Genomic DNA, 112,477 nt, shown 5'->3' with positions numbered 1-112,477 from the left:
GCCGTATATCTACTTCGGTGGATTGTCTTTTTCAAATTTGTGAGGTTATTTATTTTCTCATTATGAAGTTTTGAGAGTTTTTTATATATGCTGGATGTGTGATTTGCAAATATTTTCTCGCCATCTATGGCTTGTCTTTTCATTTTCCTAACGTTGACTTTTAAAGAGCAGCCATTTTTAGTTTTGATTAAGTCCATTTAATGTTATTTTTTCCTTTATGGATTATTCTTTTGGTGTCATATCTAAGAAATCTTTGCCTACCCAAGGTCACTAAGATTTTCTCCTATGTTTGCTTCTAGATATTTTATATTTTTATGTTTTACATTCTGGAATGTTGTCTTTTTTGAATTAATGCTTTTGTCTTTAGTGCGAGGTATGGATCAAAGTTTTTTATTGGCATATGAATATTTAATTGTTACAGCACTAAAGGAAAAGACTATCCTTTCTGTACTGCATTTTGCACCTTTATCAGAAATCAATTGACATTATACGTCTGGGCCTATTTCTGGACTTTTTATTCTGTTTCATTGATCTATTTGTCTACTTTATGCCAGTACCACTCTTACCTTCATTAATGTAGCTTTTTAATAAATCTTCAATACAAGGAGTGCTATTCCTCCAATTTTTTCTTTTTCAAAGTTGTTTTTGATCTTCTAGGACCTTTGCATTTCTATATTCATTTTAGAATCAGTCTGTTAATTTCTACTTAAAAAGCCTCCTGAGACTGTGATTTGAATTGAGCTTAATGTATAAATCAGTCTGGGGAGAACTGACATTTTAACAAATTGAGTCTTCTTTTTTTTTTAACATTTTTTTATTGAGTTATAGTCATTTTACAATGTTGTGTCAAATTCCAGTGTAGAGCACAATTTTTCAGTTATACATGAACATACATATATTCATTGTCACATTTTTTTTCACTGTGAGCTACCACAAGATCTTGTATATATTTCCCTGTGCTATACAGTATAACCTTATTTATCTATTCTGCATATGCCTGTCAGTATCTACAAATTTTGAACTCCCAGTCTGTCCCTTCCCACCCCCCGCCCCCTTGGCAACCACAAGTTTGTATTCTATGTCTATGAGTCTGTTTCTGTCCTGTATTTATGTTCTTTTTTTTTTTCTTAGATTCCACATATAAGCGATCTCATATGGTATTTTTCTTTCTCTTTCTGGCTTACTTCAATTAGAATGACATTCTCCAGGGACATCTATGTTGCTACAAATGGCATTATGTTGTCATTTCTTATGGCTGAATAGTATTCCATTGTATAAATATACCACCTCTTCTTTATCCAGTCATCTGTCCATGGACATTTAGGCTGTTTCCATGTCTTGTCTATTGTAAATAGTGCTGCTATGAACATTGAGGGTGTCGGTGTCTTTTTGAAGTAGGATTCCTTCTGGATATATGCCCAGGAGCGGGATGACTGGGTCATATGGTAAGTCTATTCCTAGTCTTTTGAGGTATCTCCATACTGTTTTCCACAGTGGCTGCACCACAAATTGAGTCTTCTGATCCTTCCATGAACTTTAATTTCACTCAACAGTATTTTATTGTTTTGAGTATTCAGACCTTATAAGCCTTTATCAGATTTATACCTAAATATTTTATATTTTAATGCTATTACAAATAGTACATTTAAATTTCAATTTCCAATTATTTGTATAATATATAGTGTAGAGAACTCACTTATCAGTTCTAATTGCTTTTTGTAGATTCCACTGGATTTTCTACATAGACAATCATTTCATCTTTGAATAACAGTTTTATTTTTTCCTTCCCAGTCTGAAAACCATTTTTTTCTTTGTCTTGCCTGACTGCACTGGCTAGAACTTCTAGTACAATATTGGATAGGAGTGGTAAGAATGGACATTTTGATCTTAAGGGAAAAACATTCAGTCATTCATCATAAAGTATGATATCAGCTACAGTTCTTTGGTGAGTAAATGTTCTTTACTGGGTTGAAGAGGTTTCCTTCTAGTCTCAGTTTGCTGAAAATTTTTACCAGGAATGGTTGTTGAATTTTATCAAATACTTTGTCTGCATATATTGAGATTATCATATATTTTTTCTTTGGCATCTGTTAATGTGGTGAAATACATTGAATTTTGAATTCGAAAACATTTGCATTCCTATGATAAACTCTATTTGGTCACAAAACACTATACTTTTTATGTTACAGATTGTTTGATTCAGTTTGCTGAAATGTAAAGAATTTTTACATCTATATTCATGAGGGAAATTGATCTGTAGTTTGCTTTTTTTCTTTCTTTCTTTCTTTTTTTTTTTTTTTTTTTTTTTGGTAATATCTTTGTCTGGTTTTGCTATCAGCATACTGTTAGCCTCATAGAATGAGTTGGGGCATACTCCCTCCTCTTCAATTTTCTCTAAGAGCTTATGAGAACTGATATTATTTCACCAGTGAAGTCAACGGGGCTTGGAATTTTCTTTGTGGGAAGGTTTTTAACTATGCATGCTGGCTCTTAAAAGCTGAAGCCTGAGAATGATGCATCACACTTCTCATAGCCAGAACCAGCCCTGTGGTTCAGCCTAATTGCAAGAAGGCTGGGAAATGTCAGGGAGCACATAGATATCTGGTGGCCAATAAATATGTGTGTCATAGGCTCTTTGGAAAATTTATAGAAAATGATGTCCACTTTGAGTAGTTGTTCCAAGTTTACTTTACAGTTGTGAGCTGTAGCAACTACATTACTAGGCAGGTTTGGCCCCTCCAACACAGCAAAAGACACATTGCTTTTATCGTACAACTCTGGAAATAAGATCACATTCTCTGTTCTGTGGCTCTGTTCTCTGTTCAGTGGAAACTCAGTTTTCTCCTCCTATGGCTTCTGCTCCACACTGGTGAGGAGAGGATTTTATCCAAGTTAGGCTTTGGCAGGAAAAATAATTTCTAGATTGGATCCAAGACGAAAATGGTTCCTTGGCCTTATGGAAACACAAATACCATGACTCTTCCTGTCTTGCATTATAAATATTCCAGTGTCTGCAGCAGCTTCTCTTGGCTGCAGCACTGTTTAAATATTTCATGTGCACCAATATTGAGGATACAAAACCCCATCAAAGATTGAATTTTTTTAATACTTTCATGTGATTAACACTAATTTCTTAGGCATATCAGATTAATTTATTTGATCATAAATTAAGAACCTATTAGAAGTTATATCACTCAGGGCCCATGTCAAGATGCTGCAACAGAGAACTTCTGGTCAGTGGCTTGTTCAAGGTATATGTTTCTCTCTCAGATCACAGTTTGGAAATGTACAGACCAAGACTAGTAAGGCTGCTCTGTCATCCCGTTTCATGGTTCAAGATGGCTTGAGTCCAGTTCTCATCATCTCCCAGCCAAGATTAAAGGGAAAGGCTCAGGAGAGCACATGAACCTTCCATTGTAGGGAGACAAGTTGGAAATAGTATCCATTACTTCTGCTTAGCTCCAGTGACCAAAGCTTAGCCTCATGACCACACCATGTTGCAAAGAAGGATGAAATACCATCCTGAGCTAGGAATCCAAGTGCCTAGCTGAAGCTCGGGAGTTCTGTTGTTAAAAAGAGAGACTGGATATTGATGGAAAGTGAGTAAGAATTCAGGAGCACACAGTATGGACAGGAAGACAGAGGGAAACGATTTGGAAACAAGGAAAAGGAGACCAGCTCTGAGCAGGGATGGGGTGTGAGGGAAACAGGCAATAGGAACAGTCAGGGCACTGCTACTATAGGGGTAAAAAAAACTCCAACCATTTTGTCACTTTTCTGTCACTTGTTCTAGATTCAAGGTCCAAATGACCAAGAAAAGATACCTACCTTGTACTGCATTGGGGAAATAAGGAAGAATCAGATGAAGGTGACCTTCTGAAACCCCATGAGTGTCCACAATTAGAGGGGGAGCCATTTGGATTTCTCATGCTACCAAATTTTTACAATAGGATCATAGTTCCCCAGAAAGAAACTGGGGTACCATTTGGAAGGGGTGTTGGACTATCACAAAATATCTATCTACTATAGCAGTCACTTCAAATATTTGCCAGACTACTGGTACCATCTAATTTATTTGACCATTCTAAAAGCAAGCTTGTGGCAACTATGAAAAAGAAGTAACCATCATACTCCATATGCTGCCAAGACCTAGGTTTTACTGGTGCTTTCTTTGTCACGTTTCTTGTATCTATGCCTGCCTTCCCATTCTTTATATGTTTTTCCAAACCTTATTATCTGTTGCCTGAACTACCCCTCCTTGGCTAGGATGTGTGGGTTGCAAGTAAGAGAAAACCCTAACTCAACTGATGCAAACAGTAAGGACATTTCTTGCCACTGGTATCAAGTAGTCCAGCATCCCAGGTGGGCTACAGGCACCATAGGTCTGGGCTCTGGTTCCATTTCTCTTGCACTTTTCTTCATTTCCCCTTCTCCGTGTGTGTCGGCTCCAGTCTCAAACTGGTTGTGAAATGGCTGATGCTTTCCAGGCATCACATCTGTACATAACAGCATCAGTGGAAGAAGAGGGACTTCTCTTGTCCTTATGATTCTTTTCAGAGCAGAGTGGGTGCTGGGAGTGCTGCCTGTGTCCCTCTTCGGGGTTAAAGGACTTATTTTCCCAGCTGCTGAGCATGTTTCCAGCAGAGAGCCTGCAGCTGTCAGCCTGTTTTGGAAATGCTCTTTGCTGACGATAACTATCTTCCCAAGTTCATGTTCCCTTCCTGGGAGCAGCCCATATCCAATGACTGTTTGTCACAAATGTATAAAGGCCCGCCCTCCTCAGCCCAACTCAGAACAACTCTACAAGACCATCTTCAAAGTTCTTTGTGGGGTTGACTGAGGCCGTCACTGAGAGTACATCACAGCCAACTTGTCCCTCTGCCCCATCCTGCTGCCTTCTCTTTCATCTCACGGGTGCTGGTCCCAGCTACACTCCTTCATGAATCTTCTCTATGTTCATGGCATCTGAGAGCCTGCTTCTGAGGGAATTTGATCTGCAACAAGAAGTGAATAAACCTTTCTCAGATATCCCTGCAAATCTCAATGTGCTACTGTGTCTTACACACGCCCTTAAACAGATTCCTGGTACGGAGAACAGGACTGTCATGATCGGCTTAAGCCAAGTAGGATTTGCCTCTGGAGCAGGGGAAAGGGTCAGACCCCTCTAAACCTTGTGGAGTGTGGATGGGAAGTGAACAAACCTGGGGCTTTGCCAGCAATGAAGATGCAAGGAATGGATGTTGGCTTGGCAAACAACAGTACCTGAGGCATGGGCTTCTACCTGTAGATTTCGCTTCTCACTCATGGCGCCCTCTGCCATAGTCCTCTTCCGCAGAGACCGCTTTACTCATCTCACTTTCATGCTTCTAAAAAGCCCTAAATGTGTATCTACAGACCATATTATAGAATATACTTTCAATCTTCTCTTTTTATTTTATTTTTTCTTGCCTCCACCTACCCAAACAACATGTGCTCATCAGCCACAAGAGCTTTTTACTTACTATTTCACTACAGCAGGGATCCGAGAAAAAGAGGAAAGGAGAAGAAAGGCACCCCTGGCGGGGGGTGCAGATCAGGCTCTACAGAAGCAGGTGTTTTTGACAACCCTGAGAGGTCGTATTGCATTCTCCTTGAGAATCACTTATCTATAGGTTCTAGGCTCTAGAATCAAGCCTGTAGCTTTTAGCCCGCTCTTCAGGGACTTAGCTCTAATTTTCCTTTCCAGCTGCCTCTCCCACTGTCCCCCTACATGACCATTCTGCACCTGGCTTGTTGCAGTGCACACGCCCACTTCTATGTTTCTGATCACATTGCTCCCTCCGCTTCCATTCTTCAGAATCTACCTGAGGCCTTATCTCCTCTACAATGGCTTTCTTGACCCCTCTAGTCTACTTTCACCTCTCATTGACCATACCACCCATACAGTCACTCATCAAACACTCAGAATTCACAAAGGCCTTCTAAGCCACTAAAATGTCAAATGTAGATATTTCTATATGCATTCCCAGCTTTTTTTCTAATTACATTTCAATAGATTCCTGGATGTGACCACACGACAATTCAATACTACAGACACTCACTTTCAATCACTTCAAGAGCATTACCAGAGAGAAAACAACAGCCCGTCAAGATCTAGGTGCTGGAGAGGCAAGACCCATTACTTACCAGCTAGGCATCAGAACTCTTGAGATTCAAATAAATACCTCAGTAAGTTCTCAAAAAAAAAAAAAAAACACACAGAATGTGGACTCCTTGAGTGCCGATAGTCTCTGATAAATTCTTGAAGCATTTCATGTATGAGTAACTGCAGTGCAGAAGCCCTGTGGTGTAACTCCTGGTATTTCCAGAGTGCGTTTGCACCTAGTCAAATGTTTGATGAATGGATGTTGAATCATCATTCATCATGCTTTAAGGAATTAATTTTGAAGTGAAAAGTGTCAGCTCAAATAAGCAGTAAGAGATTACACAATTTAGGGGGGTGGAGGGTATAGCTCAGTGGTAGCATGCGTGCATAGCATGCACGAGGTCCTGGGTTCAATCCCCAGTGCCGCCATTAAATAAACAAACAAATAAATACATGAACCTAACCACCCCCCCCAAACAAACAAACAAAAAACAAGAGATCACACAATTTAAAAAAAAGAGATTACACAATTAGATGTATTGAAGTGTTCATTTAAGCTCTCGTGTGAGAAAGTTATAACCTTGTACAAATAGGAAGTCATTCATTTATTAACTTACTTAAATGTTTTTTTTAGTACCTACTATGTGCTGTTTGTTAGTGCTGTGAATACAAAGCGGAGGAAATCAGACACTGTACCTCCTTGTGTTAAAGAAAGCATACCCTGTCACAGAATACAGATACTTGTTGAATGATTTACACAAATAGATAAATACTATGACAAGGTCAAACAGTGTACACAAAGGAGTACACAAATAGGCATATGCTATGAAGCACATGTTTATCTGCTGCTGTGTAATGAATCAGCTCAAAATTTAGCAGCTTAAAACAATGTCATTTATCTCACAGTTCTAGGGGTAAACTGGGTTCAGTGGGTGGTTCTTGGCCAGGGTCTTTTGTGCAGTTGCAGACAGTGACTGGGGTTGGAGACACCGTGAAGGCTTCCTCACTGCACGTCTGGCAGTTGATACTAGCTGTTGACTGGGGTGTCGGCTGAGCTGTCAGGTGGTTTACGTACACACGACCCCTCCACGTGGCTTTTGCACAGCATGGTTGCAGGCTTCCAAGGATGAATAATGGTGCCAGTCACGGAGACAGAGAATGCTAGAGGACAACTAGGTTTGTAGGTTAGAGGTTCTGAATCCATTCAGTGTATGTGGAGTTGGAAGTGCATTTGGACAATCAAGAGAAGTTGCGTAGTAAGGTCAGGAACATATGGGAGAGTCTAAAGGTACATATTTATCAGTTTGAATGTTTAGCTGGTAATTAAAGCTCTGAGTGTGGATGAGATCACCTAGGGAGAGAGTATAGAGTTTCTCATGGAATTCAACATGTAATGTTTTCCCTGAGACTGATGGGTGGCCAAAGAGACTAAGAAGCATCCAGAGATGTTGGAGGTGTGACAGTGTGGTGTCCTGGAAGCTAAAGATTGGTAGCATTACTAGAAGTGACAAGTGGCCCTTGGTAGTGAATGCTTCTGAGAAGTGTATATAAATGAGGACTAAAACATGTCTGTCTGTTGGTGTGAACCACATGCACACCATGACAGCAAGAGTTATTTCAGAGGACCAATGTGGGCAGACCCCGGTTGGAGTAGGTTGATGGAAGCAGAGAGTTTAGGCAATTTTTTTGAAAGGGAAAGAAATAGTTGGAGGAACACTAATATGACCATCATGCCATAGCATCCATTTGAGAATAAGACATACCAAACATTGGGTTTCACTCTAGCAGATCATACCGCCAAGAGACACATCACTGTGTATTCTCCTTTTAACGAGAAGGGAGCATGAAGCAAGTGGGGCAAATGTTTATATCTTATATGTTCCAAACAAACAGAAATCAGACCCACCCTGGCAGAGGGAAAGAAGGACCAGAGCAATGCAGGAAAGCTTCCGTCAGCCAACTGAAAACTATTACTGTAGAATCCCAATGCTGATAGCTCAGAATCTTTATTCAGCTTGGGTATGTTCAACTCTTGTGGGCCTTTGTGCAAGTCTTACAATTTTTCCATGCATCAACTTTTCTTTGGCTGTTTATCAAGGTCAGAGAAAGGCTGATCCTTGAAAAGCAAATGGAACAAAAAATCCAACAGGATTTGACTGGATGAAGCATTTGATTAGTTATCACTAACAGCATGATGCAACCCGGGAAGGACTATTAACTCATTGTTTCTAAACTTGGCTTGTTTTTGTACTTGGCTGGAACCCTCAGACTGTGGCCAAACAGCAGGGTTTCTGCATATGCTCTGGCCTCCCTGAGGACCTCACAATGAGCCAGAAACTCAGGATCCAAGAGATGTCTTTAGGAACAGGAGAGAGGGCAGGGGAAAGCCAAAGGGAGAGGCAGCCTATGCTGTGTGCACACACAGAAGGGTGTATGTTAGCTGTTCTTCTTGTGGCTGGAAGCCCTTCTTTAGCCTCCAGGACTAATTTTCCAGTCTAAGTCCTTGCCATGATGCTGACCTTTGGGTTGATTACAAGAGAGTAAATGAAAGCTTTCCTTCTCCAACACATCCTTCTTTGACTTGAAACATGTGACAAGGCTACTACCTCCAGGAGATGCTTTCTGGATGACTCAGCATTCTAAAAGACAGAGGCCCCAGGATGTGCCAACATCAACAGAATCAGCCAAGATTAAGGGGAGAGTAGGGAGACAGCTCAGTGGATGCAGTCTTCTGCAGGAGGTCAGTTGCACCATCTTCAAAGTTGGCAGCCCAAGAATCTTGTTGAGAATAAAGGTGAAAGGGCCAGAACTCTCTCCACGGGACCCTAAGCAGACCCCGCTGAGCCGAGGACTGGGGTCTTCTTTGGTCAATCAATATCCTAACAGTTGGATGCGGGCGTATGTCTGAGGATAGTCTTTATGCAAAAACATCCCAGTCCCACACCAGTTACTCTCCTTTTCAAATGCATAGCCTCTGAAATACAAATCGATTTTTTTCTCGTTACCACATTAAAGTACTCCTGTCTCAGAAGTGTTCTGGCCCCTTCTTTCTCTGCTCCTCTCTTAGGCTGCCACAAACCACATTCCAACCCAAGGTGAAGGCTTGGAAGTTATGGGACTCAGTCCTTATAGGAAAGAGATTTAACCACAGGATCTAACCAATGTTTCTTCACTTCTTTCAAACATTCTGTCAGCTTCTAGAACTGAGTCATGCTCCCTTGTATATAATTTCCACAAGTCTTATCTGGCGCAAAAAAAAAAAAAAAAAAAAAAAAAGCTTGTCCCTCTTGAGACTCAGATATCTCCTGTCAAGATCCAGAAGCTGATGTTTGCTATGGCTTCCTTCACTCTTCCCTTCTGACTTATATGGCCTATTTTTTCTTCCTTTTTCTCCAGTGCTCTTAAGGATCTCATCCACTGCAGTGACTTCGGTTTTCACCTCCATGCAAGAATTTCAAATCTATACCCCCCTCCTCATCTCTCCTACTGAACGATAAATTACTTTAGCACTAGGCATGCCGACATTGTTGTTCCACCTGTACTGAACTTTTTTTTTTAAACATTTTTTTGATTTATAATCATTTTACAATGTTGTATCAAATTCCAGTGTAGAGCACAATTTTTCAGTTATACGTGAACATATATATATCCATTGTCACATTTTTTCTCCATGAGCTACCATAAGATCTTGTATATATTTTCCTGTGCTATACAGTATAATCTTGTTTATCTATTCTACATTTTTGAAATCCCAGTCTATCCCTTCCCACCCTCCACCCCCTTGACAACCACAAGTTTGTATTCTATGTCTATGAGTCTATTTCTGTTTTGTATTTATGCTTTGTGGTTGTTTTTTTTTTTTAGATTCCACATATGAGCGATCTCATATGGTATTTTTCTTTCTCTTTCTGGCTTACTTCACTTAGAATGACATTCTCCAGGAGCATCCATGTTGCTGCAAATGGTGTTATATTGTCAGGTTTTATGACTGAATAGTATTCCAATGTATAAATACACCACCACTTCTTTATCCAGTCATCAGTTGATGGACATTTAGGCTGTTTCTATGTCTTGGCTACTGTAAATAGTGCTGCTATGAACATTGGGGTACAGGTGTCTTTTTGAAGTAGGGTTCCTTCTAGAATTATGCCCAGGAGCGGGATTCCAGGGTCATATGGTAAGTCTATTCCTAGTCTTTTGAGGAATCTCCATACTGTTTTCCACAGTGGCTGCACCAAACTGCATTCCCACCAGCAGTGTAAGAGGGTTCCCCTTTCTCCACAACCTCTCCAGCATTTGTCATTTGCTGCACTGAACTCTTGACATGTTGAAAACCAAACTTCTTTTCTCCTCACACTCGCGCCTTGCCTGTTATCAGTCCGACTTCAACCAGAGAAGCAGATACACGTTGTGTAAGTCCAATATGGATTTGTTACAGGAAATTGTTCTCAGGCAATTGTGGGCGCTTACTAAGCAGCCTCTCCATGGCTGTTTTCTCTGAGTCTACTGCTGGAGCTTGAAGCTCATGGAGCAGGCAGTAGGGAAGGAAGGAGGTAAAGTGGAGGAGGGAGGTCAAGGGCGGGTTGGAACCAACAATCACAAGCTGGAGCCCCATGAGGAAGAACGGGAACTCTTGTTTGTTCTTGTGACCTCTGGCCTTGGCAATGAGGGTATCCAGCAGAAGTGGGGCTCTTCATCACAGAGCTAAACACACACACCTGGCCTAAGAGACGAAGAAGACGGAGGATCAGGGGAAGGCAGAGCAGCGGCAAGCCCAGCTACTGCTTCACACCAACGAGGTGAGTCTGCAGATCGGCAACATGTATGAGCTACAAAATGGCCACTGCTCCTTTTCCAGCCTCCAAATGTCCCGAGAATCTCCCTTGGGACTGGCCCTAACTGGAAACAAGAGAGTGAATTCTGGGAAATGTAGCCCAGCCTAGCCAAGTTGACACATCACAAAGCCATTAAAATCCACCCCTAGTCAACTTGGCATCCAAACACATCTTCCTTAAAGTATACTTAATATCTGAATAAAGATAATACAAAGTCCTACTCCTGCCTAGCATTATACAGCTATTCCACATACAACTACAAAACGCTAACCTTTTTCCCAGAAGAGAATATAAAGTTCCTTTTTTGTCCTTGGGTGATATTCATTCTTTTCCAAGCTGATTCACACACTTCCTTTGGTAACTTATAACTTAAATACTGAGACATAAAGTATTAATATATCTTGTGTCAGGGGAGGTGGGTATGGCTCAGTGGTAAAGCACGTGCTTAGCATGCACGAGGTCCTGGGTTCAATCCCCAGTACCTCCACTAACAAATAAAGAAATAAACCTAATTACCTACCCCCACCAAAAAAAGAAAAAAATATATATGTTATATATTTAGAATAAGGGTATGAGAAAGGAGAGAAAATGAAAATATCTGGTTAATATATATACAAACATATCTGTATTAAAATAAGGAAGATATATAACTATTACAGTCCTTGCTCGTCCGTGGTCACATGGTCATAGCTAATATTTATAATTACCTTCTCATATTGTACCATTTCTTACTTGTTTTGCTGTAAGCAAACACCTCAGTGGCTGGTCATGGGTCTTTGGCAAAGTGTCACAAACTTTCATTCTTGAAGGTTCTGGGATATTAGCAGCCCTGCCTGAATTCGGTTGTAGTTTTCTGTTGACGTTAATCACAGGACTGCCTGCTTTCCAGATGTTCCCCTCCTTACCCCCATTGTGTATGGCAGTAGCAACATGATTTCTCCCTGATAATCACCTCTCAGGATTAATCACCCTAGCCAGACAGTGGCCCCCTTTTCTGCCTGTTCATTCATTGGCGTGAGGCGCCCAGAGTGTCTGGGTAGCCATCTCAATTTTCATTTTAGTAGAATCACTGATGGGTCCCCCGATGGAAGCATTCCTCTTTCTGAAACTCAGACCTCTAGACCAGAAGAACCTATGTATCAGACAGATGAGAAGTAATATTTTGCTACTAAATACTAGAGGTAATAGTGAATGGTGCCACTGCTGTACTCCTGGATCTATGAATATTGGCTCTAGGAGAAACAGCATCATATATTGGATGCCAACTCAACGCGCATACAGCATTCAGGAGGACCTTGCCCAGCCCGGCAAGATGTTGCCGCTTAGCTGGGCACTAACTCCATCTTCAAAAGGCCACTCCACTTCTATCAAGCTGCTTCAGGATGATGGGGGAACATGGTAAGACCAGTGAATTCCGTGAGTCTGGACCAACTGCCTCACTTCACTTGCTGTGAAGTGAGTTCCTTGATTGGAAGCAGTGCTGTGTGGAACAACACGATGGTGGATAAGGTATTCCATAAAAACATGGATGTTAATTTTGGCAGAAGCATATGGACAGAGAAGGGAAATCCATACCCAATATGTCTTTTCAAGTAACCAGGTAAACGACTCAAAATCCTGACTACTGGGAGGATTCCCCCTCACGGCTGTCCTTTGGGGCTTTCGGAAAGTAGGGCGGTAGTGGTGCCACGCTCCGCTTTCAGATGGTGCCTCCGTGCCATGCAGGACGATCTGAGGTTTCTCTTCTGCAGTCAGTGGCCATAGGAAATGCTCCATCAGGCCAGGTCTGTGGGCTAGAAGACAGAATGGAATGTAACCGAAGAAAGGGCCATGGGTATTTGGACCACTTCCTAATGCAACTTACTTATGCCTTCCAGGCCTGCTCGAGCCTGATTGTATATGTATCACATCCGTTTGATGATGGAGCGCTGCTGTGAATACTCAACTGTATGGCTTGGTCAGTTGGACAACACTCCATTCATGATGGGCAGCTCAGGTGACAGGGTACCTTGATGGTCCACAGTTAAGCACTCTGTCTCTACTAAGGCCCAGTAGCAAGTCAGAAGTTGATTCTGAAAAGGAGAGTAGTCATCCACCAAGGAATGGCAGGGATTTGCTACAAAATTCTAAGGGTCAGGTTTTGCTTCATCAATAGGGGCTTGCCCAAGGCTTCAGAATGCTTCTCTGTTGGCCACTGACACACGGAGCGCCACTAGATCTCCTGGTCCCGTGGCTCAAGTGACAGAGCAGCCTGCAAAACAGCCCAGACATATCACACAGTCTTCTTTTGTTCCGAGCCCCACTCAAAATGAGCATTTCTTAGGTCACATTCATACAACATCTAACCAAAGAGGAAAATAAGAGGGATTCTTTCAACCAGGCTTTGTTTTAAAAATCTCTGCACAAGCCTCTGATTGGCCAGCCTGAAACCTGTGCTTACCCTTCTAATTACAGTGGCCTGGGGGTCAAGTTCTACCATTGATCCAGCCTGATTCATGGCACCACACCTGTGACCGAGCTTTGGCGTGTCTGTGGTTGGCAGACCACCCACATGAGCAGTTCCCCAAGTGATGTTTCTCGGGAAATTCATCATCAAGCCCTTCTCAGAAGTGAGATCAGGCTCTGGTCAAGCAGTCCTTGTCAAGTAGTCCTTTTCTCCAGAGAAGCTTCTGAGCATATTTCAGAATGAGTATCCTCTCCCCTCTCCCGGCCAGAGCAGGAGAGGGCTTTCTTGGACCTGCATCATGAAAAACCTGGTAGGGTTTTTGGAGTGAAAGCCCACAGCAGTGTGGGAGTCTCTGCTATGACTTCAGCCCCCAGGAGCTTCTCGCTCTCATATTAGTCCACACTCAGCCCCCAGCAACTTTTCTAAATTGCCATTTCAGTGTTTCTACCAATTTATGGCTCCTGTAGGGCTTCTGCCCCACCTAAGCAGATCCTGGCTGCGACTGTCTGGCTATGGCTTTCTTTCCAGATAGTGATGGCTAGCTATTTGTCCTGAAAACTCAGTTCTTTGTTGAGTCCAAGAAAAGTCATTGCTTTTTCTGTTTGCCCAGCTTTTTCTTGTTGGGACCAGAACAGTGGTTTCCAAGCTGGGTAATTGAAACCGAAAGGCATCACTTTCATTTGAAAATCTTCATTCTTATAATTCTCAATTGTCGGTATGACCTCCTATTGTATTCTATAAAAGCCTTCTCCTTGAATCTTTTACTGAATACACCAAATAGATATTTTCTAAAACTGCTTTTCCTTTTTTTATAGCTAATTATTTTCATAAGTGAGATATTTGCCTTTGAATCTTTAGAGTAAAAACATTCCCTTTCCCTTTTGCAGCAGAATTTTTCACCCTTAGAGCTTGCATTGTTTCATTCTGAATATTTATTCTAGAAAGAGAAGAAATCTCTTTAAGCCAGGGGACTGTAAACAGATACTGTTTTTGGACTGCCCTTTGCTCTTTTTGATCTTGACCTTGAAGACTCTCATTTTAACCCTCTCAGATCTAAATTTCTTAATAGATACCAGAGAGTGAAAGTACCAGCCCAACTCACCCTACCCTTCAGGCATTCATTGAGCGTGATCCCAGTCAACTCGGATCTCGTCTTTCAAGTCTTGAGTTCTCAGAAACCTAGAGAGTCTAGTATAGCATGTAGTTTGTATAAGTGCAGAATGGAAAGCACTAAATCCACTCTAACCGTGCTACTCAAAGTATGGTCCCTAGACCCGTGCTGCCCTCTGACTTGTTCCCATTTCATTTTTCGAGTGAGTCATGTTTATTGATTTTACAAAAGCCTTGCCCAGTGATGGATTGGGAATTTTTGAAAACTAGTCCACCACAGAGAGTTTGAGAAGCACTTCCCTAGGCTGCCTCCCTCCTGAGTGTCTCCTTGACTTTTACTCCACTGCCAGCCATTTCCCAAGGTACCGTGAGCCGAAGGTACCATGAGCCACCAGTGTTCCCCTTAAACTTCAGGTCCTTTAGTTGGGAAGGATGTAGGAAGAGAACTGGTTTGCGAGGGTGGGAGAATGAGGAGCTGTAGGAGGGTGGGAGGGGCACAGGGAGAGAAGAGCCTTGACTGACGTGCTCAGAAAACCTCTCTCCTGCAGCAGGCAGGGGCTACCAGGTTCTCCTTCGGTGGTGTCTCCAAGTCTCCAAGCCTAAGGAAGAAAGTAGAGGTGAATCCTGGGAATCCTTTTCCTTCCTCCCCCACCATGGGTCATTCTGCCCTGACTCAGGGGACACGGCTATTGTTTAATCCAACCTCCTCCACACTGCGCACAGTGTAAGGACATCTCCACTCCCCCGGCCAGACTTTGAGGGCTGTGTTCCCAGCTCCTCACCTTCGGCACTTTGCCCAGCTCTTGGGAATGCTACGGAGGACAGAACAGGCACTGTCAGCAGTGCCCCGAGGTGCCCAGGAAGCCTTGGTAGTTTGGAGACAACTGCTGGGGTAGGTACCGCTGAGGAGCCACGGTCCCCCTACTCTGCATCTGTGTGGCTGGTTTTTGAGATCTAATGCCGGGCATCATATTTATCCTCCTTCTCTTTTACTGTTCAGAGTCAATACAGCACTCCTGTGGATAGAGTTGTTTGGAGTCTATTTCTTGCCTATCTTTGCATCTCATGCCAATAGCATCTTTCCCCAATTCAGGAGTAGTTATGTCCAGAAGGACAGGAAGAGGTTAGAGCTCTGTGGCACTCCCTGGGTGACTTCTTTTCCCATTTCCATCCACTCATTACCCCATCTTCTGGGTTCAGTTGTTTGACAGATTACAAACCTACTTAACCATCCTACTGTCTACCAAGATATTGTGGGATGAATGGGTAATCTCTTCTCCTGAGCTGTCCTCTGCCCTCATCCCTTCTACCAGAGACAGGCCTGGCAGTGTTATCGTCATCATCACCATCATCAATCTGATTGGAGTTTGCTCTAAAGTAGCACAGAAACCAACTCTTAACACCGAGTGTAGTGTTTCTTGGGATTCAACCAGACTCAGGTGATAGGGGAAAGCCAGTAATAGAATGTATGCTGGGTTCTGTGAGTAGAGCTTGCTCAGAGATGATACAGAGGAAAGGAAGGCTGCTGGACAGACTAACCTGGGCCTGAAATTTCGGGTGTACATTAACCTGTGCTCATGGGTACAACAGCGGTTCTCACCTGGGGCCAAGTTTTCTGCTAGGGGACATCTGACAGCTTCTGGAGACATGTTTTGCTTGTCACAGCTGAGAAAAATGAGGAGTTGCTACTTACTATCTGGGGCATAGGGGCCAGGGATGCAGTTAGACATCCTTCAGTGAACAGAGCAGCCACCCTCCCCAGCAAAGAATGATTCAGCCCCAAATGTCAACAGTGCCTAGGATGAGACACCCTGGCTTAGAATTGATCCCACTCTAAAACCTGCACCACTGAGCATGGAGGAACAAAAAAAAATGCATCTGCTCAAACTCCAGGCCACTTCCCTAAAGATTCTAGTTTCATGGTCAAGGTCGAGCCCAGATAGAGAATCTCCATAAAGCTCCCTCAGGTTACTCTTGAGTGTGGACAGGATTGAGCAGCACTCCCTGGAGAATCTGGTGTGATGGAGGCCAGGGAAGAGCCTGACCGCCCTCACTGTCTTGTGATCAGAGGGTTATCGAAGGGTTGTTGGCTCCTTGAAGAGGCAGCGGTAATGGAGAAACCCAGAAAAGATGGAGAGGAGTTCCCCAAGCCCTGGAGAGGGTAAGACGGAGGTTCAAGGCAGAGGCTTTTGTGAGAATTAGGAAGAGAGTACGCTCTCTAGATAAAAAAAAAAAAAAAATCGACAACCTTCTGGATGGATGTTCCCAGGGCTCTTACCCTAGCTAACAGAGCAGCCTGTGGAGGCAAGGAGAAAGGTGCCCTTCCAAAATGGACATAGCCTCAGCCAAGGCACAGGGCTCTTGTTACCCCAGAGCCTGCTGGACTTCGGCTCCCACTTGCCCCTTCCTCCAGGGCCTTAGTGCAGCCACCAAACTACACAACTGAACGCAGCAGCCCTAGTTGGAACCTGCCTTAGCTAAGATCTCCTTCGGGCAGGAAAGGGGTGAGGCAGAAAAGGGACGAGGTCCTGCCTTATGGGTTTACAAAAAAAAAAAAAAAAAATTTGAGAAAGCGAAGAAAAAGAAACCAGATCCGTCCTGCAGGCAGCCTAGAAACCCTATCCTGATGCCAGGCCACAGGGTGGAGGCTCCACCCTGATCCTGGTTGTCCCAGGGGTGGTTGCGAACAATCCAGGAAATGGGGAAATCTGGTTGCAAAACTACAACAGCTGGATTCACGAGGCTCTGGGTGAGACAGGGAGCTTTCTGTGCCTTGTACTCGCCCATCAGCCGACCCTGGAAAGAGTACCTCAAGCCCCATCCCAAACCGCAGTGCAGCCAGCACGCACCAGGGCCAGCCCTCGAGTCATTCCTTTACAAAAGAGAAACCAAAAAGCCGCAGCCTGAACGTTGGCGCCTCCAGAACCACACACCTAAATTCAAATCGCCGCTCTGCCCGTAACCGTGGTGAACCTGGGCAAGTTTCTGAGCGTCGTTTCTTCTTGGATAAGATGGGCATAATAACACCGAACTAGGGGCGCGGTCGTGAGGGTCAAAGCCGCGAACTTGGCCGTTAATAGCCTGCTGCGGTGGGCCACTCTGGACGCCCTCGGTTGTCCCTTCTCTTTCTGTACGACTCACGTAGCGTTCTGCACAGATGGCATGGTGCTAGGGGCCCGGGATCTGGGAGGTGGTTGGGCCACCAGTGTGTATATTCGGGGTGAAAGGGCGCGCAACTGGGGACCAGAAAGTTACTTTATGATAATCCAGTTTGCCAGGGCACGCCCCTGGCGCGCTCAGGCCCCGAGGGGTCAGCCCCGCTTCCAGAAGAGACGCTGGCACAAAAGGAGGGGGGGTGGGTCGGGGCCCCAGCCGCGCCAGCGCTCCGGGGAGGCGGAGGAAGGAGGGCCGGCCCCAGGCGGGAGGGAGAGAGACAGACACGAGAGGAGGAGTTTTCCAGCTCGGCCTCCGCTGGTCCGCGGCGCAGCCCCTGGGTCTGGTCGGTCTCCTCCCACCCACGAGAAGCGCGCCGCGCAGCCGAGCCGAGCCGTGCGCAGCGCCGGCGCGCCATGGGGAGCCCCGCACTCCGGCCCGCGCTGCTGCTGCTGCCGCTGCTGCTGCTGCTGCTGCTGCGAGTACCCCCGAGCCGCGGCTTCCCAGGTAGGGCCGGGGGCGGGGAGGCCTCCCCTGTCGGGCGCCGGGGACCCTCGGCTCGGGCCGGAGGGCGGTGCGGGGGGCGCCCTTTGTCTGCGCGGAGCTGGTCTCTCGCCGCCCCGGGGACGGGGGGACGCGGAACGGGGCTCGCGTCCGGGCACCGGGAGGGGAGAGCGACTGTCAGTCCATGGCCGGCGCCGTGAGCCCGAGGACCCTCTGCGCCTGGGGTTCCAGGGGGTCAGTCAAACCCACGTTGGCGCTGGAGGCGACGAAAGAAGTTTGGCCGCGGGCTACTTTCTCACCCCCCGGAGTTTTGCCTCTCACACGGTTGCTGGCTCGCGGCCGGGGCCCAGGGGGCTGGCAGCTGGTCCTGGAAGGAGCCCCTACTCCCTCCGACTGAGGTCCCAGGCCACCCCAGAAGCTGCAGGGCACAAGCCACGGTAGAGGACGCTTGTGGACGGCACGGGCGGGCCTCTCCCGCATTCCCCAACCCCCTCTGCTGGGGATTCCGAGAAAGTCTGTACCTCTGGGAGAGAGGTGCATGAGGAGAGTGGTGACATGTGGCAAGCGCTGGGTTTGCCCCAGCGCAGGAGGACTACACTTGCGGGCTCTGCTAGACAGGGGGTGTGGCTTCTTGTTGCTGGAGGGAGTGGCCTATAGCATCCAAGGGGACCTTGGTGTTTATTAGGGCTTTCCTGGTGTTGACAGAACCTTCTTTGGAGATGCCTTTTAAAAAGCTCCAGCTAACTCCCTCATCCCTTAAGTTAGTAAAGAACTTCAGAGGATCAAGGCAACATGGCTGCACCCCTGTCGCCCCAGAAAGGAGAAGAAATCCATGGCACATTTTAATTCAGTGTTAATGAGAAAGTGGGTGACATGGACTATAGGGCGGGCACATACCTGGCTCTACTTTCGACACTCTGGGCAATTTAAACCTGGAATCTGAGAAACGAACCTACCGAGTTTTGGGTGAAGGGTGGCGAGAGAGGGTGTGTGTCCCAGATAGCCTGCTTGGGAGATGTAGGGGTGGCTGCTGGAAATTCTCTGCACGTCCCACAGATGAATGAATGAATCAAACAAACAGGTAAACTGATAAACGGGAACATTTATGTTTTGAGCTTGACTCTTGTAAATTTTAAGCTGTTTGGTAGGAACTGATTCAGGGCAAAGTGGAAAGGAGACTTATTCTCTGTGCCAGGCAAATGCCATTCCCCTGTTCTCCAGGTGTGTTCATGCCCCACCCCAGCAAGAGTCAGGTTAAGATGAACCCGGAAGGGAGGGGAAGTCAGTACTGGACCAGGAGCAGAGGGAGAAGTTAAGAAACTAGAGGCAGCCTTTCATTCTGAACTGGGAGGCAAGGCGTCTCTAAGCTGCCTGTACATCTGGTGTAGCCTTTCTCAGCCAAGGGGCCTCTTCCCTTTTTTCATCTGACCTCCCTCCCCTCCCTCACCCTGCCCTCTGCTCTCCTTCCCTCAGCTTCTACCCTTATACAGCAGAGCTTGCTGCCAGGGCCCAGGCACCCACAGAATCATGGGTTTCCACTTTGGGCGCTCCCTAGTCTGCGTCTTTTGGGAACTGGCCCTGGCTGGCTTGGCTTCCTCCACCAGCCAGCAGGCTGCCCCCAACTTGGCACATCCCAATGGGGTCTTTCAGGAAATGTGCTCTCCTGGGGCTGTTGATTCCAAAGGAAGGGATTTCAGTCCAAGCCAGAGGTTTTGGAAGGCTGGGGAGGGGAGACTCTCTAGGCCTGTGGGTCCCGAGGCAGATCATGTCAGCTGAGTTCACCCGATGTGCTTGGTGACAGATTTTGAAGATCATTTCAGACTCCGTCTCTTAGCAAGGGGACATCATGTCCCTAGTAAGAGAGCAGGTGTAAGAGGCCTGGAATCGGGAACCTCTGAAAGAGGGAGATGGATATCTAGGGCCCCATCAGCCCCCCAATTGTATAACCATCTGAGATTTAATAGAGAATCTGCCCGAGACAGAGTAAATCATTCCCATTCTCACTCCTGGAAGGTCTCTGGAGTCCTTCCATCTTTGAATTTGATGCAGCTTTTCTGGCTTTCTGATTTATTCCTTGCAGCCTAGCAAAGACTCAGTGTCTATAAAACCCCACATGAAATGTATGGAAAGTTCATAGCAAAGTTGTCTGTTGGATTGTGTTTGCATGCCTGCAAGATAGGATTTCTTACTCTGTTTCTGTTCTTTCTGAGATGTAATTGACACATATTAGTTTCAGGTGTACAATGTAATGATTTGATATTTGTTTGCATCACACAGTGATGACTGCAGTAAGTCTAGTTACAATCCCTGTATATAGTTACAAAAATTTTTCTTTTTCTTGTGATGAGGACTTTTAAGATCTACTCTTAAAACAGTATTATTAACGATAGTCACCATGCTGTACATTACATCCCGTGACTTATTTATTTTAAAGCTGGAACTTTATACATTTTGACCTCCTTCACCCATTTTGACCACTCCCCACTGCCTCTCCCCTCTGGCAACCACCAGTCTACTCTCTGTATGTATGAGCTTAGGTTTTATTTGTTTCATTTTTTACATTCCGCATATGAGTGAGATCATATGGTATTTGTCTTTCTGTGACTTATTTCACTTAGCATAATGCCCTCAAGGTCCATCCATGTTGTCACACATGGCAACATTCCATTCTTTTTTATGGCTGGATAATGTTCCATTGTATGTATATACCACATCTTTATCCATTCATCTATTAATGGACGTTTAGATTGTTTCCATATCTGGGCTATTGTGAATAATGCTGCAGTAAACGTGGGGATGCAGATACCTCTGTGAGATCCTGTTTCCGTTTCTTTTGGATAAATACCCAGAAGAGGGATTGCTGGATCATATGGTGGTTGTATTTTTAATATTTTGAGGCGCCTCCATACTGTTTTCCACAGTGGCTGCACCGATTTGCATTCCCACCAACAGTGCACGAGGGTTCCCTTTTCTCCATAACACCGCCAACACTTGTTTCTTGTCTTTTGGATAATCACCATTCTGACAGGTGGAGGCGATACCTCATTTGGTTTTGCTTTGCATTTCCATTTTATTCTGTTCTTAAATGAACTCTTGAAACCTCATTTACATCTGAGATTTTGGAGGTTCACTCCACCTCCTTCTGTAAGCAAGGCTGAAGACGGAGAGTGAGCTCCGTAAATCTGACACCTGGAGAAACCTGGTGGAGCTGTGTGCTCTCGCCAGTCAGGAAAACCGAGTGAGGTTTGCTAAAAGCCTAACCAGACCACACCAGCCAAAGCAGCCTTTTAAAATGCCACATTTGGAGATAAGTATTAGGAACGGAACACCTGGCTCAGGATATACAATTAAAGTCACATCAGGAGCAGGTGAGGCTAGACATTTCTATTTGGGTTTAAAACACCTAATCAGCTGACAAAATTCCTCTGCATTTGAAAGGAGACTGCCGGGGAGAGCAGGACATTTTCACGTGGCGTTTTCTTTACTGATAACACCTTCCGTACAGTATACTGCTGTTACTGCTTCTCATTTCCCAGATTTGTGAGCTGAAAGAGACACCAGAAACCATCTCTAAAGCACTGTCTTCAAACCTTCCCACCTCATCCATCCTCACATCGTGAATGAAATCTTGCCCTTCTCTTTTCAATGATTTCTATAACATTCTCACTTTTAGTCTCTCTTATAATGACTCGTTCTACTTTCTCTGGTGAGATACTGGTCTTTTAAGTACAATTCTACTTTAGTACTAGGGCTTTGTGTGTGTGGGTTTTTTAAATGGAGGTACTGGGGAATTGAACCCAGGACCTCATGCATGCTAAGCACACACTCTACCACTGAGCCATACCCTCCCCCGCTTTAGTACTGTTATGATTGCATTACTCTCCTACTCAGAAACGTAGAACAACCGCTCCCTGCCCTCTCTCAAGTGAACTAGAAAGTTTGCTGTTTTCGGGGGACTGTACAATTTGCTTGCGGCCTGATTTTCCAGTCCTTCTTTCCTGGCTTCCTAAAATCTGGCCAAAGTAGACCCCCTGTTTTTATAGACCTGGAGTCACATTTGGCCTCTTCTGGGTGATTACTGCTTCCTGTACCTGGAATGCTTGCCCCCAGCCACCTGTCTGTCCAAATTCTGCCCACCGTCCAGCAACACCCCCACTTTGATGAAACTGCTCCTTCATCCTTTGAATGGGAAGCTTCTGCCTTCCTTTAAACACCCACAGTGTTTCATCTCTCTCGTGCTATTTATCAGGCACGCCATACATTACAATAAGTAATGCTTCCTTTGCCCTTCTCTCAGATTCTGAGCTGGTGAAGGCAGGGCATGGCTCTGTCTCAGCCCCCTTTGTCTTTCCCATGGTGCCTCGCCCAGGCTCTGGAGCCAAGTAGATATTTGTGCTTATTGAGTTAGCAGTTCCCTATAATTCAGCTGATGGACCACTGGCCGAAGGAGCTGAGAGAAACGTGTGTGCAGGTCAACAGGGCTTGTGCCACAGTGAATCCGCATACATGGGGTGATGCCTTGCTGGCTGTCAAGTTTGATTTTAAATCCACAAACGCCCTCCCTTTAAGGAATAACCTTCTCTGTTGGGGGCTGTAAGATGAGAGACGGACTGCAGCCATGAGCTGGAGTTTGCATTTACTATTTTCGTTGGCTGCTTTGCTGCAGCCCCTTCCAAAGCGGTTGAATGGTTTCCTTAATAAACTCAAACGTGTGTGCTACATCAATTCCCCTTTCAGAGAATGCAGCTCAGATGGGTCATTGAAAGTGAAGATTGAGTTGCAACAGAACAAGATTGACTCTTGCCTGGTTGTAACTTAGTATGAAATGGTAGCTGCCAAATGATGATCAACACACAGGTGAAATTCGTTTCCAAAATTGCATTGTGACTAATCACCTCACCTGAGTTCCAGTTCGTAAGGAATTTCTCAAGCCAGCCCCTTAGTTCTTGATTGTGTCATTTGTTGATGGTAGGCTTTTATAGGCCGTTGTTTTATGGGTAATTGTTTATGGGGTCTTTTAAGATTTTTTCTCTTGGATACTTGAATTTAGCTCTGAAATAGAATCAGTTTTTGCCTTGTTTCATGGAACCTGGGCTCTACCCAGAGATTGTCTTTTTCATGGACACAGGAGGATGGAGTGCTGAGGACACCAGGATGAAAAAGGTAGGGAATTCCTTCTGTCAGTAGCTTTCTGTCTCATGAGGAAATAGACACCAGGTTATCTAAGGTGGTAAATGTTATATAACACAGATGGGTTGACAGGCCCTGGGACCACAGAGAGGAGCCTTGCAGGGACATGGCCTGGAGGTCGAAGAATGATGTTGATAGATACTGGTGCCAGTGTTAGTGACACTCCAGGCCCAAGGAAGGTTAACTTAGGGGGTCCCTGGGCTTCCTTCTCTAAGAACATTTTGAAATTGGAAACCAAAATCTGGGTAGGTGTTCTTTTTCTGGGGGAGAAGGCCCGATCCTAATTCAAAACCACTACTCACTGGGTCATCTTCATGAGTTATCTGAGAAAATGTGCACTTAATGCATGGGCACAAAAGTCCACACAGAAAGTCAGACGAGATTGCCGGAGTAGGGAGACTTTGAACCAATGACCACGTGGCCTCCTGCATTACAACCAGTGGTACAATTTCCCATTCTCCTCATTTAAGAAGTGACCCCAAACAGAGCAGTCATAATCATAGGTTGTAATTACCTTCAGGTCTGGGCTGACTACTTGTTGGAGCCCTCACTTAGCACAGTGTCTGGGACTTGGGGCACGAGCTTTCGTCAATATTTGTGGGTTGATTGAATGAAGTAACTGTGACAGGAAATCAACAATTCGATTTCAAATAGCCCTGCAGGATTTAACCAGAATTTCCAAGATGCTGATCCCCAAAGAAAAAGAAATGCGTGAGAGCAAAATATCAGACGAAATTTGCAGGACTCTGAACAAAAGATTCGTTTGGACAGGCAACAATCGGGGCATAGTTCATCACTGAAGCTTTTAAATTTCACATCACCTTAGGATGCTATTCTAGGAGACTTAGAAACTGGAGGGAATTGGAGTGAGGGGCAGGATTTTCAGATAAAGATTTAAGGATAAAGCTTGTGCGTGAGAAAAGTCAGCAGGAGGTTTGCTAAGCTCCCAAGTTGTCCAGATGATAATTGCTTGCACCTGGGTCTTAAGGGTGCCCGGCGCACTCTGGCCTCAGAAATCTCTGGAACACTGCTTCCCGAGCCGAGTGATTCACTCACCCGTAATCCTTAGCTCATACTGGATGCCTCTTTATGCATTGTTCTCCAGGGAGAAGATAAATGTGCTTGGACACAGTGGCTTGGATTATCTGAAAGGTTTGGGGTTGTAAATTGAGTATATTGGTTTTAAAACTTTTTTTATGAGTAATAGTCAGACAGATCCAAACATAGAATTTGGGGGCGGACTTTTTGCCTTAGCCTTGAAAGATGGTTGCACGTTTCTTTGGCCCTGCTCCTACAGTGACCCATGTGTCCCAGTGTGATGGGTCCCATGTTGTTTTCCCCTGTTGTCACTGGCTCTTTGTAGTGTCTGTCCACTTGTGCCTGACGAGCATCCATCTCTTCAATGCCCATCACACCCAGGACCCTCTGCTGGATGACTCGGGCTGCCACTTACTGTGTGGGTGGCTGAGGTGAATGACCCTATAACTGGCAAGTATGTGACTGATTCAAGGATGTTAAAAAACACTGGTTAAATTAGGGCCACAGGGCGAGGATTGAGCGAAGGTTTAGCAGGCCCATTGAGGAGTGGCGAGGAAGTGGTGGCGTGGCCACATCCCCGACCTTCTGAGACTCTGCCCCCAGTGTGGCCGTTCGGTATAGGAACTCTGACAGACTTGTTGCCACTGACTCAGCATTTGTCAGACAAAGGCTTCAATCCCTTTATGTATCCAATGTTATAAATCCTGTTTCCACTTAGATTTTTAACTCAGCTTTCCAAAAAGTAGGATCACACTGTTTCACCCTTAGCGACTCATGGACCAACGTCCCCAGCCACATGGGCAGACACTAGGGTCTCATTCATTTTGTGTCCTCATGGCCAAGCAGGGAGCCCGGCTCTTGGGGGGTCTGTGAGATGAAATCTCCAGGGGAGCACGCCTCCAGATGGGGCTGCACTGCTGACTGGATGTCTCAGGCTCCATCTGGATTTGCACAAGGGTCTCTTGTCCACATCCAGGCTCCCTGGCCTGGGCCTCCTAATTCATGTGGAATCTCAGATTGAGAGGGCACCCAAGACGGAACTCCCCACGTCTTAGTGAGGAGCCTCTGAGGTTCAGTGAGTTGGAGAGATTTGTCTGGGGTCACACAGGGAGTGAGAAGCAGAGCAAGGTTTAGAACTCCGTCTGGTGACTCCAGGATTCCCTTTTCCTCTATTACAGGCAGGTACTAAATTCAGCTTTTGAGTGGCCGCTACAAGTTAGGCACCGGGCCGGGCCCCGGGGACTGGCAGGTACCACAGGCGCTCCCTGAGCCCCGGCCTCGTGAATTTCTGCCCAGTCGTTCTTGTCAGTGTCGGCTGCAGCCTCAGAGTCTCACACCTGGGGCTGCTTGTGTGTTCCTCACCGGTTCTGAGAAGTCGCTGCCTCAAGGCCAGTCTTTACCCCTTCTTGTCGAGGTCCCAAGGGCTCCCTCTCTATGCCACTTGTTTTGAGCTCCCTAATGGATATGTCATAATATTTTTAACAGCTTTATTGTGATTTAATCCACATACCATACTGCTTACCCATTTAAACCAGTGCAGTGATTTTTAATGTCTTCTAGAGTTGTGTGTCCACCACAATTTAGAACATTTTCATTACCCACACCCCTTAGCCATTACTCCCCACCTCTTCTCCATAGCCCTAGGCAACCGCTGAAGTATTTTATGTCCATATACATTTTTCTATTTTTAACATCCCACATAAATGGAATCACACACTATTTGTCTTTTTGTGTCTGACTTCTTTCGCTTAGCATGCTTTCAAGATTCATCCATGTTGTAGCAGGTGTCAGAACTTGACTCCTTTTTATGGCCGAACTATATTCCATTGTATGCATAGACCACATTTTATCCATTTCATCAGTTGATGGACACTTGAGCGGTTTCCACTTTTTGGTTATTATGAGTAATTCTGCAATGAATATTCATATACAAGTTTCTGTGTGCACATATGTTTTCATTTTTCTTGGGTAGATACCTGGGAGTGGGCTGGCTGGGTCATATGGTAACTATGTTTAACCATTTGAAGGACTGCCAGACTGTTTTCCAAAGTGACTGTACCCTTTTACATTCCCACCAGTAGTGTGCAATGGTTCCGATTTCTCTCCATCTTCATCAGCTCTTAATATTATCTATTTTTTTGGTTAAGTGATGTTATTATACCTAAGTTCCTTAGCAGCTTTCACGCAAGGGTTGCGTGAAAAAGCAGTGTCTGCGCTGCCAACTGTGGCAACAGACTGGCACGAGTCACCTAAGGATGGCTGCCACCCACTCACTCACTGCTGGCTGTGGGGCACCGCTGGTGCATAAGGTGCTCTGGACAGATTAGAAGAAGGTGCTCTGCAGGGAACTAAATATCTTGTAATAAGCCATAATGGAAAAGGATGTGAAAAAGAATATGTATAACTGAATCACTTTGCTGTACACCAGAAACTAACACAATAGTATAAATCAACTATACTTCAATAAAAAAAAAAGAAAGAAAAAGAAAAAGGTGCTCTGTCTAGGCATGTGTAATGCTATGGGCACAATGCTCGGTCTGGGACAGATGTGCTAATTAGGAAAAGGACAGAGGCAGGACTTGAGACTTAAAGAGTGGAGGGCAGTGCAGTTTGAGACCTGCTTGCCCATTGGGTGGGTGTGACAGTGGGGGCTGTGGTGTAGACAGCTCCCTAAACAGCCAGATACATGCATGGCGATCTTGGATGTCAGGAGCTCAGCCCCCGATGGGACAGAGCCGTGGGCCCCATGTTCTTCGACAGCTTGCGACTATCAAAAAGGAAACAGAACAAAATGCTGTGCTTGCATGTTGGTGATGTCCTCGCCTGCTTGAATCCTTGCGTCACCTGAGAGCAGAGTAAGCAAGTCAGAAGCTCAGGCCCCACTCCAGACCTATCAAATCAGCATGTACATTTTAATGAGATCCCTCCAATGATTCTTCTTCCTTTTTTTTTTAAATGGAGGTACTGGGGATTGAGCCCAGGACCTCGTGCATGCTAAGCATGTGCTCTACCACTGAGCTATACTCTCCCCCCAAAGGTCCTTATAGACAGTGAAATTGAGAAGGATGGGTCTGCTGGATGAGTTCAGCCCTCTGCCAAGACAGGGCAGCTGGCCTGTTTATAACGGCCCCTCCTCTCTCCCTTCTCCTCTTGGCTTTGCCTTTATCATCGCATCCTCTAGACTTCCTTTCCTAAGTCCCCGACATTCCTGAGATAAGCATGTTCAGCCTTTCGTTTTCTGATCCCTCTTCTAACTCAAAAACAAACCCTACCCTTCGGGGGGCCCTTGACTTCATCTCCTTCGAAGTCCTCCTGCCTGGAGTGCAGCTCCTGCCTAGCCTGACCTCCAGCAGCAACAGCGCAGCACGGCTTGGTCCATGGCTAATGGGGTCCTTGCTGGCTTTGCCCTGCAGCTCAGCTTAGCTTAGACATAACTTCGGCTCTTTAAGAAAGGCCACATGAGTGTGATTAGGGCCGCTCCTGCCTCTCTTGCAAGACCTGGTCCTGGGGTTGAGAATTTCTGCAACTGACCAACCCTTAAAGACACAGGGGCTACGCATCTTTGCACAGAAACCGATGCAGCTGGGGTTAGGGAGGAAGCAGCACCTTGGAGGATGGGTGACATTGACACCAGTGGGGAAGTCGGGAAAGTACACTCTGCCCCTCATGTAAACCCCCGCAAAGTCCTCGAACTGGGCAAGTCAGGAAGACTGAACTCTTAGCACTAAAAGGGGGCCTCCCACTGTTTCACGGGTTTGAATGGGTAAGTGGTTCCCAGCCCAGCGATGGTATTTGGACAGGCTGAATTAGGATGATGGAGGAGTCTGATGAAAGGAGGTTTCCCTGACCCCCTACCTCTATGTGTTCTGCTTTGGCAGATCTGGGATGCGGACCGGTCATCTAGGTCAGGAGTCTGCAAACTAAGTCTGGGCAGGCTGAATAGGACCGCACCACTTGGTTTTGAATGACCAGTGAACTAAGAATGGTGTTTAAATTTTAAAGTGGTTGAAAAAAATCAAAAGGAGAATAATATTTCATAACACGTGACAATTATATGAAATTCAAATATCGGTGTCATTGGAACGCAGCCATCTCATTCATTTGGATGTTTTCTGTGGCTGCTTGGTGATCAGTGGAAGAGTTGGGCGGCCGTGACAGAGACCACATGGCCTGCAAAGCTGTAAGTACTTACTCTCTGGCCCTTTACAGAAAAATCTGGCCAACCCCTTAACCAGGGCCTTGCTGCTTAGAGTCAGCCTTCCCTGGGAGCTTTACAGAATATAGAAATCAGACCTTTGAAGTCAGAACCTACCTTTAATAAGATCCCTAGGTGTTTGGGGCTGCTTCTCCATCACCATGAAGCTCAGCTCAGGACTCATCTTGGCCTTAGTCAGGGGGTCTTTTAAGATGTCCAGGCCAGCATGCTGTGACTAGCGCTGTACACCATACTGGTCTTCACCTGACAGATAAAAGATAACTGGCTGTCTCATTCCCCATGTTTGAGGCTTGGTAACCACCTGATATCTTAGCCCGTCTAGAAACCAGGACCCTATCTCATTTTCACCAATTCTTGGCCAAGGCCTGGTGTCCTAATCCAAAGCTGGAGGCAGACTGGCCTTGGCTACCTGCCGACAGACTTCCTGGATGCTGCCTGGATTTCTGGGCCACAGGCTCTGGGCCCTCCCAATCTGCCTCCCTGCCAGCATCCTGCTATAAGGTATGGCCCGCCATCCTCCACTGCCTCTTACCCTAGATCGCTGCTGAGGGCTTGACTAGGACATCTGTCTTCTGCTGGTGGCTGTTCCTTCAGGAGCCTGTGATCTTTCTGCTGGTCAGGACCATCCCTACTGGAACATTTTCCAAAAGTGGCTTTCTTAAAGTGCTGCTTCTCAGAGAGATTCCTAGATGTCCTAGGGCAGCAGAAGGCATGGTAAATAAGTGGAGAAGTGTTGTGTTCCACAGGTTTCTTCACTGCAGGCCAGCTCAGGGGCGTTGATCCACTACTGTCATTGTTACTCTCTGGGAGAGAACAAATAGTGAGGACCGCGGAATCTCAGATTGTGGTCCCCAGACCAGCAGCAGCAGCAGCACTGGCACACTTATTAGATACATCCATTCTCAGGCCCCACCCCAGAGGTGCTGAATCAGAAGCTGGGCGTGGGGGAAGGTGGGCCCAGCAACCATTTGAACAAACCCTCCAGGTGCTTCTGATGCCTGCCCAGGTGTGAGAACCGTTGGTGTGGACCTTTCTAAGTTGTTTTCTCACAGCATCTCAATAGATAAGTATTTCACATTTGTTATCTTTAAAGGGAACTGTGTTTTTGGTTTTAGGACAGACATTTGGGAAAATGACATTGAATTGCCTGCAGCATTTCCTGGTGGCAGTGACCACTGCAGACCTAAGGGAAAAAAAGAAACCTTTGGGGAGCGCCGTCTGTCCCACATCTGGTCTGCTAGGCAGTGCTATGCATATTTGATTAAAAGAAGTTTCCTCCAGTTGAAAGCCACCAACGTTTGGCTGTTGCAAACGTGTTCTTTGAAATGTTTTTGTGGATTAAAACGTGAAGAAAGCTGGGGACAGCTATTGGAATATATTCTCTCTTCCTCTGAACCTTTCCTCCTTTCAGAATACACTTTCATCAGAAAAACTTCCTCATGCAAATCCCAAGTCCATCTTTCCAGGCCAGTCAGGTCCAAATGGCTTTTGCGGGTGCCCATGCACACAGCGAGTGGCCCTCTTCCTGTCCGTGGGAAAGCCTCAGGAAGCTTCTGGATCTGAGGAGATGGTTTGTCCCCGGGCAGTGCCTCTCAGCCCTGGCAGCTGAGCGTTCCTTCTCAGAGCTCAGTTCACTCCCTCTTGTTCCAGAACTTTCTCCTTTGCTATCAAGGCCAGTGGTATCACAGCCTTGGGCCCGCAGTTGAACAGTTTTCATTCTTTGCCATCAGAGAGTCTGTAAGTGCTGTGTTATCACTGAGTCTGAAAATCCCAGTGAGAGTGATTTTCACTTGAGGGTGAGGTGAGAGGAGTCGCCGCGTTCTCTTCCCAGACCTTTGATCTCTCTTTGTTTAAATGGTGGTGAGGCCTCAAGACCTCACGAGCTGATGTGGATGGGCGGGTTCTTGATTTGGTTTTGCCTTCTGAACAGAATTGTAAAGATGCAAAATCACCTCATTTGCCAGGCGACAGAGGTGATTTGATGCCGGCTCCACCCCCGAAGTGTGAATATGGAGCAGGAGAGAGCTCAGATCCAGCTCAGCATCTCCCTGAGCCAGCGCTTCGATCTGGAACCTTCTGCTGCAGCCTCCCTCCTTTCTTGGATTTTGACTGTGTCTCAGTTGACCTCCGTGGAGGAGGAGGACAGTTGAGCCTTTGGAAGACCATATGCTGTTGCTTTTGTTCCGCTGTCTGGTTTTACTTTACAGGCCAGGCCTTTCTGGGGTCTGCCTGTGGCAAATGCCAACAGCCAGGCTCCAGGCCCCCAGGAATGCCCGTTGAGGGGAACCGGGGTTGGCATTAGTTACATGCCCGTCTTTTTTTTCCTGTTTCTCCTCTCTTCCAGCTTTAGGCAGTGGGCCTAAAATTAAACAATGGAAGGAGACTAAACTGAAAAAAAAAATATTATTTTCCCTTGGATGAGAGTAACGCTTTCATTTATAAAGTTAGCCTTTTCATTTGCTTTTCGTTAGCTGTGTAAAATATGGCCACAATTAAAATTTCACAAGCCACGTGCTGTCTTAATTGTCTCTGCTAATTAAAGGCAGAGTGCCTGGGGACCGCAGGGACTGTCAGCTTTGCCAAAAGGGATCCCTTCGGGGTCTGGTGCAGAAGAGTTGGAATAGAAGAAGGACCGTTCTGTCAGGTGAAGCAGCTGCAGCGGCAAGGCCGCCCTGAGAGCTCTTGCCTGGCCGGGGCCACACTGTAGTCAGCGCCCCACCTGACCGCTAGTCTTTTTTTCCCCTGGGTGAAATAAAGCCTCAGTGGGGCAAGAAATAACATAAAGCCGATGTTGGGGTGCAAGAGAGGGAGGAAGGGGCCCCAGCAGGATGGAGCTGCGGTTGCCCAGCAAACAGCACAGTGATTGCTTTCCCTCCCTTCTCCGTCTCTCTTTCCCCGTCAGTCTCGTGCTTCCTGGGGCTCCTTCCGGATGAACTACTTGTACCGCATGTGAGAGTCTCCTTCGGGGGCATTCACACGAACAGTGGCTAAGCAGGAACCTAACCCAAGATTCTAGCTTTCAATTCAAAGTTCTTTCTGCTGCTGAGTTGATTCCTGCCAAACAGAGCTCTCCAGGTTAGCTGGTGAACTGTAAGGCAGAACTCTATGGGGAAGGTGGGGGACTGCTTCAGGTATCTCTTGCTGTGTAAGAAACCATCCTAAAGCTTAGTGGCTGAAAACAGCGGCTCCGATTTATTCGTTCCCCGTCCTATAGTTTGGGCAGGGCTCCGTGGGGACGGCCCATTTCTGCTCAGCATGATGGTGGCTGGCAAATCCAAGATGGCTCCACTCCCATGTCTGGCACTTGATGTGGGATGACTGGATGGCTGGGATGGCTGGGCCTCTCTCTGTGCTTTGCAGTCTCCTGTTCTCTATGTCTCCTCTCCCCCCACCGCTCCCCATGCTGCCTTTCTCTCCAGCAGAGTAAATGGACTTTTTAACATGCAGATGGCTACCCAGGGGATGACAGCCAAAGCTGCCAGAGCTCTTAAGGCCTTGGCACATCACTTCTGTCACACTCTAGTCATCAAAGCAAATTGCAAAGCAGGCCTAGATTCAGAGTGGTGGTGGTAGTGGAGAGGCTCCACATCTTAGCACGGGAAGATGTGCAGGGCGGGAGGAATTGTCGGTGGCCACCTTTGCAAGCAATGCCCTACAGGGCTAGTTTGGAGGAGCATACTGGAAATGTGAGCTTAATTTCCCAGTATGTTTGCTGTGTGCATTCTGAGTAAATGCTGGACCCCAGGCTAGCTATCCAAATGTATTAGGCTGTTTAACTACAGAATGTGGCATGCCCAGATTCACTGCAAGTCCATAGAACTGAATAAATCTGTATAGTCCTAGGAATATCCAAGGTTCACTTCCCAGTGCTTACTAGTACTAGCACCACCTCCATCCTTTTCTCCCCGGTACTTCTTTCTCTTATCTTCATCAAACGCAGACTTTATTAAAGAAAAAGGAACTCAAAATAGATCATAGACCTAGATTAGAAACCTACAGCTATGAAACTTCTTGATGATGATATGGGAGAAAATCTTTGCCAGCTTGAGTTAGACAAGGCTTTCTTAGTTATGACATCAGAAGCACGATCTATAAAAAGTCCAAAAAATGTACTTCGTTCAGATTTAAAACTTCTGTTTTTGAAAGACACAGTTAAGAGAATGAAAAGAACACAAGCCACAGACTGAAGAACATATGCACAAAAGACATATCTGATAAAGAATTTTTATCCAGAAGATATAAAGAGCTCTCTAAACTCAATAATAAGAAAACAAGTGACCTAGATTAAAGGGTGGGCGAAATATTTTAACACTTTACCAAAGAAGGTCTGTGAGAAGATGCTTGACAGCATTATCCACCTACTTGCTGGGTGAACTTGATCATTTTCCTCTGTCATCTGCCAGATGTGAGCAATGCCACCTGCTCTCCTAGGGACATGATCATAATGTACAGTGCAAATATGAGTTATGGTTCTAGCTCCTAAAAAAACAACTTGCACAGATTTCTGTTCCTGGTAGAAAATGGCTGACGAGCCAATTTTTCTCTCGCCCTCACTGGACTTTATGTGACAGACACCCACAAATTGCTGGCCATGACTGTTAGGTAACCACTGGCCACTAGCAATTTGAGGCAGGTCATTTACTGTAAGCTCAAGTGAACGTGGGTGTCTCCCACCATGCTTTTCCAAGCCAGCCTGGTTTTTAGGTCTCCCTAAAAAAATCTCCCACTGCCTACTTTTTCTGCCCTTAAGTGTCCTTCTGTCCTTTCATTTCAAGGAACTTGCATCACTTGTGCCCCATAACAAAGGGCTTCAGTGTTCCCTGGTACTGTCAATACCTAAAAGATTGACTTTGACCTTGATTTTTGCCTTGAATTCATTTGTAATCTGAAATGGATTATTTTATATTATCATATATTATTTTTTCTCCAGGACCTAATGTTAAATTCAATGCTGAATGCCCAATAAGGATACTGATTACATGAGGAGCAAGGGACAGAACAATTTTCATCTAGTTTCTAAATTGGGATAAGGAAGCTTGAAGGAACAGATGCAGCATCCCAAATAATTTCCCATTTCTGTGAATCCCAAAGACCTCCTTCATGCACTTAACATTTCTGAAATTCCTGAAATTAACAAAAAAAAGTGAGAGGAATATACAGGGTGTTTCTTTTAACAGCTTTATTGAGATATACTTGACATATAATAAACTCCACTGAATTTCCTTTGTGCTTTTTTCAAAAATTAACTGGCAGTTTTTTGGCTGGTCTGTTTCTTTGTTCTTTGTTCTGGTTCCCTGATCTATGTGCTGTCCTTTCAACAATATCACATTATTTTGATTACCGTAGCTTTGTAAATAGCCTCAAAATTGGGTAGTGGGCTTCTTCCAACTTTCTTCTTCTTTTTCAAAATTATTTTGGTTACAAATTCCATATAAACTTGAGAACAAGCATGTCTACATCTACCAAAAAAGCCTGCTGGGATTCTGATTGGAATAGTGTTAAATCTATTGATCAATTTGGGGAGAATTGACATCTTTACTGTTTTAAATCTTCTAATCCACAAACACGGTGATCTCTCCTTACATGGATCCTTTTTTACTTCTTCCATCAGCATTTTGAAGTTTTCTGTATACAGATCATGTACATGTTTTTTTTTTTTTTCAGATTGATAGAGTCATCTTTTGGTATCTGCAGGGGATTAGTTCCAGGACCTGCTGCTGATACCAAAATCCACAGATGTTCAAGTCCCATAGTAGGCCTTCCACATCCATGAGGTCTGTATCCATGGACTCAACCAACTGCAGATCAGAAACACATATGGAATCAGCCAATGTGGAAACTCCAGGTGTAGACGGCTGGCTGTATACTTACTGAAAAAAATCTGCATAAGTGGACCTGCATCGTTCAATCCTGTGTTGTCTTAGGGTCAATTGTACTTAAGTATTTCATTTTCTGGAGCTATTGGAAATGGTGTTTTTTAAAAATTTCATTTTCTAATGATTCCTTGTTAGCATGTAGAAATACAAGTGATTTTTTTGTGTTATGACTTTGTATTTTGCAACCTTGCTAACCTCAGGAGTTATTTCATAGATTCTTTAGGAATTTCTACATAAATAATCATGCCACTTGTGCATAGAGACAGGTTTACTTCTTCCTCTCCAGTCTGAGTTCCTTTCTTTCTTTCTTTCTTTCTCTTTCTTTCTTTCTTTCTTTCTTTCTTTCTTTCTTTCTTTCTCTCTCTCTTTCTCTCTCTCTCTCTCTCTTTCTCTCTTTCTTTCTCTCTTTCTTTCTCTCTTTCTTTCTCTCTTTTTCTCTCTTTCTCTCTTTCTTTCTCTCTTTCTTTCTCTCTTTCTTTCTCTCTTTCTCTCTCTCTCTCTCTCTCTCTCTCTCTTTTTCTCTCTCTTTCTCTCTCTTTCTCTCTCTCTCTTTCTCTCTTTCTTTCTTGTCTTATTGCACTGGCTAGGACTACTAGTATAATGTTGAATAAGAGACTCCCAGTGATGGGAGCGGATGTCTTTACATTATTCCCAAACACAGGGGGAAGGCACACAATCTATCACCAGGAAGTATAACGTTAATTGTAGACTTTTTGTAGATTTCCTTCATCAGGTTGAGGAAGTTCTCTTGTCTTCCTGGTTTGCTGTGAGTTGTTGTCATGAATGGATGTTAAATTTTGACAGATGTTTCTTCATGTGCATTTTCTTCTTTAGTCTGTTTTAATGTGGTGGATTACACTACTTAATCTTTATTGATTGATTTTTTAAAAATATTAAGCCAGCCTTACATTTCTAAGATATATGCCACTTGATGTTGGCATTTTATTTCTTTATCTATTGCTGAAGTTTGGTTATATTATACTAGGGACTTTTGCATCTATGTTGATGACAGATATTGTCCTTTAGTTTTATTTTCTTGTAATTTCTTTGTCTGGTTTTGGCGTCAGAGTAATGCTGGCCTCGTAAAATGAATTTGGACGTATTTTCTCCACTTCTACTTTCTGGAAGAGATTCTGTAGAATTGGTGTTATTTCTTTAAATTTTTGGTAGAACTCACCAGTGAAATCATCTGGGCCTGGAGGGTTTCTTTTGAAAACATTTCTTTATTGAGTTATGGTCATTTTACAATGTTGTGTCAAATTCCAGTGTAGAGCACAATTTTTCAGTTATACATGAACATATATATATATTCATTGTCACATTTTTTTCCACCGTGAGCTACCACAAGATCTTATGTATATTTCCCTGTGCTATACAGTATAATCTTGTTCATCTATTCTGCATATGCCTGTCAGTATCTACAAATTTTGAACTCCCAGTCTGTCCCTTCCCACCCCCCGCCCCCTTGGCAACCAGAAGTTTGTATTCTATGTCTATGAGTCTGTTTCTGTCCTGTATTTGTGTTCTTTTTTTTTTTTTTTAGATTCCACGTATGAGTGATATCATATGGTGTTTTTCTTTCTCTTTCTGGCTTCTTTCACTTAGAATGACATTCTCCAGGGACATCCATGTTACTGCAAATGGTGTTATGTTGCCATTTTTTATGGCTGAATGGTATTCCATTGTATAAATATACCATAGCTTCTTTATCCAGTCATCTGTTGATGGACATTTAGGCTGTTTCCATGTCTTGGCTATTGTAAATAGTGCTGCTATGAACAGTGGGGTGCAGGTGTCTTTTTGAAGTAGAGTTCCTTCTGAATATATGCCCAGGAGCGGGATTCCTGGGTCATATGGTAAATCTATTCCTAGTCTTTTGAGGAATCTCCATACTGTTTTCCACAGTGGCTGCACCAAAGTGCATTCCCACCAGCAGTGTAGGAGGGTTCTCTTTTCTCCACAGCCTCTCCAGCATTTGTCATTTGTGGACTTTTGAATGATGGCCATTCTGGCTGGTGTGAGGTGATACCTCATTGTAGTTTTGATTTGCATTTCTCTGATAATTAGTGGTACTGGGCATTTTTTCATGTGCCTATTGATCATCCGTATATCTTCCTTGGAGAATTGCTTGTTTAGGTCTTCTGCCCATTTTTGGATTGGGTTGTTTGGTTTTTTCTTATTAAGTCGTATGAGCTGCTTATATATTCTGGAGATCAAGCCTTTGTCGGTTTCATTTGCAAAAATTTTCACCCATTCCATAGGTTGTCTTTTTGTTTTGCTTATGGTTTCCTTTGCTGTGCAGAAGCTTGTAAGTTTCATTAGGCCCCATTTGCTTTTATTTCTTGCTTTTATTTCTATTGCTTGGGTAGACTGTTCTAGAACATTTTTAGATGTATGTCAGATAATGTATTGCCTATATTTTCTTCTAAGAGATTTATTGTATCTTGTCTTATGTTTAAGTCTTTAATCCATTTTGAGTTGATTTTTGTGTATGGTGTAAGGGAGTGTTCTAGCTTCATTGCTTTACATGCTGCTGTCCAGTTTTCCCAACACCATTTGCTGAAGAGACTGTCTTTATTCCATTGTATATTCTTGACTCCTTTGTCAAAGATTAGTTGACTAAAAGTTTGTGGGTTCATTTCTGGGCTCTCTATTCCGTTCCATTGGTCCATATGTCTGTTTCTGTACCAATACCATGCTGTCTTGATGACTGTAGCTTTGTAGTATTGTCTGAAGTGTGGGAGAGTTATTCCTCCAGCCTCTTTCTTTTTCTTCAGTAATGCTTTGGCAATTCTAAGTCTTTTGTGGTTCCATATAAATTTTATTATGATTTGTTCTAGTTCTGTGAAATATGTCCTGGGTAATTTGATAGAGATTGCATTAAATCTGTAGATTGCCTTGGGCAGCATGACCATTTTAACAATATTGATTCTTACAATCCAGGAGCAAGGGATATCTTTCCATTTTTTTAAGTCTTCTTTGATTTCCTTCATCAGTGTTTATAAATCTCCATGTATAAGTCTTTCACCTCCTTGGTTAGATTTATTCCTAGGTATTTTATTACATTGGTGCTATTTTAAAGGGGATTGTTTCTTTACTTTCTTTTCCTGTTGATTCATTGTTAGTGTAAAGAAATGCAACTGATTATTGTACATTAATCTTGTAACCTGCTACCGTGCTGAATTCTTCGATTAGTTCTAGCAGTTTTTGGGTGGACCTTTTAGGGTTTTCTATATATAGTATTTATATTCTATATTAGTCTATATTCTATTTTATTCAATATTATTCTATATTCAACATATTCTATAGAATAGTCTATATTTTATATTCTATATTTTATATTTTGTATATAGAATATTCTGTATTCTATATTCTGTACTCTATTCTATTCTGTATTCTATATTCTGTAATCTGTATTCTATATTCTGTATTCTGTATTCTATATTCTATTCTGTATTCTGTATTCTATATTCTGTGTCAGTTTCTGGTGTATTGCACAATGTCCCTGTCATTCATATACACACATATATTCGTTTTCATATTCTTTTTCATTATAGGTTATTACAAGATATTGAATGTAGTTCCCTGTGCTATATAGAAGAAACTTTTTAAAATCTATTTTGGTATATAGTGGCTAACATTTGCAAATCTCAAACTCCCAGATTTATCCCTTCCTACCCCCTTTCCTCCAGTAGCCATAAGATTGTTTACTATGTCTGCTAGTCTGTTTCTGTTTTGTAGATGAGTTCATTAGTGTCCTCTTTTTTCTTTTTTTTAGATTCCACATATGAGTGATATCATATGGTATTTTTCTTTCTTTTTCCAGCTTATTTCACTTAGAATGATGATCTCTAGGTTGCTGCAAATGGCATTATTTATTATTTTTTATGGTTGAGTAGTATTCCATTGTATGTATATATGTATATACTACAACTTCTTTTTCCAGTCATCTGTCAGTGGACATTTAGGTTATTTCTGTGTCTTGGCTATTGTAAATAGTGCTGCTATGAACATTGCGGTGCAGGTGTCTTCTTGAAGTAGAGTTCCTTCTGGATATATGCCCAGGAGCAGAATTCCTGGGTCCTATGGTAAATCTATTCCTAGTCTTTTGAGGAATCTCCACACTCTTTTCCACAGTGGCTGCACCAAACTGCATTCCCACCAGCAGTGTAGGAGGGTTCCCTTTTGTCCACACCCTCTCCTGCATTTGTCATTTGTAGACTTCTGAATGATGGCCATTCTGACTGGTGTGAGGTGATACCTCATTGTAGTTTTGATTTGCATTTCTCTGATAATTAGTGATATTGAGCATTTTTTCATGTGCCTATTGGCCATTTGTATTTCTTCCTTGGAGAATTGCTTGTTTAGGTCTTCTGCCTATTTTTGTATTAGGTTGTTTGTTTTTTTCTTATTAAGTCGTATGAGCTGCTTATATATTCTGGAGATCAAGCCTTTGTCGGTTTCATCATTTGCAAAAATTTTCTCCCATTCCGTAGGTTGTCTTTTTGTTTTACTTATGGTTTCCTTTGCTGTGCAGAAGCTTGTAAGTTTAATTAGGCCCCATTTGTTTATTTTTGCTTTTATTTCTATTGCTTGGGTAGACTGTTCTAGAACATTTTTAGATGTATGTCAGATAATGTATTGCCTATATTTTCTTCTAAGAGATTTATTGTATCTTGTCTTATGTTTAAGTCTTTGATCCATTTTGAGTTGATTTTTGTGTATGGTGTAAGGGAGTGTTCTAGCTTCATTGCTTTACATGCTGCTGTCCAGTTTTCCCAACACCATTTGCTGAAGAGACTGTCTTTATTCCATTGTATATTCTTGACTCCTTTGTCAAAGATTAGTTGACTAAAAGTTTGTGGGTTCATTTCTGGGCTCTCTATTCCGTTCCATTGGTCCATATGTCTGTTTCTGTACCAATACCATGCTGTCTTGATGACTGTAGCTTTGTAGTATTGTCTGAAGTGTGGGAGAGTTATTCCTCCAGCCTCTTTCTTTTTCTTCAGTAATGCTTTGGCAATTCTAAGTCTTTTGTGGTTCCATATAAATTTTATTATGATTTGTTCTAGTTCTGTGAAATATGTCCTGGGTAATTTGATAGAGATTGCATTAAATCTGTAGATTGCCTTGGGCAGCATGACCATTTTAACAATATTGATTTTTACAATCCAGGAGCAAGGGATATCTTTCCATTTTTTTAAGTCTTCTTTGATTTCCTTCATCAGTGTTTATAAATCTCCATGTATAAGTCTTTCACCTCCTTGGTTAGATTTATTCCTAGGTATTTTATTACATTGGTGCTATTTTAAAGGGGATTGTTTCTTTACTTTCTTTTTCTGTTGATTCATTGTTAGTGTAAAGAAATGCAACTGATTATTGTACCTTAATCTTGTAACCTGCTACCGTGCTGAATTCTTCGATTAGTTCTAGCAGTTTTTGGGTGGACCTTTTAGGGTTTTCTATGTATAGTACCATGTCATCTGCATATAGTGATATTTTTACCTCTTCTTTTCCAATTTGGATCCTTTATTTCTCTCTCTTGCCTGATTGCTGTGGCTAGGACTTCCAAGATTATGTTGAATAGGAGTGGTGACAGTGGGCAGCCTTGTCTTGTCCCAGATTTTAGTAGGGGGAAGCTTAACTACAAATTTAATTTCTTTAATATTTTGGAGGCTATTCAGGTTATTGATTTCATCCTGGGTGGGTCTTGGTTGTTTGTGATTTTTGAGGAGTTGGTCCACTTCATCTATGTTGTCAAAGTTCTGTGCAGAGTTGTACATAGTATCTAAAGTGATATCCCCTGCTTTATTACTGATATTAGTAATTTCCTTTTTCTCTTTTTCTTTGTCAGTCTTGCTAGAATTGTATCAATTACATGAATATTTCTCAGAGAACCAACTTTTGGTTTGATTGATTTTCCTCTATTATGTCCTCTATTGTGTTTCATTGATTTCTGCTTTTACCTTTATTATTTCCATCTTCTTGCTTTGGCTTTATTTTGTTCTTCTTTATCTAATTTGTTAAGGTGGAAGCTTAGGTTATTGTTTAGAAACCTTTCCTTTTTTCTAATATGTGTCCAATTATATTAATTCCCCTCTAAGCACCGCCTTAGCTGCATCCCACTGCACTCTTTCTTCTCTCCTTCTTGAACGCTGCATCTTAATGTTAGACCTATATGTTTAATTAAAAAAAATTTTTTTGGGGGGGAAGCAGGTAATTAGGTTTATTTCTTTATTTTATTAAAGCAGGTTCTGAGGATTGAACCTGGGACCTCATGCTTACTAGGCATGCACTCTACCACTGAGCTCTACCCTCCCCCCTGTGTTAGACCTTTTGATCTCGTCCTATAGCTCCCTGAACAACAACGAAAAAAGCTTGAGAAAAGTAAACCAAGCAAGGGGAAGACAGAGAAGAACAAAAACCCATGGGTGGTCTCCGCTCCCTCTTGAGACCACAGCTTCTCCAATAAGACAGAAAGGTTCCCCTCACCCAGAGGCATAGGTGCCACTTCTGTCACTCCTGCTTGCTGCCACCACACGATTACCTGGGGCCTGGGGCACAAGAGAACAAAGAAAGCAAACAAAACTGGAAGATTTTCCCCACTCTCAGCGTTAGGAATCCTCTTTCCCACTCTTGGAGCAGAGCTAGAGAGGTTCTTCTGAAACTTTCTCTGTGCCCAGTGTCCACTTCTGTAGCTGGGCTGACTTGAGCTCAGCCCAAGGGACAGTCACCAGCAATTCAGTGGTACTTCAAATTCTGCCTTCTTCTCCAGTCTGCCTGCTAATGTTTACTTTTCAGAGTCCTTAGCTGTTCAGTGCACTCTGTTCAAGTTTTTTGGTTGCATTCTTAGGAAAGACAAGATGGGGTGTGATTATTCCATCTTCCCCAGAAGTGGAATCTTGTGACCTGTTTTTCTTTTTTTTTTTTTTAACTTTTTTTTGGGGGGGTTATGGGGAGGTAATTAGGTTTATTTATTTACTTTTTAGTGGAGGTACTGGGGATTGAACCCAAGACCTACTGCATGCTAGGCATGCGTGCTCCCTCTGAGCTCTACCCTCTCTCCTTGTGACCTGTTTTTCTAATGTTACATCATCTTTTTCATGGTGGTCAAATAGGTGATTTCCTCCTTCCTTCCTTCCTTTCTTTGTCTTTCGTTTCTTCTTTTCTTTCTTTCCTACATTTTCTTGACTATGGTACCAAGTATATTATTGGACCTTGATAAATAACTTTTGACTTGACTTTGTTGCAGATGGTGAAAATTGTTTTGCATGAGGTTTTATAAATATTATGATTTAGAGAAATGATTGGAATGGTTATCATCGCAAAACACTTCTGCTTTCCAAAGGTATACCTACTAGGACGAGAGAAAAGAAACATGATTTAAAAAATGAGAAATACTTATCTTGTAGAATCACCCTGAAAAAATACAAAATGATAATATATCTGCATCTGACACAGGTATAAGTTACTTTTGTTCCTTTAAGCAAACCCAGTTCCACCCAAAGCCTTTTTTCCTGAGGTGAAGCCAACAAATATATGTTAATAATTAAAGGAACGTGACCATGAAGAATGATTATGCATCAAATGCTGTGTGTCCTTCTTTTGCTTTATTTGATAGTTCGTCTGCACAGTGACTGAACAATCCTGCCTTCAGTCTTTAGAAATGGAAATTAGAATTGGGGGAGATTTTCAGTAAAACATGATCATTCATGCAGATGAGGCTTTTGGTAAACTTTTCAATTAATTGCTTTTATTTGGGCATTTGTATTGGTATCCTCAAACAGTAAGCAGCTTTAAAACACAAGTGAAATTACATCCACTTATCTATAAGAGAGTAAAATTCTTAAAAAAAAAAAAAAAGTGAACTTCTCCAGTGCAGTCAGATGCCTGCTTTCTGCAGTGGACCCATGGGCCGTGCAGGCCATGTCCTAGGTGGCCCCAGCAAGGTGCTTAGCTCAGCTTCCTACACCACCCAAGCTATTTCTAATCCCGGTTGAACCAGCCATACATCCTTACTTTGAGCAGACAGCTGAAATTGACTGCAGCTTAATTCCTCAGCGATAACTGAGGCTCGGAAAACAGCCTTCGTGTTAACATCCAAGTTCTGTTCAAAACATCAATGAAAGCCAAATCCCCCAATTTAATAGGCTCTTTTGAAGTCTCCTCTTGTGAACCAACAACGTTGACATGTAATCCATCATTAGCTTAGAAAAACACTTCAGGAGTATAAATCAGCATTGAAGTCTAAGGTGGAACGATGCTCCTTTAAGCTGGAGCCTCCGACCCTGGGACCTGAGACCGCCTTTTCTCCAGCCACTGTCATTTTTTTGTTATTGTTGTAGAATTTTTTTTGTATATATATTTTTTGATTGAAGTATAGTAAGTTTACAATGTTGTGTCAATTTCTGGTGTACAGCATCATATTTCATTCATACATGTACATAATATTCATTTTTATATTCTTTTTCACACGCTACTACAAGATATTGACTATAGTTCCCTGTGCTATACGATATGAACTTGTTGTTTATCTGTTTTATGTATAGTAGTATCTGCAAATCTTGAACTCTCAATTTATCCCTCTACCCCCTTCTTCCTGCAGCCACTGTCTATCTGTCCTGTCTCCCTCCTTATCTGTGTCCTTTTGCTTACACTCTTGAAGTCAAGTCTTTCCCTCTGAGACAATGCCTGGGTCTTAATTTTAAAATCTTCATTAGAATACACCACCTCCACGTGTAAACAGGAAGAAAGGACAGCTCTGAGAGATGGTGGGGCTGACACTGTTCCACTTCGAGTCTTCTAGAAAGGCACTGTGCTTGCTGTTCACAGAACCTCACCTCTGAAGACACCACGTTGAATTTTGAATCCACTCACAACCAAAGGTACCACACTGAGTTTTTAAGCTGCTCACAACTTTCTTTTCACACTTTTTAAATATACGAAAGAAAATCAACTTCTGATGGTGCTGGAAGTCTGGAGAGTGGCGTGATTCTGGCATATCCCATTCCTTGATCTGAGTGCTTGTGACAAGTCACTGAACTGTGCACTGTTCTTTAAAGAAAACATTTATGAGACGTCTACGGAAGAGGGATGGCTGGGGTGGACAAGGTTGGAAACCGTGCAGAAGAGGAGACAAGTGGCATATGGCATGAGCCCTGATTTTTGGCTTGGGCTTCTCAACTTGATACTCTGCTAATGCCCTTTATTATGCAGCAAGTCACCTCTCTCTTCCATCTTAAAAATTCATTTTCCTCTTAAAGCCCTTTTATCCTGCTCTCCAGGGTACTTGGCTTCCTGGCGCCTGCATAATCTTTGTACCATCCGTGCTGCCGAACCCGACTTAAAAAGAGGCCTTTGCCACAGCCAAAAAATCAGAGCGATCAGCGTGCAGTGATCCCGGCCCCCAACCCGGGATACTTGCTTGTTTAATATTTGCTGTGCACGCTTCTAACACGCCAGGGCACATCTGGATTTATAATTTCCCCACACGTCTGTGCTCCAAGGCTTCAACAATATGACGTGTGAGAGAGTCTGTAGCTTATTTTCTTAAGGGCAGCACCGAGACCCCTTGTTTCTGTTTTTACACCGCATCGGAGACAGATGGAAGGGTTATTCATGGAGGCTTCTCTTTCTCCCTCCCCCACCTTTCTTTTCCAGCAGCGGAAGGGGCAGGAGCCCCAGTTTGTAACCAACAGTGGATTAAAAGCCATCTTCCCTTATCCCCGGAGCTGATGGAATGATCAGTTTGTAGCTTTCATCACTCTGCTTTGCTAGTATTCCTCTCTCTTGTTTTTCAAGTCTTCTTTGCCCCTTCCTCCATCTTTCTGCCCACCCCCTCCCCCCAGAGGTTGTTCTCCAATGACATAAGTCGATCCAGGGTCGGTGTGTGTCAAACATTATTTGGTATTATCATTTCACAGAACTGTCGACTCTTAACCTGGAAAAGGGCCTTAGATCTGCAGGAGAGGACTCCCCCATTTCACTCGCCCTACCGGCATCCTCCAGCCTTGTGGGAACACCTCCAGGCTCAGGGAGCTTTGATGGTGTCTCAAGATGGTCTCAAAGTCTTAGAAAATCCTGCCTCAAATTGAACTGAAACCAGCCTCTGGATAACTTCCATCCATTATCCCTGTTTTTCACTTTTGGAATTACACAGAGCGAGGCTCCCTCTCTCTCTTTTTTTAATCCATGAGAAATCAACACAGGGATTCTATTTCCCTTAAGTCTGATTTTCTTCAGACTATAAATCTAAAGTTCCTTCATTATTCAACAAACTTTTTTTCCCCTTATTTGCTTGTTATTAATGCTAGCCCACATTGGTCATTTAGGGGGTTTTTCTTTCTAGCATCTTCCAGCATGTCTGTGATATTCTTAAGTGGCCCCAAGAATTAGCCTAAATGGCCTGGTATTCCCAGCGTGGTTGCTTCAGTCTAGGATAGACTAGTCTCCTGTGTTTTAGCTTCTTTCCTCTTACTGGTCACTGTCACATTCTCTTTTCTAGAAGCTGTTTCACCCGCCAGTTCACAGTCTGGGCAACTAGCTGGCCATTCTCTCCCAAGTCGGCCAGTTCCCCCCATACTGGGTATGAACAGCTTAATGTGAGAAGAGAATACAAGACGTTATGCTTATAACTTGTATGAAATTCCTCCTTGTAGGTGTCCAACCAGCTGATTCCTCCGTTGATCTCTTTATCTGTCCTTTTTGCCCATTCATAGCCATTGCAGGTCTGCATCAGGTCCGCTCAGCCCACCTCTGCATCCTCCTGCAGCCCGGGTAGATTGTCCCCACTCATGTGGATGGCTCCTGGCCTCAGATGTCCCTGTGTCTCAGAGGCTCTGCCTGCCAGCTTTCACCAGCATTGTGGGAGCTTGCTCAACAGGAAGTTCTGGAAGAGTAGGAGGTTTAACATCCCTGGAGCCAGCCATCAGCCAAAGCGGGGCAGGAGTCAGTGGATAAATGCCCTTTGCTTCCAAGTCCCATTGGTTACAGTTCCCCAGAGAATCCCCCGTGAGAATGCATCCCAGTTGCCCCCAGAAGCAGCTTGCTTGTTACATTAGTACATCTCCGTGGATTTCCTCTTTTCCCTTTGTCGCTTTCCCTACTTCTGAACTGGGCTTCCTGGGACCCCCTCCCCGGTGACCTACCAAGTCCTTGTCCCAGGGCCTACCTGGGGAGATGCAAAACTAACATCGCGTCCTCGGCCACTCTGGATCTTCTCCAAATCGATTGTTCTTAATTCTTCTTTCACTTGGAGTCTACACAGAGCCCTCTAGCACATCTCCTGAGTGGTACCATTTGTGGCTGGAGAAATCCATGTAGTGGGTCAGGGCCAGCCCTTTTTCAAAACTTACATGTAAAAGAGTAGAAAATACAAGAGGTCACCCCACCTTAAGCATTGCTCTGCGGAACTCACTTTTCAGTCATGTGAGTGTGTGTGTGTACCGAGTCACAAGACAAAATGCATTTCTTACTGTGGATTGTGGTCCACAAAGTCAAAAAGTCCCTGCTTTTATGAACACAATTTGTGAATAAGTGTTTCTTTAGGGGATTTACAACTGCCGAACACATTGCCATCCAGTCACAGGGATATCAAATGATGGCGTGTGGGTCTTTCTACAAACAAGATGCACTGTTTCAGAAGAGACGTTCTCTTGAGTAAATGAAAGAAATGAGGTTAATTTGGCCTGACTGGTTCTTTTTGAACCAGAGCTGATTCCAAATTATCACCATTTAAAAATTTTTTTCCTGTTCTTCTGTTTAATATTATGTTCTAAAATAAACTCTACGATGGAATTGGAATTTTTCATGGTTAGTTTCCATACTCCATATTTTTACTGGTTTGAAAAGTATCCATCCTTAGTCTTTGACACGTCTTTGGTTTTTGTTACTATTTCAGGGATTATGGGGGATAATTCCATAGTCTGCCCGCTAACATTCTTTCAGGCCCTGAGATGTACTTCCCCTGGATTGGGACATTTAAGCTCAGGTAAAGCCCCAGCTGGGGTCTCGCTGCTCTTGTTTCAAGGCCATCTTCCTGACGTGTGGCTTTTCCTCTGTTGAGGGGGTCATCTGCATGGAGGTGACAGATGTGCCGTAGGAGTTGAGAATATCTGGTTTTAGTCTGTTAATCTGTTCACGTTTCCACAGCTGCTCAGGCAGGGTCAAACTCATCTTTATATTCTCATCACTTTCAAACTTTTCATTTATATGAAAATATGAAATATTTTTTCATATATGAAAATATATGGAATCTGGGCAGTTTGTGTCCTGACAAGATGTTGCTCTTGTCTCCTCACTAATTCAGCGATGCTGCCATGACTGGGGCAGTAGCAGGCGCCTTCAGAAGCTGCCAGATTCCTTAGAGGCGCGACTGCATTTCGGGCTGGGGTCCTGAGACCAGACCCCTGACGCCCTCAGCCTCACTCCCACACTCACCCCCTCCCTGCCTTCCACTTGGATAAATATTCTTTACTGCTTTTATTGATTTTTTTTTTTGGAAATAACTTTATGAAATAATTGTAGAAGTAACAATGGGCCATTGAAAAAAATCTGAAAAGACTGAAAAGCATAAAATACAAAAAAAGAGAGTCAGATCACCTCTAATCTACCACCGGAGACAACCCCTTTAGATATTGCTATCTGTCTTTCTAGGCTCTTCTACACATACATTCATACAATCGATCTTAGTTATCCATCTCTTTTTGGGTTTTTCTGTAAACTTACATTTCATGGTGTACATCTTTCCATTCCAAGTAATATGCTGTCAACAAAATGTTGGCAGAAATTGTAAACACACTGAGACGTTCAAAGTGTTTTTATGGTGAACCCTCATATAATACCAACTAGATTCTACAGTTAACACGTTACTATACATGATTCATTGCATGTGTATCCAACCCTCCATCCATTAGTACATCTAGTTTTTAAATATATTTCAAACTTACAGACATTAGCATCCCCATGTAGTCTGTATACCATTATAATTCCAATGACTTTGTATCATTATGTTTAATTGCCATTTCACAATTTATTTAACTAGTCCCTTTTTGATGGACTATTAGAATATTTTCAGCACTTTGTTAGTGTGAACACCATCACAGCAAACATCCTTGCTCATGCACACTTGCTGATTGTTTCCTTAGGCTGAATTCTGGAAGTGGCTGGCTCAAGGTGCATGTGTATTTTTAAGGATTTTCATATGTGTTGCCAGTTTGCTTTCCAGGAAGAATCTTCCCAAATGCACATCTATAAGCAGCATATAAGACTATTTCCCCACAGTCTAACCAACACTAGCTCTTACCAGTCTTTTTAAGTTTTTCTAATCTGTTTGGGAAAATATTTTTTATGGATTTAATTTGGAAGTCTTTTGTTCTTTCCTTTTGTTCTTTCCCAGACTTCAGACCCCTTCTCATCTGGCCGTGGTGATCCATGCTTCCCGGTCCCCTACCCCTGGTCAGTCTAGATTCAGATCCCCGACTTCCCACTGCAGAGATGGGAAGTTCCCTGGTCTACTTGGGTGACTTCATGGATGAGGCCCTGCCTCCATGTGACTCAGTTTTGTTGCCTGAGCCCCAAGAGGCCTTTTTTGTCCACTTTGCTATACTGTCATCACCCCTTTTCCAGGTTTATCTGACCTACACAGCTGCTCCTGAGCATGGATCGTGGCAATGGTAGGATGTTGGCATACACAGTAGAGCAAGAAAAACTGAGTGGACTTTAAGGAAGAACTTTAGACCGTCCTAGAGATAGAAGTTGAAAGCCCACCGAGACTAGGCTGGAATGTCTTTGTCTCTGAACTTTTGAGTTTTCACTGGGACACTCTCAGTCTTGAGGCTGCTGTCTGCATCAGATTATCCTCCAAGAGCATTTCCAGATCTAAGACTCTCTAATTTTATTGGCAAAGCATGCCTTTTAGTTGAGGAATGGTCATTCTTAAGACCTTCAAGGATAAACAAATTCTTATAATTGCAAACAAATGAGAAACAAATGTAACAAACAGACTTTTCGCATCAAAGGCATTACAATTGCTGTGGTTTAAAACATTTTTTAATTAAACATTGAGTAGAACAAAAGAATATTTATATAATATGGATAAAGTAATTAAAAAAAAAAAAAGCCAAGTATCTCTGTACTTACCAGCTAGTTTAATAAAAAGAACATTACCAAAAAAGAACATATTACCTTGAAGTTAGTGTTATGCCCTCCTGGATTCTAGCCCTTCTCGCTCCTCAGAAGTAAGCAGTGTCCTAACTTTGGGTTTATCATTCCTCTGATTTTCTTTATAGTATTACTAGAATATGTTTATATCTCTAAAATCTATTATTTACATTTGCAAGCTTTTGATCTTTGTATAAATGGACTCACTGAATGTGTTCTTCTGCAACTTGCTTTTTTCACTGCGTGTTAGATTCTTGAGATTTGTTCATATTGTTGCATGCGGTTGTGGTTTGTTTAGTCACATTATTATATAGAACCCCATTGTATAAATACGCCAGAGTTTATTCATGCTGCTCTTGATGTGCGCTTGGGTCATTGCTGGTTTTATGTTGTAAGACACGGGGCTGTTGGGTAGATCCTTGTTCATTTCCCTAGAACGAGGTACAGAAATTTCTCTAGAATAAATCCTTAGGGGTGGAGTTGCTGCACCATACTACATATATAACTTTGACTTTCTTCAGTGAAACCAAATTATTTGCTAAAGAGATTGTGCCCATTTACACTCTACCACCAGTGTGTGTTTCTTTTACTACTCAGCATCTTTATCAGCACTGATCTTGTTAGATTTTCAAATTTTTGCCAACTTGGTTTGGTGTGCAATGGTACCATTGTGGTTTTCATGATTATTATTGAGATTTTAGTAATAATAGAATAGCAATAATAATGTGGTTATGAATTCTCATGGGAGAGTTTTTTCACCTTCCGCTCAGTGCCAGCGTGCAAGACAAGAACTTTTCTTTGTAGCCCAGGTACCCGGTATGGATTTATTTCTAGTTTACTCTTATACTGCATGTATAGACCTTTGGTATATCAGCTTTATGTAGTGGCTAGTGATGGGAGGTGAGAGGTCTCCTTTGAAATTGCCGATCTTGAGTGGTCCCTGGGGTTTGTCTTCTGCACCTGAGTCTCCACTGGTCCATGGCTATCAGAACTCAGTTTTGGCAGCCGTTCTCAGAAAGATGGGTGAGCATCAGTAACTGCTCACCTGACCGGGTTCCCACTTTTGCAGTGGTTTTGGTCTCTGAGTCTTTGTTACTTTCTGGAAAACTCAAAGTGGATTTCAAAAAAAAATTAATTTATCCAGAATTTTTAGTTGATTTTTTTGTGTGAAAAAAATCACAACACACTAAGTTCAAAGCATTGCAAATGGTCAGGCTACAGTGGCTCTCACACTGCCTGAAATAGAGTCCAAATTGCTTGACTTTGAAATTGCTGCCCTTTCCAAACTATAGTTTTACTTTTGAATGTATTTCATGGAATTAGACTAGAGCAGTCTGGTAATTTGATGAGTTGATGGGCACTCGCACCTCCTCGAACCCCCCTCCTCAGATTCACAAACTAGAACATTCTCAGTGGAGATGGCTACCCCATCACTTGTTCATGATGTCCCAATAAAACAAAGAGTTGCCATTTGCTAGCGTTTGAGAATTGTTGCGTGTGTTCACTGCGGGAGGAGAGGAAAAGACTGCCCAGGATACTCCCCCATTTTCTGCTTGCCTTGATTTTTCAGTTGCAGCTCCACGCTTGGTATTTCATTGAAGAGTGGTGGTTCTAGGAGACTTCAGCATCCATGCTTTAAAAATGCTCATGTCTTCCTCTCCCCATGCATCCCGAATGACGAAAAACATCCACAGCTGCTTTGATTTTGCTAGCTAGACTTTGAATATGACAAGACTACTGTACATCTAGAAAACTTTTCAAAGCCCGATACCAACAAAACAAGTACAGCTTTTGTAAGGGATGCAAAATGGTGTGTTTACATTTGTCCTTCTTTTTGGATAGCCTTTGTGTGACTAGCCGGATTAAATGAAATCCTTTATGTAAATCGCCGAGGGTAGTGCCTGGAGTAGTGTCTGTTCAGTAAATAGTAGGTCCTGGGTCCCCCTTACAAGCCGCAGACACCTGCGTTGGGACTCACTGGTGTCTGTTTTGGCCAGTAAGGCCAAATAAGGTGGTGCAGCTCAGCGCGGCTTCTGCGTGATGAAAGCTTGGAGGAACCACTGCAGCTTCATTTACCTTTTATTCGGCTGTTTCCTTCTTGCCCTGGGTTTGTATCTGCTCATCACGGTACTGGAAAATTGTTCAGAATGACTTGGCTTGGCACAGTTCCCTTAAGGTACCTCCTTCTTCACTGGCCTATGGTTTCTGAGAATTGGCCTCATCCCTGCAAACTGTGATTTGACCAGCTCCACCAGTCCCCTCCCTACAGTCTTGCCTTGCCCCTGGGGCTTACTGATGACTTAAGGTGCTGGAGGGAAAACAAAGGGAGCTTGTCACTGCAGGCCCTCCTCCAGCAAGGGGCTGGGAAGGGGCCAACATACCTGCAGGCTCCTGTATTGACAAGCTGCAGCATCCTTGAGAGCAGCCAAGACATAAAAATGGTAATTTGTGTTTGCATCTGGAATTCCTGAGCTTTCAGTTCTTGGATCAGAGGATTCTCAGTAAGAGAAACCAGAACCCACATGTAAATACCCACACCCATTTTAGTCTCTTTGTTAGACTCTAGGCCAGCAGATAAAGACTGCTAACGAGCAGGATGGTTGTACTGGGACTGGAACCGGCCTGGATGCGGTGTCCCAGAGTGGGGGCAGGGAGCAGCGGATGCGGGAGGTAACAGGCACTGGAGAGAAGACAATATCCTTCCTTTTTGTAGATACTGAGTCACCCCCAGGCACTTCTAGAGTTCGACTACATTATGACCACAGAAATGGTGGTCAGATCCCCTGGAGAGACCAAAAGGGCTCTTGTGGACTCTCCAGGGGATCTGATCACCATTTATAATATGGTTTCCAAGGGAAAGCTAAGTTCAAGTTACAAGCAACTGATTTACAAATGCACTTTTGGGACACTGCCAGCTGTAGGTGAGAGGCACTCGGGCTCCTGTGTCACCGGTGTCTTGAAATCCTAGCATGGTTCCCAGGCACCCTGTGCCTCTCTGGGCCTCGCTATGGACAAGGGGCTGCATGGGGTGCTTGCTGAGTAACACTGGAAGCCCACTGACCTAGTTTATTACCCCTGCTTGCTTGCTCTGTATCTGAAGTTTCCTCCGTGAAGACTGGGGGTTTCCACAATGAGAAGGAAGCCATTTGGGGAGCCCTTCGTAGAGTTGGTTGTGTTGAGGCATTATGTAAATGTGAGAGTGGATAAATGCCTTAGTTGCTATGTATAGCAAAGATTACTTTGTTTATCAATTTGGGATCCCTAGATCCCTAGTCATGTAATACAGTTATTTTCAAATTCTTTCGATCGCTACCTGCAGTAAGAAACACATTTTCCATCACAGTTGAGAAAACAAACATACCACAGACACACACACAGTATGTTCTCAAATCTAAGACTCCACTAGTTGTCAGGGGCATTGATGCCAATTAAATTATGCCATTCCATCAATTATAAAGGTCATCGTGAGTTCAGAGAGATTAGAATGTGTGAAAAAGTCCTCTTTAGAATCAATGAAATATTATGTATATAATATACATATTTATATTACTGAAACAAAAGTTGCATAAACCTTTACTATATACAGTGTGTTATAAGTATTTACTTTTTTCATATTCTAATCAACTATTTTGTTACAAATAAAGCTGATCCCATTACATTTGTTGAACAGCACCCTAATGTGCTTTAAATCTGAGCTAGGGTATTGTTTTAAAATAAGGAAATGGAGATGATATTCTAAGACTGATTTCTTATCCCGAACCAGATGTCGTGTGCCGCATCCTTTGCTCATTCAGTTCTTAAATGTGAATTGATGGCCTACAGTTTTAAGACAGAACTGTTGATGGCAAGTGACAGAAACCCATTTCGAACCAGCTTTGGCAAAAGGGAGCTTTTGTTTCATGGAAGGGCAGGGGTGTGCTGCTGAGCCCAAGGAATACTGGAACCAAGGGTTTAAATACTGTGAGAGCTCTGTTTCTTTCCCTTTATCTCTGTCTTGTCTCTGCTTTTATGTGATGATTTCATTCTCGGATTAACATTCTCTATGAGATTTAACCTTTGTCATTGGCAATTGCAGGACTCATATCTTTCTTTTACCATATTTTGCCACCAAAGAAAAATCCTCTGAAGGATCTGATTATCCCAGCTTGATTCATGTGATTATCCCCGTGGTCAGAGGATGGGATAAAGTCATCTGTACTAGAAGCACGTGGCTGGCATGGGGGACTGGTGCAGTTCTCCAAAGGGAGGGGTCCTGGATCTGTCAGAACACAGTAGACAGCCCGCACACCTAGAAAGGGGGGTAGCACCAGGCATTACGTATTGCGGTTTAGCCGCTCCCAACAGGCATTAATTACGCAGGGCCTGCAGATTATCCTTTGGAAATCCAGAACTGCCATTAGTTCAGTTGCACCTTCTTTCTTCACCCCCACCCCACCCCGAGCATGAGTCTCCCAGTGACGGTAATAAACCCTGACAGCAGCCAGTGTGTGACTGTCAGTTCAAGGGCACTGGATGGAAAATGCATGCTTTCAAAAGCCAAGAGAGAAACTACCTGGAAAAGAAACCGTTCTCCGTCCTATCACAGCACAGCTGGCTACATAAAGCAGGCATGAAAGGCTTTAAGTAACGTTCAGGCTTTCATCCTTGGGTGCTGGTGTTCCATCCTCTGTCAGGGAACCAGAGAAAGTGCCAGAAGGACGAAGCCTCAGGTTTCAGCTGAGCAGACTGCAGCCTGTCACTGACAGACAATCCCATGATGTTCATTTAAGGGCTGTTTTCTGGAAGTATCTTCCCTCACATCTCTCTCTGTCTCTCTTCCTTCCTCTCTGCCCTCTCTGTGTCTGCCTGTCTCTCCCTGTAATCTACATTTTATCATTCTACAGCTGTGCAGTTAAAGGCTTGCTGCCTACTCTCCTCAGTACACACTGCTGCAATTTAACTTTATTTTCTTAGTATCTCTCTCTCCTCAATCCTGTTCTTCTCAGTTTTGCTACGATGTGCCAGAATTTTGTAAATTACACCAACTGGTTTACTGCCAAGAACAATGTGCCAGTTGCAGCTTTATTTGGGCAGCTTTTTTGAATCTTAAATACAGTATCTGTTTCTGTAAGTACAGCCTTCACGAAGGGAGATGGTGTCTCGCTTTGACGCTGGTGGAACAGCTCCAGTGGGTCAGGAGTGTGTAAAGTCTCAAGGGGAAGAACCCCTTTGAGGAACTCTCAGTGGATGGGGCACTTTGTTAGTTTCTCGGGGGCAGGAAGAGGAAACAAAATCCAGCCGTATTCCCTAAGAAATTTGCTGTCTGGCTGCGAAGACAGAACCTACACACATCTGAAACGACTTCTGAAAAATCCAAAGCAATATAAGATTGGTGCTAATTCAAAAATGTGAACAGAGCCTATCAGTGTGAGTAGACTTTAAAGTGAAGATTAGAAAAGACAAAACCAGAGAAGCTAGGCTTTGAAATAGCTTTTAAATCAAGAAAGGGGCTAAGAGGAGGGGAAGGGCTTTTCAGGCGGGTTGTGCAAAGGCACGCAGACAGAAACAAGTAGTCGTGAAATTGTACAGGACTTTTAGTCAGAAGCGTTCGATCCTTGTTTGCCTTGCACTTGACATCCACCTCGTTCTCTGAGCTGAGAGGAGTGTCATGAACCAAGTAGCAAAGGGTCGCTGCCCTCCCCACCTATACATTCTAGTTCCTAAATGATACCTACCTCATGGGATTGCACTGGGACTTAAAGAGGCAATGGAAATGAGCGAATCTGGTGAAGGTTAGAGTCATGCACCATGCTCGTTGTGTATTACCAGTTGGAGGAGAAGGAGGGCATGTTGATTTGCCTGATTACTAGAGGTTGGCTGTAGGAATATTCAGAGAGAACATAATTTGAAAACATGTTCTACACTCTTCTCCCCACTACTTTCACTCCCTTTTACAGATGAACAAACTGAGGCTCAGGAAAGAAAAGTGGCTCCCCAGTCAAGGCCATACAGTTAATGGAGGAGTTAGAACTTAATCCCAGGACTCTTTCAACTGCATCCTACCAGAGAGGATGGCCATGGGCGATTGAGGAAGCTCGGTACCTGCTTGGCTTTCGTGGGTTAGAACATCCATGCCCTGAATTAATCAGGGGAAAGCAAAGGCTTCCATCACTGCCTTTAGAAGCCTTCCTCAGATAGATATCTTCATTTGGAGAGAGGAAAGAAGGAGTTAACTAGACAAGGCTATTATCTATGGGTTTTCAAAATATTCTAAATCTCTGTTTTTCCAATTATTTTGCCTAAGACCTATAGGAAGAAATGTATTCTACTGTGGTCTATTATTAGGGTGAATACATTATTTGTTGTCCGATCAGAACACTTTTGAGTGTGAAAGGGAGTGCTAGTGATGTTAATGCTGGGACAACAGACACAAAATGGGGCTGTCTCATGCAAACTAGGGACACCCTCCAACATACACGCCTGAGTAATTGAACAAGAGTTGTACAAAGTAGTATTTATCTTTAATATGTGCAATGAACCCTGACATTTTCGATGCTATTCTATTTCACTACAAAAATACTAGTTATGACCCATGACATTGGGTCAGAAGTGTGAAATACACTACTCCAGCTGATCACTGGTACACGTGGGGGGCTTGGGATGGTGACGGAGGAGGAAAGAGGGGCTATGGTGACGTGCGTGTCTCAGATGTACTGTAAACTCGTCCCATCTGAACATTTTGGTGAACATTCTCCTCCAAGGAAAGCACTGGTAATAAACCTTGCCTTCAGTCTATTCCCCATGATTAGCAAAAAGTTTATCTAAGTTGATCTTTCTGGATCCCCTTGTTCCTCTTGGAAGAGGCATCGTCTCTGTGTACTTGTCCCACCCTCTTTTCTTACCCTTGGACTTTTATCTGTTAGTGTGCCACTGATTCAGAGGTATAAAGCTTCCAAGGAGGAGTGTCTGCTTCACAGTGTCTGGCCCTCTGTGTACTTGCTCCTACGTCTTGGAGTTGAAGCTGATGGTCTCGAAAAGCCAAATTGTCTTCTCTGCTCCACTCCTTCGAACACACATTTATACACAACTCTTGGACCTCTCTCCTCTGCCTCGAAACTTAGCAAGACACAACAGAGCAGGTCTTGCCTGCCAGTCGGGCATGTGACACACCTGGGCTTCCTCAATGGTCTTCCACATGTTAGGACTTTCTAGCCAAGAAGCCCTTGCAGATTTACCCACAGAGGAGAGAAGGTGGACTCTACCCTCTGTCCACCCTTCTTCGGTGTCCCCCAAAATGTTTGAATGCTTGTATGTGTTAGCAAGAGCCACAGAATGTGAGAGACTCAAGAGTAATACTTCGCAGAATTAAAATAACTTTCTGTAGGCTCCCATTTTGTAAGTATCTTTAAAACATGAAGGTATATAGAGAATCACATGGGTTTTCCTGCCTCAAAGGATACATGATGGTTATATCTTGAGACTGAACGTCGTTTTTTCCTAAAGCAGATTTTATCACATGATCATTTGAATTCATAGACTAAACTTGACAACAGTATATTTTACTAGAGAGGATTGAGAATGTGGCTTTTCCTGGTAGGTATTAAATTGAATATATCTCTATATATTTCTAAATCGTAAATCATACACGATGGTTGAGACAGAGGAATTGAAAAATACACACAGAAAACTTTGGTGGCACTAAGATTCCTGACTATGCTTAATGCTTTAAAAAGTTCTTGAAAAACTTATCAGTCCAAATATAAGTTTGTCTTATTTTAAGATTTTTACCAGAAGCTCATTTACATGCATAGCAGCTCAAGGTAGTCAAAGCCTAAAATATGCACATACTAAATTAGATAGAAAATGTGATTGTGGACCATCAAATGAGACATTTGTAAAATAAGCCAAGGATAGTAGTAATATTTTAATGCAGTATTTTAGAACCATATACATATGTCATTTAAACTTTATGATAACTCTATAAGGCATGGCCAATTGGGGTGTTTGAATTTTAGGAAAATTCAGTGGCTCTCTTACTTTGGTTCCCTGGAAGCAGACCCTGTGACTCGTAGGGGGACTGTTCTCAGGGAAAACCTATAAGTGAAAGGGGGGAACAAAAAAGGACCCAAGCAAGGATATAGTTTTGGATAAAATCTAGCACCACAAGGTGCTCTGGAGCACAAATCCTACAAGACTGTACTCCCATCCACACCCCCTTTTTTGTTTTTGAAACAAATAATGCTTCTCTCAGAATTTTTGTGGGTTAGGATCTGGTCATGGCTTAGCTGGCTCAACTTGATTATGAGGTTGCAATCAAGTTGGCTTGGCCTGAGGTTTCATCTGAAGGCTCGACGTGTATGTGGGTGGTGGCATGAGTGGGGCAGAGATCTTTTTCCAGCCTTACTCACATTATTATTGGCAGGCTTTGGTTCCTTACCACATGGACCTCTCCGTAGGACTCCATCATGACTTGGCAGCCGGCATGTCCCAGGATGAGTGATCCAAGAGACACAGAGAGTGTCCAAGATGGAAACCACAGTCTTTTTATAACTAACATCAGAAGAGATATGACATCCCTTCTGCCATATTCTGTTCATTAGAAGCAAAGTCAGTAAGTCCATTCCACACTCAAAGAGAGGGAGTTACACAAAGGTATAAGTTCCAGGAGAAAGGGATCACTTGGGGCCATCTTAGAGGCTGCATATGACAGTCTACCCTCAGGCACCCAATGATCCATGTTCTTCCCACATGCGAAATACACTCATTCCCTCCCAAGGTCCCTAAAAGTCATCCTGTTGTAGTAGCATCAGCTCAAAATCCAGAATCTCATCATCTAAATCAGGTCCGGGTGGGGATGAGAGTCCTTAGGTGTGCTTTAACTCTAACTGCTTGAATGCAGTTCTTCTCTATCTGTAGACCTATAAAACCAAAGGGATAAGTTATCTGTTCCCCAAATACCCAACCTGCAGTGGTTGAATAGGCGGAATATAACTGCTATAGGGTTCCTATTAAAAATGGGGTTAAATGGGAGGCACAAAGGGGTCACTGTTCCATAGAAATCCTGAAATCTAGCTGGACACATTTTGGTAGTTCCTTGTTCAGGCCTCACAGTCTGGAAAGAATTCTTTATGGTTCTCTACTCTACTTTCTGGGCTCTTGATTCCACCCTCTGAGGATCCTTTCCTTTTTCATGGAAGGTATCACCTATTTACAGCTAAGCAGCTCTGTGGGCCTGTTTCCTGACAGTAGAATTCTGGGAGTTCAGAGGCCTCTCCTCATTGTGTAATATCTCTGTCTGCCTCAGTCATGTTGGTAATATTTCTGGATATATAACTCATTAAGAACTTTGTGGGTCTCCTGTGAATCTTCTTGGAGTTTGTTCCATTAGACAAAAGCCACATCCATAAATATCATAGACATAAACTCTTCTCTGCTGTTTGAGAGGATCTCTGAGACATATCCTTACTCTGCTTAAAGGGCCTTTTGTATGACTGCAAATACTCTGAAGTACCGCCTTGACTTAACAAAGGATTTGACGGTCATATCCTTGGCATCATCTTTAGACTATGTTTTCCTGGCAGAGCCTTGGATTTGATTTTTGTTCAGAAGCCATTCAGATGTCCTTTTGACTTTACTACAGTTGCGGAGGAGCCCCTTTGGCAAATCACTTGCTAGTGCTAAGTCATCTGGTTCCCATAAATGAATACCCTATGGCTTTCAATAGTGCAAAATACCTTTTTCTAAACATCCAAATCCCTTCAGTATTGTCACAATTCACATTTATATCCTGAAGCTGTACTGAGTAGGATAAAACCATTTCAGACATAAGAGCATAATGACACATGATTTATATGTCATAAGAAATATGAGGCAGATTTTTCTCTTTTCTTCCAACATCTGTTGACTACCAATTTGGAATCATATGCTAGATATACAAGACAAATTAGACATAGTTCTCACTGAGCAATTTAGAGACATGATTTATCTCCACAGAATGTATATATTTTTTATCTCAAGGTCATTTATTTATTTATTTTTATTTAAGTATAGTCAGTTACAATGTGTCAATTTCTGGTGCACAGCACAATATCCCAGTCATGCATATACATACATATATTCATTTTCATATTCTTTTTCATTAAAGGTTATTACAAGATATTGAACATAGTTCCCTGTGCTATACAGAAGAAACTTTTTAAAATCTATTTTGGTATATAGTGGCTAACATTTGCAAATCTCAAACTCCCAGATTTATCCCTTCCTACCCCCTTACCTCCAGTAGCCATAAGATTATTTACTATGTCTGCTAGTCTGTTTCTGTTTTGTAGATGAGTTCATTAGTGTCCTCTTTTTTCTTTTTTTCAGATTCCACATATGAGTGATATCATATGGTATTTTTCTTTCTTTTTCCAGCTTATTTCACTTAGAATGATGATCTCTAGGTCCATCCATGTTGCTGCAAATGGCATTATTTGTTACTTTTTACGGTTGAGTAGTATTCCATTGTATGTATGTGTGTATATATATTATATATATATAATATATAATATTATATATTACAACTTCTTTTTCCAGTCATCTGTCGATGGACATTTAGGTTACTTCCATGTCTTGCCTATTGTAAATAGTGCTGCTATGAACATTGGGGTGCATGTGTCTTTTTGAATTAGAGTTCCCTCTGGATATATGCCCAGGAGTGGGATTCCTGGGTCATATGGTAAGTCTATTCCTAGTCTTTTGAGGAATCTCCATACTGTTTTCCGTAATGACTGCACCAAACTACATTCCCACCAGCAGTGTAGGAGGGTTCCCTTTTCTCCACACCCTCTCCAGCATTTATCATTTGTGGACTTTTTAATGATGGCCATTCTGACTGGTGTGAGGTGATACCTCATTGTGGTTTTAATTTGCATTTCTCTGATAATTAGTGATATTGAGCATTTTTTCATGTGCCTATTGGCAATTTGTATTTCTTCCTTGGAGAATTGCTTGTTTAGGTCTTCTGCCCATTTTTGGATTGGGTTGTTTGTTTTTTTCTTATTAAGTTGTATGAGCTGTTTATGTATTCTGGAAATTAAAGCTTTATCAGTCTAACCATTAGCAAATATTTTCTCTCATTCTGTAGGTTGTCATTTTGTTTTGTTTGTGGTTTCCTTTGCTCTCCAAAAGCTGACAAGCTTAATTCCACCCATTTGTTTATTTTTGCTCTTATTTCTATTGCCTGGGTAGACTGCCCTAGGAGAACATTGCTGAGATGTATATGAGATAATATTTTGCCTATGTTTTCTTCTAGGAGGTTTATTGTGTCTTGTCTTATGTTTAAGTCTTTAAGCCATTTTGAGTTTATTTTTATGTATGATGTGAGGGAGTGTTCTAACTTCATTGATTTACATGCTGCTACCCAGTTTTCCCAACACCACTTGCTGAAGAGACTACCTTTTCTCCATTGTATATTCTTGCCTCCGTTGTTGAAGATTAATTGACCGTAGGTCTGTGGGTTTATTTCTGGGCTGTCTATTCTGTTCCATTGATCCATATGTCTCTTTTTAGGTCAATACCATGCTGTTTTGATTACTATAGCTCTGTAGTATTGTCTGAAGTCTGGGAAGATTATTCCTCCAGCTTCATTCTTTTTCTTCAATATTGCTGTGGCAATTCTGGGTCTTTTGTGATTCCATATAAATTTTAGGATTATTTACTCTAGTTCTGTGAAAAATGTCCTGGGTAATTTGATAGGTATCGCATTAACTCTGTAGATTGCCTTGGGCAATATGTCCCTTTTAACAATATTGATTCTTCTAATCCAAGAGCATGAGATATCTTTCCATTTCTTTAAGTCATCTTTAATTTCCTTAATTAATGTTTTGTAGTTCTCCATGTATAAGTCTTTCACCTCCTTGGTCAGATTTATTCCTAAGTATTTTATTGTTTTGGATGCAGTTTTAAAAGGGGTTGTTTCTTTATTTTCTCTTCCTGCTATTTCATTGTTTGTGTAAAGAACTGCAAATGATTTCCGTATGTTAATCATGTATACTGCTACCTTGCCGAATTCTTTTATCAGCTCTAGTATTTTTTGTAAGTTAAATCTAGACCTTCGCTATATAGTGTGGTAGCTACTAGCCACATGGCTATTTAAGTTTAAATTAATTAAATGAAATTAAAAATGCAGTTCAACTAGCCATATTTCAAGTGTTTAATAATCACATGTGGCTAGTAGCTACCCTATTGGACAGCACAGATACAGAACATGCCCATCATTGCAGAAAGTTCCACTGGACAGCAATAATCTAGGGGGAAAATCTAATAAAGATAAGCATTTATTCTTGTTTTAAATATATTTGTTTCTACTGTCTCATACTAAAAAGAGTCAAATATCAGGGAGATACTACATACTTCTTTAGTAAATATTCTAATGTGCTTCATAATAAAGAATGCTGCAGAAACCATGGTTCTTAATAAATTTTTGGATCACAGATCCTTATAAAATCTACTAAAAGGTAGCAACTTCTTCCTTAAGAAAGTATATTCAGGTACCAAGAAGCATATCCAGTTCCAGGGGGCTCATGGACCCCCTCAAAGCCCTTCCATTGATCCTCTAGGAGGCCAGGGACCCAGATTAAAAATCTTTACTGCAAAGTGAGTTTGATTTTCCCATTGATTTTCAGTATAAAATTGATGATGCAGTTTACTATTAAATATGGTGACTTCTAATCATAAAATTATATTTAGAGTAATGATGAGGAGGAAAAAACAAAAATTTCTGACAAAATATTAAGAATGCATAGCTGTCTTCAAATAACTTAAAAATAAACCCAAGTCTTTGAGCTAAAACTTTAACATAGAGCTGGCAAATCTGTCAATTTGGATCATTTATCACAATCAATAAAGATATGTAGTTTTAGCAAATTGGCTACATCTTCCATGAGTCTCAAATGTCCCCACTATCCCCCACCCTCACAATGAAAAAACTTAGGGTGATGGAAGGAGCACTCTGGTTGTCTTCTAAAATCTAAATTCCTGGTGTTATTCTGATACATATAATGGAATATTTCCTAAGAGTGAGTTGGTACCTAAATGATATTATTTACCATTTCATTTCAGAATGGAAGGGTGGGATTCAGTAGGCCGGGAAGAGCCTTCTTTGAACTTTGGGAAAAAAAGGAGTGGCTATTTCTTTGCAAATCTGTTGAATTAGATGAAGTTTCTGCAAGGAGAGCAGAATTATAAATGGAATTGGCTCCAGGTATGGCTGAGGGACAGAATCCTACATGGCACTGAGTTTCTGATTTCTGAGCCAATGCAGAATTTGTATTTGTGTGGAAGAAGCACTGAAGCATTCTTTCCAAAGAGTGGTAATCTGAACCATATGAGGACTGATTAATGGTTGTCATAATAAAACCTCAATTAACCAGAATTCTAAAGGGATGGCCTTTTGTAAATAAATAATAGTCTGTTAGGAAACTTCCCTCTCTCCTTCCCCCGCCAACCTCTCTCTTTCTCTCTTTTTAAAATTCCTTTCTTTATATTTTAACCCTGTGGCAAAATCTTTCTCCAATATGCGTGAATCTCCTTTCCTGCTTTGGTAAGTACAATCTGCTGAGCATAGGCTGGTCAGTGGTCTTTTTTCTTTTTTAATTGAAGTATAGTCAGTTACAATGTGTCAATTTCTGCTGTACAGCACAATGTCCCAGTCATGCATCTACATACATATATTCATTTCATATTCTTTTTCATTAAAGCTTATTACAGGATATAGAACATAGTTCCCTGTACTTGGTCAGTGGTCTTTGATCTTATTGTATCCTTCATGATGTCCATTTTGTAGACTGGTCATTATTTTTTTTTTCAAATTCTTTCCTAGATCTTTTTTTATTGTGGTAAAAATATATATATGAAACAAAATTTGCCATTTTAACCATTTTTAAGTATATAATTAAGTGACATTAATTACGTTCACATCGTCCTGTAACCATCATTGCTATGTCTTTTCAAAACCCTTTCATAACCCCAAACAGAAACTCTGTAACCACTAAGCAATAACTTCCCATTCCCCTCTTCCTCCAGTTTCTGGTAACCTCTATAATCTACCTTCTGTCTCTATGGTCATCATTTTTTTTTTTTTTTATAGAAGTTGATGTATGAGTTTTGGCTACATAAAAACTGGAAGTATTCAGGAAGGGGTAGCTAATATCCATTTATTTTGTTTTCACTTCTTTTATCTCCTGTCAACAATAGACAGGAAATTTCCTGTTTATTTGTGAATCAGTTTGCATGCTTTCAGCTGCAAGTCACAAACAATGCTATTCACAGTGGCTCACATTGAAAGGACATTTGTTAGTGATGGAGGAAGAAGTATGGAGGTCAGAGATCTAGGATTAACATAGTAGCCCAATAAAGTCATTACAGATCCCAGGTTCTTTTTATCCTTCCATTCTACCATCCTCAGCCGAAAATCTTCTGACCGCTGGCCCTGAACTTGACTGTGTAGCAGTCCTTTTAGATGTGTAGCAAGGCTTTGGGGTGTGAGGACTTGGAATAGTGTGAAACAAATTATACGTTTTGGATACAACAGTCCAGCATTTTTTGCCTTTTAACAGCTATTCAATATGTTTTTTTCCAAAATTTTAAATAATGATATGCTCAATGAAGAAAAATGGAAAAGATAGGAAAAAAGGGGGGAAGTTTTCACCCATTAATTCTACTGCTCCAACATGGAGGGTGATGGTGTGTTCTTCCAGCCACCTTCCCCACTTCTTTTCTCCCTCCTTCCCTCTCTTCTTTTTTTAAATAAAGTATTTCAAATATAAGAAAAGTAATCATCATCTAGATTCAACTGATATGAACATTTTCTCACATTTACTTCAGATCTTTTATGTTTGTAAGAAGTAAGAGATCAGTGGCCCCGGTGTGTGCATTTTTGAGTTCCTTCCCCTTCCTCCCTGCCCAGAGGAAACCATTAGTACGAAGTTGATGTGTATCTTTCCAATCCAGTATAAGTTTAGTGCATATCTATAGAAAACTATAGTATTAGTTTCTGCAATTTAAAATTTTATATACTTGATCTCACACTCTAGATAGATTATTCACTATACATGGTGTGTTTGAGATTTTGTCGTTTCATGTGGAGCAAGTTCACTCATTTTAACTTTTACAGCTTCCTGTTATTTGAATACACCACCATTTTTTCCTAGGAATGGTGTTATACGTTGGTTTTGACAAATGGCAATGCTGGAAGGAGCAGGCTTGCGCATGCTTACACTTGCAGTCTGCCGGATCTCCTGAGGCCTATGTCTAGGAATGGAATGGCTGATCTGAAGGGTAGGTTCAGATGTAGTGCAAAATTCCTCTCCAGCCTAGTTGAACAATTGTATTTCCACTAGCAGAGCTTGTGAACTGCCTCCTGACCTCTTTGACAGTTACATTTTTGCCAGTCTGATGATTGCAAATTGGTCTCTTAGATATATATTGTCCTAAATACTAGTGAGGTTGAAGATTCTTTCATATTAACATTTTGTGGCATTTGCTTCAGATTCAGATACTTTTTCTACAAAGCTCCTGTTCATGTTTGTCATTTTTTTCTGTCGGACTATCTTCTTTATATATTCTGGATAATAATTCTGCCTGACAAACATTGCAAATATTTTCTGCCAGTCTGGGTCTTGTCTTTAACCTTTGTTTATATGTCTTTTACTGCTTAGGAGTTTTACATTTTTGTGCAGTGAAGTGTAGCAGTGTTTTTCTTTATGGGTTATGGTTTGTAAGGTTTGTTTTGATAGTCTTTCCCTACCTCACGGTTATGCAGATATTCTTCATTTTTCTCAAAATTTTGGCTTTCAAATTTAGGTCTATAAGCTGTCTGGAAATGATTTTTTGGTATGGTATAAACTAGGACTCTTAGGGTTTTTTTTTTTCTGTATGTGTGTGTGTGTGTGTAGCTGATTAATCCCAGCATATTTATTGACCTTTTTCCCCACTGATTAGTAATCCTACCTTAAAATATTCCAAATTTGACATATGAGTAAGTGTCAACATTATATATGTAACATATAATATATAATATATATTATAATATATAATATATATGGAACTATATAATAGTTCCATACTTCATCTTGAATACAGTTTGCAGTATCTGCTTTTCTGCTTAGTTGTATTTCATACAGATTTTCCCATTCCAAACTTGATTTCGTGGCTTTAGAATAGCTTGTTGATATAAGATCATTTGTTTGCACATTCTCCTATTGTTAGATGTTTAATTTTCACTATAATACACAGTATGTGATGAATATGTCTCAGAATACTGATGTACTGGTAAAGTGGGGCCACGCACCCCAGGCGCACCTGTCTCTCCAGTAGATCGCAGTCCCTTTCCGTCTCTACAGAGGGTCCCCTCCTCATGAGTTAACACATCTTCAGTTAATTCTTAATGAGCGAGTGTTGTTGTGATGGTCATGGAGATGCGCCGATCAGCTCTTCCTCCAAGGAAGAAGCGGTTGTCTCTGCTGGAGGTAATGCTATCCTCAGACACCCGTCAGCTTTCAGTCCCTTCATAGGTTGCTTCAGCTGTTGGGAGTGCTTCACCCACGTTCATGTCCTTTTCAAGGTGGGTGGTATCCGATGGCTGATTGAGGGAGGGATATAGAGGCTCGGCCATTTTAGCCACCAAAGGAAGCTGTCACTGAGCAGACATCAAAGCTTGGCTTCTCCCTCTGTCCAAACATGCTTCCTTCTTATCCCTTTCACAGGTGTTGATCCCTAACCAACATCCTGTGCGCTAAACTCCATCTCAGAAGATACTTCCCAGAGAGCCCAATCTGTGACAGTTGTCTTCTTTGCTTAGAGCCAGGAATGGGTCCAGAGCCTCTTACTGCCTAGATAGATGGTACGGAGGCCACGATGACTTGGGAAAGAGGGAAGTGCTCTTAATATAAGACAGATCTCTCAACACTTAGAAATATACCATATGGAGTTGGAGAATTCAGCAGTTCTTGGAGGAATTCCAGTTCAGCTCTGACTATGGAGGGAAATGCAGGCAGGGCAGGAGGGGAGGAACTGTAGATTCTTAAACGTTTCTAATATATTCAAAATGTATTTTGGAAATGAGACTTCTTCACGTTACATGCATAAGGTTTTTTTTTCCATTATGAAAGTAATACATGTGTATAATAGAAAATTTAGAAGAGAAGGAAGAAGAGCATCTAATGATCATAGACTCTTCTATGCATTGTTTCGTTTGAATTTGTTTAACATTGTTATAAATCACACCATTTGTATAATTTTGTTATAGCACGTTTTTCACTTAATGGTATAACATTTTTCTATGCTATTGTAACTGTTAATCAACATTTTAATGGCTACATTATATTATACCCAATGAACGTACTGTGGTTTATTTAGCCATAATACTATTTAGCCAGTTTATAGTCTTTTGCTGTTGTAAATAACATTGCAAACCAATCTTGGTGTGTAAACTCTTTTTCTAATATTCAATATTATTTCTTTGGGATAGATTCCTAGAAGTGGAATCACTGAATCAAGGGGTTTGAACATAGGCTTTTGATTCATGTTGCTGGATTGCTTTCTTGAAGGGTTTTATGTTCACTTTTTGATATGGAATAAGGAACAGTTTGTGTAATTCTGTATCTGTCTGGGTGGCCAGAGACCAGGCGAAGAAACCTGAAGGTGGGCTTCTCTGGTTGGTGGGGTCCTTTCCAAATGGACGTAGTCCGGCCTCCATCACCTCCCCACTTTGAATTCCACACTCACCATTTCTCATCCAGAATCCCAGTGGGGCAGGACCATTACTCGATTCACTTATCCTGTTATTTGAATCTCCAGGAGATTTGAATCCTGGAGATTCAAATAACCTCATAAAAGAGAGTGTTCTTATCTGTGATGGTTGTAGTCCCTGCAGGTAAATGTGTGATCAAGAAGGTGCTAACTCAAGAGTCAGCGATCAGATTAGGAAGGCTGGAGGGAAAGATCTCTAAATTTAAGTTTACTGCTTTGAGGAGGCGGGTAGAGCTCAGTGACAGAGCGTGTGCTTAGAATGCAGGAGGTCCTGGGTTCAGTCCTCAGGGCAGCTGGTAAAAAACAAACAAACAAACAAACAAACAAACCTAAATTACACCCATCCCACACAAAACGAAACTTAAAAAAAAAGATTAGTGCTTTGAAGCTTGGGGCCTGGTACTGTGTTGAAGATGAAGCATCTCCCATTTACTGGAATTCAATATTTAGCATTTTAAAAAATGATTCAGTTCCAACTTACAAATGAGTTTAAATTTAAAAATTAAATCCAGACTTTCTCTCTGAGGCTGTGGTTTTCAAGAGTAGCAAGGCTCATCAAGAAATTTGCCTTTAGCTATGCCTTGGTGAGAGGTTTTGAATAAACATCCAGATCACCAATTTCAGCCTTCATTTCCTGCAAATATACCGAGGCAGCTTTGTATTTCTCTCGCCATTAAGATAAGACATTTGATTTGCCTCCTGACCTTCCACCCAAGTTCATTTTACAAGATGAACTGATTTTCAGGTACCATAAACACCCAGTTCTACCAGGTTTGCTTTGACTGCTGGAGAAACCGTGGGCCGTGTCTGAGTCACACACATTTTACTGTGTCTCCCCTGGCATGAGATTCATATACATTGGCATCTTCTCAGAGTGAAGTTGACTTTCTCTCAATCCCAAGTCCAGAATTCCAGTTGGCATGTGGTGATTCCACAACAGTTTGAGGCTCATCTTGATTGGCTCTGGCAATCTCAGCCCAGCCAGGTTCACTCTGAGAGGTCCCCTGTCCCTTCATGAATGGCCACAGAAGCTTTTACTCTTGGCTCTGCGTTCTAATAGCCCCTCTTGCATGAACTGTGCCAAAGCAATGCTTCGAAATATTCGTCCATATCGTGTGGCTTTTCTTGCTGCAGTTTCTGTTCTTTTTTTATTGTAGGATCTGGAGACTCACCGCTAGAAGACGATGAAGTCGGGTATTCACACACTAGATATAAAGGTGAATGCTTTGCTTATGTGCTAATGAAGACCTGCTGATGCCAGGGGAACTTTCCTTTTTGCCCTGCCGAGCAGACTATAATAAAGTGACCAGACAACACATTTTAAGTTCTAATGACCTGTCCGGGAAACAAAATATTTAAAAATTAATACGCATATGCTCCCAGTTAAAAGAAAAACAAATGAAAGAAAACAGAAAGCATTTGGAAATCTCTCAAGTGCTGTCCTTCAGCACCCCAGTGGTCATTTTATTCTCATAAATTTCTTTACTGTCCTTACTTCTGCAAAGCCAAGCTCTAGCTGATGAAAAGTGAAAATCAAGCCATGAGTTCTGCCTGATTCATACATTACAGCCAGAATCGTCCAGAGTAAACCACCCAAGGTCAAATCTGGACCCAGTGCTGCTAATGTATTGAGATGAATGCGGAATGAGAAAACTTGATTTTCATAAGCTCAGTTCATCGTGCACTTTCTGAGTCTAGTTTGGCTCCTGAAATGATGAGTAAAGTGTGTTGCCCATTGAAACTTTAATGATAAAGAACTCCATCTCTATACGTTTCTAGAAGCCCTCACCCCCACCCCCACCCCAGCAGGTATAAAAAGCCTAATCAAGAACCTTCTATGCAGGCTCAGGTAAGTCTGTCCACAAATATTCCTACTGGTGAGTCATTTCTCCAAAGCTTAGGGAGCCCTGGGAAAAGTGAGGGTAAATTTAGATTATTTCTGTCTGAATCCAGATCCTTTTACAGTTGAGAAATAACTTGAGGAAAATTGGTTAATAAATTTCCATTGTGGCATTTTGCCCAGGAAGTTTGTCTACATCCTGGCAAAAGGATACCCCCCTGCTCTGTTGTGACGTGTCTAAGTTATAGGAGAATCAGGGTAGTGCTGGTCACCTTTGGTTGAAGAGAGTCCTTCCGTTGTTTTTCACGTAAGTGAACAACCTTTCTAATATAATGACTGGTGCATTTGTCCGGGGGTGCTTCCTACCGTATTCCACATTTGCTTATGACCTGTGAATATAAATACTCATTCCTATGCCCAGCTCCTATATTATTGCCACAGGAATTAACCAATCAAGCAAAGCACAAACTTGTTAATTAGATGCTTGGGATAAGGTGACATTCTGATTCCTAACGCTTCTTAATGAATTGAGAGTTTTGAAAAATATATTTTTTTGAGTCCCTTATTGAAAAATCTTCCTGAAATACATGTGTGCAAATGTGACCCTTCATATGTGCAAGAGGGGTTGTCTAGTGCCCTGGGATCATTGTTCCCAGTATTCATCCTCATCTTGCAGCAATGCCCATGCGGAAGGTAGACCAGATGGCCAAAATATGTGCCTTCCCTAGAGCCTACCCTAAATGTTTAAGAATTAATGCTTCTTAGGAAATTATTTTCATGGTCAGTTTTGTTTTTTTTTTTTTTTAGTTTTAACACAGAGGCAAACCACTGTTAACTGGGGGATTAGTTCTAGATCCTCAGGCCCCTACACAGTGTCTGGCACAGAGTATATACTCAATAAGTGGTTTTTAAGTAAGTTAAATTTGTAATTTACAAAATTTATGAAAGAAGGAAGAAAGTGAAATGTAACCAACATTTATTGTGTTCCCAGAATGTGGCAAGAATTGTTTTTGATTCTTTTACAGGGAATGCCATCATACCTTCACACTAATTGAGGGAAGAAGGAGGGCGTGCAGAGATAGGTTGCTATTACTGATTTACAGGTGAAGGAACCACAGATTAGAGCGGGCAGGTGACTTGCCCAGTGTCACGCAGCTAGCAGACATTACGTTTGGGTCTGAAATCCAGATGTTTTAGCTCAACATCCAGAGTTTACCAGTGGCTCCTCATTAGTCTGCTGCATGACACTGCTTACTCTGGGAACTTCACAGCAGCCCAGGAAGAAGAAGAAACTTTCCTGAGAAATCGATTTAGGTTTCTCCTTAAATGAACCCTATCTTAATTAATTGAAGCAGCATTAGAACTTCCTTTCTCTAAACCTCTATGTTAAACATTTCACTAACTCACCTTAATTTATGATGCTTACATGCACTTCAAATTCTAGTCACTCACTGACTTTTTAAATATTATCACTGCAGGGCTGTTAAAATGTCAAAGTATCTTCCAAAGATTTGTCTTGGAAGGTAATCCAAAAGAAAAAAAAATTTTGGGGGGGGCAAATAAATAAAAACAAGATTTTTTCCCCCACATGCTGACAACAGCACAGCTTTTGGACACGTTGCCAGCACTGCTAGGAGGATTTGAAGACTCAGAATATCTGAGTTAAAAAAAAAATCTGCTGAGTGCGTTGTTGTCCTGAACTATGTGAATTTGTGATACGTGTATACACACGTCATTCTCTAATGTACCTGTTAGCCTTCAATGTTTGTCCTGGGCACATTTGTGGGAAAGACAGCCATAATGTGTGTGCTAAGAATTGCAGGTATGCTGTCTCATATTAGTTTACTGTAAAATTGTGTCCCTCCTAAACTCACGTCACAGTCCAGAAGCTGGAGGATGTGAGTATGTTCAACATTTGAGTGAAAAAACAAGAATTGGATACTCTTCCAATTTGTACATCCATGGAATTGTGATCAAGACCCAGAATGCAAAAAGGACTTGCCTTCAGCTGGAAGGGTTACAGGAGACGAGAAAAGTTAACAGTCAGAAGGAGTAAGGAGGTCGGCATGGCTGTGAGATGGGTAAGGGGGTCGGGGAGGAATAAGACAGAATTTGAATCCTACAACTTTAAAGCTATGCTAGATGGGACATTGGAAATAATGTAATCCACTCCTATCTCTTACAGGTTAGGAATCTGGTTCCCTGAAAAATGTATTGAGTTGTCCAGGGTTACTAGGAGATGACAGTTAGAATGTGTGCCCAGACCTCTCCAGTCTGCCCAGTATCATATCCCCCATACTCCAGCAGCTCACTGTGTTTCCATCATCTCCCTCTGGGTCTCCCATATTCATTCTCACCTCATCACCCTGCGGCCACCTCCAATGGGGATTTCATTTTCTCTCTGGAGCCCAGTTGTCAGTCAAGGGTGCTGTAGTGTGACCTGTGAGATGGTGGGGGAGGGGGCAGTGAAGGAGACCAGTTGGCAAGAGAAGAAGCAGGTTAGAGCTGGGGGAGCACAGAGATCTTGCAGTCCAGATGGGGAACAGGGCAGACAGGGGAACTAAAAGGAAGTGAGGCAGGCTGAGATGACCGAGATAGAGAGGTAAACTGACAGATGGTTTGTAAGATTCAACACCGTGAAAGTCCTCTGACTATAAACTATAAAAAGTGCATTTGGGAGCTTCCTTGTAGGTGGTCCTTCCTATTACAGTTGGGAAAGAAAGACAGAAAGAGAGAGAGAGAAATAGACTTCACCTCCAGTGGTCACAGAAGCCAGTAGGTTCCAAATCTCAGTTTTATTTGAGTAGTAGGCATCTATGGGTTTTTCCAGAATTTACCTTGAGGACTTTTGATTATAGAAGAAATAGCCACAACTTGGCAGTGCTAAGCCAGCATTCCCCAGAGGCTCCTCATTTACCTGTGATCTTGAAATCTTTTAGCTTCATGGCTTACCTGGAGCCATCACCAAGGAAAGAACATCTCAAACTGGTTCAAGAATTCTTTTATGCTTAGAAGAAAATAACGGAGATGCTATTTTGTACCTTGCTTCAGGGTCCAGATTTTTCTCATTTAAAAATGTTAGCACAAACAGACTATATGTGTAAACCCCAGAAGAAGGAAACTTTGCTCAAGGGAGGCCTGTAGGCCTAGTGGAAGCTCCTACAAGTCTGTATCCACGTGGTCAAATTTAATCAGCTCTAGACTAAGCCTGGGGCATCACTTTTCCCCAGAAAGTGCAGGGAATATTGCTTGAGTCCCAACTTTAACACCCATTTTCAGCTGTCTGCAAAACAGTATAGGATGAAAATATTAGCCAAAGGAGATGTGAAAGCATAAAAGTTAAAAAAAAAAAAAACAGTCTATGCATGAGACTTGGACATAACTGTTGGTTTTCAGGGCTGAGAAGCAGCCAGAAACGCATCCTCAGAATAGAATTCCTAGGAAAGTCGAACAGCGAATTTCCTCCTTCCTGGCCACATGATGGCGCACGAATCCCACTCGCTGAGAGCTCACAGGTGCTGGGGTGGAGTGAGGAGCTGGGCAGCTGTAGGGAGGGGGTGCCTGTTCATGGCTTGGAGAGCCCGACAGGCTAGAAGGAGCTCGTTTCCGGTCCCCACTGATTATGCACTGGCCACTCTGGGAACTTTCGAGGAGCTAGTCTTGCCCTACTAATTTTATGGCTCTCAGCGAGCATCTTCCAAAGGCCCAGGGGAGGGGTTTTGATTTATTTGTGTCATCCTAGCTGTGCTCTGGGCAAGTGTGAGGCCGAAATCATAACACCCTGGAACTTTGCCATTTGAGAAGGGTGTCCTCTGTTACCAAAATGGGACTTCACTGGGGACATCTGAAAAGGGAAGTTGTCTCCCTGTGGGGAGCAATTGTTCTGTGACTGTCCAAATTATATCCTATGGCAAACCCCTGGAAATTGTAGCTTCCTTAACATTAATGAAGATTGTGTTATGAGTTTTTACAGTGAATATGATACAGACTTGGAAGAAAATCTAAATTAACCAATTATTGACTGCCCTGCCACTATGTGAGATGGTTGGAGTTAGAGTTCACAACAGTATCAGTTGCCCTCAGGAGAATTATTAGTTAAGGGAAATACTAAAAAGAACAGCAAGCATTTATTGAACGTTTACTATGTGCTAGGCACTGTGCTAGGCACTTGATATGCTCCCCCTACCCTTGGTCCTTATAAAAGCCCTATGACATAGGTAGAGGTGCTGACTCAGAGAGTTTAAGTAACTTGTCTAAGATCACGTAGCTATTAATGGAGGAACCTGGACCCATGTTCACATATGTCTGACACCTAGTCCCATGATCATAACCCTTCCACTGAGAGACACCTTAAAAGACATGGGGCACTATCTGGAGGTTCAAAATCTGGAATGCAGCCAGCCAGGGGCTTTGAGAATGAGGGGACACGTTTTCTGAAGGTGTCACTTTCTATTTCTCCTCTCCTTTGTTTCTGCTACCTGTAGACGCCCCGTGGTGCTCCCCCATCAAGGTGAAGTATGGGGATGTGTACTGCAGGGCCCCTCAAGGAGGATACTACAAAACAGCCCTGGGAACCAGGTGTGACATTCGCTGCCGGAAGGGCTACGAGCTGCACGGCTCTTCCCAGCTGATCTGCCAGTCAAACAAACGGTGGTCCGACAAGGTCATCTGCAAGCGTGAGTAGCCCAGCCCCATGTTGGGACCCCAGGGCCGATCGGGACCAAAGTTCTTTTGCTCTGAGACCAGGGAATTTTACTCAATGTTTTGTGGTCTTTGATGAGAAAAAGTCCCCTTGTGAGCAGAAGGCAGTGGGTTTCTAAGATACGGCAGAAGTGAGATGATGCGCATCAGACAGAAGGGTGCGATCAGCTAGCTGTTTGGAAAGGGAGAGAGAACAGAGGTTTGTTTAGCACAGAGGTTATGTCTGTTCAGTAAGTGCCGGGCCCTGGAAAGGTGTTGGGGATTTAGAAACAGGACACACAGGCTCTGCCATCAGGGGTCTCACAGAATAGCATCAGAGACCGCGGGCAGGGTTGTAAATGGAGGTAGAAGTACAAGAACGATGCTACGCCCCAGAATCCCGGCAGCAGAGACAAGCGCTCTCCCAAGGGGTAGAGCTTAGGGAGGCAGGGGAAGAATTACTTCAGAAAGATGCTTATTCCTTGAAAGGCAGTGCGCCTCGGGGGAGAAGACTGGAAGAGTATTTCAGGGGCTGACTTTTAGCTTCAGGAAAAGTCGGATCTCATTTGGGAAACCGCAAGCGGCACAGCATTGTTGAAGCACATTTTAGATGCCAGTGCGATTCAAAACAGCTGTGGTGACGGAGCACCTGCTGTGCGCCACGCATTTCACATGCATGCAACTTTTTTGTTCTGTTTTTGTTTGTTGTTTTTCTGTTTTCAGTTTCATTAGGTAGAATTATTACAGTTTGACTGCACAGATACATTATATTGCATACATACATGCAAGTTTTGCAACAGCGCTATTGATGCGGGCGCCATTACTTTATAGTTGGGGAAGCGGAGGCTTGGAGCTGCAGCCGTGTAATGACTGCAGTGGACATTTTCAGCGCTTCCCCAAGATGTCCCTGAACGCCTTTCTACCAGTTCTGCGTGTCCATCCCCCAGCTCCTGAGCGCTTTGCTCTTAATGACTTGCACTCCCCAGAGCTCCCCTGTTGGATCAGGTTGAGGCTCACTTCGCCAGAGATGCCCCCTAATCTGGCTTCGTCCCTTCCCCTGTCCTGCCTCCCCCACCCCTCACTGGGCCCCACTGGGAGCATTTCCTTACTAAACCACCGGCACACAAATCCTGGTCTCAGCGTCTGTTTCTGAGAAACCCAGCTGAAGGCAGTGGTTTAGCTGGGATGGCAACCTGAGCTAGTCTGACGTGAACCTTTGTGTCCCTTCTGTGTGACATGCAACCACCCATTGTTTCTCTAATTCTATCCATTGTATTTCAATTCATTTTTCACCCTATGCTTTCAGAGTTTCTGGACTCTGAAAGTCTGTGGACAAAAACTAAGAAATGCTGACTCTCTGGGTGTCTCTTTTTCAGAAAAACGATGTCCTACCCTTGCCATGCCAGCAAATGGAGGGTTTAAGTGTGTCGATGGTGCCTACTTTAACTCCAGGTGTGAGTACTATTGCTCACCAGGATACACATTGAAAGGGGAGCGGACAGTCACGTGTATGGACAACAAGGCCTGGAGCGGCCGACCAGCCTCCTGTGTGGGTAAGAAAATGTCACCACTCTCAGAAGGCACATACTTGGGAGGAGCAGGGGGTTTCCGTACAGTGGATTTTTAAAGAAGCATCAATATCTTGTGCGTAAAGCGCAAGCACCCCGTTAGGCTTTCTGTGGCTCTCTTCATCCCTACCTCTCTGGCTCAGCACGGACCTAGCCTCATCACAGCTGATGGCTTTCATTTGACTTTGTCTCTTTCTTGGCTTGCAGTTGAGGCAGCTGGAGGCTGGCAGAGCTACCGGGCAATCCCACTGCTTTAGTTCAGGGATCTGCCTTGTAGCATTGAGCAGAGGTGGTGACGTTTGTTGGCCAGTCGGGCAGAGAGCATCTGTGTGTCTCAGCACACAGACGTAGTTCCTCTGCTGTTGACCCTGGTAGTTAGCAAGCGCTCAGTTTGCTACACTGGAAAGGATTTGGCTGTTTTACCTTGCTGTGGGTGTGTTGAGCAATGGATCTTAGGTGTGGTCCAGGTGTGGTCCAGGGAGAGGCAACAGAAACCCTGGAGCTCTTTAGAAAGGCAGAAATCTTGGCACCACCCCAGACCTGCTGAATCAGAAACTGTGAGGATGGGGCCCCTTTCGTGCTTTGAAGAGCCCTCCTGGCGATTCTGCAGTGCTTAAAGAGAGCCACGGATCTAAGGCTGTGCTCCTCCAACTTTAAACGATGCCAGGGAATCACCTGGGAACCTGGGGGAAAATGTGGATTCTGATTCAGCCGATCTGGGTTGGAGGCTGGGATTCTGCTAGACCACGCTCTGGGGCAGGGTTTCTGAAACTTGGCACAATGGACATTTGGGGCCAGAGAATTATTTGTTGTGGGGTCCTGTCCTTTGTTCTACAGGATGCTCAGCAGAGCCTTGGCTTTTACCCATTAGATGCCAGTAACACCTTCCCCCAGCTCCCACTTACGACAACCAAAAATGTCTTCAGACATTGTCACGTGACCCCTGGAGGAAGGAGGAGGGAAAGGAGAAAAATCACTTCCCCACTGAGAATCACCCGGGTAGGGTCAATAGATCCCTACCCTGGATACTTACTAGAATCACTTGAGTATCTTTTAGAACCTTGCTATAGCTTGGTCCTACCCTAGAGATTCTGATTCAGTCAGCATGATGGGGGACACCTGGAAGAGGCAAGTGGGGTTATGAAAGCTTCCCAGGTTGGGGGAGGGCATAGCTCAGTGGTAGAGTGTGTGTTTAGTATGCACGAGGTCCTGGGATCAATCTCCCATCTACAGATGAGGCCTGAGAGGCCACCTGACTTGCTTGACATTGCATAGAGCTACGCCTATGTCTCCAGGCTCTCAGGCTCAAAGTTCCTGAATCCAGAGACAGCTCTGGCGCTGAGGTGCCAAGGCTGCCGGCCACACCTGCCCACGCTCCAGGAAATTGTTCAGCTCAGTCCGCTAAGGTGCTTTACCCCGAGGACTGCTTCCTGACTGCTTGGTGTCTGGGGCAGATACTTCAGGAACGAGACTGAAACTGGATAGTACCCTCTGGGGGCAGATGTGCAACAATTCCTCTGGCCTTGGTGTCTTCGTGATGGTACCACTGTCTACTGTCTCCCTTGGCAGCATTAGCCATTCTCTGCAGTTCTGTGGTTAATGAGCTACAGCCAAGGGACCTGGGCCAAGATGTGAGCAAAACTCTTCTATATTAGTCACAGCCTGGACCACACCTTGTATCCATTTGACACCAGGTCCAAATAACTACTCAGATAACCGACTCATTTATTCCAGGCTTCTCTTTTTCTAGGATTTAGGTAGGAATTTAAATTGATCAGTAATTGGGAAAACAGAAACCATTCTAGGTATTTCAAACAGAGGAGAATTTAATACAGGGCACCGGTGACAAAAATCTAGGAAGAGCCGGAGGAGCGAAAGAGGAAAACCGCTGTTACCAGAGATCGGTTACAGCAGAAAGCCATACCAGCCAAGGGCTGGGGGAGCAGAAGTGGGCTGGTAGTGCTACCCAAAGTCCGTAAGGCCACCCTCGATGCTGACATTTCTGTAACTGACACCATCACTGATGAGAATGAAGTCAGGAGCCCAGGACCCCCTCACTGATGCTCCTACCAGCAGCATAATGGCTTCTACCTTCTCCCGGCCTTCTGTTCTCATGGGAGTGCCTCCCCTTGGTAAACCTATCCAGCACCCAGCTGGCAGCAGGAGTCTGAGAAATATAATCTTGAGACTTTCCATCCAGGCGGTAAAGAGGAGATTATTATAGGAAAACTTAGCACCAACAGAATATTTGGCACAGCGACCTTTTTCTGAGGTTTTGGACATCTCCCGCTGAGTCACTGTACTTCTCAGTCAGGAGAAGACCGCCCTGCCCAGCCCGAGCAGGTAGGGTAGCTCTGAGGCTGTGAACTCCCGACATGCTCCTTTTGAAGGCTATGACCTAAGGCCAGATGTTCAGGTCACAGTCGCTCCTCACAGATCTTGCTTTTACTGTCTCCCCTGTGACTTGGTAGGTGCAAGCTAGCTCTTCAAAACAAACCATCTCCCCCCCCCCCATTTCTGAACCTCTCTTCCCTCACAGTGGAAGGGGCAGCGGAGACGGGAGGAGAGGAGAGCTCACAAATCCTCCTGCGAAGCGAGCATTGGCAGAAGGTCCTCTAGGGATCACACTGTTCAGATGTCCAGATGGTGCACAATAATGGAAAGAAATTGCTGATTGTTCTCAAAAAGCAACAAGCATATCTTAAGCTGGACCAGATGGGCCTGGAACCTTCCCAGAGGGAGAGAGAAAGGACTAAGGAATGAACCCCCATTTCAGGGGATTTATCTTAGATTGGGCCAGGGCAAGGTTCAGGCATATCTTGGGGGAAGGGGTATTTGTGCAGCGAAGGGGAAGTGGTGAAAAGGGGACCCGTGAGCCACGGGAGAGCATTGAGCTCCCAGGAAAGAGAGAGAAACTGACAAAGCAAGCAGGCGATTCTTTCTTTGATTTTGTGACAGATAAGCTAGAGTTTGTCCCCAGTGAATTTTCCTCCAGAGATGTCACTGACTCTTTTGGCATTAAAGGGATTTAAATCAGTTTAATGACTTTGTTTGTGTGTTGGCAGGGCGAGGGGGTCCCTGAGCATAGCTCAGAGCCTCAGCCTAGTTTCGGGGCTGACACATGGGGGCCGAGCAGTTCCCAGATGTCCACACAACTTGAACGGTGCCTCTTGGCATGAGCTGTGTGCAGTGCTGAGCAGATCGTCCCAGTTCTGCTCCAGATCTGGAGGGAAGAGAGAACACTGGGCTTACTTTTGACTCTGAGGTGGTCAGTTCTGTGGTCTGGCTAATTTGAAAGTACCATGAGTTAAAATTAATTCTCTTCTGCCGACCACACTCTGGCAGTGGAGTCAAATCCATGACTATTTCAGGAACAGACACAGAAATGTCAGTGCAGGACTTAAAACATACTGCAAATTGCAAGAGGGTAAAGTATTTCGAGAGCCACAACTTCCACTGATATAGAAAAAAAGAAACCTTAGACTGGAACAACTATTGTTTGGGCCGGGGAGATATTTTTTCTTTCTTTCCATTTTTAGTTCTTTTTGGTTACATCGGCATTTAGATAGAACAATGGACAGTTAGAATTACGAGTCCTCATCTAGAGACCAGATTTTGAGTAGACACATGATCTCTCCTGTAGACCAACACTCTTTCCTGGGCCAAAAGGGGAAGAGACAGAAATTCAAGAAAGTTCAAAACCCATGGACAATGAAAACCCAGTAAGTATCTTTGGACATGCAGAGAGCCCCATTCAGTTGGGTTTTTTAAAAATGTTTAATTATTTTTATTTATTTTTTTAATGGAGGTACTGGGGATTGAACCCAGGACCTCGTGCACGCTAAGCATGTGCTCTACCACTGAGCTATGCCCTCCCCCCTAATTGTTTTAACAAAGAACAATGTACAAACCAACATGGTTTTTAGAATTGCTCTCGGCTTGTTCTTATAGTTCCTACAAAATAGAATAGTTGGAGAGTTAACACAAGTGAAATTCTGGAATAAAAAATACTCTCTGAGATTTCAGATATGCAAATGGATGGAATACTTTTCTGGCTTCCCAGCTATCTGCCAGCTGGGTTTACCCAGTGACCTATAAGGAAGTTTGCTGGGCATGAATAGCATTATTTCCAGAGATTCAGTTGAAGATAGAAACATCGTGGGGCTAAGAGTAGATTTATCAGTGCATTGTTGTATGCTGCATTGCTGTATGCTCTTAAATCATCCTAATTTTTTCCTGGGTTGACAAATACACATTCTTTTGCAAGCTTTTAGGAAAGTAGCTCCAGCTTTGGAATGATTTGATTGTTTGGGATACTGCACCACTTTTTACCTGGCAGGATTTGCTAGTGTAAACTGAACAGGTCGACTCTTAGTGGCCCTCTCTAATATAAACATATCACCAATGAATTTTTAGTTTGGCATCTTTCTGGTGAAGACAGTGACTTCTGATTGTGGAGTTCATTGCTTGTCTTCTTGACCCTTGGCCACTGGGGAGAGTTTGCTAATATCTTATATGATGCCGCAGAAATGGAACCACTTTCCAGAGACATTTACAAGGATTACACTCCAGCTGGGGGAAGCAAGCAAGCGGGCAAGGTTTCAGTGTCCGGGGTTGTACTGCCTTGGCACTCCCTCTCTTCCTATGCCTCGTGAAACGACCGCTTCCTTCCTCCATCACCAGCTTCAAACTGTTTTATGTTTGTATCAGTAATCTATTGCTGTACAACAGACTACCCAAAACTTAGTTCATTCAAACTACCACGTTATTGCTCATGTTGTTTGGCTTAGGAATTTGGGCAGGGCTGGGTGGCGACAGCTCATCTCTGTCCCACATAGTAATGGCTGAGGTGCCTGACTGAGGGGCTGGAGGATGCAAGAGGGCATCACTCCCATGTCTGGCATCTCACTCCGAGGTGGCTCAACTGGCTGGCGTTGACTCTCTTTCTCTCTCTGTCTCCCTACATCATATCTCATTTTCTCCACGTGCCCTCTCCAGTCAGATAATTGGACTTCCTTAGATGGCAGTTCCAGCTTCCCAGCTCATGCACATTCAAAGTGGAGTGGAGGAGGTGGGGGCAGGATATAGCTCAAGTGGTAGAGCGCATGCACAAGATCCTGGGTTCGATCCCCAGTACCCACTCTAAAAATAAATAAGTTAAATGAACCTAATTACCACCCAAAAATAAATGAATAAATAATAATAAAAAATGTTTTTAAAGTGGAGTGGAGGAGAAAGAAAAAGTGGAGGCCCCCTCCCCACATACACACCTTTTTTTAAAAGCACAACCCAGAAGTTGCACACATTACTTTTTCTCACAACCCATTGGTGGGACCCACCTAACTTCACGAGGCCACATCAAACTTCAGAGGAGGCCGGGAAATACAGTATTCTTTCTGAAAGGCCACAGACCCAGGGAAACTTCTGCGCTAAAAGAAGGGGTGAACAACCACTGGTCTCTGCCACATAGACTATACAGATTGAGAGGAAGTTGGTGTGAAAGATCAAAGGCTAAAAGAAGGGAGAGAAACAGCAGTTAAAAAGCCAGTTTAGCAGGGGAGGGTATAGCTTAGTGGTAGAGTGCATGCTTAGCATGCATTGGGTTCAATCCTCAGTGCCTCCATTTAACGAAAAAACTAAATAAACAAACCTAATTACCCCCCCCAAGCCCTAAAGTAATTAATTAAAATGTTTTTTAAAAGCCAGTTTGAATGGGTTGTGGAGGACATCAGAGAGGAAAGGGGTATTGAATGGAGTCTGTTTGCTGTGAGCAGCTGTGACGGTCCTTTACTGAAGATAAGAATGTCATCTTGCCCTAGAATGAGGTGGAGAAAGAGAAGAAACCCCCCACAGGTCAGGCAGTCTCAGCCACACGTCACTGTCATGTTCTGAACCTTTTCATCATACCTCTAGTGGTCACCTTCAAACACAGGTCTCCTGGAACCTGGAAAACGTTATTTAAAGCAAACATTTTAGGATGCAGTTAATTTATAGCCTGAGTTTAAAGGTTTTTTTTTTTTCCTTCTTAATCTGTTGGCCAGAACATTGTCCTTTTGGATCTCTTTCTTATTTCTACCCTCTACCTGGTTAGACGTGTTAAATATTCCCCAAGTATATAGTTTAGCTTCTCAGATAAATAGTAGTTGATACAGCGCGATATATTGGTTTCTGACATTTTATATGCAGAGAGGGAACTAGAGCACAGAGGAGGGACACAGTTTGTCAAATGGCTCCAATGAGTGGGGCAGAGGCCAGGATTTTCAGGAGAGTTGCAGGGTTTCCACACAGTAACTTGCCCTGTAGGCATCCTGACTCAACAGGGAATCGTGATTATGTTTCTATAGTAACTTTGTTTATTTCATTCATGGAAATTTATAACTTCTAAAAAGCAATGATGGCCACGGCTGTGTAATAATAGGCTTAGGTTTCTGGAGCATCTGCCGAAGGGCCGGCCAGCTGGTTTCATCAGCTGAAAGACAGGGTATGATGCTTGAGGATGCAACAGAACTGAGTCCTGCTGCCGCTCTTCGATGACTTACGGGGAAGCTAGAGCAGGCGACCACGAAAGAGCGTGTGTGCGGAGGATGGAGGAAAACACTAGGTCAGCAGCAGGCAGACACACGGAAGGGTTCAGCTTATTAAAATAATTTTAAAAATATGTGATCATGTCTTAAAATTCCAGACCACAGAGAAATTCCAAAAGAGAGGAAATATTTCCCAGTCTAGAAATGAGGATGAGAATAACAATGCTTAGTCTAGTGGGTGGTGGGGAGAAGTCAATGAAATAATGCAGGGATGGTATCTAGCATGGGGTGGGCATGTAGGAGGGTTCAGTAAATATTAGCTATTATTTTTAGTGATTTCTTTCTTCTAGTTTCTGATTTGGAAGAGCAGTGCTTTTGAAAAATTAGGACAGTTTCGACTGATCATTGTTAGCTGTCATAAGCTGACTTTGGGAAGCTCTGAGACTTTTCACCCAGATAACCTCATTTGGAGCGATGTTTGGTCACAGTGTCAGTATTCCCAGTTTATATGAAAAAAAAAACCCAGCATATCATCCAGATGTTTAGTTTACATGACACAGAGCCTGACAGTGTCTTCACTCTGACAGTGTTGCTCCAAGAAAATACGGTAACACAAAGTAATTCTACATTGAAATCTAGCTCCTCTCCTTGGCCGCTCTCTTTTTGATTTAAATTTTTTAAAAAATGCTTTCCAATTATGAGACTGCCAGCAGAGGGCAGGTACTGTATACTTGTCTTTCTGATTCACCCCAAGCTGTGAAATGTTCATCTGAATGATAAAAGTATGTCTTCTATCACCTATCATAGTAAAAAAAGAAAAGGATTATTTTAAAAAGCTTAGCAACTGAAAGTAGACACCTCTAATACATTTAAAGCAGCTTCCACTTCACCATAGCATTTAGAAACTTTATCAGTTCCAAGAAGCCTATTTTTTCACATTTTAATATCCCAGAAATTAGGGTGCACCTCACAATTGATAGTGAAGAAATACGGTAGTTATTCAATTCAGGATTAGTGTATTAGGGCTGTAAATTTACACTCCATTGAAGCATGACGTAGAATGAAAATGAATTTGGATAGCTGAGGATGAAATTGTTTAACAAATTGTTCATAATTTCTTACCCTAAATACAATGAGAAATTGTTAGACAAGATGGAGGAGAAAGTATATGAAGACTTGACTTGGCGCATTTCATCTCTCAAAGATGTTTGTGATTCAGAGTCTAATGACATTTCATTTTCATTCAGGTTGTGGTAGTATTTAAGTAATTACCAGCTGATATATAAAGCAGTGCAAATCTAAATGTTGTTCGTTTACTGTGTCTGCTTTAAATGCATTCTCTACCTGTTCAGAATCATCAAGTAGAATTTGCCCAAGTTTGAATTCCCCCTTGTGATTTCACTTTAGCTATGATAAGGTGAAGTTTACCCAGTAAGAAACTGACATCTCACTTACTTCTCACCCTTATTATCAACCCATCCTTGATAGTGAGGGGACAGACATTCTGTTACCAGGTAGAGAAATTATCTGGGGAAATTTTGGAGGCCTTTGGATGGCCAGAGCCAAGGTAAAACTGCTGTCCCCAAACACAAAAACCATAGATGTGGTCCAGTGGCGGTTGGAGGGGAGCATGGACTCAGATCATTGTTTGTTTCCAGATACTGAGGAGTATGTTGGAAATAGACGTAGCCAGAAGAGAGAGAGCTTGTTCCAGGGCAAAGTGCTCTAATTTGGGTTATAATTTACATTATCATTATTTATATGCCTGGCCTTAAATAAATCACTTATGCTCTCTGAGCCTTAGTTTCCAGATCCGTTAAATGAGAGCATCGCGTCACTCCATTAAGCCTCCATGGCACTTACTTTTACCTCACTTGGAACAGTGCCATTTCCCACCTCATATCATATTTCATGTGTGGCAACCTAATGCCCCTAATAGACTGTAAACCCTTTGAGAAGCACGGGATTCTCTTGCCTTTGTGCATGCCCAAACCCAGCAGCTGGGATGATGCCTTGGGGAAGGCAGGTACTCACTAAAGATTTGTTGCCTTGAATTTACTCAAACTAGATGATACCTAAGGCACCTTTCCCTAGTATTCTGTGATGCTGTCTTTAAAGCAGGAGGGACTCACTGTGGCTGAATGACTTCTAGCTGGGTAACTGCCATGTTGCCAAGTCAGCAGGCAGGGTTTTGAAGCATGGGGAGGAAGTTGCCGTAGCTAATAAATTACCTGACAAGACACTTAGCAGGGCCAGCTGATGGCAGGTTTAGTGGCGTGCGGGTGAGTACTCAGTCTTTAAAACTCAACAGGCAAGATGAAGCGAGGGAAGAGAAATACAGAGCGGGGAAGGAGCCCTTCAGAAATGGGGAGCACCGAGAGCTTTGGGCATGCCAAATGCTGGGTGTCGGACTTCAAGTTGACAAGATATTTCTTGATGATGGTGAGAATGTCCTGGTTATATTTTCAGATATGGAACCTCCTAGAATCAAGTGCCCAAGTGTGAAGGAACGCATTGCTGAACCCAATAAGTTGACTGTCCGGGTGTCCTGGGAGACCCCCGAGGGAAGAGACACAGCTGATGGCATTCTCACCGAGTAAGTGCAACTTGGCAGCTTGAATGATGCCTCCTCTTTTATGTGAGACGTTCACTACCCAGAGTGAGGACGTGTATCTAGGCTGGTCTATTTATGCTTTTAGGCTCGGCACAGCCCTCTTTCAGCCATTCCTCATTCATTTCTTTATTTTTCTTCACCATCTGAAATAGTGTATATTTTACTTATGTATTTGTGTATGGCCTGTCTCCGCTACAATATGTTCATGGCCGTATCCCTAATGCCCAGCACCATGCCTAACACGTAGGTGGTTCTCAGTAAATATTCGTTGAAAGAAAAAAGGAAGGGAGAAGGGGTGGTGGGAGGAAGAGAAGAGGAGGGACAGAAGAAGGAAGAGGAAGCCAACTGGTTCATTCAGGGATAGACTCACCCCCACTGCCTGCCAGGGGCCTGCCCGAGGCCGCCCTGGAAAGCCTCTGCATCTCCCAGGTTTGAGCCCAGTGCTGCCCTGCCTGGTCCTCTGTGAGTATGGTTTAGTGCAAAACTTTTCCATCCCTTGTTTTTTGGCAACTGCTTCTTTCAAAACTTTTGATCTTTAATTAACTTTTTAAACGTGTGACCACATTGAACCCTTAAAGACACGACTTAAAAATAAAAAAAGAGGTGCCTCCTGCCTTCTCCCCCCCACCGCCCCCACCTCACCCCCCACTCTCCAGGACCAACTGCATTAATAGTTTGAAATCCATCCCAGATGCTTTTAAAAATGGGTGGTTCCCTTTGGTGAAGTCCAGCTACATGTTGTTCTAATCTAGCATCTGGTCCTGCGCCCCTGCAACTATCTGATCAGACTTCATGTTCCCTGAAGGCCACTGCTTCATGTCAGCACATTCACATGCATAAAGTTCATGGTCTTGTTAGACCTCCCCACCGAGTTTCCAGCTCTGGACGGAGAATACCTCTGACTTACCCCCAGATGAGCTATACAGCAGGGAGAGACTTTCTAGAATCCTCTCAGCCCCGGCTGGGCAAGAAAAAACATTTTTAAGCAATTATGAGTGATAATAGAACATTTACAAGGAAGAGGCTGAGTCTCTCACCCCTAGCAGGACATTTTGTTCCTACAGCCTGATAATGTTTTCCCAGTGCACCGTCTAACTTAGAGAATCTTAGTTATGTGCCCCCTTGTAACTCCTCAAGGTTAAAGTTTAAGTATTAAGAAAATGATTTATTTGCTGTCGTATACACACATCACAAACCCCTAAGGAGAAACTTTAGGCAACTGGGATTAAAAAAAATAAGTCACCGTTGATATAATCAGGGATTGGGTTTTAAATCTCTGAATCTTTTGGGACCCAGCACAATGCCCGGGCCCAGCCCTAGCCCATAATAGGTTCTTAGATTTTCACAACAGCGACTGCTATTGAAATCCGGTGTAATAAACACAAAATATCAGGTCACTAGATGATTCTATTTATCTGGCAAGGCTATTCCCCTTGGCATTTTTGTGGGTAACCGGTGTGTTATGGGTAGAAGTGTGACATTTGTAAAGAGCATCGCAGCAGCCCCTGGCCCTCCGTTCAGAGCAGCTGTCCGCTGCCCGAGTTCCGCTGCCCGAAGGCTGGAGCAGGATGCTGTGGGGCGTGCCCTCCCGCAGAACGAGCAGTTCAGACGAGGCCGTCTTGTCCCCTTCTCAGCAGTCGCTTGGCCTCCTTGCTTCTCCGGCATTTCTCTTGTGACCCCTTCCCCCATGTCTTTTGCAAGCTCCTGTTATATAGTTGCCTTTTAGGAGGGAAGGTTCTAGTGTCAAGCTGAGACCAGGGCTTCCAGTGAGTTCCCTTAGTTACTCCTTAATGACGGTTATTTGCGTGTCACAGATGAGAGTCCCCAAGAGGTTAACAGCGACTCATATTGGAAGTATGATCCCTCTCAGGTTCATCTGCATTTAACTTGTGCTTCCTGAGGACCTTAAAGCATCTAAGGACCAAAGTGACACGTCTCTAATGGTGGGATTTCTGGCACTTTCCTAACACCCCTCACTTCATACTTGTAAACAACTACTTTGTCCACCTGAGTGGAAGGTTCTGCTCAATGGTGACAATGATAATGTCACATGCCCCTTATTAACCAATATTCTCATCACTCCTAAGAAGTGTAGAGAGAAGGGAAGGTATCTATCTGTTGAAAAGCAAACACAACCTAGGATTTGCTCATGTTGTACCTATAGACGTTCCTGTCAGACAGCCAAGAAGAAAGACGTGGGAGTCACCCTTGCTGTGTGACCTTGGCGAGTTCCTTGATCTTTTGGTGCCACAATTTCCTCATCTATGAAATGGAGATAATAATGCCCACCTCATAGGGTTGTTGTGAGAACTGAATAAATATATGTAAAATGCCTAGAACATGCCTGACATGTGTAGTTTATGTACGTGCAAAGAACAATGGTGATAATGATTTATTATAATTCATTACTAAATTATTAAATATTATTAATCATATTATTCTATTAATTATTGCATATTATATTAATATATTATTTTAAATGACTAAATATTCTTAAGTGATAATAATTTATTATTATCATTATTAGGATCACGAAGGAGTCACAGTGAACTTGCCTTTTGGTCAGGAAAGGTCTCCACTCACCCAGACAGAAAAAGCAGAGAAAGTTGTAGCGCCCCCTGCAGGTCCAAATTGCCAATGACAGCTTGGACTACCCTTTCAAATGATTATCCTCACAGAAAATACAGATTCCCCCGTGGAACAAAGGCAGGATGGGGGGAAGACTTGGGCCCTGGGTTCTTAGCCTCTCTCATCCTCTGTTCCACAATCCAGCAAGAAAAATAAATCAAAACTTCCCAGGAATTGGGGGCTTCCATTTTCTGGTTTCAAACCGCTCTTCCAAAACAGAGAAAAGCTCAGAAAATTCTATTCTTTGAGAAGTGAAGTGGTGAAACGGGCCTAATGGCTGTCCCTTGGTTTGTCTGCATCTTTGATCATTAGGCTCATCATGGCCTAATTATTGTTACACCCACAATGATCATCTTTGGTGTTTCTGATTTTTCCCCCTTTAAGCGTTATACTTAAAGGGCTTCCCCCAGGCTCACATTTTCCGGAAGGTGACCACAAGATCCAGTACACAGTTTATGACAGAGCTGAGAACAAGGGCACCTGCAAATTTCGAGTTAAAGTAAGAGGTAAGATGACTGCTTATTGGCTTTTTTTCTCCATAAGAGCAAAGGGAAGCAGAGTCTCCAGCAAGAACCCAGTGTGAATGCCCCAAACCGGAGGGATACTTGCCCTCTGCATTAGCCTCTGCTGATGAGGCTGGGGGGTGGGTGCCGTCTTATTGCCTGAATTTCACAATCCAAATCCGGATGAGGTTCAGTGCTGGCAGATCATTTAAGGAGTCTGAGAGAGCAGTAGGCTAGTCCCACATGAGCCCACAGCTTGCTTTCCCAGGAGAATATGATTCAGTAACTTTTCCACCCTGGGCCTTCAGTGACCAGCTAAAGTCTGTAAGTCCTTCTGTGAAGGAGGTTAGCTTGGTCCCCTAGCTTGGGCCACCAAGAGACAATGTTCTCGGTGTTCCAGAAGCTTTGGTATCTAAAAAAAATGTTTTTAAGGTTTATTTTATGCCTCATGGTTTGGGCAGCTAATTACTAGCCATCTTTACTCTTTACCCTTCTGGATTCCACGTCCTCCTCTATAACACAGGGGGCTAACCCAGTTCATCTCAGTGGTCTCGTTGGTATGAACAGTGACCATTCCAAGGCCCACCCACTCCCTCGTTTCCCGGGCCAAGGTAGAAGCCGGGTTGCAAAGCTGGTGCCTCTGAACCCGCTCTTTCCCTGGTTACTCTGTGGTGGGGAGCTCAGCACTGAACCACCCCCACCCCTGCCCTGGGCTTGTGTCCCACACAGTCAGACGCTGCGGCAAACTCAACGCCCCGGAGAACGGCTACATGAAGTGCTCCAGCGACGGTGATAATTACGGGGCCACCTGTGAATTCTCCTGCATCGGCGGCTACGAGCTGCAGGGCAGTCCTGCCCGAGTGTGTCAGTCCAACCTGGCGTGGTCTGGCGCAGAGCCCACCTGTGCAGGTACGAGTGCAGTCCGCTCTCCGGCCCAGCCTGCAGCCGAGCCTAAAGACCCTTTGGCTGTGATTTCCAGGACAGGGAGGAGGGAGGGTTTCATTCTCTATCCTTTGAAAGGTTCCGTGCCATCCCTCTTCATCTGATGGGTGAAAGCGGTCCGCGAATCCCTGGGCAGCCCATCTCACCCACCCTCCTTTGCCTCTGTGGATCTTCGGATTTCTCTCCTCTAAGGAGGCAGCCGGAGGTGGGAACCTGGGGCCCATTATGAATCAGCGAAGTCCTGCTCTAGGTACCCTTTTTAAAAAATGTTTTTTAAAATTTTATTTAAAAATTCCTTCCTTCTACAAGTGTAAGAGTTTTTTTGTTTGTTTGTTTGTTTGTTTTAATAAAGCCAGTACACTACTGCAGACAGACACTGTAAGGCCTGCTTTGCAGCACTGGCTGGAAAGTGACGCAGACCTTGGGCACGTGGAATCTTTCCTCCTCCTGTTAAATGAGGAAGAAAATGCCTTACCTACTACTTGAGCAGTTGTAGGGATTAAACGTGGCCATCCACTGAACAGTGGAGCTGAGTGGTGCTTAGCACATGATAAACTCTCAATACATGTCAGCTGTTGCTACTGAGGAAGAAAAACTGGGCTGGGTAATGCTAACTGTGAAATTTGGACTAGCCAGAAAATTCTGGGCATGTCTCTTATTTCTTTCTATACTCCACTTTTTTCTCATTTCCTGGTGTTTTCTCATCTTTATGCTCCTTTAATCCCAGCCATACAGAGTGACGTGAGAGAGAGAGGTGCATCATCAGCTAGATGCCCGAGGCTCTGCAATTTCATGCATTAAAGTACAGAGAACACACCTCTTTCCTTCCCTGTCTCGTTTCCTGAGAAAGGAGAGTAGTGCCCCTCCCCCACAGATACCCACATCCTAATCCCCAGAACCTGTGACTATATGACCTTAAGTAGCAAAAGGGACTTTGCAGGTGTAATTAAGTGAAGGATTTTGCGATGGGGTGAGTAGCGTGGATTACCCAGGTGGGCTCAATGGAATCACAAGGGACCTTATAAGAGGGAGGCGGAGCTCCGAGTCAAAGATAAGGGAAGCAGGGGTCAGAGAGGAGGGAGATCCCGAAGATGCGATGCTGCCGGCTTGGAAGGTGGGGGAAAGGCTACGTAAGAACCGAGGAATGCAGGAGGCCTCTAGATGCGGGAAGAGGCAAGGAAGCAGATTCTCCCCCCAGGGTGTCTGTAAGAGAATTTGTGTGTGTTAAGCCTCTAGGTTTGTGGTGCTGAGCGTCAGCAGCAAGGGGACACTAACACACCTCCCCACCCTCCGACCCTGCGCTTCTTGGGACCACCTTCCAAACAAACTGGGACCTCCTAGTTGAATCTTTACCTCTTAGACACAGTGTGTTGTCGTGGCCTGTGTTGAGCCGCAACCCGTAGAGAGTTTCTGACCTACCTGGCTATTTCTTTCTAAAAATTTTTTAAAATTTGAAGTATAGTTATTTTTTTGCACTTTTGTTTGTTTGGGGGGCAGGTAGTTAGGTTTGCTTATTTATTTCTTAACGGAGGTGCTGGGGATCGAACCTGGCGCATGCTAAGCGTGCACTCGACCACTGAGCTCTACCCTCCCCCTGGTTATTTCTGATTACAGCCATGAATGTCAACGTTGGCGTCAGAACAGCAGCTGCGCTTCTGGATCAGTTTTACGAGAAAAGGAGACTCCTCATTGTGTCCACGCCCACAGCCCGAAACCTCCTCTACCGGCTGCAGCTGGGGATGCTGCAGGTGAGTCCTTGCCGCGGGGGCCAGGGAGGGAGGGAGCCCTCTACCAGGAAGGGCCCAGTCATTTTACTAAAAGTAAAAGCCAGATTCAGTGCCTAATCCATTTACTGTGCGCAGCAGGAACTGGCACTTTCAAACTCCCACCATTCATTTCTGCTTCTGGGGCATAACCTGATTAACACTGACTCCCCAGAGCTAACCCAGTCTTTTTCCAACTAATGAGGTTTGTTTGTCTTCACTAAGAAGCCTAATTGACATGCCATCCAGGTCCAGCCAAAGAACAGTGTTCTTTGCCGAACCTGTTCAGGATCTGACTGGGGTGGAGGCATCAATCGTTTGTCCTAAAGGCTTGCTCAAGGGATGAGAGGCATCCAGGAGCCCTCAGGCTCCAGGTCCTGCCACTGGAAGCTTTCCAACTCTCCCAGAGCTCCCCAGAGAGGGATGACCAGCTTTTAGGGAAGTGGTTCTCAAAGTGTGGTCTGTTGACCAGTAAGATCAGCATCACCTGTGAGCTGGTCAGAAATGCTAATTCTCAATCCCCATCCTAGACCTACTGGATCAGAATCTATATTTTAACAAGCCCCCCAGGTGACTCCTAAGAACCTTAACATTTCAGGGAGGCTTTTCTGGGAAATGAGCCCTTCCCAGCTGTGTAAGTTTTGCAGCTACAAAATGAGGCAGCGTCTTTTGAGGGTGGGGGGAAACAAGCTAGAAACAGAAAGGATTGAACTAGAACTTGCTTGATTGTTGTCCTGAAGCTGGCTGAGTGGCCAATTTGAACACTAAAGAGGCAGGATGTTATCCTGGGTCGCGGACGCGGTGCTGCACTGTTTTGGGGGGAATATTTCATTCCTATATTACAGAGACTAGAACTAGGTGTTGAGAACAATCTTAGTTTAATCAAAGCCTACAATTTAAATTCTCATTTCAGCATCAAGACAACGAATAATAAAGCAGAACTTAGTGCTTATCACATGAAATATCTAAAGCCCCACCTCTTTGATCGCATTTTTTTCTGAGCTGTATACTAATAAATTTGTCGATCAGGCTTTCGGCACTCTCGATCCATGAGATCTTGAGTCCCCTGGTCCCATCTTTGCTCTTTAAAAAAAAAAAAAAAAAAGACAATGAATAATGTCTTTGTTTATCCTCTCCATGTACTTGAAGGACTTCCCATGAACTCTGAAGGGCCATATAAAACACCTTGGGCTCCTTTGATAGGAACCCAATTCACCTTTCCCCTCCATCCCTGCCACCTTACCTCCACCTTGTGTCCCCTTGTCCCAGCTAGGGACTTGCTCTTCAGGTAGCACAAGCCCACAGCACCCCATCGTGTGGGAAATTGTTCTCTTTTGTTTTTTGGGGCGGGGGAGGGTAATTAGGTTTATTTATTTTTTTGATAGAGACATTGGGGATTGAACCCAGGACCTTGTGCATGCTAAGCATGTGCTCTACCCTCCCCCTCCTGTGGGAAACTGACCTTACAGGCTCTATTCCATGACTGTGCATTTCCTGACCTCTTTTTTTTTTTTTCCTGACCTCTTAATTCCATGGAAAAAATGCATAAGCCAAACTGGGTTTTCCTCAATTTGGCAAACTAGGGCTTTCATAAGTATAATTTTATTGAAACACAGCCAACGCTCAATGGTTTGTGATTCTGTATGGCTGCTCGAGCGCTGCAATGGTACCACTGAATAGTTAGACCTTCCAGCCCCACAAAGCCGAAAATATTTCCTATCTGGCCCTTTATGGAAAAGATTTGCTGACCCCTGTCCTAGTCTATCCCATTCCTTCACTAATTGCTAAATTTATAATCAATTAGTTAGATATGTGGCATCAAGGTGTTTATATGTGACTCCCCCCGTGCTCCTTCCCCCAACATATTTACATTGAGATTTTAACCAGAGCCTTGAAGGAAAGGTTTGATTGGCTTAATGATTCAGTTAGAATAATAAAAAAGTATTTCTACTTTTTCTAACTTTTCTACCAATTCTGTCACCCCACACAGAGATGCTTCAGTTGAACTGTAGTGAAAATGTGTTCTAATTTAATTCAGGAGTTTACATTTTTGCCCATTTAGTCGTATTCATCTTCAGTTACTTTTTTGTTCCCTGGTTGCCACTGCCACTCGTGATGAGACCTCCTGGCACATGGTTGAGTGGGTCACGTTCCCGAGGCTCTTGCCGAGGGCCAGCTCAGAGGGCTGGAACGTGCTCTTTTTTAAAAAACTGAGGTATAATTGACATATAACACTTTCAGGTGTGCAACACAATGATTCAGTACTTGTATGTACTGCAAAATGATCACCACAATAGTCCAGTGAACAGCCATTACCATACATAGTTGACAAAATATTTTTTTCCTTACGATGAGAACTTTCGAGATCCACTCTCCTAGCAACTTTCAAATACAGTATTGTTAACTAGTCACCAGGCTGTATATTATGTCCCCATAACTGTTTCATTTTATTACTGGAAATTTGTACCTTTTGATCCCTTCACGCACTTGGCCCAACTCCCACCCCTACCTCAAGAAAAATCATTCTGTTCTCGATGTCCACGAGCTTAGTTTTTTTTGTTTGCATATTTTTTTAATTCCACATGTAAGTGAGATCATATATTTTCCTGTTTGACTTATTTCACTGAACGTGATGCCCTCAAAGTCCATCCGTGTTGTAAATGGCAAGATTTCATTCTTCACGGCTGAATAACATTCTGTCATGTCTGTCACTTTTCCCTTCTTCTTCAGTGGACATTGAGGTTGTTTCCACAGCGTGGCTATTGTAAATAACGCTGCAGTGAACTTGGGGGTGCACATATCGTTTTGAGTTAGTGTTTTTCTTTGGATTACCCAGAAGTGGAATTGCTGGACTATATGGTAGTTCTTTATGTACTTTTCTGAGGAACCACCGTACTGTTTTATGTAGTGGCTGCACCAATTTACATTCCCACCTGCACTCCCACAGTGCATGAGCTTTCCCTTTTCTGCACACCCTCAGCAGCATGTGTCTCTTGTCTTTTCAATGATGGCCATTCTAACAGGCATGAGGTGGTATCTCATGATTTTGATTTGCATTTCCCTATTGACTAGTGATGTTGAGCGACTTTTCTTATACCTGCTGGCCTCCCATGTATCTTTGGAGAAATGTCTATTCAGGTCTTTTGCCCATTTTTAAATTGGATTATTTATCTTCTATTGAGTTGTATGAATTCTTTAGATATTCTGAATATTAACCCCTTACCAGATAAACAGTTTGCAGTTTTTTTCCCCCATTTTGTAGGTTGTCTTTTCACATGTTGATCGTTTCTTTTGCTGTGCAGAAGCTTTAGTTTGATGTAATACCACTTGTTTGTTCATTTTTGTTGATAGCATTAGGTGTCATATCCAAAGAACTGTTGCCAAGACCCATATCAAGGAGCCTTTTTCCTGTTTTTCTTTTAATTGAAGTACAGTCAGTTACAACATGTCAGTTTCTGGTGTACAGCACAATGTCCCAGTCATGCGTATACATATATATTCATTTTGATATTTTTTCCATTAAAGGTTATTACAAGATACTGAACATAGTTCCCTGTGCTGTACAAAAACTTTTTTTAAAATCTATTTTTATATATAGTGACTAACATTTTGTAAATCTCAAAATCCCAAATTTATCCCTTCCCATCCCTAAGTCTGTGAGCCTGTTTCTTTTCCTATGTTTTTGTTAAGGACTTTCATGTTGTTAGATGTCACATTCAAGGCTTTATTTAAAATTCATTTTTGTAAGTAGTATAAGATAGGGGATTAGTTTCATTTTTTACATGAGAATATTTTTTTTTTCACGCCAATTATAGAAGAGAAACTTTTTGCTCCATTTCATATTCTTGGCTCTTTTGTCAAGTATTAGTTGACTGTATATACTTGAGTTTATTTCTGGGCTCTAGATTCTGTTGCATTGGATTTTTTGGGTCTGTTTTTAGGCCAGTACCACACTGTTGTGGTTAGCATACCTTTATGATGTAGCTTAAAATCAAAGTGTGATGCTTCCTGCTTTGTTTTTCTTTCTCAGGATTGCTTGGCTATTAGGGGTCTTTTGTGGTTTTAGATAAAATCTAGGATTTTTTTCCTACTTACGTAAAAATGCCACTAGCAGCTTTTCACCATTGAGTATGTTAGCTGTGGGCTAGTCACATATGGCCTTTGTTATGTTGAGGTAACTTCTGTCTATACCAAGTTTGTTACATTTTTTTTTATCATGAAAAGATGTTGAATTTTGTTAAATGCTTTTTCTCCATCTATTGAGATTTTTTTTCATTCTGTTAATCTGATGTATCACATTGACTGCATGTGTATGTTGAGCCATTCTTGCATCCCAGGCATACATCCCACTTGATCACGATGAGTGATACTTGAAATATGCTGCTGAATTCAGTTTGCTAGTAGTTTGAGAATTTTTCCATGTGTTTTAATCAGATATTGATCTGTATTTTTCTGATAGTGTCCTTTTCTGGCTTTGGTATCAGGGTAATGCTGGCCTCATAAAATGAGTTTGGAAATGTTCCCTTCTTTTCCTTTTTGTTTTTGTTTTTTTTTTGGAAGAGTTTGAGAATTAGTCTTGATTCTTCTTTAAATGGTAAAATTCATTAGTGAAGCTATTTATTGGTCATGGGATTTCCTTCCTTGGGAGATTTTTAATTACTGATTTAATCTCCTTACTAGTAATTGCTATATTCAGACTTTCTATTCACGATTCATTCTTGGCAGTTTGTATGTTTCTAAGAACTTTTCCATTTCTTCTAGGTTGTCCAATTTATTGGCTTAGAGTGTTTTTATAATAGCCTCTTATGAACTTCGTATTTCTGTGGTATCAGTTGTAATGTCTCCTTTTGTCACAACTTAGATTTGGGTTCTCTTTTTTCCTTGGTTAGTCTACCTAAAGGTTTGTCAAATTTATATATCTTTTAAAAAATTGTTTATCTTTTTAAAGAACTAACTTAGTTTGGTTAATCTTTTCTATTGTTTCCCTATTCTCAATTTCATTCATTTCTGCTCTAATCTTTATTTCCTTCCTCCTGCTAACTTTGGGCTCAGTTTGTTCTTTTTCTAACTCCTTGAGGAATAGAGTTAGGTTGTTTATGTGGGGAATTTCTTGCTTTTTAATGTTGGTTTTTATTGTTGTGCACTTGCCCCTTACAACTGCTTGTGCTGCATCCCTTAAGTTTTGGTATGTTGTGTTTTCGTTTGTCTCAAGATGTGTTTTAATTTCTCTAATTTCTTCTTTGATCTATGTGTTATGGATTCTATGGAGAGTGTTGTTTAATTTCCATGTATTTGTGCATTTCTAGTCTCATCTTGTTTGACTTCCCAGTTTCATACCATTGTGGTCAGAAGATACTTGGCATGATTTCAGTCTTGAATCTTCTAAGACTTATTTTGTGGTCTAATACGTGGTCTATCCTAGAAAATGTTTCATGTGCATTTGAGAAGAATGTGTATTCTGCTGATGTCAGATAGGACGTTCTGTGTATGTCAGGTATATTTGGTCTATAGTGTTCAAATTTGCTGTTTCCTTATTGATTCTCTGTCTAGATAATCTATCCATTGTTGAATGTGGGGTATTAAAGTCCCCCGCTATTAGGGTATAGCTGTTTATCCTTTTAGCTCTATTAGTTTTTGCTTTGTTTTTAAGTTTTCTGATGTTGGGCACAGAAATATTTACAGCTGTTACAACTTCTGGATGTATCGATGCTTTTTATCGTTATATAATGAACTTCTTTGTGTTTTTCTTAAACCATTTTTTGATTAAAGCCTATTTTGTCTAACTATTCCTGCCTCTTTGGGGTTATCAGTTGCTTAAAATATTTATCCCTTTACTTTGTGTCTTGAAGGCTAAAGTGACTCTTGTAAGCAGCATATCATTGGATGTTTTTTTTAAGAAAAATCCACATAGCCATTCTGTTTTTCACTTGGAGAATTGAATCTGTTTATATTTAAAGTAATTGTTCATATGTTTAAAGTAATTATTGATAAATAAGGACTTACTGCCATTTTGTTAATTGTTCTCTGGTTGTTCTGTGGATCCACCGTTCCTTCCTATCCTGCTTTATTGTGTGTTGATGTTGTATGGTATTATGTTCTTTTTTGTAATTACTACAGTTTTTTCCCTTGTGGTTACCATGAGGCTTACATAAAAAAATTCTTAAAAATTAATAACACCTTATTTTAAACTAATATCAACTTAACTTCAATAAAGTCCCAAGCTTGACACTTTTATTCCTCTTCCCCTTCACAATTTCAGTTTTTGATGTTACAATTTACTCTTTAATATTGTGTAACTAATAGATGATTACAGTTCTGCTTATTTTTACCATGTTTGTTTTTTAACTTTTAAACTAGAGCTATAAATGAATTACATACCACCCTTACCATGTTGCAGAATCCAACTTTGACTATATATTTCCAATTACTAGCGAGTTTTACACTGTTTTTATGCTTTTATGATGTCAGTTATCATCCCTTTATGGTCATCCCTCAGTATCTGCAGGGCATTGGTTCCAGGACCTGCTGCAGATACCAAAATCTGCGGATGCTCACATCCTGTTGTCAGTCTTCTATCTGTAGGTTCCACATCTGTGGATCCTCAGGCTGTACACACAGGACGTGGTCCATGGTTGGTTGACTCTGTGGATGTGGAACCCGTGGATATGGAGTGCTGACTGTACTTTCGCTCAAAGAACTTCCTTAGTGTTTCTTGTAAAGCAGGTCTAGTGGTGATGAATTTTCTCAGCTTTTGTTTGGGAAAGTATCCCTCATTTCTTTTTCTGATGTACAGCATAATGTTTTAGTCATACATATATACATATATATATTTTCACATTCCTTTTCATTATAGGTTACTACAAGACATTGAATATAGTTTTCTGTGCTATACAGTATAAACTTGTTGATTTTATTTGTAGTAGTCAGTATCTGCAAATCTTGACCTCCCAATTTATTCCTTCCCACCTCCTTTCCCCCCTGGCAACCGTAAGTTTGTTTTCTATGTCTGTGAGTCTATTTCTCTTTTGTAAACAAGTTCATTTGTGTCAATTTTTTTTAAAGTGATATCATGTGGTATTTGTCTTTCTCTGTCTGACTTACTTCACTTAGAATGACAATCTCCCAGTCCATCCACATTGCTGCAAATGGCATTATTTTATCCTTCTTTGTGGCTGAGCAGTATTCCATTGTATGTATCACAGCTTCTTTAACCATTCATCTGTTGATGGACATTTAGGCTGCTTCCATGTCTTGGCTATTGTAAACAGTGCTGCTGTGAACATGGGGTACATGTATCTTTTCAAATTAGAGTTCTCTCTGGATATATGCCCAGGAGTGGGATTGCTGGATCATATGGCAACTCTATTTTTAGTTTTTCCTTTCATTTCTGAAGTGGAGCTTCACTGAGTATAGTTTGTGGTTGACAGTTTCTTTCCCATCCAAGATTTTGAATATATCATACTATTCTCTTATGGTCTGAAAAGTCTTACTGAGAAATCCACTGATAGTCTTAGGGAGGTTCCCTTGTATGTAACTTATGTTTTCTCTTGCTGCTTTAAAAAATCTTTGTGTTTGACTTTTAACAATTTACTTACAGTATTTCATGATGTAGCCCTATCTGAGTTCAACATATTTGGGGTCCTTTGGGATCTGGATGTCTTCATTCTTTCCTTAGGTTTGGGAAGTTATCAGCCATTACTGACTTAAATATAATTTTTTCCCTTTTCAATTCCCAAAATGCAAATATTTTTGTTGTGTCCCATAAATCCCTTAGGCTCTCTTCAATCTTTTTCATTATTTTTTCCTTTGTGTTCCTCTGACCAGATAATTGGAAATGTCCTTTCTTACAGGTTTCTGACCCTTCTGCATGGGTGAGTCACCTTTTGATGCTCTCCATGGAAATTCTTCAGTTTAGTTATTCTGCTCTTCAGCTCTGATTTTTTTCATGGTTTATATTTCTTTGTGAAACTTATTTTGTTCATGGTTTACCTAATTTCATTTAGTTATCTGTTCTTGTAGGTCATTAAACCTCTTCAAGAGGATTAATCTGAACTGACAGTTCATAGCTCTCCATTTCCTTAGGGTCAGTTATTGGACCTTTATTACTGTACTTTGGTATCACACAGCTTTGCTTTTTCATGATCCCTGAATCTTTACACCAGTATGTATTCATTTGAGTAAGTGATCTCCTTTTGCAGGCTTTTGAGGTTCGCTTGGGCGGAGATAGCTCTAGCTCTGTTGAGGTTTCTGGCCACATCCTTGGGCAGGTGGGCCCTGCTGTAAGGGTCTGTTGAGGCAAGGCATTTGTTCGAACTCTGAGGTTGGGGGTGTACTGCTGGCTGAGAACAGCTGGATGGGACTGCTATCTTGGTTCCCTGCCCCAGTGAGGCTGTAGGATGGGTTTCACGATTGCCTGGATTCTGGCCAGGCTTCCTAGATGCTTGGGGCTGGGTATTATACCCAGCAGCAGGTGGGACCATGAATTAGCTTCCCTATCCTGGCAAGGCAGCAAGATGGTACCCAGGGCCTGCATGGTTCATTGTCTGGGGACCCAGATCAGGCAAGAGTGTGCACTGAATATTTTGGTTAGGTGAGGCCACCAGTTTTGGTCTGCAGACGGAGAAAGCAACGGGCTGTGCTCTCTGTTCAAGTGCCACTGTAAGCAGGGCTGTTGGATGGGCGGCACGGCTGCCTGTGTGTGTTGGTTAGGATCCTGGGTCAGGCGGCCTGAAGGCTGTGCTCAGTAACACGGGAATGCGTTTCCCTTCCTGGGCATAGCAGGAGAAGCAGCTCAGTTGCCACCAATGCTCTGTTTGTGGCCTTGAATCAAGCCGACTTAGGCCTCAGGTTCCCTGGCTGAACAGGGCCGCTGGCTTGGCTCTGACAGCCACCAACTCTGGCCACCCACCTCTCAGCCTAGGAGTCGCTAGGTCACGCCACTCCCAGGTGCTGTGACTAACCCTTCCTGCCAGGTGGGGGCCACACTCCACAGCAGGTAGAGCTATGATGTGGGCTCCTGCCTGGGTGGGGTGGTGGTGGGGGCACTGTAGGCAACTCTGTTTCCCAAACAGGCTTTCTGGTCTGGAAGAGCTAGGAGCCTCAATCTGCAGTAGGCGGGGCTGTGTGTCAACTCCCCTGTCTGGGCATAGCCGGGGAACTCTCCACAGGGAAAGTGCAAAGATGGCGTCCCTGGCCTACAGGCTCTGAGAGCCTCCCTGCAGGCCTGTAGGTGTGCGCCAAACCTGAAGCCCGCTCTTAGGGTTGAAGACCCAGGACAAAAATATGAGGCCTCTTTCACAGAAATGGGGGTATGTTTCGGTCTGCTGTCTGTGCAATGCCCTGGACGGGGTAGCCCACCAAGAAGTCACATGGGACCCAGGAATGCTGACCTCTCTGGCCACCAGAGCCAGGCCATCAAGGGGTGTCCCTGGGTGGCAACCACCCAAACCAGGTCACCAGATGTAAAAAACCAAGGCATCAGATCAGAGTTGAAATCTTTTATCCATGTTTCTTCAGTATGTTCATGTGTTGGGGGGCTTAGGGCAGGCGATGTGAGGGGTGGAAGCACGGGCAGAGAGGGGACACTGAAATATTCCTTCCTCCTTGCAAAGACAAAATTAGAATCCTCTAGGGGTGGTCTTGGACTTTTTTTTTTTTCTTTTTGGAAATTTGGCTCATGCAAAGTCTCACCCCATCTTCTGGAAATACATACACTGCCATTTTGCTTAGGTTTTCAAAATCTCATTGCCAAGCCATTTCTGAATGATTCCTCTAGGAAGGTATTTAGGTTTTATAGCTACTTGTTTAACCCCAATTTCTCAACTGTCTTCAGGACAGTTTGGAGTGGGCAAATGAAGTTCCCAAAACAGAACAGTGCCACTCCTGTGAGTTTGCAGTTTGACATGGAATTCTTTGTTCAGCCACACTCACACTTCCTCTATTGTTTTTGTGTTTTTTCCAGCAAGCCCAGTGTGGTCTGGATCTTCGACACATCACCGTAGTGGAGCTGGTAGGTGTGTTCCCGACCCTCATCGGCAGGATAGGGGCAAAGATCATGCCTCCAGCCCTAGCTCTGCAGCTCAGGTAGGGGAAATTTCTGTCCTTAAATGTTATCACCTATAAATGTCCTTTTTCTCTGATGAGGTTCCTGGATTCCTCTCTATTCAGTCTTGATTCCAAGAAACCTTCAACAGTTAATTACTTTTATCCTGGGAGTATTATAACCATGCTAACTGGAATGTTGCTGCTTGTCCAAATATGATGCAGTGGGTAATTGACAGTGTTCTTTTCCCCCTCCAACCAAATTTTTTTGCTTTATCTTTGTTCTTTTTTTTTTTTTTTCCTTGGTAGGAGTGGGATGGGTAGTGGAGAGACTGCAAAAAGGTCTTGAGCAATCCTTGGTGTTATTAAGAGGGCAGGCATCCAACTTAGCCTTTCCAGGCTTGGCATCTTTTTCCTCCAGGCTTCCAGGGCACTTGTCCATAGCCCTATTTTAACAACTATATTTTATTTTGGTAACACTTACAAAGCCAGAACCATGGTGTCCAGACTCTGAGTAATGGTGCATTAAAGGAGCAGAACTCAACAGCCAAGAGGTAATTTCAAAGCAATCCAAATTTTTACTTGTATCTCTGGACCACTGTGAAAAGGATAATTAGGTTGAAGCAAAGCTTCTGAAAATCTGCATTTCTCACATATCTTTTTCTGTCATACACGCAAGGGGACGGGGTAGATCTCTGTTCAGTAGTCTCTCAGGGTCCCAAGCTGATGGAGGTTCCACTATCTTGTAACATCAACATCCAGAATATAGGACTTCGAGGTTTCTGCAAAAGGGGAAGAGTGAAAAGGAAAAAAAAAAAAAGACCACGCTACCTTTTTATGCTTAATATCAGAAGCATAAAATTGCTCTCTCCCAGTCGACTGGCCAGAACTCAGCACATGATCGTGATCAAACGTCAAGGGAAGCTGGAAAATGTAGTCTTTCTATACCCAGGCAGAAGAAAGTGAAATAGAACTTGGTGAATCCTGTCACAGATTTTTCAGATTCACAGAAATTCCTTGAGAGATTATATGATAGAAACGTCCTTAGCAAGTGATGTTAGATTGACACAACTTCTTCTTCTAATTTGTCTTATTTTCCATCTGCCTTTTGAGCTCTCTCCACCCTAAGAGAGTCTGCTCCATCCACACCAAGGTCAAAAACTCAGAAGGCCAAGGATGGAAGAATTATTATGCCTGAATTCTCTTTAGTTGACTGAAGGGTCTATGGCCATACCACCCTGAATGCCCCCAATCTTGTCTGTTCTCGGAAGCTAGGCAAGGTCGGGCCTGGTTAGTACTTGGATGGGAGTTGACTGAAGGAAGGAGAGGGCTGGGAACACTCAAAAGCTTTGGTTTGTTGTTTGTCCTACTGCATTTGCATCTAGTACCTGCCTAGGGTGTGTAACCCTCCTGAGGTCCGTACCAGATCTTTTCAACATTTGCTACCTAGTACAGTGCCTGGTACCATGTTGGTGCTAAGTAGGTAGAGTAAATGACTCTAAATTGAAACAGCTTTACTATTTCCAGGGGTGAGTATATTTACAATTAAAGGTATATTTACAAATACCAACACTTCAATTTGAAGATCACAGAACTTGAGAGGATCATGTTGACATCTGAAATTTTAATGAACATCCTCAAAGTAGGTTTCATGAAGCTATTGCTTATTTAGAACTACCTGCTCATAAGCTATGTCAATGATTTTTTAAAAAAACCTGTTGCAGAATTTACTAAAGGATTTTCTCATTGCATATACAGCTAGGGAATCTTTTTATAAAAGCTTGATAGGACTTTTTTTTTCCCCAATAAACAAATAGATGGGTTTATTTGGTCTGCAGGAATCTGCCTTTATGGAGTAAACAGGAACCCAATGGCAGTATCCCCTGTTTCCAACCTCCTTCTGTTAACGGCATGGCACTATTCTGATGGTATTAGGGCTCCAGAGGACAGGCATCCATTCAGTCTAATCACAGATCTAACTGCCCCAACTCCAGCGAAAGTCACATGCTGATGCACTCAGTGATTGAACTTCAGCAGAGGACTTGGGCTGGACTTGCTGGGAGGAGGACAGGGCAAAGTGCTTCCAAAACAGTTCGGTTCATTTTCTATCTGAGGTCTTTTTTGGGTGGTTTGCTTTGTTCATGGAAACTTTCATTTATTTTCTCTTCCTGAGTTTCTTCAGCTCCTTTTACCATGCAAATCATGTACATTTGCTTTCTCCCTCTGATGTTCATGATGAGCAGATTACGACCTAGATCCTTCCATTTTGTGCCAAAGAGGGGCTAGACTACATGGGTTTTGTTTTGTTTTTTGTTGGTTTTGTTATGTCTTTAAATGGCCGCATAGTATTCCATTGAAGGTCTACATATGTAAGATATTGATATGACTTTAAATTGTTTAAATTTGGAGAACAGAAAAATCTGATTTCTTAAATCATTCAGGTTGTATATATGGGGGCTATTCTAGACCTCTGAATGCTGAGGATGATTTAAGCAACAAGTAAGTTGCATAAATGAATTATGCAATGGTTCTCAAGCTTTAGCCTACCCCAGAATCCCCTGGACGGCTGTTAAAACAGACTGCTGGACTCAACCCCCCACAGTTTCTGCCTTAGTAGGTCTATGAGGGGGCCCAAGAATGTGCATTTCCACCAAGTTCCCAGGTGTTGCTGATGCTGCTTGTCTGGGGAATCACACTGAGTGAACCACTGGCCTTGTGTTTTTTTTTTTTTAACCAAAGGCTTTGAAATGGAATGTTCTATAACTGTCAATTACAAGTCTTTTACCCACTCAGTTAAATTTTATTCCTAGGTACTTATTCATTTTCATACAATTATAAGTGATTTTTCTTTTTTGGATACTTTGTTGTTAGCATGTAGAAAAGCACAAGAGTTTTGTATAGTCATCCTGTGTTCTGCAGCTTTACTGAATTGGTTTATTAATCTAACAGTTTTTGATGGAATCTTTAGGGTTTTTTTTTTTTATATATATCATGCCATCTGCAAGCAGTGACAGTTGACCTCTTTTCCAATTTGGATGCCTTTTATTTCTTCTTGCCTAGTGAGTCTGGCTAGGATAACAACAATAGTATGTTGGTGAGTCTGGGGCGGGGGGTCCTAGTCTTGTTCCTGATCTTAGAGGAAAAGCTTTCAGCTTTTCACCATTGAGTTTGAAGTTAGCTGTGGGCTTGTCACATATGGCCTTAATTATGTTGAGATATATTCCCTCTATACCCACTTTTGTTGAGAGTTTTAATCATAAATAGATGGTGGATTTTGTTAAATGCTTTTTCTGCATCTGTTGAGATGATCGTATGATTTTTATTATTCATTTTGTTGATAGGGTATATCATGTTGACTTGTAGATGTTGAACTGTCCTTGCATCCCTGAATAAACCCTACTTGATGGTATACGATGCTTTTAATGTATGTTGAATTCTGTTTACTAAGATTTTGTTGACGTATATGCATCTCTGTTCGTCAAGGATGTTGACATGTGATTTTCCACAGTTGTGCCCTTGTCCAGTTTGGGCTATCAGCTAATGGTGGCCTTGTAAAAATGAGTTTCAAAATGTGACCTCTATTAGTTTTTGGAAGAGTTTGAAAAGGATTAGTATTAATTCTTCGAATATTTGGTAGAATTCACCATTGAAACCATCTGGTCTTGGGATTTTGTTGGTAGGTTTTTGATTATTGGTTCAATCTCCTTATGAGTAATTTGTTCAGATTTTCTATTCCTTCATGATTCAGTCTTAGAAGGTTATATTTTCTAAGAATGTATCTACTTCTAAGTTGTCAAATTTCTTGGCATAAATTGTACATAGTCTCTTATCCTTTGAATACATGTGTTATCAGTTGTAACATCTCCTCTTTCATTTCTTATTTTTATTTGAGCCCCGTTTGGCTTGGTGAGTCTAGCTAAAGATTTATCAATTTTACCTTTGCAAAGAGCCAGCTCTAGTTTCATTGGTCTTTTCTGTTACTGTCTGTTTAGTCTCTTTTTGGTTGATTTTTTTTCTCTGATCCTTATTTCCTAACTTGTAACTTTGGGCTTTGTTCTTTTTCTAGTTCTTTGAGGTGTACAGTTAGGTTGTTTTCTAAGATTTTGGTTTCTTGAGATAAGCATTTACTGCTGTGAACTTCCCTCTTAGAACTGCTTTTGCTGCTACATCTCATAAATTTTGGTATGTTTTATTTCCATTTTCATTTGACTGAAGGTATTTGATTTCTCTTGATTTCTCTGACCCATTGGTTGTAGAGTAACTTGCTGTTTAATCTCTACATTTCTGAATTTTCCAGTTTACTTCTGTTTTTTTTTTAATAGATCTTATTCCTTTAAAGCAGTTTCAGATTCACAGCAGAATTGAGCAGAAAATAGTTTGCACATAGCCCTCCCCACCCACACATACATACTCCTCTACCCTCAACATCCCTCATCAGTGTGGCATATTTGGTACCATTGATGAACCAACATGGACACATTACCAACCAGAGTCCATAGTTTACATTAGGGTTTACTCTTGATGTGCATTCTATAGGTTTTGACAAATGCATAATGACATGTAGCCACCACTATAGTATCATACAGAGTAATTTCATTGCCCTGAAAATCCCTTGTGCTCCATCTATTCATTCCTCCCTCCCTCTCCCCAAACCCCTGGAAACCACGAACTTTTTATTGTTTCTGTAGCTGTGCCTTTTCCAGAATGTCAGTTGGGTGGAATCATAGTTTGTAGCCTTTTCAGACTGGCTTCTTTCACTTACTAATATGTCTTTTAAGTTTCTTCCATGTCTTTCATGGCTTGATAGATAATTTTTTTACTGCATATATACTTTTAAATTTACATATATGTACTGTTCATTGTTTCTAAGAACGTTTAGAGCTTTAGCTTTTTAAACTTACATAGTTACCAAAGGAATAAAGCCAACCACAAAATAAGAATTAATTCAAAAAGATACATACACCTTGCTTATTAACAGCGAAATTATTTATGACTGCCAAAATGGAAGCATCCCAAGTGCACATCAATCGTTGAATAGATAATAAAGATGCAGCATATATATATATATATAAAAAATATAAAAATATATATGTATGTATGTAATGGAATACAACTCACCCATAAAAAGGAGGGATGTTTTGCCATTTCCAGTTCTTCATTCACTTTTTTTTTTTTCATTTCAAAAACCAGAATTTTATAACTGGCAGAGACATTTCCATTACATCAAAAACAACAAAATACCTAGAAATAAAGTTAACCAAGGAGGTTACCTATACTCTGAAAACCAAAATGACACAAAGAAGTGGAAAGATTTCTTCTGCTCTTGGATTGGAAGAATCAACCCTATCAAAATGGCCACACTGCCCAAAGCAATCCACAGATCCAACGCAACCCCCATCAAAATACCCGTGACATTCCCCACAGAACTAGAACAAACAATTCCAAAATTTATAAGGAGCCACAAAAGATCCCAAACAGCCAAAGCAGTCTTTTGTAGGTCTTTTTTTTTCTTTCTTCTTTTTGTTCTCTTTTCTTATGGTTTGGTGACTAGAGAAGGTCCTTTAACATTTGATGTAAAGCTGGTTTGGTGATGCTGAAATCTTTTAGCTTTTGTTTGTGAATCTTTTGACTTCTCCAAGTCTAAACGAGAGCCTTGCTGGATAGAGTATTCTTGGTTTTAAGCTTCCCCCTTGCATCACTTTAAATATATCATGCCACTCCCTCCTGGCCTGTAGAGTTTCTGCTGAAAAATCAGCTGATAACCTTATGGGAGTTCCCTTGTATGTTACTCTTTACTTTTCCCTTGCTGATTTTAATATTTTCTCTTTATCCTTAATTGTTGTCAATTTGATGACTATGTGCCTTGGTGTGTTCCTCTTTGGGTTGATTCTGTGTGGTACTCTCTGTGCTTCCAGGACTTGGGTGACTGTTTCCTTTCCCAAGTTGGGGAAGTTTTCAGTGATTATCTCTCCAAAAATTTTCTTAGGTCCTTTCTCTCTCTCTTCTGTTTCTGGGAGCCCTATAACGCAAATGTTAGTGTGCTTCATGTTGTCCCAGAGTTCTCTTAAACTATCCTCATTCCTTTTTATTCTTTTTTCTTTTCTATGTTCTGAAGTAGTGATTTCCACTAATCGGTCTTCTAGGTTACTGATCTGTTCTTCTGCCTCATTTAGTCTATTCTTGGTTCCTTCTAGTGTATTGTTCATTTCAGTGATTTTATTCTTCAACTCTGTTTGGGTATTCTTTACATTTTCCAACTCTTTGCTAAAAACTTCACTCTGTGCATCTATGCTCCTCTTCAGTTCTCTGAACATCTTGGCCATCATTACTTTAAACTTTCTCAGATGAATTACCTATTTCTTTTTCTGGGATTTTCTCTTGTGCCGTGGCCTGGGAGATATTCCTTTGCTGTCTCATATCGTCTATCTTTCTATGTGTTTGTGGATTCCTTTCACAGGCTTTGGGATTGTTGTTTTCTTATTTCTAGTATCTGCCCCTGGTGGATGAGGCTGGACTAGAGGCTTAAGCAGGTTTCCTGGCAGGAGGAGCCAGTGCCTGCCCACCTGGACCTCTGGTGGGTAGGGCTGTGTCTAGAGGCCTTTGTGGCTTAGGAAGTCTGCTGATGGGTTGGGGCTGTGTTCCCACCTTGTCTGTTGCTTGGCCTGACGCTTCCCTACAGGCTGTTGGGTGGGGCTAGGTCTTGGTGCTAATGATCCAATTGAGATGTCAGCCTCCAGGAAAGCTCATATAGATTAACACTCCTGGGATGTCCGCCACCAGCTTTTATGTCCCCTGAGTGAGCTGTAGCCATCCCCCCACCTCCCCAGGAGACCCTCCAAATCCAGCAGGCAGGTCTGGCCCAGGTTCCTATGAAATCACCGCCTCTGCCCTTGGACCTGGTGCACGTGAGTTTCCATGTACGCTTCCCTCCAGTTTACTTCTTGTAATTGATTTCTATTTTCATACATCGTGGTCTAAAAAAGATGCTTGATATAACTTCAATAATCTTTCTAAACTTAAGACTTGTTTTATGGCCTCACATGATCCATCCCAGAGAATGCTCCATGTGCACATGAAGAGTACATATTTCTATTGCTTTTGGATGGAATATTCTGTGTATATCTGTTTAAGTCCATCTGTTTTAATGTGTTTAAGGCTATTTTTTAATTGATTTTGCTGTTGGGATGATCTATTGTTGCAAGCTGGGTATTAGTCTCCTACTATTATTGTCCTGTCTGTTTCTCCTTTTAGGTCTGGTCTGTTAATATTTGCTTTATATATATATAATACATATTATTTATAACACATATTATAAATATAAAAAAGTTATATATATTTGTATATTTATAAATATATATAAAGCAAATATTCCTCTTGTATTGCCTTTATCTCATTTAGTCTTTGTTTTAAAGTCTACTTTATCTAAGAATAGCTATTCAAAAATATTAGGAAAAACTGTATGTACACAAACTAATATACATAACGTGTATGTATGTGTCAAAGTTTTGCTGCTAAATTTAACCTTTGTTGTTAAATAGAAAATAAAAATCAATAATTACAAAAAAATAGCTATCCAACTTCTCGTTTCCATTGGCATGGGATGTAGTTTTCCATTCCTTCACTTTCAGTTTGTGTATGTCCTTACGTCTGAAGTGTGAGACTCTTGGAGGAAGCACATAGCTAGGTCTTACTTTTTAAAAAGAAATCTATTTAACTACTCAAGTCTTTTGATTAGAGAATTCAGTCCATTTAAAGCCTTGGTTTTTGGCTGTTTCTTAGTTCCTCTGTTACTATCTTTTTCTTCCTATGTGGTTTGATGACTGTTTTTAGTGGTATGCTTAGATTCCTGTATCTTTTGTGTATACACTGTAGCTTTTTGCTTTGTGGTCGCCACGAGGCTTACGTATTACAACTTATTTATAATGGTCTATTGAAACATCTGAAGCTCCACATACTTTTTTGATGCCACAGTTGACATCTTCTAATCCTGTGTATCCCTTAACTAGTTAGTGTAGTTATTTTACTACTTTTGTCTTTTAACCTTTGTACTCGTTTTATAAATCCACTGCCTTTACTGTATACATACCTGTTAACAGTGAGATTCCTACTTTGATGTTTTTTCTTGTTGCTAATTAGTGCCATTTTCAGCTTCAAGTCCCGTTAACATTTCTTGTGAGGCTGGTTAATTGGTGGCCTGACCTATAGCTTTTGTTTGTCTGGAAGACTCTATCACTTCTTCAATTCTGAATGATTTTGTTGGGTAGCATATTCTTGGTTAGAAGTTCTTAATCTTTCAGCAGAATAAATTGTTGCACTCACTCTGGCCTGCTACAGTTCTGCTGAAAAATCTGATTTTTATGGGGTTCCCTTGTATGTAACAACAAGGAAAAAAAATTTAAGATTCTTCCCTTTAAGGTTTTGACATTTTAATTATAATGTGTCTGGGTGTGGTCTCTTTAAGTTCCTCTTTTTTGGAACTCTCTGGGCTTCCTGGATTTGGTGGTTTTCTTTCCCAGGTTAGAGAAGGTTTCAGCTGTTACTTCTTCAAATAAGTTTTGTTTCTTCCTCTATTCTCCCACTAGGACCCCTATACTACGAATATTAGTCTGCTTGATATTGTTCCATAAGTCCCTTAAGGTATTTTAACTGTTTTTCATTCTTGATTCTTTCAGCTCTCTGAGTGGGTGAGTTCCACTGCCTTGTCTTTGGAGTTGGCTGGTACTGTCTACTGGTTCGTCTGCCTTGAACCCCTCTAGTGCGTTTTTCAGTGTGGTTTATTGTATTCTTCTCTGTGAGGTGACTTCTCTTCAGTACATTGTATTTTCTATTGCTTCGGGGAAGTCACTATGCGCATCCATTCTTGGGAGCTTGGTGGGCGTCTGTATTAACTATTAACTCATCAGGTAAATTATTATCCCTGTTTAAGGTTTTTTTCTGAAGTTTCTCTTATTGTTTCATTTAGAACATATTCCTTTGTTTCTTCATTTTACTTGACTCTCAGCTTCTATGCATTAGGTGAGCCACTTCTCGTCTTGAAGGAATGGCCTCATGGAGGAGATGAACATTACTGCTGAACCCTGCCCCAGGTCTTGTTAGTGTCCCACACCTTTGTGACTGTCTAGTCTATTTTAGTTTTAATAGCTCCCAGTGTTAGAGGGTGTGCCAAGACCTGTCAGTGCCCCAGTGGAGAGGATCAGTCAGCACCTAGATTCAGGCTGACTGGAAGGCAGACCTTCAGGCAGCAGCTTTTAAAGTAAGCAAATATGCTTGCAGTCCCTCAGGACTGCATCTAAGCCCTGGTGGCCACCAGGGCCAGGCAGTATACAAAGAGAGATACATAAGGTGCCTGCCGGCTTCAGCAAGGCTGAGGCAATGCACAAAGATGTCTTTGCTGGCTGCACTGTAAAGATGACGACCTGCTGGAAAACAGATAAAAGAGCTGGTTTCTGCTGGCTTTAGCAAGGTAGAGAGTTCCAAAATTGCTCCCATTGGCACATACTTGCCCCCTCAGTCTGACTCCTTGAAAGACTAGCAAATGAGCCCATTCATATAAAGTCTGGGTACTTTTCAAATGGGTCTGGGGAAAGAGTTAGTCTTCCCATGAGCTGTCTCTCAGTTTAACAGCCCCGTAGATCTGACGTGTACAAGCCTCGTTAGTGTTCACAAGTTAGATGTTTTGGAGTTTGTCTCAAGAGCAGGCCTTAAAAGTTGGGGTGCCTGATAAGCAGGAGTTACTATCCTAGATTTTAAGTTTTTTTCAGAGAAGATTGTTGGAAATGTACTTGGAGATTTGGTGTGTCCACGGAAGGAGGTGAGTTCAGGATCTTCCTACGTTGCCATCTTGAACTGGAACCTCCTGTAGGATTTCTTTGTCTAGAATTCTCTAGAAGATTGTCCAGGAATAATTCACTGCATTCTGACAAACGTTTGTGTAACTCCGAAATATTCCAGGTACCACCCCTCACGGCTGTGGCCACCTGGCCATAGTGGAATGCATCTTCGTGCCTGGCAGTAGCCTGCTGACCTGACCACTCATCTCTTCTCATGGCAGTTTTCCCTCTTTAGATTCTGTGTCAGTCAAGACACAAGGCTCACAGGAGGAAGGTGTGTGGTAGCAGCTGGTGGCACCGTGGGACATTTCCATCCTAACAACTTCTTAAGTAATGGAACATCCAATGCTCCGATTCCTCACTGGGCATCCTTCCCCATAGATTCCAGCCACCACAGCATTGCTTAGCCATTTATTCTTTCTAGACTTGTTTACTTTACTCTTCTGGTTCCTGGGACACCTGTTCCCTAGGCCTTCCCTCTCTTCTCTGCTCCCCACAAACTCTCAGAGGAGGAATATTTAAAGATGTAGAGAAGTTTAGCTCTCCATTGTCACCTCACTTCGTGGTCTGTTTACATGTTCAAAGACTCCTGAATGCACTTGAGTCATCTACTCCAGCGTACCCCTCCGAGCACCCCAAGAAACCAGTGGAGAGGTTGTGAGGCTTTTATTTCTACTCACTAGAAGTCAATAAGCCAATTTAGCCTCCCACTGGGATAAAACAAATTATTCCCATCTTCCCTGAAACTCCCTCTTAAAAAGCAGAAGTGTAGTCAGTCTGGATTTCGAGTAAGGATTTTTTTTTTTTCCTTAATACATTTGTGTCAGGAAAATATTTCACTTTAAATCCAGATGGCAGTATATATTCTGCCTCACAGAAATCTCAAGACAGTTTCTTCTCCAGATTTTGTTTAGTTTAGCTGAGTGGGCTCTTCCCCACCCACTCCGGCCCCCACTGGGCTCAGCTTCTCTGTTTGCTGTCTCTGGCTTTTTTCATCTAAACATGTTTGTATTGAAAAATTTTTTTTTTATAGTTTAATGTGGTAGAATAGGAAAAAAAAATCAGACCTTTAGGAACCACTTCACATGCTTTTTGAAATTACCTGAGGTACAAATTAAGTCACTCTACCTAGGGTTATAGAGCAAGTTCAAGTTCAAGTCCCTCTATGCAATCGTGAGCTGGATGGACCAGAACTATGATGTTTATAAAGTTATTTCAGCCTTACCCAGTCCTGGGTTTCTTAACCTTAGAACTGCTGACATTTGCGGCTGTATAATTGTTTATGGGAGAGGGAGGGGCTGTCCTGTACACTACAGGATGTTAGGCAGCATCCCTGGTCTCCAGCCACTAGAGGCCAGTAGCATATACCCCCACCCCTGGCTGTGAACACCGAAACTGTCCAGACGGAGCCAAATGTCCTCTGGGGACAAAATCACTCCTATTGCTAACCAGTGACTCTAATACAGATGTGGTTGTACAAATGTAGTCTGCAAATGGGGATGGACTCCAACTTAATACAAAAACTCCTGTTAGCACTGTTGCTACGCAGCACCACTGCAGGTGTAGTCTTCCTGACCTTCTAATCTGAAGCCGTACTACTCAGCCCTTCCTGTGCATACCAGTCTTTGGTGGATCTTGGTAATAATGCAGCTTCTAATTCAATAGGTTTGGGGTGGAGCATGAGCTGCTCCGTTTCTAACAAGTTCGTGTGTGATGTTCCTGGTCCAGGTGCCATACTTGGAGTAGCAAGGGTCTAAGGTTTGATTTGGTCCTTGGTGGCATTAAGCCTTTGTCCGGACCCAGTGGCACGAGAGCCCACGGGTGGCAGTTTTGACACAGTCCTCTCTTTGCCCCAGGCTGTTGCTGCGGATCCCACTCTATTCCTTCAGCATGGTGCTGGTGGATAAGCACGGCATGGACAAGGAGCGCTATGTCTCCCTGGTGACGCCTGTGGCCCTCTTCAACCTGATCGACACATTCCCCTTGAGGAAAGAGGAGATGGTCCTGCAAGCGGAAATGGGCCAGACCTGTAACACCTGATGGGCTGGATCCTCTCTGGGCAGGTCCTCTTCTCTTTCTACATCGTGCTATGAACACAGAAAGGCCTGAAAAATATCCTTGATGTACAGATTTTTATTTGTAATTTTAAAAGTCTATTTTATTATAAGCTTTCTTTGCACTTAAAAATAACACTGCATTTTGTACTCTGAAGGATTCCCTCCCCAAAATGAATATATTTACTCTAGCTCCATCATGGCTGGTTAATTTTATAGAGAAATTAGGGAATACACCCATACACATGCTTTCAATGCACATTATTCAGTGTGACACATATCTTTTTTATATAAAACTTTTAATAAAATATTTTGGAGCAAATTGATAAACTCATTTTCTTTTTCAAGCACCAGCCATACTTGCTCAGTGTGGTCACGGGTTTTAGGATGGCGATTCTTAGTGGTGTTTTAGGAAAGGAAAAATGTAATAAATCTTGTCAAGAGAAGCTCAGCTGAGCTGGGAGAGCTGGACTTTGAAGTGGTGGAGCAGCCAATTAAAAGCAACAAGCTGAAAATGAGAGGTAAGACCTTAATCACTTGTTTACTGGTATAAACAAAATGAAAAATGGAAGATATACCAACTCTGTTTTGTTTTTCCTCAGTGGACCAGTGCACCAGTTGAGGGGCAGGTGGCCCAGCAAAGACACGCTGTTGTCACACTGTTGAGGGAGCCCCGGCTCTTTTATGGATCCTGGAATCATGGCAGTGGGGAGGGCTAGGAGCAGACAAGTACTGGATACTGAAATAGTGGGGAAAAGTACCTTTAGGCGTCTCCCTTCATGCTCCTCTGCTGAGACTTCCCTTTAGGAGGAAGACGACCTCAGCCCAGGGCCTCGGAGACCTAGGAATGAAATCTGCATCCCTAGCCCACGTGACGTGTGAAAGAACAAGAAGAGTCCTTGGCTACAGTTGCAGCCAGTGAGCGTGATGCACTGTGTACCAGTCGTGTGGGGAGAGCACCTTTTCCTTCATGCGACCTTCCAGGTAAAGCCTCTGTAATGGCCTATGGTCAGGCCTGAAAAAGCACACGTAGCTTTATAACCAGGAGTTGGACTCTTCAACTCTCCCA

At 42.7% G+C, this 112,477-nt stretch overlaps 1 protein-coding gene across 2 annotated transcripts; it reads left to right on the top strand.

Annotated features, from left to right (window-relative positions):
- Nucleotides 1-17,942: 17,942 nt before the first annotated feature.
- On the top strand, nt 17,943-111,730 carry SRPX (sushi repeat containing protein X-linked). 2 transcript variants are annotated; one of them, XM_074360017.1, is made up of 10 exons: nt 17,943-18,175; nt 67,579-67,638; nt 72,746-72,937; nt 74,318-74,494; nt 83,503-83,629; nt 86,660-86,781; nt 87,508-87,687; nt 89,335-89,468; nt 99,445-99,566; nt 111,211-111,730. In XM_074360017.1, exons 1-10 carry the CDS (start codon nt 18,085-18,087, stop codon nt 111,392-111,394), a joined length of 1,389 nt encoding a protein of 462 aa, XP_074216118.1. In that variant the 5' UTR covers nt 17,943-18,084; the 3' UTR covers nt 111,395-111,730. The 2 variants fall into 2 exon arrangements, with proteins under 2 accessions (XP_074216118.1, XP_074216119.1); XM_074360018.1 differs by lacking the exon at nt 67,579-67,638 and having other exon boundaries at nt 17,944-18,175.
- The last annotated feature ends 747 nt before the right edge of the window (nt 111,731-112,477 follow it).

This window comes from Camelus bactrianus, chromosome X, assembly GCF_048773025.1.
Source record: "Camelus bactrianus isolate YW-2024 breed Bactrian camel chromosome X, ASM4877302v1, whole genome shotgun sequence".
NCBI lineage: Eukaryota > Metazoa > Chordata > Mammalia > Artiodactyla > Camelidae > Camelus > Camelus bactrianus.
This window is presented reverse-complemented; position numbering and strand designations above follow the sequence as displayed.

Excerpts from the sequence above, each read along its gene's own strand:
- SRPX (XM_074360017.1), top strand. The coding sequence starts at position 18,085 with ATGGGGAGCCCCGCACTCCGGCCCGCGCTGCTGCTGCTGCCGCTGCTG. Across the intron at positions 67,639-72,745 it reads TTCACACACTAGATATAAAG|ACGCCCCGTGGTGCTCCCCC; the intron begins GTGAATGCTTTG and ends TGCTACCTGTAG. Across the intron at positions 72,938-74,317 it reads CGACAAGGTCATCTGCAAGC|AAAAACGATGTCCTACCCTT; the intron begins GTGAGTAGCCCA and ends TCTCTTTTTCAG.